This window comes from Drosophila pseudoobscura, chromosome 5 (assembly GCF_009870125.1).
Source record: "Drosophila pseudoobscura strain MV-25-SWS-2005 chromosome 5, UCI_Dpse_MV25, whole genome shotgun sequence".
Classification (NCBI taxonomy): Eukaryota; Metazoa; Arthropoda; class Insecta; order Diptera; family Drosophilidae; genus Drosophila; species Drosophila pseudoobscura.
Window position 1 is genome coordinate 1348742 of NC_046682.1, and position 130049 is coordinate 1478790.

At 38.3% G+C, this 130049-nt stretch overlaps 12 protein-coding genes and 4 long non-coding RNA genes across 63 annotated transcripts; 9 read left to right on the forward strand and 7 right to left on the reverse strand.

Moving 5' to 3' along the window:
• The first annotated feature begins 4464 nt into the window (after positions 1 to 4464).
• Asator (tau-tubulin kinase asator) lies at positions 4465 to 14426 on the forward strand. Of its 9 annotated transcripts, XM_015189053.2 has the most exons (16): positions 4470 to 4785; positions 5026 to 5146; positions 7001 to 7448; positions 7520 to 7885; positions 7951 to 8340; positions 8410 to 8613; positions 9068 to 9136; positions 9194 to 9526; positions 9584 to 10417; positions 10715 to 10863; positions 11510 to 11654; positions 12013 to 12096; positions 12160 to 12409; positions 12521 to 13171; positions 13487 to 13586; positions 13645 to 14426. In XM_015189053.2, exons 2-16 carry the CDS (start codon positions 5058 to 5060, stop codon positions 13892 to 13894), a joined length of 4362 nt encoding a protein of 1453 aa, XP_015044539.1. In that variant the 5' UTR covers positions 4470 to 4785; positions 5026 to 5057; the 3' UTR covers positions 13895 to 14426. The 9 variants fall into 9 exon arrangements, 8 of the variants coding, with proteins under 8 accessions (XP_033237086.1, XP_001352345.4, XP_033237085.1 ...); XM_001352309.4 differs by having other exon boundaries at positions 4469 to 4785; positions 12013 to 12409; positions 12521 to 12868; XM_033381193.1 differs by lacking the exon at positions 12013 to 12096.
• Positions 14427 to 14640: 214 nt separating this feature from the next.
• Positions 14641 to 17670, reverse strand: LOC117184337 (uncharacterized). Its single transcript, XM_033381196.1, has 5 exons — positions 17653 to 17670; positions 17536 to 17582; positions 15401 to 16144; positions 15176 to 15349; positions 14641 to 15007 (listed from the first exon to the last, which is right to left on the reverse strand). The coding sequence occupies exons 3-5, from the start codon at positions 15914 to 15916 to the stop codon at positions 14888 to 14890; spliced, it is 810 nt and encodes a 269-aa protein (XP_033237087.1). The 5' UTR covers positions 15917 to 16144; positions 17536 to 17582; positions 17653 to 17670; the 3' UTR covers positions 14641 to 14887.
• A 1958-nt stretch (positions 17671 to 19628) lies between these two features.
• On the forward strand, positions 19629 to 25394 carry Taf3 (TBP-associated factor 3). 3 transcript variants are annotated; one of them, XM_001352283.4, is made up of 8 exons: positions 19629 to 20039; positions 20110 to 20676; positions 20748 to 22568; positions 22627 to 22743; positions 22799 to 23667; positions 23918 to 24314; positions 24384 to 24858; positions 24923 to 25394. In XM_001352283.4, exons 1-8 carry the CDS (start codon positions 19874 to 19876, stop codon positions 25041 to 25043), a joined length of 4533 nt encoding a protein of 1510 aa, XP_001352319.3. In that variant the 5' UTR covers positions 19629 to 19873; the 3' UTR covers positions 25044 to 25394. The 3 variants fall into 3 exon arrangements, with proteins under 3 accessions (XP_001352319.3, XP_015044234.1, XP_015044235.1); XM_015188748.2 differs by having other exon boundaries at positions 22633 to 22743; XM_015188749.2 differs by having other exon boundaries at positions 20748 to 22133.
• A 682-nt stretch (positions 25395 to 26076) lies between these two features.
• On the reverse strand, positions 26077 to 35053 carry CaMKI (Calcium/calmodulin-dependent protein kinase I). 4 transcript variants are annotated; one of them, XM_001352284.4, is made up of 10 exons: positions 34798 to 35051; positions 30756 to 31006; positions 30542 to 30676; positions 29773 to 29817; positions 27721 to 27795; positions 27502 to 27640; positions 27067 to 27331; positions 26862 to 26988; positions 26649 to 26736; positions 26077 to 26585 (listed from the first exon to the last, which is right to left on the reverse strand). In XM_001352284.4, exons 2-10 carry the CDS (start codon positions 30869 to 30871, stop codon positions 26322 to 26324), a joined length of 1254 nt encoding a protein of 417 aa, XP_001352320.2. In that variant the 5' UTR covers positions 30872 to 31006; positions 34798 to 35051; the 3' UTR covers positions 26077 to 26321. The 4 variants fall into 4 exon arrangements, with proteins under 4 accessions (XP_001352320.2, XP_033237112.1, XP_015044237.1 ...); XM_033381221.1 differs by having other exon boundaries at positions 34764 to 35051; XM_015188751.2 differs by lacking the exon at positions 29773 to 29817.
• LOC117184339 (uncharacterized) lies at positions 33833 to 34956 on the forward strand. Its single transcript, XR_004469629.1, has 2 exons — positions 33833 to 34524; positions 34585 to 34956. It is a non-coding gene; the product is annotated as an uncharacterized lncRNA (long non-coding RNA).
• Positions 35054 to 43143: 8090 nt separating the features above from the next.
• Eph (Eph receptor tyrosine kinase) lies at positions 43144 to 53011 on the forward strand. Of its 8 annotated transcripts, none has more exons than XM_033381207.1 (15): positions 43153 to 43643; positions 43818 to 44169; positions 44234 to 44313; positions 44532 to 44712; positions 44769 to 45254; positions 46432 to 47313; positions 47386 to 47562; positions 48697 to 48714; positions 48970 to 49017; positions 49251 to 49379; positions 49438 to 49533; positions 49755 to 50125; positions 51261 to 51407; positions 51477 to 51806; positions 51914 to 53011. In XM_033381207.1, the coding sequence occupies exons 2-15, from the start codon at positions 43908 to 43910 to the stop codon at positions 52016 to 52018; spliced, it is 3312 nt and encodes a 1103-aa protein (XP_033237098.1). In that variant the 5' UTR covers positions 43153 to 43643; positions 43818 to 43907; the 3' UTR covers positions 52019 to 53011. The 8 variants fall into 8 exon arrangements, with proteins under 8 accessions (XP_033237104.1, XP_033237098.1, XP_033237099.1 ...); XM_033381208.1 differs by having other exon boundaries at positions 43153 to 43404; XM_033381209.1 differs by having other exon boundaries at positions 43153 to 43384.
• Positions 52889 to 55586, reverse strand: LOC117184338 (uncharacterized). 4 transcript variants are annotated; one of them, XR_004469628.1, is made up of 3 exons: positions 54940 to 55586; positions 53199 to 53266; positions 52889 to 53133 (listed from the first exon to the last, which is right to left on the reverse strand). It is a non-coding gene; the product is annotated as an uncharacterized lncRNA (long non-coding RNA). The 4 variants fall into 4 exon arrangements; XR_004469626.1 differs by having other exon boundaries at positions 53199 to 53315; XR_004469625.1 differs by having other exon boundaries at positions 53199 to 53262; positions 54940 to 55427.
• A 189-nt stretch (positions 55587 to 55775) lies between these two features.
• Positions 55776 to 64249, forward strand: gw (trinucleotide repeat containing adaptor protein gawky). 4 transcript variants are annotated; one of them, XM_015188816.2, is made up of 10 exons: positions 55776 to 55994; positions 57897 to 58609; positions 59075 to 60579; positions 60655 to 61032; positions 61119 to 61439; positions 61503 to 61681; positions 62285 to 62435; positions 62494 to 62690; positions 62750 to 63029; positions 63230 to 64249. In XM_015188816.2, the coding sequence occupies exons 2-10, from the start codon at positions 58117 to 58119 to the stop codon at positions 63968 to 63970; spliced, it is 4245 nt and encodes a 1414-aa protein (XP_015044302.1). In that variant the 5' UTR covers positions 55776 to 55994; positions 57897 to 58116; the 3' UTR covers positions 63971 to 64249. The 4 variants fall into 4 exon arrangements, with proteins under 4 accessions (XP_015044302.1, XP_015044303.1, XP_001352316.2 ...); XM_015188817.2 differs by having other exon boundaries at positions 62503 to 62690; XM_001352280.4 differs by having other exon boundaries at positions 57897 to 58555.
• Positions 64250 to 64413: 164 nt separating this feature from the next.
• Positions 64414 to 73553, forward strand: Ekar (Eye-enriched kainate receptor). Of its 7 annotated transcripts, none has more exons than XM_033381214.1 (14): positions 64414 to 66420; positions 66486 to 66647; positions 66735 to 66968; positions 67172 to 67338; positions 67405 to 67641; positions 67715 to 67867; positions 67964 to 68167; positions 68271 to 68474; positions 68535 to 68639; positions 68714 to 69169; positions 69246 to 69444; positions 69509 to 69742; positions 70907 to 71468; positions 72479 to 73553. In XM_033381214.1, exons 1-13 carry the CDS (start codon positions 66342 to 66344, stop codon positions 71203 to 71205), a joined length of 2733 nt encoding a protein of 910 aa, XP_033237105.1. In that variant the 5' UTR covers positions 64414 to 66341; the 3' UTR covers positions 71206 to 71468; positions 72479 to 73553. The 7 variants fall into 7 exon arrangements, with proteins under 7 accessions (XP_033237105.1, XP_033237106.1, XP_033237107.1 ...); XM_033381215.1 differs by having other exon boundaries at positions 69509 to 69697; XM_033381217.1 differs by lacking the exons at positions 64414 to 66420; positions 66486 to 66647 and having other exon boundaries at positions 66736 to 66751; positions 66837 to 66968.
• Positions 73554 to 76743: 3190 nt separating this feature from the next.
• Gat (GABA transporter) lies at positions 76744 to 81324 on the forward strand. Its single transcript, XM_033381365.1, has 11 exons — positions 76744 to 77145; positions 77494 to 77761; positions 78364 to 78465; positions 78545 to 78725; positions 78868 to 79135; positions 79190 to 79293; positions 79365 to 79489; positions 79592 to 79836; positions 79907 to 80110; positions 80184 to 80351; positions 80436 to 81324. The coding sequence occupies exons 1-11, from the start codon at positions 77008 to 77010 to the stop codon at positions 80535 to 80537; spliced, it is 1905 nt and encodes a 634-aa protein (XP_033237256.1). The 5' UTR covers positions 76744 to 77007; the 3' UTR covers positions 80538 to 81324.
• Positions 81325 to 83318: 1994 nt separating this feature from the next.
• Positions 83319 to 86360, forward strand: mav (TGF-beta domain-containing family member maverick). Of its 3 annotated transcripts, none has more exons than XM_015179474.2 (3): positions 83319 to 83596; positions 84120 to 84719; positions 84887 to 86360. In XM_015179474.2, the coding sequence occupies exons 1-3, from the start codon at positions 83528 to 83530 to the stop codon at positions 86222 to 86224; spliced, it is 2007 nt and encodes a 668-aa protein (XP_015034960.1). In that variant the 5' UTR covers positions 83319 to 83527; the 3' UTR covers positions 86225 to 86360. The 3 variants fall into 3 exon arrangements, with proteins under 3 accessions (XP_015034960.1, XP_033237204.1, XP_001352269.4); XM_033381313.1 differs by having other exon boundaries at positions 84484 to 84719; XM_001352233.4 differs by having other exon boundaries at positions 83319 to 84719.
• Positions 86361 to 86913: 553 nt separating this feature from the next.
• Positions 86914 to 88481, reverse strand: LOC26533546 (uncharacterized). Of its 3 annotated transcripts, none has more exons than XR_001450659.2 (3): positions 88346 to 88481; positions 87946 to 88095; positions 86914 to 87863 (listed from the first exon to the last, which is right to left on the reverse strand). It is a non-coding gene; the product is annotated as an uncharacterized lncRNA (long non-coding RNA). The 3 variants fall into 3 exon arrangements; XR_001450661.2 differs by having other exon boundaries at positions 88256 to 88346; XR_004469642.1 differs by lacking the exon at positions 88346 to 88481 and adding an exon at positions 88301 to 88316.
• A 5145-nt stretch (positions 88482 to 93626) lies between these two features.
• Positions 93627 to 99633, reverse strand: LOC4811686 (RNA-binding protein MEX3B). 5 transcript variants are annotated; one of them, XM_015179476.2, is made up of 4 exons: positions 99085 to 99633; positions 98917 to 99012; positions 97936 to 98765; positions 93627 to 96251 (listed from the first exon to the last, which is right to left on the reverse strand). In XM_015179476.2, exons 3-4 carry the CDS (start codon positions 98624 to 98626, stop codon positions 94747 to 94749), a joined length of 2196 nt encoding a protein of 731 aa, XP_015034962.1. In that variant the 5' UTR covers positions 98627 to 98765; positions 98917 to 99012; positions 99085 to 99633; the 3' UTR covers positions 93627 to 94746. The 5 variants fall into 5 exon arrangements, with proteins under 5 accessions (XP_015034962.1, XP_015034961.1, XP_033237321.1 ...); XM_015179475.2 differs by lacking the exon at positions 98917 to 99012 and having other exon boundaries at positions 99368 to 99633; XM_033381430.1 differs by lacking the exon at positions 98917 to 99012 and having other exon boundaries at positions 99359 to 99633.
• Positions 99634 to 107747: 8114 nt separating this feature from the next.
• On the reverse strand, positions 107748 to 111650 carry Slip1 (SLo interacting protein 1). Of its 4 annotated transcripts, none has more exons than XM_015188702.2 (6): positions 111484 to 111650; positions 110814 to 111365; positions 110425 to 110748; positions 109211 to 110189; positions 108926 to 109080; positions 107748 to 108795 (listed from the first exon to the last, which is right to left on the reverse strand). In XM_015188702.2, exons 1-6 carry the CDS (start codon positions 111526 to 111528, stop codon positions 108484 to 108486), a joined length of 2367 nt encoding a protein of 788 aa, XP_015044188.1. In that variant the 5' UTR covers positions 111529 to 111650; the 3' UTR covers positions 107748 to 108483. The 4 variants fall into 4 exon arrangements, with proteins under 4 accessions (XP_015044188.1, XP_001352369.3, XP_015044189.1 ...); XM_001352333.4 differs by having other exon boundaries at positions 109154 to 110189; XM_015188703.2 differs by lacking the exon at positions 111484 to 111650 and adding an exon at positions 111431 to 111460 and having other exon boundaries at positions 109154 to 110189.
• An 808-nt stretch (positions 111651 to 112458) lies between these two features.
• LOC117184365 (uncharacterized) lies at positions 112459 to 114606 on the forward strand. 2 transcript variants are annotated; one of them, XR_004469677.1, is made up of 2 exons: positions 112459 to 112989; positions 114361 to 114606. It is a non-coding gene; the product is annotated as an uncharacterized lncRNA (long non-coding RNA). The 2 variants fall into 2 exon arrangements; XR_004469678.1 differs by lacking the exon at positions 112459 to 112989 and adding an exon at positions 112996 to 113612.
• On the reverse strand, positions 114330 to 119369 carry myo (growth/differentiation factor myoglianin). Of its 4 annotated transcripts, none has more exons than XM_033381433.1 (5): positions 118924 to 119369; positions 118431 to 118463; positions 115880 to 116976; positions 114836 to 115254; positions 114330 to 114770 (listed from the first exon to the last, which is right to left on the reverse strand). In XM_033381433.1, coding segments are annotated over exons 1-5 (1920 nt in total). In that variant the 5' UTR covers positions 118926 to 119369; the 3' UTR covers positions 114330 to 114401. The 4 variants fall into 4 exon arrangements, with proteins under 4 accessions (XP_033237324.1, XP_001352370.1, XP_033237323.1 ...); XM_001352334.4 differs by having other exon boundaries at positions 118959 to 119368; XM_033381432.1 differs by lacking the exon at positions 118924 to 119369 and adding an exon at positions 118599 to 118633.
• Positions 119370 to 130049: the final 10680 nt, after the last annotated feature.

Sequence of the window (130049 nt, forward strand, 5' to 3'; positions counted from 1 at the left end):
TAGGATAATGCTGCAATACGGATACAGATAGAAAGAAATGCTATCCAGGCGGGTACTAAACGTATCGTTTTTAGTTATTAAATTATTGAGAAATTCTACACTGAGAAGATAAGCAGTGGATATTAGATATCAAAGCTTTTAGCTTAAAAATATGTTTGCCTCTTTTGGTGCAGACAACAGCAGTCATTATCGACTATTGGGCTGTTAATTTAGAAAGTTTAGAAGGCAAAACTTTTCCGGATTTGTATGTGCAGTTTTTCTTTGTGCATCATCGGAGCCTTTATTGGGAAAATGGTAGCGTAGCGTAGCTTCGCTCTTGTTATAAGCTATCAATTATTTGACTTGCTACGGGATTCCTGGGAATATAGTGGGTGAGTTCGTTGTGCGTGTCTGCCACAAAACATTTGATTTAATGGTGGTGACGGTCGCCGTCGTCTGGCGCGCTGTTTTGGTCGCTTTCGTAAATATTAATGAAATTATGTATTCTTCTATTAATCGCCAGGAGGATTCACTTGCACCAACCAAAGTTCAACCCCAGTACACCTTAGTGCACTTTATAGGTTAATAGGTAGGTGGAAAAGAAGCTGCTTACTTAACTAACAACTTGAACTTGGTTACGATTATTACACATACACCACCACGTCTTTATCTGTATTCTCATCCATACTATATGTTCATGTGTACTATCTATCTGTGTGTACCTATCTATGTCTGTATGTATGTATATATGTACATACATATAGTATATGTCACGAGGGTAGATGTCGTTTCATTTTTGCAAAACCAAAAAATCGATTTTCCATAATTCAATGTTAGAAATTTCAGATGCTAAAACTGCCAAGAATTTTTTATCCAATTTTTCACGGACCAAAAAAAAAATTTGGGGGTGCCGTTTTGAGTTGGTTGGGCCTTGCACACAGAGGAAGTACCCTTCGAACATTGGCTTGTCCCATAGCTATCATTTGGTTATTAGAGCCATCGGGTAGGGCATTTGTAGAGCCGCGTAGCAAGGATGGGACAAAGAACACACAAAACCTAAATGAAAAAAACTACCCCGACAAAAATTATAATGAAGTTGGTGGTGGCGAAGAAGGAAGGCAGAATGTGCGTTCGAAAACGAACAACTGTGAAACAGGGAATGAGCGAAAGGGAGCGGAATGGGCAATTTTTGCCACCTTCCGCCTGCTTGTGCAGTCGAAACACCACCATCACCACCCTACATCAAAATTAAAAAAAAGAAGAGAAAACAAAAAACGTAGGTTTATGTATATGTATATGCATGTATAAAAAAACCGAGATCATCCACTGTGATGAAAAAGAATCAGCCCCAGGTTTCAAGGACCACATATACATACATACTTATGCATGTACATATGGGTGGGGGTGTGCTTTTTTTGCGGAGCGTTTTATGTTGGTACGACATTAATTTGTATAGCAAGTCCATATTCGGAAAACAGAGAAAGTTAAGAGCAATGCTCTTTTACCGATGAACTGGCTTATTGTGGGGTTGATGGTCACCCTTCTAGGATTATATGTACATATATACTGTAGCTTTTTAATTTCTTTACGCATACATACGTACATATGTATGTATTGTTGGGGTTTTAAGAATAAATAATACAAGAAATGTACAAATGTTCGCAGTAGCCTCCCTTGGGGTGTTGAGGCACCTAGGAATTTAACGGCACTGCGCGCATAAGGTTACTTGCGAATATTGAAAAGTAGGCGATGAATATATGTACATTCATATGTATATGTACACGCATACACATCCATACGAAATAGCTGCGTGAGCTCCTGTCAACTGAGTAGGCAGGATATGCAGAGGGTCCCAAATCAAATCATATATATTATACGCTGTACATTTGATTGTATGTACATATGTACGTAAATTAGATAATTAATACCCTTTACTTCAATTTCCAATCATAGACAGAACCTATCAAAGAGGGAAAAAACTTCTTTGCACTTTGAGCAATCCGTTCAGTGGAGTGGTATTAAATTTACATACAAAGACAATAAACCTTTCCATGTACATGTATGTATACACATATGTACATACATATCTACATTCATACAAATATTGATTGAGGGGTGCATTTTTTAGCACATTGAGGGTGACAACTACTGCTGGATACATTTTTTTTTATTGATTTCAATATTGATTTTGCTGCACATTATGCCCACACCACACCACTGAAAGTTTATCGCCCGAAAAGGGTTTCAGCTGGCCCAGGAATTTAAACATTTTAACCCTTTTACTGTGATATTTCGACTGGAAAACTAGACGTAATCTGCTTTTCGAAGAAAGCTACATTGAGTACAGTCTGTGCCTTTGGACAGGCACACAAATTAAAGTTGAGGCTGCTAGCCGCTAACAGGCAAGAAAGTGACAGCCTTTCATATCAGATGGATTTCGACTTACTTACGTTGTACAAATGTACAAATACCCTTAAATTCAAGATATAATTGATAATTATAAATATTATAATTAGGAGGTTGTTCATACCTTTGCAAATGTTGTTTTTCGAGTGATATGGTCTGTAGCGACTAGTTTGCAGGTGGCGACAGACAGGTGGATATTATATCCGCAAGGATAAAAAACAACTGTTTAGACCATTCATACCTGTAATTTCAAGAGTACACATATGCTACTATTCCGAAGCAATGCTTTGCGGCAGTACCACATAACCCGGAAACCCCGACTGTTCCCTTGTCTGTTAAACAAAATTTAGTATTAGCTGTAATTGTATATTTGTAATATGCCGATGGTACACTTCTGGGTTATTCAGCAGTCATTTTGCCCCACTTGAATAGGAAATTGTTACAACAAAATTTTTTATCGAATTCTAATGATTTTAAGTACAAAAATTACTTTAAAAATACATAGTTCATTTAAACTTAGAAAAAAAATATTTAATTGGAATCATTCGAGTATGGTTGAATATTGTTGTTCTGATTCACATACTTGAAAAGCCAAACATTTTCAACCTGGACTGTATGGACTGCGCTTAATCATGTTGATAAATTCACGACATGGAGGAAAACCTCCTCATTCCCGTGAGTGTTAAAGAATAATTGGTTTAGTCCTGTGCCACAGTTACAGGTGTATTTTAAAACCCCCTACCGTCCCACAAAGGATGCAAATTTTTGAATTTCGTACTTATGGATGTGTATGTTGAACAGCAAGTGTAATTTGCCCGCACATTTCAACATTGCGCAATTTTCTATTTGACTTAGACTTGTTAACGAATATTCGAATACGACATATCGAATATAATATATTGATATCTGACAATTGCTGGCTGCTAGGAAACTATACGTTAGTATTTGACTTAGCACCAAATTTGCCCGCCAGGTGTCGCTGTTTGTATTCATTTCATGTTGACATGCTCGCCATTCAATCTGGCAACGCCACCAGAAGGGACCATATTAACAATCGGATCAAATTAGGGTCTAATAACCATCTCTCTCCATATCAATCTCACATCTCAAAATTTCTCATAACTTTAAAAATTTTTAAATTTAAATTTTAAATTTAAATAAAAACCTGAGAAATTTAAATACATTTACAATACATACCCATACATATCTCGTACCAATAAGCAGGATGTCTGTATGGCGGAAAAGACAAGGGCGGCGACAGCGGCGACGGACGAGATCCGATCCGCATTTTTTTCACGCCTTCTGTAATGTTAACTCTTTGACTCCATCCGTTGTCCTAACATCTATTCTATAGACATCTCCAAGAAGTATCCGCCCCCGCTGCCCATCATTATTCAGGAGACAAACGTGTACGAGTTACTGATCGGAAGCCTGCATTTGATCACATGTAAAAATGGATCGTTCGACCGCGAGGGCTAGTATGATGTCATCATACCATACAGATATAAACGGGTTTATTAGGGCGATTTTGATGTACGAGTGTTTTTTAGAGGTCTGTATGAATGGCAAGGCAAAAAACGGGCAAAGGAAATCGAGTGTATTCGAATATATACATAAAGGTCTTTAATATAAAGGTCCAATCCGCCGATTTCGAAATGAATATAAACAGCGACACCTGACGGAAAAATTTGGCGCTAATTCCAATAAAATTGCATAGTTTCCAAGCAGCCAGCCATTGTCAGGTATCGATATGTCATATTCGAATATTCGTTAACAAGTCAAAGTCAAGTAGAAAAGTGCGATGTTCAAATGTGCGGTTTCAACATACTATATATTTCTCCATATGGAGTATGGAGATCCAAAAATTTGCATCCTTTGTGGGGGTGGTAGGGGGTCGGGCGTAATTTTGAAATTGCATAGGGAATGGAACTGATCGCATAGAAGGGTCGGAAAGCTTCATTAGACTAAAGATAGCTTTTCTTTCTTGATTATATTATGAACGAGCGTGTATGCATGTATTTACGTGTAGGATGCACAGAGATGCCGAAAGTTTCTAGTAGTCTTTGTTCGTTGGTCCTCAGTAAGATTTTTCAGTGGATGGAATATTTGGTGTGAATGTGAAAGCTTTAATAGACCATATTAAAGATTGACTAACAGTTTGCCAAGTAGTGTCTAAATTAATTTTAAAAATATTCATATGTATCATATATACATATGTAGGATTAGAATCGTGTCACGTGTCGATAGAAGAAGAAGTTTTCGTTGAAGTTCTCTATAATTAAATCGACAATACAGTATAATCTTAAAAATAGATTCACACACAAGACACCTAAAAATGATCATAAATAAAATCAAATGCACGGGATATATTCAAGATGCAAAATTGGAATAAAAAAGAGTGTATGTATATGTGCATGTTCAAGCTATTTTTTTAAATTGATTTCTAAAAAAATACCAGTTGTCTTTAAATACTACGAGTGGCTGTATGTATGTATATGCATATGTATTTGCACTATATAAATACACAGTCGTATCGGTGTATAATATGTACTTACATACACTATATACTATACTATATTTACTCTGACTCATGTGATAGAAGGCGCTATAAAAAGTGTAAACAATAAAAAACTCTTTCAGCCTATAACATTGAATTATGAATTGGAGCTTTAATGTTTATGGATTTATGCTCGGGCAGCTCTGGCTTATTACAAGAGGAGAAAAGTCCAGAAGCCAAAATGCATTTACAGGATAACCCTAGGTGAGTTAGAGTTAGCCTGAGCAATTTTTTTGTGTTTTTTTTTTTTGGACCAAAATATCGATAAGAATGATTTTTTTTAATAAGGAAGGAAAAACGAGCTATTTAACAACATAACAGAAGACTAACATATCCGAAATTTAAGCAGATTTTGTGGTTATGTGTGTGCGCGTTTTTTGTTTAAATAACAGAAAAAAATAATATTTTACATCCCCACGGGGATTAGAACCCCGTCCCGGAAAAGCGGGCATACAACCACTGCTAAAAGTCTTGCCAAATGCTAGCTAAAAGTAAAAGTTGTAATATTGTTTTTCAAGAAGGATGATGAAGTAAAGTACTTTTAAAAACAACAGTTAGGAGGGCACGTACGAGCACGCATGCGCAATCCCAAAGTGGAAAATGGAAATATGCAGCTGGTTACAGCTGGTTCTGGTATAGTAACCACCCTAGATTATTCTCTCTCGACCACTCTCTTTTCTCTCATTTCTCATTGCGTTTTATATTCCTGAGCGCTGCTTGGGGCTGAATTCGATTAGGTTAGGCGACGAAACTTTACTGGGAAGGAAAAGCAGTCAAAGCTTACCAATCGATACATCATTTATTTCCGTGAAAATGTTTAAATTGCTAGCGGAGGACCTTCTCCCTGAATAATTCGAAATACAAAGTTTTATGATTTTTCCTAGTGCGCGTGCTTTCTGTGAGACGTTAAACCATACTTCGCAGGACGAGAATTTTGACGCGAATAGATAATTTTCGAGGTCTTGTTATACATAACCATTACGTGGATGGACTTTTTAGGCTATTGTGATTGTAAAAGCATAGCAGTTGTGTACATCACATCCTATTTGTTGAACAGGAAGTGGAAGTGAAGTCCTCTTATATTAACACGACATGTGTATGCTTGGATGGTATGTATTATGTAGTAATGCACATTTGCACAAGCATGAGATCATCAGCATCTATATCTATGTACACATGTACGTACATATGAATGATTTTTTTTAATAAGGAAGGAAAAACGAGCCATTTCAAATCCTGCAGAGATAACGACATGACATTACCCGTTCCTATGACAGCCACAGTCTTTTATTGAAATAACTGGAATGACTATCACAGTGGCGTCCCTACAAAATGTATATAATATACATATACATATATGTACCCAACAAAAATTTTTTCAATACTTTACATTTTTAATTTTCACCAATTTTACCGGCTTTTAAAAAAATTCCGTGAAAAATCTATTTCCCGTTATATGAAAATGCAAAAAAAAAATATTTATATGTAAATGCATATTTACATAATTACATATGTATGTACGTAGCTAGATGCAATGGCGGCCTAAACGTGACTAGTTACATCTAACTCCTATCCCGTGTTGTGCTAGACTGAACCATTGGATAGACCAAGCCAAGACAGGTGTGGCTCCTTTAGTCAGTCTAGTCTTCAATACAATACATATGCACATATTCGCCTAAAAGTTCCTTATCCCACTCAATGTACGTATGTAAGAAGATGGAATATAGATAAGAAAAAAATACCCACTAGAAATTGGAGAAAAGCTGAAAAATATAATCCGGTCAAACTAATTAATTTAATTTAAGATTTTTAGACATTGCTTTCCTTTGCTTTTTTCATGATTTATGAGAATCTTTCTCACATATACTCAGAAAAAAAGTTTGATGGCAAAAAAAAGTGCCATATATTTCGCTAGCAGCAGAGTGTGACCAGGTGTGCGTGCTCTGCGGTTACACTGCTCATCAGCTGTGTTTTGTTTACAAAGTTACTGCTGGGGGTCGGGTCTCTGTTCCCAGGAAAATTGCAGTATGTTCTACACACAGAATATCCTTGTTTCAGAAACGACGAAAATGTTGCTGCGTCACGAGATCATGATTCACATCAGCAACACTCGAATCAGGAGCTGTTCATAAGTCCGAGCAACAAAGTGAGCTCCAGCTCTAAGAATAACATCAGGTTGCATCCACCGCCACTGTCGAAACCACCGCCACTCGCAAGGCCTATCTTGCAAGCTCACATCCTGCAACGAATCCAGTCGGGCACGGGCACTGGAGCTAATGTGTTGCAGCGATCAGCGACTTTGCCAGCGAAGCATAATCGCTTAGGAGTAAGCCGCAGTAGGGTAACTTTTAAAGTGCCATCTTCAACAAATCCAGTTCCTGCCCTGGCGCAGATAGCCACAGCTGAAAAGGGCAGACACGCACTTGGAGTAGCTCCAAAAGAATCGTGCAAGATGACTTCTGAGGATCTTTTGCAGCCGGGCCATGTTGTCAAGGAGCGTTGGAAGGTGTGTCCTCTACATAATCATATTTTCTGTTCTGATATTACCACTAAATTATCTTTTTCTAACCGTTTTAGGTGGTTCGAAAAATCGGTGGCGGCGGTTTTGGTGAAATCTATGAAGGACAAGACCTTATTACACGTGAACAAGTGGCCCTCAAAGTGGAATCGGCAAGGCAGCCCAAGCAGGTGCTCAAAATGGAAGTTGCCGTTTTGAAAAAGCTACAGGGCAAAGAGCATGTATGCCGCTTCATTGGATGCGGGCGAAACGATAGATTTAATTACGTGGTGATGCAACTTCAAGGAAAGAATCTAGCAGAGCTCAGGCGAGCTCAGCCGCGTGGTGCATTTTCGCTTAGTACAACACTTAGGTTAGGCTTACAAATTTTAAAAGCCATTGAATCGATACATTCTGTGGGATTTCTTCATCGTGATATAAAACCGGTAATCTAATTTGTTGGTCATGAAAAATTTTAATTGCAATTTATTAACGGTCGTTTTCATTCCAGAGCAATTTCTCCGTCGGGCGTTTACCCTATAACTGCCGGCGGGTTTATATGCTAGACTTTGGCTTGGCTCGGCAGTACACCACAGGTACCGGCGAGGTGCGATGTCCCCGAGCAGCAGCTGGCTTCCGCGGCACAGTTCGCTATGCATCCATCAATGCTCATCGAAATCGGGAAATGGGACGTCACGATGATCTATGGTCATTATTTTATATGCTCGTGGAGTTTGTGAACGGCCAGTTGCCGTGGCGAAAGATAAAAGACAAGGAACAAGTTGGCCTAACTAAGGAAAAGTATGACCACAGAATATTGTTGAAGCATTTGCCGTCAGATCTAAAGCAATTCCTGGAGCATATACAGTCTCTCACCTATGCGGACCGACCGGACTACGCGGTAAAGTAACTGTACAATTCCAAAGAGGGCGTATGGTGAACTAAAAAAAAATGTATTTTTTTTTCTCAGATGCTAATTGGACTGTTTGAACGCTGTATGAAAAGACGCGGCGTCAAAGAGGCTGATCCATATGATTGGGAAAAAGTGGACACTTCGGCAATCGGCAACATCAATTCAAGTGTCAACGCATTAGTGCCTGCTAAAAATGATTACATCCATGGAAATATAACACAAATGACAGTCGCTGCATCTAACGCGAGCGGCACTGAATACGTAAGTCGATAGCTCAACATAACAAAAATAACAGAGAAACGTTTGTTTCTGTTCAGTTTTGTTTGTTTCGGTTATAAACTACTTATTGAAGTCATAAATAGATGATTTGATGTCAAACCCGATGCAGTAAAGGAAGAACGGAGAATAAAATCGAAGTTGTCTCATTTCTTCTCATAAGTTAAACGCTATCTTCCAAAAAAACACATTTTCAAACTTCCAGATGTCGTAAGAGCAAACCGTAGCCAAGTTATTATCTCTGATTTGGTGCTCAGAAGGGGTACTAATTAGGCAACTTCTATAAATTAAATTGAAAACTAATCTAGGTTGACTTCCCGTAAATAAAACTATGTGCATACATATATGTAGTCTATAAGTCAGAATTATCTATCCCATCCATATAATTGTTAAAACTATTTATTTTTCTTCCTTACATGATTTGTCGCATTTTCAAAAGGTTCGAAAGCGGACTGATATTGATACCGCTCAGATCGCAGCGACAGAGCCGTTGCATATGAAAGATAAGGTAGGTAATAATCCATTTTGAAGAAGCATATTTTAATAATTTGAAATCATTTTTAAGGTTGATAGAAACTGCAATGCGACTTCATCAGTTCCCCAACCACAGGCTAAATGCGAGACATCTTTACAGCACGCCAACTCAGCCAATAATCAAAATACCTTACCCAAAGCTTTGTTGCAGCAGCAACATCCACCACAATCTGCCAACAGCAATGTAGCTATGGCTACGCCTAATCTCCCTAATGCACTGATTAAGTCATCAATGGTTGGTGTTGGAAACCATGAAGCACCGGTAAAGACACAGCATTCAGTAATTCATGCAAAGAATTGCCAACCCCACAGCGGAACCGTGTCGTTTTCTGCATCAAACCAAAACAACTCTGCTCCCGTCTATGTAAGAAGGCAAATGCAATTAACACTTATACAGTTACACTCAACTAATTTCTTACAGTATCCCAATCTTGAAGATAAGTTTGTAGCCACACAGCTATTGCAAACGAAGAAAACCGCTGAGGCCGAGCGCATAGGGGATGTTGATATCGAAGTCGCACTGATTGCAGTTGAAGGCTCCCAAGGCCAGAAGATCGCCGATGCAAATATTATTGAGGGTGTCAATAGAACACCGCAATCCGGAGGAGAGCAGCACCAGCAACCGCAAACGAAAAAATCAAATCCAACTGGAAATACTGATAAACAACACCAGAAAATGGATGCGTTAGTGTCAGAAAAATGCAGCGACAGTAAGCGGTCCATGGATGATCAAAAATCAACCTATGGGCGCCTTCGTGTACTTACAGCCCCACCCATGAGCGTACATGATCTAACCGTTGGTGGGGCTCAAAGCCAGCATGGAGATGAACTTTCAGCTACATATGACCAGGATGCTCTGGCTTTCTGCGGAGGAGGAGGGAGTTCTGCTTCAAAAGTTGCCATATGCCAGCGCGGTCAGGTATTTGGAATGGTTGGCATACCGCCAGTCAATCGTCGCTCAGCAACATCCACCAATTTACGACCGTCTTCCTCGGGTGCTGGTTCCAATTCGATTCAACGTATCAATAGCGCATCAGCAGGCGCAGCTGGTCAGTCAGTCACTGGCAACAATACAGCCAGAAGCAGTGTTACCGGCGACCATTCAGTCACTCAATTTGCATTGATAGACGATGAAAATGTGTCCGCATTACAACAGGTAACAAGGGGCGGAGCTCTCACTCTTGCTTCCCAGTGGAAAAGTCAGTTTGATGACTCTGAGGACACGACCGATAACGAATGGAACCGAGAGCCACAGGTAAATTAGAATGCAAACTAATTATGAAAAGATGGGAATTCTAGTTGACCAAGTCAGGTCGCGTTTCAACTAACGATAAATGCTTAAAATGTCTTCCTGTAACAGCAACAATGCTTAACAGTTCCAAATCACCTACTATTAATATATGTACTTTTTGTAAGATATTATAATTGTGTGCATCCGATATCCCATGTTCAATGTTGCTGTTTTTTTTTTTTTTTTTTTTTTTTTTTTGCAAAATTTAGTATTTTCCTAAGATAAACATGTAAAATATACAAACTACATTTCACCTCACAGTCGCAACCCAATTTGGATCAATTGATTAAGGGGGATGTTTCATTGCCTCTGTTAAATGAAGCTGCAATCTTTTCCCTCACTGCCGTCGCTGATACAACCAAGACAACAAAAACCCAAACGCCCCAAGACGGAAAATCCAGGCCGAAAAGGTAAGTTTTGAACTGATGGCTAATCTATGCATACATATTTATAACCTTTGGTGAGGATGTCTTAAATGTGACCCAATTTTTATACATGTAAGTATGTTCATCCCACAAATGAAATATGTTTTCCAGCAGAAAAGCAAGCCGAATCCGTCTGTGCATCCTACTCTACCTTGCTTGTTCGTAGAAATAAAGTGTCATAAATTGTATATCAGTTGCAAATTCATCTCCAGATGAGAGTTAACAGGATCTGCAAAATGTACAATATTTGGATTTTTACCAAAAATTGTTTAATGCTTAACAACATATTCTGAAAATCATAAATGTTTAGATTAAAGGAGCGGTGGACGAGGCAAAGAATTTGTAACCTTCTATATATTTTCGATATTTTATCATCAATCATTTCGCACATTTATATTTATCTTTACATTCTAATATCCAGATCGAATTAGGCTGTGGTAAAAACTTCGCATAGGTGATGCATAGGAAATGCTTTCATTTGCAAATTACATGAGTGATCGTGTACATCCAAATGAATACTAATATACCGTGTAGCGGTTATAAATATGTATATGAATTTAGTAAAATATTGAATTATTTTGTTATTTGTTTTGTGTACAATTTGTGCGTATATTGATTTCCCCTACCATAGATACACACTCAACATAGCCGGGATCGAAAACTACGACACGTTGAAAATCTCTTTACCGCACTGCTGGTCTGACCCTGCAATGGGTAATGTATTACGAAAAGACTTAGAGCCACCGGCTGTGCAACAAGCCGCTTTTGATAATACAGTAAGCATATCTTATAAATCTTACGTCTTTGCCTACTTACTTAACTAGAATAAGTTAATTATTTCCATACCGATTAAGAGCATGCAACAAACTAATATTAGTACATACATATTCACGTTCCGGAAGACATTTTAAGCATCTTATCACACTCGTGTGTGTGTTTATGTGTACGATATTTCAATTATTTTTGCTGTTCCCCAATGTCAATGGCACCAATATTCAATGGAAGTACTACATGCTCTTGATATATTTGAACTTTGTAAGGTTGAGTTAGGAGTGTTGAGGAAAAAAACAGCCTTGAACATCCCAACATCGAGAATTTCAGCATTTTTCATTGGACCCTCTCTTCAATTTGTAGGTATATCGCATGGATATAGCCAGGAATGTTTGTGTGCGAGAATCATACTCGGAAATCACTCCGCTGGGACAACCAAAGCCTTCTGTATCTATCTTATCACAAACTGTACTGCCGTCATCATTTCAAGATGATCATGTTGCTTTTCAGTCAAATAAATCAAATGAGAGCCAAACCAAGTCCAAACATCGAAACAGCCTTCCGAATGTGTCATTGGCCGACATTTTTGACGACCAACAGGCTCAACCAAATTATAGTTCTTTGGTGGTGAATGACGCGGCCAAGCCCTGGTGCGTACAAACCACATCTTGCCAGAAGAGTAATTTGCCTGAGAGTGAAGAAATCCAGGAGAACAATGGTTGTGTTAGTGGGCGTCTGGAAATTCGTGTCATTCCCAAAGGTAGGCAAATAAAGTAAATTTCTTGCTATCCAGGGATGTAATCCAATCGCACCAACTCAATGTTAGTTATATCAGTTTGTACGTGATGTTAAAATACGTTTGTATTTTTAGAAATCTCTAATTTGGATGAATCTGTCTACTATGATGCATTGGCAGCTGCTGTTAAGATGACTTCAAGTACAACTAGCCAAGGCATTGCTGATAAAACTCAAGGCCAAGATTCTAGTGATAAGGTGCTAACTAACTGTGATGAAATAAAAACAACAGCAGCAGCAGCAGCAATGAAAGCTTCCTCTCCGAATACAATCAATAATTTTAAAGTACCAGTCAACAAAGCCACTGCTGAAGCACCCAACGAGCCAAGCTGCTTCAGCTCCCATGTGGTCGATTCCATCAAGCCCAAGCTGAATGGAAACAGCGAAATTTTCAATACAAAGGAGCAGGCTTTGACAAAAACAGGTGATTTAGATACTCAAATATCACGGGTGAGCTGCGCCTACGGCGGATCCGAAGGTAACTGTGAACCACCGCTCTTGGCACCCAGCAAAATACCAGTGCGCCAATCAAAATGTGCTTCATGGGCGGGTACTGATACTACCACAAATGCATCAACCACAATCGGGTCTATCGGAGGACAGCATCTTATCCAAAACAATTCGCCATTTGACTTGACCAGTTGTATGATGGACGCTATTCCTCTTCGTCACGACATATACTCTGGTGTTTTACAAAATCCTCCCAATAATACGGACCTAACACCAGGTTTGTTCCCTTTATAAAGTGGGCTTTGCCAACAAAGTAATTGATAAATGAAAAGTATTCGCTGCACGTTGCATGTACTTTCTGTGTCCTAACTTGTTTCAGGATTCGATTGAATTTTTTTTGATGAGTATAATATTCTGGTACGAGTATTATATTAGTTTTGTTTCACTGCTTATTCCCTTTTGACATAATAAAGTTTACTATTACAAGAGTTATCATGATATTTGCCGTGACAGTTATGTACCTTATATTGAAAGGAGAATTCTATTGTATTTTCAAATGTGTATGTGATTTGATTCCAACCATCTCATTTAGGATTACGACGTAGACGAGAATCCGCTGAAGGAAAGTATATAACCGACCCAACACAATTACAGCTAAGATTTCAACGTCCTCGGTCCCGCACCTCCAGTCGGTAGGTTTTGGTTAATTTAAATTGCATTTCATAATAATTGTCATATGTAACATTTAAGAACTCGTGGCATACCTACTACAATGTTAGGAAATTTTGATGATCAATCAACTGATCTCAGTGAAGATAAAACTGGAACTATTGGAGCTCACTTTATTACAAAGCAATATGAAGAATCGAAATTTAACAATATCACATGGAGTGAAAATTCCACAGATCCACAACCGAAGAGTAACATCTCGCCACCACCGGGGGAGCCAAAAATAGAAAATAGTGCGCGCCTTCGTCGTTATAGGCATAACATAGAATAATGACATTCTCAGTAGTAATACTCTTATGTACTATCTTGGATCCAGGACCTGGTTTGTTTTTGTTACAGAATTAACAAGTCCACTTATACACGACGAAAATGCGTTCACAAATATTGGCTCCTCTATATATTTTCAAAATTATGTTCGACCTGCATAGACAACTTTAATCTTTTTCTTTTTTATATATAAACAATTAATTAAAGTTTTCTTGCTTGAACTAGAAAGAACAAAGATATCTCCCATGTCCACTTCTAGGGCAAGGCAAATTAACCAAACAAAATAGTATGAAAATATTAAGATAAGCTTTAAAAGAAATGCCTAACACCGTTATTTATAGAATCAAAGTATATTGATCGACTAAGAACTCTCACCCCCGTACTCCTGTAACTCACAATTAATGATACCCATAAACGATAAACAATACCTAATTATCTCCGTATTTAATACTTACAAATTGAATTGTGAATGTTTCAAGTCAAGGATGCATTATTATAATAAAGTTGCAAGCAAAATGAGTGCTAGGAGAATTTCAGTTATTAATGAATTAATTTATACTTTGTTATTTAGTTATATGTATGTATGTATGTGTGTTTTGGGAGAACGTTCAACTAAACTTCTGCAGTTTTCGTTGCAATTTTGATTCGGTGATGTGTGTAGCGTATGTAAAGATATGTGAAATGGATGAGCACCATTGAGCTGAGCTGATAAGGTTTGCTTACACATTATACAAAGTGCTTTCTATGAAATTAAGTTTTCTTTTGTGTTTTTTTTCTCTTTGTTTTATTACATTTAATTTATTCAATATGCATTAAAATCTGAATTTCTTTATTGTAAATATTACGTTATTATCTCAAATGTAATAGATGAAAATAACCTCAATAAAGTGTAATTAATTAATTAAAAAATAATCATAATTGTTTTTTTTGTCTTTATGACAGCTGTGACAGGGCCTGTGCATAATGACAGAAGATTCTATCCAAATATATATTTTTTCTAAATCTTGCTCGTCCAGTTTCTGGGTTGGCAAAAAAGGCAAATAGTTGTACTCGACAGGCCATCACCAGCGTTGCTACTAGCTACCATCTGGACGTGCATTATCTCTTGGAGGGCTCTCTGAAATAATACAACGGAATAATATGAATCTTACGACATCTGAGCACTCGGATGAAAGCGTGAAAGACCTTCCAAAAATAACACTTTTGTTAAATATACAGATTGTACATATACTCAAAATATGCTAAGTATAAGTAATGTCTAATAAACTTTGTTCAGATTGCTTGCCTTCAATTTGTTAATTTCAGTTCTCAGTGTGATAATTTTGGTCTCCCCATGATTGATGGTTCCTTTCAATGTAAGGACTTCATTCTGAAGTGAATAGATGAGTTCATCATAGCTTTTTGGTATATTCTTTTCTATGCAAATCCTTGAACGCAGGCACAAAGATGTTTTTCGTATCTGTAAAAAAAGCTAGTCATCGATAACATTTTCAAATGGATTTGCACTCACCTGGTCTTTCAAAGTCGCATCTATATGAATGCTTGAAGTTTTCCTTATTAAGTCAGAAGAACTTTGGAAGTTCGCTGTCCCTAAAATGCCACTCTGCGCAAAAAATTGTTTGGCCCCATCAATTCTGGAATTCATTAATTGGATTTTTTTACTCTGTTCACTCGACGACGTAAATCTGTATTTTGCATCTGGATAAATAGAAGGATGTCCTCTTGAATATATAGCTGAAACATCAGTTAAATCTTTGTCTGTGCTTTCCGTAGTATCTACAGAGTATTTCCGACTATTCCTTGCATAGATGACACTCTTGTCGGGATATGAAAACGACTTAAATTCCCTGCGTTGTCCTTGTTTCAACTCCTTATTGACCTCAATGGGTTGGAGCCTCAATGGCTCCTTTCGACCCGAATGATTCCACCTATACATTTGGGCGCTATTGTAGCCAGAATCTGTGGCAGCTAAATTGCAGTTACATCTGGCGTTTAAATTGACACATAGGTGATCAATGTTGGGCATACTTTCCGAATTATACGAAACTTCTTAGCCGATGTCATTTTGTGAAAGGAAACATCATGTGAAAGCAAAATAAACTATCATCTCGAAAACATTATATGTATGTACATATGCATTGCATTGCTTCGGAATAATCAGATAATACAATTTGGATTGTGCGCGAGTAATGTTGAGTGTGTTTGTTCCATTCCATCGTTTCCGGTTACGGATATGGTCATCGTTCCAATCACTCTGTATATAAAAAGTTGTTTCAAATCGATCAGAACATTTTTTAGTCAGGTTTTTTTTATTTAAGCAAAAATGAATAAATTCTGCAATCTGGAAAAAATGGTAATTCTAGCGTCAAAATTTTCGATGGCACAGATTTGAGCAGCGAGATATCACAAGAGTTTGCTTGCTAACTCTTACAGTCTCGAAAAAGTCAAGCAAGACGGAGGGACAGAGAGATATGTATGTAGCCGGTTATTTATGCTGATAATTAGACCTCGGATTTTGCATATTTGCATATTTTTAAAGGATTAAGATAGAAAAATTCTGATGACTCGTACTCGCAGCACCTCCGATCCCCCAGCCAAGTGCTTTTCAAATATAGTCTAAGGAAATCAATTGAACAAAAATTAATAATGAGCCTACGACTATGCTGATGAATCAAATATGCAAAATCCGAGGTCTACTGATAATGAATATATGTTAGTGTTGTGTTGCTCATGAGTGAGTGAACAAAAAAGAGTTGTTCACTTAAGTGAGCAACTGAACATGTTCCTTCCAAGTTGTTCTTTTTTGTTCACTTGTTCTTTGTTGTTCACTTGTTCTTTTTTGCTCACTTGTTCTTTGTTGTTCACTTGTTCATTTTTACTCACTTGTTCTCTACTCACTTTTTGCGCAATTTTGCTCCTCAAAGGGCATTTTGCGATCTGGCAGCTTTGCTCATATTTGCGTTTACTTCACACTTTTTGTATTACCGGCAATGCTATTTACTCTTTTGAAAAATTCACTGTCGCTAATTCGAAAGTATAGTGAAATTTAGAACCATCTGTGCATGAATAGTGAACAACTGAGAGAGCAAGTCAGCAACTGAGCAAGTGAGCAACTGAGCAAGTGAACAAGTGAGTAACTGAGCAATCTAAGAGAGCAAGTGAGCAAATGAGCAATATGAGTGAGGTTAAAAAGAACAAGTGAACATGTTCACCAAAATGAGCAATGTATACCCAACACTAATATATGTGCTTTTTTGGGTCGGAAACGCCTCCCTCGCCTCTAAAGTAAAGGTGTTTGTCGATTGGAAAACACTAAACGTATTTACTTATTTCAATAATATATTTTATTTGATGACTTAACTTTAATCGATTGAACCGATTTAGTGGGCGTTTGCCAGAAATATGTATCTAAAAAAAGGAAAAACAAATTAGCAGCACCTATCTAAAAGGCAATACATGGATACAAGCAGTAACCATACAGTATATACTGTATGGTTAGTGATACAAGCTATCTAGCTTGACCGTACCGTACCGAATTTGATATGCCCTTGAAATTCCAATATGTTGGAAACGGACCCCTCCCCTCCCTTTCCCTTTCCCAATCTTGTGAGTTTTATTTGCACAAACATATAGTTGTTACGTTACCTGGGATGAGTGAAAGTTACAATGGCCAGATAGCTTTAAAACTGAGACTAGTTCGTACAGAAACAGAAATACGGAAGGAATTGTGATCACATAAAATTAAAAATTATTTATATTTACATTTTTTTCTTTATTTATTTAAATACCAGTGTGACCGCGGATTATCAAAATATACGGTCTGACCCTCAGAAATATACCTAAATACGTCACATATTTCAAAATATACCGTAAATATATAGACGCATCACATTCCTCGTTTTGGATATTCAGAGGAATATAACTGGCTAACTAAGACCTGAGGGGTCTAAACTCATAAATTTATCCGATTAGTACATCAATTTCTTACAAGACTGAATAACTTTGTTTATAAAATGAGGTTTAAACAAAACCTGTCAACAACAATTTCCACGAAATTGATTTAATTACATGGTAACTACAGGCTAACTACACAGCTGCTTTATATTAACTTCATTTTCATGTAATTACCAAATGCGACAACTGTTTTTTTCAATATAAACCCCATGGAAGCGCCAGTGTGAAAAACCTCCGTTAACCATTTTTTCAAATGCCTTTTTTCCGACATTTTTGAAAAATTGAGATTTTGAGGAAAAACGATCATGAATTCGATTCTGGTCACGAATTAGTATTCGATGTGGTCTGGGACCTGGCTCCAAGTGACATTTCTACACGGTTTGGTGAGTCTATAGTGAGTATAGTATATAGTGAAAAATACTAGAAATAACTTTGAAAAGTATACAAATTTCGAGGTGTGTGAGCTAGACGTGGTGGCAAGAAAACAAGAAAATCCGATAACCGAAATCCGAAAACCCCTCAACTTTGTTGCATATTTGATAAACTCGACTTAATGAAAAATCAACTGGTCCACGCTGTTTTAGGATCTTGCTCACCACAGAATAATAGCGCTCACACTGCTGTGAAAACGATCCAATTATAATTCTTCTTTACTACTCACTTCCTTTACTTCCTTGAGTCCTTATAAATATAAAAAAAAACCCTTATGACCCTTAAAATTTAAATTTTCTTCCTTAGAAAATGCGACAGTCTCTACTCCACGCCATAAGAATATGCAAAAGTATGGGAGTATTCTAAGTTTTCGTCCGTTGGCTGAGGTTTTAGACAGTTTTAGATTTTTAAATCGAGTTTTAGTCGTGTTTTTTAGATGCGGCTCGCAGATGAGATCTCATAGAGGTCTCGGAAGTAGCAATTTTCGGTTTTTTATGTTTTTGCCATAATTTGACCCGTTCTTTATGAAATCACTCAGAACACACCTATTTTTACCAATTTCATCACTTATTTTCATTATTGATGGACCTACTTAATTCGAGGCTTTTATTGTGGAGTTTTCGTCCTTTGAAAAGGACTTACCATAACCCAAATTTTTCTCGTAATAAGGACACCCTAATTGATTTTTGAGAATTTATTCAATGTCCGGTCGCGACCTCATCCAAAATAAAAAATTTTTCAATGTGAATGTCGTATTCAAATGTCGCATTTTTTGGGAGCTGAAATTTGAGTTATGTCAATTAAATTTTTTTCCTCAATCTACTTTGATGAATATTGCTATTATTTTTTTTTAATTTATGCTAAATTGAATAGAGATTTGAGGAAAATTCAAATTCACCGTTTTCTTTGGCTTGTGCCCGAAAATATTGGTGCCTAAAGTGTACATTTTAGTATGTCGTATCACTGGTCGTATTAGTGGTCGTATTCAAGTGTCGGGGAGTGTATATACCTATGACAAACACGAACTTAGCCCATTTAAGCCCCCTCTATCTAAACAGTTCAACGACTTGGGGTAAATGGCGGAAAAATATTACTTATTGTAAATTCTTGTTGTAGATCCATGCGCACCGTAGCGCCGGCGTAGGCAATGCAATATCGGTTTATTTTGTCAATTTCAACAATCTATTAAATTTTATTTTCCACGGTATATATAAATACAATAAAAGAAAGTGTTTAAATTAAGCCAGTCAAGTAGAAAATGATGTGGGCAGGGCATATGTATAATATAAATTGAATTCGTCAGTATATTTACGGTATATTTTTTAAATGAGACGTATATTTTCGTATATTTCTGAGAAACGGACGGTATATTTTAACGATAAATCCGCGGTCACACTGTTTTTAATGTATCAATTTTTAATCCGTAAATTTTATAGAATAATTTTAAAATTGAAACAAAATAAACAGAGTGTGTGTTCTTTAAAATAAAACACAGTTTCTTTACGGATACTTAGATTGTTTGAGCCGTTTTCCTAGCTGAATTCCCATTTGTCTCATTTGGTGTATACATATATATGCATATGTACATACTGCAGCAATGACAGACAAATACTCTTCGGATCTTATGCGCATTGTTATTGCGCAAATAACCCAAACAATTGGGTACAGCTCCACACTAAGTGCACCACTGGAACTGTTGCAGGATATTTTGCTAAAATTTATGCAAGAATTCGCACGCGATTTGCATGGTCAAATGGAGCACGGTAAGTATTGATGATGCTACACGGTTCGTTGCAAATTTTATAAGTTTTTATATTATTGTTTTTGGTTTAGCAAATCGGCTTGAGCCAAATCTGAAGGATGCACGCCTGACCTTAAAGAGTCTCAGCATCAATGTTCATGAACTTTTGGACTATATTGGAAATGTCGAGCCAGTGGCTTTTTCGCGCGATGTTGCTGCGTTTCCCATTAAACGAGCTTCAAATATGAATTTTCTAAAGCCTGGCAGTGCAGAGACCTTGACCCGGCCAATCTATATATTTGAGTACTTGCCACCAATGCAGCCAAACGCTGAACCAAGCGAACCACCTTCTACTGCGACTAACATTATTCAGGACCCTGACCTTCGAGATCTTCAAAATGAAAAGACATTAGCCACGGAAAAGGAAAGTAGCTCGAACCTCGATTTTGATTCGATCAGTATGGTAGAAAAACGGACCTCAATACCAATTGATTCTCAGTCGCAGTCCACGCTAATAAATTTTTCGTCGAATAATAACTGTGACACCGATAGTGGACGGACTGTACGAGAAATGAGTAGTGTGGTAATGACAACAGGAGGCTTCATTTCTCCTGCTATTGAAGGAAAGCTCCCAGATGCGTTCGTACCCGATATAATTGGTAAGCTTTTTGGAACTTGTACATTTGAATTTTAATGCCTATTTTATTTGTTTTTTTTTTTATATTGATAGAAAAATATAAAGGGCTACATGCCCCGCTACTGCCTTCCCCAGTTATCGCTCCGCTGGAAGCTGCAGCTAAAGCGGATACTTCACTCAATGAAGAGCATCGATATCTAAACTCAACATCATCCAAATTAAATGTGAGAGATCAGCAGCATATCGAAAACCGAAACACAGCTATAGGTAAAAACTTAAAAAAAGAAGGCCAGTTTGCAATGCCTCAAGAGAACACGAACCCATCGGTACCAGTTATGTTGAATGCCAAAGCTTCTAAGAAAAGTAAGAAACAAAAGCATTTTTTATCAAGCCTGTCCGGCTTGGAGAGGAGCAAGGCGGAAGTGAATGTCCATGGTGGTAAGGCTCAAGAAAAAGCGCAGCGGAAAGCAATGAAAATTTTTCAGAAACTAGCAAAGAGTCAAAATGACGGCGGGAGTAGTCAACTTTTGCACCTGAAAAAATCAAAGAAGCGTATTAATCGGGGAGCATTCCCATCTCTCCCAGACGGATCTTCTGAAAGAATAAAATTGGAAAAGATCTTAAAGAAACAAGCTAAACAAAGACAAAAACAGTTACAGGGCCGGCAGTCTGAGCTTGAGAGAAAGCCCATAGATATTGCCCCAACCACCTGCGACCATGCTCATACTCCACTGACTTCAAAAGCTACAGCGAAAAGTAACGAAGAAACTACTCTCAAAAGTAATGCTGATAGTCGGATAACTGTAGGCGCACATATGAAGAATCATGACGAATTTCCATTAGAAGGACCTGCATCGGAGGCAGTGGGAACCCTGGGACCGCAAATAGGACTACCAGCAACAAAGAAGCATAACAACGAGCCAGAACGTAACAAATTGGACATTTTTAAGAAAATTTCAAAACCAAAAACGCCAAGGTTAGAGGGATCAGGTCCATCGGGCACTCTAGGTACGACAGTAAATCTATTTGAAAGCACTGCTAGCAGTCCACCATTGATTTATTTACCATCCGGAACGACCATAACACCAGCGCCAGCTCTGGGACTCAGTATGGAACACATGAATGTGGCAAGCAGTATTTCAGCAGTTGCTCATCAAACGATACCTAGCTACGGCGTTTTGATGCCAACTCCACAACCATCATCAACTCAAGAAACTGTTGACCTATTAATCATAGATTCAGCAAAGCCAAAGAAGCGAGGACGAAAACCAGGTGGCAAAAATCAAACCAAGATCAATCACTCGGCCAATGACACTGCATCTCAGCTGGTGCCGCAACCTGCAATGCAATCAATGAAAAAGGGCAAGCAAAACAATATAAATTCGCTCTCAGTGTCATCATCTGCAATGCTGATGAATCCCAGTTTGGTCCCTATAAATATACCAACGGAGCCCCTTAACTTGAGTAATGTACCACAAGGTAAGCTAAAAGAGAAAAAGGAACGAAAGAAATACAAAACAAAATATGACTCTTTATTGCCCGATAATGAGAAGGAAAAGGAAATAGGCTACAATGGTCACTCAATCGAGAATACCTCCCGGACGAAACCTACTGTACATGCTACTAAACCCAGTGCTATTATTCCTAGTCCTGGCCAATATATGGCGGTTGGCGGGGGTATGCCACATTCGTCTTTATATCCCAGCAATCCAACGGGAATAGTGCCACTGCTACCACTTTTACACTTTCCGCCACGACCAGGTCTGATACCTTCCGGGCCAGGACTTTTTCCGGCGACGGCTGGTCTGGTCGGGTATGGAAATAGCGTTTCCATGCCACCATTCATGCCCTTCTCAGGAACAAGTGGAGCCGTTATTGATTCCGTTTGCCGTCCATCCGCTGTTGATACTAGTGGTACGTCGTCCAGGACGAATCAATTATGATTACTCGTTTATTTATATTTGTTTCCTAGAAACAGATCAAGTCGGCCAGTTTCTCAGTGTGCCCTCCGACCAAACTGATTCTCAGACGGAGCGAAACTATTGCAATGTTGCTCCACTGGTTCCAGAGTCCATGAAGTTTAGTGTAGGTGAGTTGTGATTGCATGCTCTTAGGAAGAACATTTGTAATGCATTTGAATGCAGGTGGAGCAGTAACTGGAGCTACCACGGGGCTGACTAGTGCAGAAGCTGTGTCAAAACTAAAGACGAAAACCTCTACACAGGCTACCGGCAATCTTGGTGATCCGATTGAGGTGTCAGATGACTCTGATGAATCAACACAAAATAAGAAACAATTAGTTCCAAGGCAATCCCCGACGAACCTTGGCAGATCGAACATGATACAGCCGCAACTTCTTCCGTATGCAACAACACAAGCTACATCCATAGATGATTCTCAATTGCATTCAAGGGGCATACTCCATCCGCCCGTTTCTCCAAATTCGTGTGAACCCATCAAGAAGTTTAAAAAACAATCGAAGCTTGAGCATTCAGATGTTAAAATGTTAGCTAACACAACACCTTCCTGCAACACCCCCTGTTTTCCCCAATTTAATATGCCCAACTTCAAGGGCGGCGACAAGTTTAGTTTAGCTGGTGGTGCGGATCTCATCCCATTATCACGCCTAGAATGCGGTCTGTCGTATTCTTCTCAAACGGTTCCCGCCACAAGTTTGTCAGCTGGCGCAACATCAGGATCGAGTTCTGGCCTGGTACCCGCACAGCTGAATATTTCCGAGGATCAGAAGTTTATGCCAAGCTTTTCCAGCTACGAGGATATTACAATTACACCAACCAGCACATTGTCTATGGGACAGGGGGCAGATGAACTGAATATGCGAAAACTTCATAAAAAGCTCAAAAGACCAAAGGAGGGAAAAGTGAAAAAGAAGAAAGACAAAAAGGATAAATCCAAGGAAAAGGAAAGAAATGGCAGTACTATTCATAAAAGCGAAAAAAAAATCAAAGGGCCCGACAAGAAACAAAAGAAGGAAAAGAAGAAAGACAAGCAGGTGGGTTTCTTTCTCTAAATTATGCCTGCTTATATAACGTTGAGAAATCATAATTTATTATTACCTATTATATACATATAATATACAAAATTCAAAATATAGACGTACACAAAATATAAAATATTCCTTAAGTTACTTTGGAGCGTTTCATATTTGAAACCTGAAGACATTTTCAGCCGTTCCAACAATTAAAAACTTGATCTATAATTTATACAGATTAGACATCCTCCTGTTTCTCTCTTCATTTCAGATAATAAACCCTATCCCGGCTGATGCAGAAGATTTCCAAAACAATCATCATCTGCCTGAATCTAACGAACGTAGCTCTAGTTGCGAAGTCTTTTCTGGGGTATCTGTAATGCAATCCATTCCAATCCAATCATCACCAGCATATTCGCCAATTGCTCCCCACTACACCTCACCAAAATTGGAGGTTTCTGCAAATCCTGTCCCAAAACTTACACTGAAACTAGGTGGTAAATCCACACCGCTACCGTGTGTTGACAAGGATAGAGACGCACAGGACGCAAGTATCGCACAACATTCAACTATGGGCCATCCAAGCAAAAGAGAACGCGAACGGGAGGATTCCCCAGAACTAGCTCGCTTTTCCCCATTGGTTACTGGGCCACCCAAGGCGAAGCCATGTGAGTGCAATATAGAACCATCTGTAATGATTAGACGACTAATGCATTTTTTGAACATTAAAAATTTAGGTGAAACTCCATTCTCAAGCATATCAAGCAATACGGCAGTGCCTTCAAGCAACTCTAACACGACCAACAGTCCGGTGAAGCCTTTAACTTTATCTTTGGCTGCCATAGCGCCCCAGATGCTGACAAGCCATCCAACTGCTCCTAATTCAGGCGGTTGGATGTCGAATACTAACAATAATGCAATAGCTTCGTCCACGCTTTCGGCCAGCTCTGTTTTGTTACCACAACAATTGATGTTGGCGTCCAAGCCGATTGTCAATAACTTTTCTTCAGTAATGGGAATAAACGCAGGGACGCTGTTGCCTGTTGAACCCAACCACTCCCCAGACTGTCCACCACAAATAGTGGAATTAAATCGCCCGTCATCGTACGTCGATGCCGAAGGTAATCGGATCTGGATTTGCCCGGCATGCGGAAAGGTTGATGATGGCTCCGCAATGATTGGCTGTGACGGCTGCGACGCTTGGTACCATTGGTAAATAATAACCATAGAATATCATTTATCTTATTATTTTCTTATGAACTTTATTCGATATCAGGACCTGTGTTGGTATCACTGTTGCTCCCAAGGACAATGACGATTGGTTCTGCCGCGTTTGCATTACTAAAAAAAAAATACATGGCTCAGAGAAGAAAAAGAAGCGAAACAAGAAAAAGTAACTGGGACTTAGTCGCCCTTAGATTTTAAGAACAAACCCCATGAAATCAACAGTTTTATTGTATTGTTTATGTATATATGTTCAATAAAGATTTATTATGTAGAAAAAAACCAAGCAATAGATATCCGGACATTGGCCATTTTTTATGAGTACACATGTGTGACCCCGAATTTACGAATATACGAAAGTCGAGTACATACATACCTACATATATGTACAAATGTTCTACAGATGATTTTTTACAAATTATAATTGGACACCGAAACCGATTTGCACGTGTTGGAACTAAAGCTGTGCGCTTACTTTTAACCAGACTGATGGCAAGCTATCAGGAGAAGCTATCCAGTCAAACTAAGGCAACAACACACGTACTCTCAGTTCATCTTATGAGAATGCCAATAACTTATTCTAAGCATTATTATACCATTGATTTTGGCAACATCACAAAATTAATGTGGTGGATGTAAAAATAGGAAGGCGGCTTCTAAGCCTTCCTTCTGTGCTCGTGTAGATTATTTATATAGTTAAGTGTATATTTATGAATGTGTATGTATGTATGTATGTATATCACTAAAATATTTCCAACATCGAATATCTCAAGTGGGATTAAACTTCTCAAACAATGATATTTTTTAATATGCTATGGCATTGATTGATTTAGAGTCTTTGGAAAAGAGACTTGAACTTGTCCTCTATACAGAATATTTTGTATACATACATACATATGTTTGTACTATAGTGTATATGCATTTAGTATAAGTGGATTCCATTTAAGCAATATACTTTTTTAAAACATGAGAGTTGTTGAAACATTGAAAAAAATTATGCTTATGTATTTATATTGCACTCAATATTAGCTTCAGCTAATCTTGTTATTCAGAGAGAAATTGTTGATATCAATAAGTGGTTTATTGTATTCTAAACATGTTCATAACGCCTGTATAGAGACACACATACCTATGTATATGCACATATGCATGCACGTATATGTAATTTCCAATTACAGTTTATAAGTTAAATTGGGTTAAATGTGATACTTGGCCAAAATCAATGTGTTATTTTATTTGGTTTCTCAATATCCGATGTTCAAATCAAAATACCTCATCATTTATCGCAGTACAAAAACAATCTAACTAATCGCTCCACATATAAGTGGAATAATTTCTGTGGCTTAATATTAATGTTTTAATCTGTCGCGTCGCAATTCTAGTAAATAGGACGTCAGCAATGGTTGTGCAATGAAATATAAGCATATGCTGGTCTGGCAAAATCTTGAATCTTAATTCGGTTGACTTGTTCTTTGGTGATAGTCCTGACCTGGCTGGCTTTGTGCCTGTGGTGGCTCACTAGAACCTGCTATATTACAATGTGTTGATTGCGATGCTGACTCGTCGGTCGACACAGACGGCACAGTGGCTACCGTTGGATTGGATGAGTCCTTTCGGCTACCGTCATTGTTAGTGGCATCAGTTGTTGCACTGCTATTGCTGCTAAGTGCCATTCGCTGCATTTGTCGGATCACTGTGGCCGCATAGTATGCTTGCTATAAAAACAATTGAATTAATTGTATGAGCGCCAAACGAATTTTCTATATAGCTGAACGCACCTTCCAACGGGACTTAGCAAAGTTCTTCTTCAATTGTTCAGAAACAGTTCCGTGAATGTTCTTGCTACTGGCCTCATTTCCAGAGATCCTTTATTAACGAAAAAGAAAATATTTACTTCGCCGCATAGATTACAGTTTTGTGAAGAAATGTTTTAATATTAATCGCTTTAAGCAAAGAACCATTTTCCTGTTAATTCAGGTGTTAACACTTACCAAGGATGAGCCAAAGCTTGTTTGCAAGTAAATCGCTTTTCGACGGTGACGCACATTAAGTTTTTAATAAACTGCTTGGCCGACTCGCTTATCTCGTCCCAGTAAGGGGAATCGAATTCGAATTCACCTAAAATGTAAATGTTTTTTAGTGGACATGTTTACGTGTAGTCCATATCTAAGTATAGTATAATTAATTGAAGAGGACCTTTTAATATTTGAGCAAAAAGATTTGCATCATTTTCATCATAAAACGGGGGATAGCCACACAATAGAATGTATGATATTACTCCAATACTCCATACGTCAACGGCTTTTCCATATGGTTTTTGGGCCAGGACCTCTGGAGCAACATATCCCGGCGTTCCACATGCTGTAGCCATAATGCCAGAGTCCTCCATTTTTGATAGACCAAAATCGCTAATCATTATTTTGCTGTCATCTTCAGGACTGTAGTAAAGTAAGTTTTCCGGCTGAAAAGCAAATTCTATTTTGAGCAGATCTAAATGAAAATGAATTTTAATAGGGAAACAACTAAGAGAAGACAAGTTTTTATCCGATCTTTTATACTATTGTACATAAAGTGAAAGAATTATTAGAATAATTTTAAAAAAAATTGATTGCAAATGGGGTTGTTTATTACCTTAAGATCCCGATGCACAACTCCCTGTTCATGCATATAATCTACAGCCTCTAGAATCTGTCGTATAAGATGAGAGGCATCCCTTTCCGTATACGAACCTTTTTCCACAATACGATCAAAGAGCTCGCCGCCAGTCACCCTATAGAAAGTCCAAGTTGAAGAAAATACATACATATATGTACATATGCATACAACAAAGGTAAGATATTAGAAACATACAATTCCATAACTAGGTACACCTTCGACTTGTCCTCGTACGTTTCCAGGAGTTGCACAATGTTGGGGTGAGTTAATCTACAAATAGATTTTAAAAAACTTTATATGTAGGTATTTACATGCATGTTGAACGGTCATTATGTGTTTGATGAATGCGGTGCGATTAATAAAGCTACGACGCAAGCATTCAAATTCATTCAAAGTGTAAATCAATATTGATATTCCCCCGAACTGCATTTTCAATTCAATCTTCATCATCTTGCCAATGTTCTATAACTCACTTAAGCATCTTGATATAGTATAACATGTGCATATACATATGTGCATATACATGACACATACACTGCTCGTCATCGGGATAGCGCACACACGCCCTTGAAGAGACTTCAAGTAACAAAAAAAATAGCGATTCTAATTTTTAAAAAAATGTGTCTTTGAAAAATGTGAATTTTGATTAACGCTACGTAGTCTTTTTGGATGAAAATAAATGTAATTTAAACCGACGAAAACGGATACAATTACTATTTCCATGATCTTGGGAAGGAAGAGCCCCAATTAGATTGTCTTTATAGTCGGGAGGGAGGTGTGATGGTGTGGGGAGCCATCTACTACTATGACTAATACGAGCTTCGGCTTTGATAACAAGTATGACAATGCTCCGATCCACACGGTCCGTGTGGTTAATTCATGGATTGATGACGAAAATGTTAGATTACTACAGTGGCCACCTTACTCACCCGACATCAATATTATAGAAAGCGTGTGGCTAGCTAGTTCGCAATGTTTACGAGCCTGGCAAACAATAATCTAACAAAGAAGAATTTATTAAAGGCATCAAGAGTGCTTGGTCACCTTTTTCTTTAAATTATATTGCAAGTTTATAAAAGTTGCTTGCGAAAAGGATCTACGATCCCGTATGAATAAATTCATATCTCAAAAGGTAAACGAGGGGGAACGTTGTGAGTTGCTGCGGACACCGCAACTCTACGGTTATACCCGATACTAAGTCAGTATGGCTCTCCTCCGGCAACAGATTTTCGTCCTTTGTGGGGGCGGATGGGGGTGGGGCGAAATTCTGAGATATACGTTTTATAGTGACATCTTAAAGGAGTGTGTGTACCAAATTTGGTTACTCTAGCCTTAATAGTCTCTGAGATTTGTGGTTGCCTCAGATTTTCGTCCTTTGCGGGGGCGGAAGGGGGTGTGGCGAAATTTGGACATGAAACGGTCAAGGTCCGATATCACAGGAGTGTGGATACCAAATTTGGTTGCTCTGGCTTTTATAGGTTCTGAGATCCTTGAACTCATATTTTGCAATTGGCAAAACCGACCATGAAACCTGTGTGTTAGAGTGAGACAGAGCGAGAAAGAGTGAAATTGTTTTCGTGATTCTGGCTGTAATAATTATACGATCTGGTTCAGATTTTGCACTCTAGAAGATATAGTCATCTTCTACGATTCTGCGTTTTTAGTTTTCTCGTATCGTCGAAATTGTGGATGCCACAGATTTTCGCCCTTTGTGGGGGCGGAAGTGGGCGGGGCAAAGTTTTGAAATATTTTTGGAGCAGTGACATATCACAGAAGTCTGGATCCAAAACATCGATGCTCTAGCTCTTATAGTCTTTGAGCATTAGGCGCTGAAGGGGACGGACAGACGGACGGACGGACAGACAGACATGGCTCAATCGACTCGGCTATTGATGCTGATCAAGAATATATATACTTTATGGGGTCGGAAACGATTCCTTCTGGACGTTACACACATCCACTTTCACCACAAATCTAATATACCCCAATACTCATTTTGAGTATCGGGTATAAAAAGCCCGATGACCAAATGAAGAGGTATTTAAGCCTCTTTTGGTCACTCGTATAACAAATTATTCACAAAATTATAAACTAGATTCTAGTTATTTAGAATTAAGCCAAAACTGCAAACGCGAGGGGGTGTGTTAACTTGATGACGAGTAGTGTACATACATATGTATGTATGTACTACATACATTTGCATGTCATATGCATGTAGTTCAGTGTGGGATCGGGGTATGAACTCACCGCGTTCCATTCGGACAGTTGGCATCGAAATGATTTGCACTGAACCTACATGAAAAGAAAGCAAATTAAGCAAACAACCAGAAAGTGTTTAAAAACAATACAAATAATACAACTAAGCGAAGAAAACTAAAATATACGAATATTAGCTGGTTCAGGTATATCCATTTAGGAACCTACAGACAATGGAGTTGCTATAGAGCGGAGAGTTACAAACTCAATTTAAATTGGAAAGGAAAAGGGAAACATAAACGGAAAAATGGCTAGAAAATATTTATACATATGTATATTTAAATGTTGAAGATAGAAGGTTTTAGAACTCTAATGATTGTTGAAGGTGCCACTTTTTAATAAAAACGAGATCTTGAGATCCACCACGAGTCGAAATATATTTGAAAATGTCAATCTTTATTAAATGTACTACCTACCGACCGACCAACAATATCAGTCTTGTTGTTTTGAGTTATTCCTTTTTTTTTGCATATATAAAGTAAATTTAGGATCAGAACTTTGTTATATGTATGTAAGAAATAAAACTAAATATAATAAACTTTTAAAGCAAAAATAACTATAAAGTATATCTTATTATTATGCAAAAAAAAGAAAATAACTTAAGCGCTCAGACATTGTATCAGAAATAGTATGTGACTACAAAAGTTACCAATTTAAGCTTCATTTATAATTCTTGAATTAATTCCTTTCATTGTGGGGAATACTGGATTGATGGACACTTGACTAACAATTTAACAACTTTATTTGATCTGCGGCTTACCTTCTCAGAACACGTATTTCATTTTCCAGAGATTCTTCCTTTCCCTTCAGAGCTTTCTTGTCGATTATTTTAACAGCGAAATGATCGCCAGGAGTATCCTTGCTCTCTGCCAGTCGCACTTCGGAAAAGGCACCGCTTTGGTTGAGAAGACGATAACCCATATATTAACAATTAGCAACAATAATGCAGTGAAATAAAAAATATTGGTACTCACGTCCCCAAAAGACCATGAAGATTGTACTTCTCCTCAATTGACACTTGTTTGCTTAACTCCTTCATATCCTTTGACTTGGCCTTCTTGCCGGAATCCTTCTTGCCAAATAGTGGCATCACTTCGAAGGAATTAACTTTGCTTTTCAATGTAACCGAACCGTCTAGTCTACCGTCAATCGTCAATGTGTGCAAGTGTGGCTCATAGTTGTCGTCGCCCCATCAACAGATTTCGTACAGACTTTGCTTACATTTCTAAAAACATTTTCAATGAGACAAGCATCTTATCAGCAAAAGCGGCACAAATATATTTCTACAAGCACTAACGGTTGTTTTTTTTGTTTCTGGTCGCAATAAACGCCTGAACAGTAGGCTCTGAGCCAAAGGTTATATTCAGCTGATTGTGTTGTGGTGCTATATGATATGTATATGTACATATATATGTATATACATATACATATATATATATATATATATATATATATATATACATATATATATGTACATATATACATATACATACAGTGGTGCTCATACACTTATGCCACAAGAACTACACCAAGAATTTAAGCGAATATCAAGAAAAGTTTTTATTTTACAGCTCCCATTTTTTGTCTCAAATTAGTTCTATATGTCAGTGTTTTAATACAACAACAACCAAGTTATGAAAATATATAGTCAGCGAAATAAATAAAAAATCTGAAATCATCTCCAAAATATCCTCCTCATATACTTAAACCACCTCAAAAAAAATGGTTAAAAAAGTTAAAATTTCCCCAGTATTCCTAGTATTTTTAATAGAACTACTTTAATATTTTGTAGGATGACCTTTCTGCTTAAGAAAAGTGGAGCAACGCCTTGGTATTGAATCTACAGGACGTGCCCACTGTTGAGGGGTGATTTTCCTCCATTCCTCCATAACGGTCTTCTTTGTGTATTCTGGAGTTAATTATTTGTTGGGTGGACGTCGTACATATAGTTTACCATCACTTCTAAAGACATTAAACTTGGATTTTTCGATCCAAACAATCATATTTCAAAAACGAGGGGGAACGTTGTGAGTTGCTGCGGACACCGCAACTCTACAGTTATACCCGATACTAAGTCAGTATGGCTCTCCTCCGGCAGACGCCGCTAATATTAAACGACACGACAAAGAATGCGTGCGAGAGAGACAGAAAATCAGTCTGAGCGTGACGTCGGGCGCTGCATAGCCAATGCAAATTGATTTGTTCCTTTTGGCTACAAAAAGTATCTGATCTGATCCAAATTCAGCAACCGGATAGATATAGTCATTCTCTATGATTCTGCGTTTTTAGTTTTCTCGAATCTGCAATATTGTGGATGCAACAGATTTTCGTCCCTTGTGGGGGCGGATGGGGTTGGGGCGAAATTCTGAGATATACGTTTTATAGTGACATCTTAAAGGAGTGTGTGTACCAAATTTGGTTACTCTAGCCTTAATAGTCTCTGAGATTTGTGGTTGCCTCAGATTTTCGTCCTTTGCGGGGGCGGATACCACAGGAGTGTGGATACCAAATTTGGTTGCTCTAGCTCTTATGGGTTCTGAGATCCTTGAACTCATATTTTGCAATTGGCAAAACCGACTATGAAACCTGTGTGTTAGAGTGAGACAGAGCGAGAAAGAGTGAAATTGTTTTCGTGATTCTGGCTGTAATAATTATACGATCTGGTTCAGATTTTGCACTCTAGAAGATATAGGCATCTTCTACGATTCTGCGTTTTTAGTTTTCTCGTATCGTCGAAATTGTGGATGCCACAGATTTTCGCCCTTTGTGGGGGCGGAAGTGGGCGGGGCAAAGTTTTGAAATATTTTTGGAGCAGTGACATATCACAGAAGTCTGGATCCAAAACATCGTTGCTCTAGCTCTTATAGTCTTTGAGCATTAGGCGCTGAAGGGGACGGACAGACGGACGGACGGACAGACGGACAAACGGACAGACAGACATGGCTCAATCGACTCGGCTATTGATGCTGATCAAGAATATATATACCTTATGAGGTCGGAAACGATTCCTTCTGGACGTTACACACATACACTTTTACCACAAATCTAATATACCCCAATACTCATTTTGAGTATCGGGTATAATTAGGACCTTGGTGGGTATGCACTGTGGCGAATTGAAGGCGCTTTTTAACATTCATGATGGACAGCATCGGGCTTAGGTCCCCTGGTGAAGATTCAAGGTATTATCAATGCCGAAATGTAGAGAGACATTCTGAGTAACACATTATCTGGAGAACATGCCGATAATTTGCCACTTGCCCGTATATTTTAACAGGACAACGACCCGATACATTGCTGCAGGATAGTCAAGTCGTGGCTTAACCAAGAGGGAACCAATGTTTTGTAATGGTCTCCGCAGAGTTCCGACCAGAACCCTATAGAGAACTTGTGGAGAATTCTAAACCAAGTCATTGCCCAAAAAAAAAACAGCAATTAAAGGATTTGTGCCGAATTTTACAGGAAGAATGGAGGAAAATCACCCATCAACAGTGGGCACGTCCTGTAGATTCAATACCAAGGCGTTGCTCCACTTTTCTTAAGCAGAAAGGTCATCCTACAAAATATTAAAGTAGTTTTATTAAAAATACTAGGAATACTGGGCAAATTTTAACTTTTTTAACGATTTTTTTTGAGGTGGCTTAAGTATATGAGCAGGATATTTTGGAGATGATTTCAGATTTTTTAATTATTTCGCTGACTATATATTTTCATAACTTGGTTGTTGTTGTATTAAAACACTGACATATAGAACTAATTTGAGACAAAAATGGGAGCTGTAAAATAAAAACTTTTCTTGATATTCGCTTAAATTCTTGGTGTAGTTCTTGTGGCTTAAGTGTATGAGCACCACTGTATATATATATATATATATATATGTATGCACTGCTATTCGCTTCTTCAAAATGCGATCTAAATCGAAGGTAAATTAATATTGACTTGATGGATTGAAACATTAGTAAAGTAAAGCAAAATGCAAATGCATATTACCTCTGATAATTAATCAAAAACATTTTGATCATAATTGATTATTGAAATAACTGATCAGCTGAGTGGAGTCGACCTTCTGTTTGTCGCAAGACAAACTGTCTTTCAGAAATTTAATTTCATTTAATTTAGATGCTATAACCAAACTCAATATTTAACACCTCATATTTGGGAATGAAAGGTTATCCATTTTCTTTTTTTTTGATATGGGTTTTATTTCAATTTAGACGGAGAGAGGAGAGCGCGCTCTGCAAGTACCTGGTATCTCTTGGAGCAGGAACTTGTTTTCTTTATTCTGAAATTTTTGTACTAATTATCCGGTGCCGAAGTGGGCCGAAGACATGGTAAACATTTAAAAAACCACATACATATGTACGTACATATGTATGTATACTGCGTGGGCATCACACAAGTATGTACATACATACATTCACACAAACCATAACAATTTGGTGCTTTAGCTATAATATTCATACACGGACATGTTTGGTTATTTATTGGTGATGGTCAAGAATGTATGGGGATGGGGTCAGGTGCTATATGTAATTTGGTTTCTCAGCAGGAGTTCACGATTTGTTTACATTTCACTTAATAAATTCACCTAACAGGAATGAATATATGGGAATATAATATACGAGTATCTACATACATATGTACATACATATGTATTCGAAAAGTCGCACACGAACCAAAAGCATATGCATGAGAGGAAACCAAACCCGTTGGATGTACATACATATGTACACATGTAAATAGGTATGGTATTGCATGTAGCTTTACAATAGCAAGTAATTTGATGATGGCATTAAAATTTAGGTTGGTGGAATCTGCCACTGAATACATACATGACAAAGCATTTTGCGACTTTAAAAAGTTATACACGTCCATTGCAACATGACAAGTAATTTGGATACAACTTATACCCAAAACTCATACCGAAATTTTAAATATCTTAACTACCTATGAACATACTATGCACTCAAGCTTTCACTCACACATATGTATATTTATGTAAGTAAGATTACTTACAGACTTTAGCATTTACAAACTTGCATGAATTAAATCGTGGCTTCAAAATATGGATCACGTTCTAAATGACAACGTGAGAAATGCACATTTATACATCGAGGTCCGGATCGACGCGATTCTGTAGATAAAACATGAGCTGGTATGTTAATTGCAGTTAAATATTATTGATTTATTGATTGAATTCAGGCGCTGGCGCAGCTGATTTTCATCTTTTATATATTTCGCTCTGGGCAGGTGTGACCAGAAGTGCGTGATCTACGGTAACACTATTTTGTGTTTGTTAACATGCGGCGGCGAGCTTTTGTCAGTTATCATTCATGGGTGTCCAGCCCGTCATTCGAATCTCAGAATCTAGCCGTGGTTTCATTCGATTAAAGTGGTCTTTTAATTAAATAAGAAACTAATAAAATCCCGTCACCTGGACACCTTAGAATAATTTTCAATTTTAATTATTTTATTTAAGGCGGATTGGATTTTGTGCGTAACTGGGTAATTAATGTAGAAATATGTACAAAGTTCTCGGGGATGTGTCTAGAATTGACTGCGCCTAGCACAGCTCTAGATCGGAATCATCGATGGTCAATCATCAGAGTGTATCCGGTGTGTGTCTCGCCGTGAATATGCGCTATTTTACTCGCTAGCTCCGCAATGGAAGCTGAATTATATCTATACCTACTGAATTATTGTAAGAATCCATCATCTTCGGTAGAGAAGTGGCTTTCTAATTTTTCCATTATCTACACTCCGTATCGCATTCAGAGGCTCCATATTTACTTTGACTTACCGCTTCCAAATATTGAATGAGACTTATTGTTGCTACCAATTGAAAAAGGGCGAGAAAGAGAGCCTTAACCGATTTGAAGAGAGCAAGACAGCCAAAAACTTCTAATTAGGCCATTATTTAGTGCGCCATTTTGTATGGAAGTTTCTATACCCTACCTCTATACCACTTTTAAATGGAACTGCATTTTTCAACCATTGAAAGAGTGAACCCACCGGGAAATGTACTTGATGCCATATTCAGGAGCTGGAGCAGATTCAGAAGGTTCTTCGGCAAAAATTGGCTCTTGGATGGTAAACCATTCAGGCTATGCCATTTTAATAGCCGAAAGCTGGAGAATTATTGGAGAATTTTAACACTACACATCCGGACATTCTGTCACGACCGTTACCTGCCATAATTAATTAAAAAATTAATAATTATTAAATAAATAAATAATAATTAATTAAATACATGAGAAATCTACATTTAAAATTTTGAATTCCTGCCAATTCAAATTTTTTATCAGCTTTGGCTTGAATGAATCTATGGGGTTGTCTCTCATATTCCTGCCGATATGCAGGCACAACGTCCATATATTAAATCACCCGCTTAACCCGAACAATCACCGACCCGCACAGCTCCAGGTTCGTGCCGTTCAGACTGCACAAGGTGGTGAAAGGTGTCGTCCCCGGGTAGGAGCAAACCCGTTTAACCAAGCGTTGCACCTCTGCCACCTCCCTGGTAAGCCGGTTCCGTGTGATGTTGTCGGGATCAGTGGTGTCCTCAAGCACCGGTGGATATGTAGTATGGTGCCAGTCGTTGGCTGTGAAGCTGAGGATGTACAGGATGATGATGGCTATCAGTCGCGGGCCATATCCATGTTGTGCAGCACATACGACACACCGAGTCTATTGCCCATGACCTTCTACGATCCCAAGGCCTGCGAATAAGTGATTAGAAGGCAAACAAATATTCAGTCTAATGAATATTACCAGCTTCAGGCGGAGGAAATGGAAATTTCTTCCATCCAAGTTAATGTTTGCTATCGCTAGCACCTTCCACTTCTTGCCACGAAAATCTTCAGTCGAAAATCATGACGAAAGGAGCATTCCCATAATGCTGGAGGTTTGGGATCAAGCTGATCTGTCCACTATCCAGGTCATGGGAATGCCCCTCTCGAGTGGTACACAAATGGTAAATTCATTTGGTGGAACATGTTGTTACATTATGTTTAGAGTAAGAACTGGTAAGAATTCTTGCAAAATTCAGCTCTATTTATACCAATTTCTCCTTTCCTACCTGGTCTTCTTGACAATTTCTTTACTTTTTCATCCCTCTTGTAAAACTATATTACAAGTTTTACTTTGCAACCGGGGTTGCAATCCCCGTCGTGATGTAAAAATTTTTATACCCGATACTCAAAATGAGTATTGGGGTATATTAAATTTGTGGTGAAAATGGATGTGTGTAACGTCCAGAAGGAATCGCTTCCGAGTCGATTGAGCATTGTCTGCCTTGAGCCGTCCGTCCGTCCCTATCAGTGCCTAGTGCTCCAAGTCTATAAAAGCTAGAGCAACAAGATTTTATATCCGGACTTCTGTGATATGTCACTGTTACGAGAATGTTTCAAAACATTGCCCTGCCCACTTCCGCCCCCACAAAGGGAGAAAATCGGTCGCATCCACAATTTCAAAGATACGAGAAAACTAAAAACGTACAATCATAGAGAATGACCATATCTATCTGGTTGCTGAATCTGGATCAGATCGGATCATTTTTATAGCCAAAAGGAAGAAATCTATTTGCAGTGGCTACGCAACGCCCGATCTATTAATATGTATATGTACATACACATATGATCTTGATCGCCCACTTCCGCCCCCACAAAGGACGAAAATCTGTGGCATCCACAATTTCGACGATACGAGAAAACTAAAAACGCAGAATCGTAGAAGATGACTATATCTTCTAGAGTGCAAAATCTGAACCAGAAAACAATTTCATTCTTTCTCGCTCTGTCTCTCTCTAACACACAGGTTTCATGGTCGGTTTTGCCAATTGCAAACTATGAGTTCAAGGATCTCAGAACCCATAAGAGCTAGAGCAACCAAATTTGGTATCCACACTCCTGTGATATCGGACCTTGACCGTTTCGTGTCCAAATTTCGCCACACCCCCTTCCGCCCCCGCAAAGGACGAAAATGTGGGGCATCCACAAATCTCAGAGACTATTAAGGCTAGAGTAACCAAATTTAGTATCCGCACTCCTGTTCGATCTCACTATAAAACGTATATCTCCAAATTTCGCCCCAACCCCATCCGCCCCCACAAGGGACGAAAATCTGTTGCATCCACAATATTGCAGATTCGAGAAAACTAAAAACGCAGAATCATAGAGAATGACTATATCTATCCGGTTGCTGAATTTGGATCAGATCAGATACTTTTTGTAGCCAAAAGGAACAAATCAATTTGCATTGGCTATGCAGCGCCCGACGTCACGCTCAGACTGATTTTCTGTCTCTCTCGCACGCACTCTTTGTCTTGTCGTTTAATATTAACGTCGTCTGCCGGAGGAGAGCCATACTGACTTAGTATCGGGTATAACTGTAGAGTTGCGGTGTCCGCAGCCACTCACAACGTTCCCCCTCGTTTTCTGTTGCACTTGATTGTTTAAACCTTGTTTTAGTCAAAATACAATAAAAGCAAGGACAAAAAACTAGCCAGTTAAGTATAAAATTGTTTCTTCAACTGTATAAAATTACGTGGGCAAAACTAAAGGTTTTAGTTGGCTAGAATTATTCAACGGAATCTATAAATTGAGCAATTGGAACGATACTCGTTTGTTTATGCTACTGTTGTTTGAGCAAAAGTGCCTTGTGCGTCTGCCTACAGTGGCTTCAAATGACGGTAAATCCAGTTGGCACAGGGTACTCCCAAAAACAACCGATGTTTCACGGCTATTCCGTGTGTGATTATTATTTCAAAATGGCAATCACAAAATCGGCTCAATTTCACAATAAAGTTAATTTACCGCTCTGTTACCGATCATTTTCTTGTACATTTTGTTGAACTTTTTTACTTAATCCTTGCTTTAAACACTGTCCAATAGCAAGGAGTCCCTAAAATACGCAGATCTTGTAGAAATTCGAGTTCAAGCTAAGTTAAATAAATAATTGTTTTTTATATCGGGTATCTCATATGGTGGCAAGGCTGATTGCTGAGCGATCTTCAAATATCAAAACCAAAACGAGGGGGAACGTTGTGAGTTGCTGCGGACACCGCAACTCTACAGTTATACCCGATACTAAGTCAGTATGGCTCTCCTCCGGCAGAGGCCGCTAATATTAAACGACACGACAAAGAGTGCGTGCGAGAGAGACAGAAAATCAGTCTGAGCGTGACGTCGGGCGCTGCGTAGCCACTGCAAATTGATTTGTTCCTTTTGGCTATAAAAATGATCTGATCTGATTCAGATTCAGCAATCTAATAGATATGGTCATTATCTATGATTCTGCGTTTTTAGTTTTCTCAAATCTGCAATATTGTGGATGCAACAGATTTTCGTCCTTTGTGGGGGCGGATGGGGGTGGGGCGAAATTCTGAGATAAACGTTTTATAGTGACATCTTAAAGGAGTGTGTGTACCAAAATTGGTTACTCTAGCCTTAATAGTCTCTGAGATTTGTGGTTGCCTCAGATTTTCGTCCTTTGCGGGGGCGGAAGGGGGCGTGGCGAAATTTGGACAGGAAACGGTCAAGGTCCGATATCACAGGAGTGTGGATACCAAATTTGGTTGCTCTGGCTTTTATAGGTTCTGAGATCCTTGAACTCATATTTTGCAATTGGCAAAACCGACCATGAAACCTGTGTGTTAGAGTGAGACAGAGCGAGAAAGAGTGAAATTGTTTTCGTGATTCTGGCTGTAATAATTGTACGATCTGGTTCAGATTTTGCACTCTAGAAGATATAGTCATCTTCTACGATTCTGCGTTTTTAGTTTTCTCGTATCGTCGAAATTGTGGATGCCACAGATTTTCGCCCTTTGCGGGGGCGGAAGTGGGCGGGGCAAAGTTTTGAAAATTTTTTGGAGCAGTGACATATCACAGAAGTCTGGATCCAAAACATCGTTGCTCTAGCTCTTATAGTCTTTGAGCATTAGGCGCTGAAGGGGACGGACAGACGGACAGACGGACGGACGGACAGACAGACAGGGCTCAATCGACTCGGCTATTGATGCTGATCAAGAATATATATACTTTATAGGGTCGGAAACGATTCCTTCTGGACGTTACACACATCCACTTTTACCACAAATCTAATATACCCCAATACTCATTTTGAGTATCGGGTATAAAAAAGCAGACCTGCCTGCCAACATTTGAATGTTGAACTTTTTATATGCGAGATGTATATCGTTTTATTAAACATCGTAGATGATAACATGCTGCCTTTGCCGGTATTGTTGGGACGCGATGCCCTTAAAGTTATTGAAGTAAAATTAGTTCATAAGAAAAATATCAATGCGAAGCAACACACACCATTAAGTTGGTTAAAGCAAAAAGCTATTAGTTTAACCTGCGCGTCTTTATTCACCGAACGTAAAAATAATATTAGCATAAGACTATATGATAAGTTAGATGGTAATCAATCAGAAAGAAGCGAGCTTATCAAACGTTCCAATCCATTTAAAAATCAGACACAAGAAAACTCAAGAAATGACAAAATGGCCATCGAGAATATGAATCAAGGCGACGAATTCAGTAACTTTTGTGCGTCGGTAGAGATTGATGAAGAGGAACTTATCCTACCATGAGAGAGAGAAAGTAGCTGAAATAGTAGATGATCTATTAGAAAAGAAAGTAATCCGTCATACTGAGTCTCCTTATGCTTCCCCGTTGGTCCTAGTAAAAAAAAAATCAGGAGAACTTCGCATGTGTGTCGATTACCGTGGTCTGAACAAACGAATTGTTAAAGATAATTTCCCATTGCCCCTTATTGAGGACTGTCTTGAGTTTTTAGAAAACAAGTGCTGTTTTTCCATTATAGATTTGAAAAGTGGGTATCATCAAATAGGCGTAGAAGAAAAATCAGTTCCGTATACATCGTTTGTGACACCGCAAGGACAGTATGAGTACATAAGAATGCCCTTTGGGTTAAAAAATGGATCCGCTATTTTTCAGAGATTTATTTCGGAGCTCTTGAGAGACTTTATTAGGAACAAAATGGATGATATATTAGTAGCGACTAAAACAGTTGAAGAACACATGGATATATTAAAAAGACTATTCGGTTTAGCGAACAAAATTTAGAGATAAATCTAAAAAAGTGTAGGTTTGTCAATCGAAACATCGATTTCCTGGGGTATAAAGTTAATCAAAACGGAATAGTTCCTAGTGATTCCCATATTGAGGCCTTGAAAAAATACCCAGTCCCTCAAAATGTAAAAGCACTGCCATCATGCTTGGGATTCTTTTCGTATTTTCGACGTTTCATGTTGTCATTTTCGACGACAGCTAAGCCCTTGGTGCAGTTGGCAAATCCTCCGGTATTAGCCATTTTTAGCCCAAATAGAGAAACGGAATTACATACAGACGCAAGTTCATACGGTTATGGCGCAATATTGATGCAAAGACAAGATGATGGGAAGATGCTGTGTCCTATTATTCCGGCAAAACAACAGAAAGAGAATCACGTTATCATAGTTTCGAACTAGAGACATTGGCTATAATTTATGCATTGAGGCGTTTTAGAGCATATTTGGAGCATAGGTCCTTCAAAATAATCACGGATTGTAATTCGTTAGTACAGACGTTAACCAGAAAGTCAATTAGTCCTAAGATAGCACGGTGGTCCCTAGAGTTAGAGAACTATGATTACTCCCGTATGCACAGACCTGGGGCCAGTATGGCCCACGCTGATGCGCTGAGCAGACAAGATCAAGTGACGAATATGTTAGAGGATGGTCATAGAGTCAAATACGGTTTAGAAAAGTCTAATTTAGAAAAAGATGAGAGTAGAGAGCAATATACAAGGAATAGTGTAAGTAGAGACAACCCTGATAGTGAGCATAGAGGTACCGTAGAGAACCCTGTGATTAAGTGTAGAGAATTAAATATCAGTAGAGAGCGTTGTAGTACCGTGCAGAGCCCTGCGATTGAGTGTGGAGAATCAAGTGCAGTAGGAAGTAGATTGGGAAATAGGTGGCGAAAACACCTCCTTGTGGTAATAGATGCATTCACTAAGTTTGTCAAATTGTTCCCGGTTAACAGTACCAGCACGCGGGAAGCGAAGGATGCCTTAAGTAATTATTTTGATTATTTTGAAAGACACCTAGCACATTGTTATTTGGAATACCCAAGAAAGGACCCGTTGTAGATGAATTAACCGAATACCTAGAGGAGAAGTTAGTGTCAGAACTTAGAGAGTTGGAAACTATAAGAGAAATAGCAATTGAGAGCATACGGTTGTCACAGAAAAGAAATGAGAAGATGTGTGCCCATAAACATAGAGCCCCATTAAAGTATGAACCTGGTGACTATGTAGCAGTCCGGCATGTGGACACAACACTGGGGATCAATAAGAAGTTCGCACCAAAGTATCGAGGACCGTACAGGATCAATAGAGTATTGGATAATGATCGTTATGAGGTTGTCGACATTGAGGACTGTTGACGCAAATGCCATTCTGAAGTATACTAGAACCAGCAAGGCTTAAACCCTGGGTAGAGTGTAAGGATAAAACCATGGTCTCATGTTGTTAATCGATGAAATAGTATTTTAAGTAAGACAATACCGAATAAGAAATGTTTAACCAACTGTATGCCTTAGTGTGTAGATCGTGGGCGATCTGTAGTCAGGTTGCCCGAATGTAAGATATGAATATTAGTTTATAAGATTTGAATATTAGTTTAAGATTTACTCATCGATAGTATTATAAGAAATACCAATGTACTCGATATATCGATACTTGTCCTCTTATCGATATCCCGACACACATTCATTCGAATACGACGATCAAGAAAGAAGAACATATAATAAAACCGTGCTATTAAAAGTTTACAGAATACTTTAATTGTGTCGATAAACGTTTCTTTTTTAATTTGTATTCAAAGTAATTTTTATTCAACAGAATGCTGCCGTAATTCGCACAACTTGGCCCCAATTTTTGCTATATAAAAGCTGCAGTACGATTTTGTGGGGTCAGTTGGCACATTGCGTACACTCCTTAAATTCAGCAAAATTTAACCAGAAATTGTGGAAATTTTGATTATAAGACGTTTCGGCATTTTTTATGTGAATGTGCAAACATGTGCAATACTGTAGTGTGACTAAAATGTATCAACGAAAAATTACTATACATTTATGCACAAAATTAGATGATGTACCAAAATACGAACAAGAAATATGATTTTGATCAGTTCTGTCGCTAAAAATTAAGAAATATTACAATAAAATCAAAAACAAATTTTTTTACTAAATATTTTAAGCCAAAATAAGCTAAATGAACTATTAAATAAGCATTTCAAATATTTTTCAAGCTATTCGGTTTTAAAATAAGCAAAGTCAGCTTAAAATAAGCTAAAATGGCAGCACTGAGTATCATGAATAGTAGCGAAACCATCGATATTATCAACTAACACCAATTCATCGATACGCAGGCGCATGTCGAATACAGAATAAATAAATAATATTAATAAATCTAATCTATGTAATGTCTCGTCGCCGCATTAAACAAATGTTGTTACTTTACTTTCGTTGTTGAACGCCCATCGTAACTCAGAATATGGGCCAATATTTAAATTCGAACGCGGACGACTGAAAATGTGTGTGTATACGAATGCATGTATGTATATGTGTATGGTTCGTTAAACGAAGTCCTGAAATGTAGCAGTAAATCGAATGTGTATAGAACTACTTAACTGAAATAAAACGACTCGAGTGTTACACTGATGTAAAGCAAATTCCCATCAAAAACACCCAAAACACATCGAAAATCAGCAATAGCGTCCTCCCAATTCTACAGCATACATACAATTAATAAGTGTGTGTGTGTGTGTGAGTGCTTGTGCATCAGAAATGCAGGTATCGGTATCAATGCAACGCGCACACAAAAGTAAACGCTAGCATATGCACATACATACATATGTATATACACATGTGTATATGCATGGGAGTATGTCCTGGAACTGGAACTCACTGACGTTCTTCAAATGAAACGCAAAGATTAAAAGTTGAAAAATTTGTCGCCCCCCATAGCCTGCCATGGAACTTGAATGACTTGTGATTATTTCTTATATGTATGTAAGAAATCGAAATAAAAACTGAGAAAAACCTCGAAGATTCAAAATGCCATCAACGTACTTTAGTGTCCATAAACGAGAACTTAAAAATTATTGCACCGGCACCCGTAACACAATATCTTCCATGAGTAAATTGGCTTCCTTACAAATTCAATTTCACAAAATTAATACATTAGTACCGTCTACACTCGTTCCGATACCGAAACCAATGCACAATGGATCTCGACATATTGCAAGATTGTCGTTATTATGCATAAGTTGGCTTATTGCAATTCAATGCAATTTAAGATTTACATACGCAGATCAGGGTATGTATTTAGTTGAGTACCTAAGTACTGCTACAATTGGATTCAAATTAACCAATAATTTCAGTTGTTCTGTTAGACACGACCAGAGAAGCTACTCTGGAATGGACACGATATCCGTATGGTCCACAAGCCCAAACTCCCGGCGTACGTAATAAAAATAATATTTATATAACAAATACATACTCGTCTGTACTTTTTTTTTTTTAATATATCCTATGCTTGTCACAGTTAAATCTAAGGCTTATGTCTGAGAGTAACTTATCAAATATTCTATAATATTTTCAGTATGGTACATACATATAACATATATTCGAGAATGCTCAAATTTTTGTATTTTTGTTCCTCTACAACACCTATAATAGTGGGTAGAAGAATCATTTACAGACTTTGTTAAAGACATTAACTGGAGGAGCTATGTTGTGTGTGATGTTGCATATCACAATGTCAACAACTGGCTGTGGTCTCCGTTTATTGATCGAGGACCAGCCAATAGGCTTTATATTGAAATACAATTCACAATACGAGACTGTTCCCTATTTCCAGGTAAAACACAAGTTTAACATATTCAATCAACATTTATATAATCATACATTTTTCAGGAAATGCTTTGTCTTGCAAAGAAACATTTAGTTTACTCTTTTACGAGTTTGATGCTGCAACTCGCGAGCCTCCGCCGTGGCAAACTGATAGCTACAGGCTTATTGCTCGTATCGCTGCTGGAGAGGGCCGATTCAATCAGAACTCCGATGTTGATATCAATACAGAAGTGAAGAGCATAGCCGTGAATAAAAAGGGCGTTTATTTTGCCTTTAGAGATCAAGGTGCGTGCATAAGCGTCCTTGCAGTGAAGGTCTATTACATTACCTGTCCGGCTGTCACTGAAAACTTTGCTCACTTCAACGAAACGCCTACGGGTAAAGAGATAACTATTATCGAAAAGCAGAATGGAACGTGTGTAGAAAACGCTGAGCCTTATGAACCACCCACATACCTTTGCAAGGGTGATGGAAAATGGACTATTCTTACAGGCGGCTGCCGTTGCAAGGTCGGGTACGAACCAAACGATGTAAATAAAACATGTACAGGTCAGTATTCATATAATTTGATACGTATATACATTTGACATAAATATAATAAATATCTATGTGCATATGTATGTATAAGCCATTCTGGCCATACTGGTACTCCCGGGCAGACATATGTAAAAGTTCTTATGTGTAGTGGACCAATGTGTGTGAGATGGCACAGGTTGGTTTGCCTCGATTCTGCAATGACTTCTGGCAAACAAATGGTTGTGTTCCACTCAGAGGAACCAGTGCTGCATGAACACTCTTTCCGAAAAAGCAGGCTTTTGGTTTGAAATGCTTTGACCCCGAATAACTTTTGTCAGATCAGAGTTAGCTCGGCTAGGAACACTCATATCGTCACCCATAACAGGTGACGAATAATAAATTTATTCATATGAGACGATATCATATATATAAATCTATGATTCGTCACTTGTTATGATGTCAAAACGTATTTTTTTGTCGGTCAAATTTTCATGAAATATTGAATTTATGCTTGTCTCACTAATGTACAGAGGTGCCTTTATCTGACGTTAGACACTATAACGCAAGACCATCTTGCAATAGTAAAAAATTTTTAGACAATAGTCGAAAATTGTAACGGTATTTTCATGTGTCAATTCCATTTTTCACCAAAGGTGAATCTTTAATTTATTAGTAATCCATGATTTTTGAATCATGTTTTGGCCGAAAAATTACAAACTTTTAAATGGAAATGGCGATTTTGACCTGGTAACCCTGAAAATAGCAAAAGCTGCGGGCTCGAAAGGCAGCCCAATCGTCGTCTACTCAATACTTAAATATGCTGACTGATTTATTTGCGGTTTACGGCAGTTCCCTCGAGTTTAGTAACTAAAAAAGAAAAAAAATATCCAAATCGGTCAAGCCGTTCAAGAGTTTTACTTAGACTAAATATCATTATCATTTCGTTGTACTCATTTTTCCCATATACATGTTTGGGGTAGTCCTTCCTGTGTCCTGTTCCTTTAAAGTTGAAAAATACCTACCATAAAAATTTCAATTTTGACTGCTAATATTTCCTAAACTAAGCAGTGGAAAAATTATTTGTTCGATTTGATTTCGAAGAGAAGTTTGTTGCATTTATGCCATTATACATTGCAAATATTAAAGTTCTGTCAAGGGATCCACATACGTTAATTTTTATAATATATATTGTGTGTTTTCCTTTTTTCAGAATGTCCCGTTGGCACATTTAAATCGCCTGAGGTTCGAAAATGTACGCCGTGCCCGCCTAACTCCAATTCATCAAAAACTGGGTCGCCCTTTTGTAAGTGCTTGCCAGGATACTATAGACATCCTCGGGATGGGCGTCACATGCCTTGCTATAGTCCGCCAGCTGCACCTACAAACCTTACTTTGCTGTTTGTGGACCAAACAAGCGCAATAATATCATGGAGTGCTCCAGCCAGGAATGAATCGCAGCTAGTCGAAGGCCAGCTTCATAGCTACCGTAGCGATATTGTCTACAAGATACGCTGCAGCATGTGCAACGCAAATGTAATGTTTAACCCGTCAACAGACACATTTAACGAAACAAAAATCACTCTTACTAATCTCGATCCTGTGACGACATATACGGTGCAGATTCACGCCACTAATGGCATATCATACCTTATTGACTCCAGTCTACATTCGAACGAAACCACAGCCAACAATGAAATTTCCTTTGCAAACGCATCTACTGCAAGCAATCCGCTTGATTTAAACGAAATAAAGACAGAGCACGCGGAAATAATTTTTACAACTGAATCTGCTCTACTTTCAACCGTGTTTAATTTAAGAATCTTAGCTATAACCAGTAAAGATGCCGATCTTGAGTGGGACAAGCCTCTGCAAAACGATGCTCCTTTGGAGTTTTATGAAGTGCGGTGGTTTCCCAAGCTTGAATTAGATTCCATTAATAAAACAGCCTTAAATACAAAGGACACAAAGGCACACATCGAAGGACTGATGGAAAGTACAGATTATGGCTTTCAAGTTCGCTGTAAAACCATCAATGGCTTCGGTTCTTATAGTAATATGATCTATGCCCAAACGCTTCAGTCCGTGAGCTCTGGTAGGTTTACAAATTCTATTCCATTATCAACGTTTATAATACTACAACTACCTCTATGCATGAAAATCACAGTTTATGACGATTCTGTCCAAATACGATTCATAGCTGGTGCAATTGTGACGGGCGTGCTTTTTCTGGTTATTTTTATTGTTGCCACCGTCTACTTTATGCGATCTAAGCATCAAGATGAACTCGATAAGAAGTCTACAAATCATTTGCCTTTACCAATGGACTACGCCAGCAATGAAGGTAATTTGCACCCCATTAACTACTACTACATTAACTATATGTAGTATATATGTACATAGAAATATACATACATATGAGCATTTCCGCGGGTCGCGAGCGTAAATTCGTGCGCTTTTGATGTAGAAAGAAGATAGACAACTAAAAATTTTCCACAGTTGTTTTTAGTCGATTCTTTTCCATGTTTTTTTTTATACTTTATTACCTCAGATTCTTCCATAAATCAGCTAACATTTCCTCAAAAAAAAAACTTTTATTTCGAATTATCTTTCTAATAAGAGAAAATAGTAAAGGGAAACATGGCTATAAAAACATCGAAAAACTAATCTTTTGCTTATTTTTATAGGATTTCAGATACAAAATAATGAAACTATATGCCAATTGGTTAAATTAGCTGAGTTTCAATTAATTTATAAAATAAAATCGAAAAAAAAGTATGTGTGTGTTTTTATTGAGAGCCACGTACTCTTATATTTAGATCAAAAGATAAATCTAAGTCAATCAATTAATTGTAAGGAGAACTTGGTATACCATTGTATAGAATTTAACTTACAGAATTTCTTGCTTGCATCCATTAAGCATATTATATTATATTCTTGATTCGGATGACAAGACGAATCCATCTAATCTTTCCATTAGCTTCAATCCAAACCAGTATCTCACTTTAAAGTTAAAAGCTATATCAACGAAATTGTACACATATTTATATTTGCACCGATCAATAGAGACCACTTGTATGACTGCCCCAGAAGCTTTTGGTAAAAAGATCCAGTTTTGGTTTGTCAAGACAATCAAGATAATTTTATATATGTATGTGTACATACATAACAAACATACAAAATACGCTATCGAAAAATTTCAAATCAGGTGAAGTTAAAGGCAGGGAAGAAAGCCGAAGATCGCATAGCCAAATGACATTTTAAAAGGAACGCAGGAGCAGTAATAGGGAATAGGGAAAAATTCATCAGCATACTGCAAATAAACGCGTTTTTGGTTATTGTTATTATAGTTTTTGAGCAAGGGAGAACATTGTTTTTTTTTTTAATAGAATCATGACTATTTAAAATGAAACCTTAAACATACATATATTAATATCCGCCTCCTCTAATCCTTATTAAAACTGATCTCTCTTTAAAGGACTGGTTGTGACATATAGTAAGTGATTTGACTCATAAATTAAACTATATATTTGCAAATATATATATATTTATCCTACACGGTAAAAAAAAAAACATCTGATCTGTGTACTATACGTATGTCTTCATAATTCAATGTTTCAACTTTCATTTACCTTGCATTCGCTCACGGACACTTAACTAAAAATCGGACCAACGCTACTATAGTTTTATAATGATTTTCAGAACAAATATTTTTATTGAATATATGTAATATTTTTAAATTTATTTTTAGTTAATTCTATGGATACAACTCCAATTGTCAAGACTCTTCATTCAAACGGTATATTTTTTGCATACATACATACATATGTGTTTGGGTTGTGCTAAAACTGATTCTGATTTAATGGTTTTTGGCTTAACTCGCATGTTTTCCAGATCTTTTATACCATTAATAACTTCATCTTCAACCTGCCATATGAGTATATTGGCTTTATTAATATATTTTGAAACTATGCGCTCACTCTCTATACGCTCTCACTTGTACAACGATTTGCTTGCCATCTGTTTTTCCAGTGACAACGCCACTGTTTGGCAACAGTCGGAGCTACGTCGATCCTCATACATATGAGGATCCTAATCAGGCGATACGGGAGTTTGCACGCGAAATTGATGCCAATTACATAACTATAGAGGCAATTATTGGTCAGTTTTTTGTCAAACTTTTCCTTTGGTTTCTTTTAAATTTTTTACTCCTATGTAGGAGGTGGAGAATTCGGTGATGTATGCCGTGGTCGTTTGAAGATACCTCCCAACTTTGTGCAGGACATTGATGTGGCAATAAAGACTTTAAAACCAGGTAAGGATTGTAATATATTGTAATGCAATAAATATGGGTGTGTTCCAACAAAAGCTGTGCATTCTTTAAACTGGGACTATGGGATGCCCATTTAGTCTTTGATAAAAGTTTAAATGAATGGACCCAAAAAAGCCGGTCCCTTATGCTAGATTGATAAGACTAAACATTAAAACGATCTCTTTCCCAAAACGGATTTATGAATCTAAATTAATTTTCCATAGGATCTTCGGAAAAAGCGCGTTGTGATTTTTTGACGGAAGCTTCAATAATGGGCCAGTTTGATCATCCGAATGTAATCTACCTACAAGGAGTAGTTACTCGCTCCAATCCGGTTATGATAATAACTGAGTACATGGAAAACGGCAGCTTGGATACATTCTTGCGAGTGAATGACGGCAAATTCCAAACGCTTCAGCTTATTGTAATGCTCCGTGGGATAGCCAGTGGAATGTCCTATCTTAGTGATATGAATTATGTACACAGAGACTTGGCGGCCCGTAATGTTCTCGTTAATGCCCAATTGATTTGCAAAATTGCGGACTTTGGTTTATCAAGAGAAATTGAAAATGCAAGTGATGCGTACACAACACGGGTTAGTACAGCTAGTACACCAGTACAGCTTATATACATAATTACATACATATTCCGACAGTCTTTCACTCATGTTATCTAACTTTAAACCGATCACGTGCATTCAAAAACTTAAAAGCCAGTCGGGAAACATTTTTATTGTGTAGATACATTTATTAGCTGTTAGTTAACGTCTCTTTTGCATACAAAACAACAAGAAGTTCAAACAAAACAAATGTATGTGAAAAATGCAAAAATTACTGAAGCCGATAGGGCAGCTATATTGAAATTGGGGTTAGAAAACATTAGTTTTGGCCCTATTATCCCCAAACTTGGGGATTTTATACACAATTTCGAATACGCGTTTCGGTAAAGCGACCACCGCTCTCAGGAAATAGGAGGAGGACCACCCCAAAGAATTATCAAAGTAGGATCGTATTCTTAAACATTGCAGCATCTAAAATCGGTTCAAAATGGCATAAGATATTAGAAGGCAGTTTATTCAATCAGTAGGTACCGATAATAGCACTTTAAATGTTTGGAGATACGTAATGTTTATAATTGATCTAAAAGAAACGAGGTTTGTTGGGAAAGTAGGACGAATGATCGTCGCCACGTCGGAGAACGGTATATAAGTTAGTTCCTTAAACGAACGGTAATGCAAGGAGACAGCAGTATATTCTGGGGACGTTTTACCCGATACTCAAAATGAGTATTGGGGTATATTAGATTTGTGGTAAAAGTGGATTTGTGTAACTTTCCAGAAAGAATCGTTTCCGACCCCATAAAGTATATATATTCTTGATCAGCATCAATAGCCGAGTCAACGGCTAAGAGAGCTAGAGCTACGACCTAAGACCTAGTCCGAAAACACCGAGGAGGTCCGAAGAAATATTTAACAAATTCATTACATAGAATTAAACGTAATAAAAGAAAAATGTTGAATACCAAAGTGAATACTTTTGGATTTAAGGATTCGTTTAAAAGCAAGAACTTTTGGGTTCAATGTTTTAATGTGTTTCGTTAGCCTTTTATAAGGCCTTTTCACTTTATACAACAGAAAAAAATCACTTATTTTTGACTGTCCACATTTCACTGTCCGCTACTGTATATAAAAAAAAGATATTTTTCACTATTCATCGCATGAAATATTTCAGGGCGGTAAAATCCCAGTACGTTGGACTGCTCCAGAAGCAATTGCATTTAGAAAATTCACATCCGCGTCGGATGTTTGGTCTTACGGCGTAGTTTTATGGGAGGTCATGTCTTATGGTGAACGTCCATACTGGAACTGGTCAAATCAGGTAAACAAACTCCGAATATTTGTGTCCCACAATGCTGTGTACTTACAAAGTTGCTTATCGTTTACGTAGGATGTAATTAAGAGCATTGAAAAGGGCTATCGCCTACCAGCTCCAATGGACTGTCCAGAAGCACTTTATCAGTTGATGTTGGATTGCTGGCAAAAACAGCGAACACATCGTCCCACATTTGCCAGCATCGTTTCGACGCTTGACAACTTAGCGAGACAACCGCAGTCATTGCTTACAACTCGCAACTCACCGGAAACAGACGGGGCTCATATTTTGGATACACAACGCGGACAGAACATATTCATAAGCACAGACTTATGGTTGGAGAATATTAAAATGTCAAGATACTGTCAGCATTTTAAAGAGGCTAATTTAGTGAACGCTCAACAGGTGAGATTTATCTACATATCATACATATATGTAGTCTGGAAGCGCTCTAAAGATTCAAGATAATAACCGTTATCACTGTTTCTTTAACCACCCCTCCCCGCCCCCAGATCTCTAGGTTAACAGCTCAACAGCTGTCGGATATGGGGATAACTCTAGTAGGACATCAGAAGAAGATATTACACCAAGCCCGACAACTGGACACAATAATCTAATTGATTTATTTTTATTTAGTAGTGTAATCCATTAAGATGTACATATATATATTTTACAAAAGCATACATATACATACATATATACAAGCAAACGACACGTGTGAGATACAAAACAAGAAAAACCCATACGTAATTTAAGAAAAAATCGTAATTTCTCAGAACGAAAGTTGAAAACAACTCTTCGTTAAGAATATATATTATATATATAGTTAAAACGATTTTTTTACATTTTGCTTGCGTCATTTTTTACCTTATGCATGTCAAGTCCATTAACAACAGAAAAGCATCATCAACCCTAATGCTACTAGTATACCCTTACTAGTTGGCTGCTATTTTTTCAAAGAATGCGTTGTGTTTTAAACAGCAAGACTTAAGAAACTGATGAAATTTGTATAAGTTAACGAATCGAATAATAGTAAGTCAAGTGCAGAATTTACATACCTTGAATGCCGCTGCACAGCGGTCAATATATGTTCGTAGCTGTGGCAATTCTAATTTTAATTACTTCAATCTGTTTATGCATTTCTTATGTGCATTTTGGCATTGTCTCTTGAAGGTGTCGCTTACCTGTTAGTACTTCCGGCATATACATCTTTAGTTATGTATATAACAATCAATTCCCGAATGCTAGACGATGTTAAGAACTATTAATGAGGCTGAATTAAATTCATTTCAACACATACCATACAGAAGCACAACACATCTAAATGATGTATACATTTTTATAACAGAAAGCTATTGATTTTGTATGGTTATTCGGTATTGATATTTGGCTTTCTATACATACATACTTACATAAACACCTACCTTTATTAGAGTAGAAAACAAATTACGTTAATTACATATTGTAGATTTATTAAAACTGTATACTTTTCGCAGTTCATGTATTTTATTTGTAGCCTGATTCAATTAAAAGAACATGTTCGAAAGACAATTAAATTAATCATAATAAAGAAACACCTCCAACGCCAGTATGGCTTTTGTAAACTCTGTAAGATTTGTGTGTGTCATTAAAGGGTTGGTAATATGGAAGTGTGGTCTGGTTTCAGATACGGTGAAGTATCTATTGGAGGAGGTGGCGACCGCTGAACAGATGGGAACACGCAACTCCATTTCTATTTTTATAAATTTGTTGTAAATTTACAAACTTGGAAGAAGATGGGGTGACTGGGATACATACCTTAGTCAAATATATTGTTTGATATGTCTTCATAAACAGTGGGGTCATCTGGATAGGTGTCGATCTAGCTTATTTGAAAGCGGATATGTGAAAGCTCTTATAGCCTTATATCAAAGACTACAATACCAAGATGTTGCATGAGGAACAAATTCTTTTTCAATTTTCGTTTGACGCTTCATGGTACGGGCGCGCGGCGCTATTACTTCAATTCTCTTTTACGCTACCTTCGCCTCCGAAATGCTACTCGGCTTCGTCAAGAGAGACAGAAATTAAGTCTGAGCGTGACGTCGGGCGCTGTGTAGCCACTGCAAATTGATTTGTTCCTTTTGGCTATAAAAATGATCTGATCTGATCCAGATTCAGCAATCTGATAGATATGGTCATTATCTATGATTCTGCGTTTTTAGTTTTCTCAAATCTGCAATATTGTGGATGCAACAGATTTTCGTCCTTTGTGGGGGCGGAAGGGGGTGGGGCGAAATTTTGAGATAAACGTTTTATGGTGAGATCTAACAGGAGTGCGGATACTAAATTTGGTTACTCTAGCTTTAATAGTCTCTGAGATTTGTGAATATCCCCAGATTTGCATCCTTTGCGGGGGCGGAAGGGGGTGTGGCAAAATTTTGAAACAAACTCGACTCGGTCCGATATATTAGGAGTGTGGATACCAAATTTGGTTACACTAGCTTTTATAGTCTCTGAGATCTAGGCGCTAATGTTTTACTCTAAGCAAAGCCGCCTATGCTACGTGTGTGTTAGAGAGAGACAGGGCGAGAAAAAATGAAATTGTTTTCTTGATGCTGGCTATAATAATAATACGATCCAATTCCGCAGTCTAAAAGATATGGTCATTCTCTACGATTCTGCGTTTTTGGTTTTCTCGTATCTTTAAAATTGTGGATGCCACAGATTTTCGCTCTTTGAGGGGGCGGAAGTGGGCGGGGCAAAGTTTTGAAATATTTTTGTAGCAGTGACATATCACAGAAGTCTGGATCCAAAACATCGTTGCTCTAGCTCTTATAGTCTTTGAGCATTAGGCGCTGAAGGGGACGGACAGACGGACAGACAGACATGGCTCAATCGACTCGGCTATTGATGCTGATCAAGAATATATATACTTTATGGGGTCGGAAACGATCCCTTCTGGACGTTACACACATCCACTTTTACCACAAATCTAATATACCCCAATACTCATTTTGAGTATCGGGTATAAATATGAATCGTCTGCGTGCCGAAACCGTAGGTCAGCGTAGTCGCTGTTGTCTTTGGCGCGGCACAGTGGGGACTCAGCCGAAATAGTAAAAAAATTGTATTAGTTCTTTAGATAAATTCTAATAGAGAATTTTCCAATCGAATTTTCCCACTGTGCCGCTCCAAAGACATCGGCGATCCGCGACCACCGCTTCGACGGTGCTGAGGCTCGAGATTCCAGAATTGCCGAACAGACGAAACCGATGGGCAACGGGGTCGCGGTAGAGACGAAGTACAGGCGAAAAGGGAATTGAAACCCCGCGCGCTCCCTCGTGCCTTTTTGGTTCTAATGTTAGGACCCGCCATATTACAGCTTTTTGGTCGCTCATGCAACATCTTGGTATTGTATAGTCTTTGCTTATATCTAGCAATTTTCTTAATTTCACTAACAAATTCACTTAGTCCTTTGTCAAAGTACAGATGACACTATAAGCTTTGTTCAGAAGTACATACTGACTTATGTATAAAGATGCAGGCAAAAACGAACCTTTTGAAGAAATAGCTTCATTTGAAATTGGAATTTTAAATTTCGCGCCGTCCTGTCCAACTACCAATTACCGGGATATATTTAAATTTAATACGTTCCAGCGATAAATATACCGATTCGAGTTAAAGCGAAATAGATGAAATAAAGACACAACTAGAAATCTATATATCTGTGTGCTGTTTTATTTGTAGCCTATTTTTTACAATTTGTAGCTTGTTCTAGCTTTCATTTTTGTGAAATCTAGCATTTTTGTACGCTCAAAATCTGGCAGCACTGCTTCTTTGTGCTGCTTTGCTCGACACGTCGCGCGTCGACGCGACAGACACTGATGACGTGTCAGGTAAATCAAACGTGAAGGTGTGACCGTCCGTGGTGCTCCATTTTTCCCGTGCTGAATTTCAAATTTACAACAACGCGGGCGACGGCCAAGACATAACATTACAGAATTTTCGCTACGTTGGCAAAATCGATTTGATAGTATCAAAAGATTATTTTTATAAAATTTATTTATTACAAATGAATAGCTATAGTAGTATTACAACTCTTAATTAATTAATTAATAATAGTATACGTTACGTTACGTAGATGTATCGTCTGTTTTTCGAACAGTGATATTGTCGTGTCATGACTAGGGCTGCAAAACGAAATTTCAAAACAAACAGTGAAAAAGCTCGCAAAATAAAATCAAATCAATAAATTTATTTTTATAAATAATTTAATATAATTCGAATTATATGTACTATAGATGCCTGGATGTACCTGGCTTAAAGCTAAGTTATATTCCATATTTCTCCGATTACTTGCAGCCCTAGCAAGAGCGAGCGAGAGCATTCGCCAATCGCAGTGACTTCTGATTTCAAACGCGTGTGTTAAAACGAATTAGCACTACACTTAACGTTTTTGTGTTAGTATTCGTCCAAAATCACGACGGCGACGCACAGTGTCATCAATACCAACTAATTTTGCAAATTTTTGGCTTCTGCCGCATTAACAATCTTTGAATTGTGTTTAAAAAAATAGTTTGCGGTTGAAAAGAATATGCATTTATACTAAAAGTATGTATTTCTTTACAAACAGTGGGGCTAATAGACGCCAGCATACATACATATTAACGCGCAGACATAACCTAAATATGCATAACCCAAATGGTCATGAAAGAATATCTAGTAAATTTTTTGAGACTTGTGAATGTGTGTGTGTTTGTCTCGTTGCAGAATGTGTGTTGTTGTTGCTGTGCTCATGCATTGGAAAGTGATAGTGTGTAGTATGTATGTTTCACCTATAGGGTTGCCACACTTTAAATATTTTACATAATGACGTACAAGTGTACTAATTTCCTTGCGGATAAGTTTACTCCAAATCTCTTAGCAGCCACCTGCCCATAAATACTGTAATGGCAAAGTATACATAATACTTGGGAACGTACTACAGTGGAACTACATTATGTGCACCACTTGAAAATTTCAAAGGCTTGGCTTTCTGACCAGGTGGCAACATTGAAAGCAGTTTTTTCACTCTCTTGTTTCTTTTTCCGTCCGCGTTGAACGTGCCCTGCAAATTCGCATTCAGTTCACATCGAAATTGTAATTATATTTTTACTAGAACTTTTTTCCAATTGAAAGTATGTATACGCAACGTATACATATATGTATCTACGAAAGTTATTCAACTATTATTTGTGAAATGTGAACAGAAAATTTCAAACGCTTGAATATGTAAATATGTATGTTTCACTACATACAAACACACTTTCTGAAATCGTCAGTGGCTTGGCATGATACATGCATAAATACACACACACACATGTGTACATATGTAGAGAAAATCAACTTTTCGTGCGTATGCGAAAAGAAATTATTGCAAATTTATTTATGTGCATGCATATGGCCGACATACGTATAGAAATATGTGATTTTGTGAAAATACAACTGCACAAAGGGCAAAAATAAAAGTCGAGATTTTAATGTGTAATGTTCGTTCTTGGATCTCCATTTTGTACAATATTCCAGTTTTCGTTGGTATTTTTCATACACACCAAACACGCGAATATACATGCATGCACTCTCAGATATATATATATATATATACATATATATATATCTATGTATGTTCTATGTGTATTTGGGTAAGTGGTGTGTGTATATGGATACACAGTTTATAGAAAATTATTTTCTCAGTGACTATTATAACTGTTAAAATATATGCATTTACACATATATGTACATTATATTTATGTATTCTATATTATATACATGCATACGTGTGTGTCTTTACACAACTGCATACAATATACAATATATTGTTGTTTGTTTGCATTTGCATAAAAAAGAGCAATATACATATGTGTGGTGTGCCGCGAGTGCAAAAGAAGGAAAGGTACAGAGTTAAAATAGGGTGATTGCGTCAATGACGACTGCTCGATTCGACCAGAGTTGTCAATGTATGTTCCACATTTAGTTGTGTATGTCAAACATGCTTAAGTATGCGTTGTGTGGTTCACGTACCGATCTTATTTAATACATTTATTTTAGTTTTCAACACGATGTCCTGTCCTCTCCTTCTGTTCCTTAGCACCAAACCTCAAGAAATAAACAAAACCAATGGGATAATTAGTTCTCTTAATCAGAAATGTATCTAAAATATACGGCTGGTACATATGAGTTATACATATGTATGTATATGTTGGAATAAATTCAGCAATTCTTCGTTTCAAACATTAAATATACACAAACCAAAAAAAACTGCATATAAAGATTTCAAGTGTTAGAAGATTCATATATGTACATATATTTGTTGAAAGTTATGAGAAGTGAAAAGTGAGAAAATTTATATAGAAACATTTGTTCTAGGCAAGCCCAATTGAATGCCGATATATGTACATGCTACTATATGAAGTGTTTATTAACATAATTATTTAATTATTTTAACTTTTGGTTTTACTTTGTATTTTCTCCTAGTACACAGTGGTGGAAAGGCAACGAAACCAAACGGAAAAAATTGAATTACACCTTAATAAAATATAACAAAGAGAACTCTAACTCCACTCCATAAAATACATACGAATTATAAACGATAGCGATTATTGCTTTTGATAATGACGTTGACGATCAAGTTGATGCTGCAATAGTTGGGAATGCAACATTTGGAGCTGAAGATCAGTTGGATCACTTGAACACAATGCGCGAAGCGCTCTTTTCTCAGGATGGCTGGGGTTGTCAGCATGTCAACCAGGATACAAACTGGGAGGTACCAAGTTCTCCGGAGCCAACCAACAAGGATGCATCCGGACCGCCTATGTGGAAGCCGAGCGTCAACAATGGCACAGATCTTTGGGAGTCGAACTTAAGAAACGGTGGCCAGCCGCCAGCTCAACAAATTCCGAAGCCCTCTTGGGGTCACACGCCATCCTCCAACCTAGGCGGTACGTGGGGAGAAGACGATGACGGGGCGGATAGTAGTAGTGTCTGGACTGGAGGCTCCGTTAACAACACTGGATCTGGTGCAGCCGTTGGTGTAAATCCAAGTGGAGTCAACGTAGGCCCCGCTGTTGTTCCCTCTGCTGGCCCTCAGTGGGGTCAGGGTGTTGTTGGAGTTGGCGTTGGACTAGGATCAACTGGTAATAATAGTGGTTCTGGCACTAGTGGAACATTGCCTGTGGTAACACCAGGATGTAAGCTGAAAATTACAAAAGTCGCACTGTGCAACTAAATTCAAACATCCGAAAAGTGTCTAAGGAAATTGTTTTCAAAAGAGAGCCTTTTCATTGCCCTATTCAAAAAGCAGGCAGGCAGTAACTATTTTTTCCTGCTAAATATGTCTTATAACAGCTGTTTTTCAGCTTAAATCATTTGATAGTGCTAAAAGTTTGACTAATTTCCACGACATCATCGAAATTTGAGAAGGTTATTCCCTAATTCAATGCAATTTCGTCGACGTCTTGGCCATTTTTAGAATAGACTCCGGTGGATATTTGAATGCTTGTCAAGCAAAAACTTTGAAAACCAATATATGTACATATGTATGTATATAGAGTTGGGTTCGTGTTGCACAGTGTTTTAAAAGTAGATGTATCTTAAAGAGTAATTGTTATAATGTTTTTATCGGTTCTCTCCTTGTGGGGTTGTTTTCCTTGTAGGTGGAAGCGGCTCAAGCAATATAACTGGAACAAGTGGAATTGGAGCTGGAGGTGGAAATAATGCCGGCAATACTGGCAACGGGTGGGGAGATCCTCGCGAAATACGGCCACTGGCCGGAGGCGGCGGAGGACCTATGGACATTCGAAATGTCGATCATCGCGACGCATTACGCGGTGGTGGCAGTGCTGGAGCTCCATCCGGGGATCCTCGTGACATTCGCATGATTGATCCGCGCGATCCTATTCGCGGGGATCCCCGTGGAATATCTGGCAGACTCAATGGCACTTCAGAGATGTGGGGCCATCATCCACAGATGTCCCACAACCAACTACAGAACATGAACAAAATGGTTGGACAAGTTTCCGGCTCAAATGTTGGAGCATCATCCGGTCCCGGAATTGGTCCCGGTGGTCCGGGTCCTGGTGGCGTTTCCGGTCCCGTATCAACAAATATTGCAACCCAGTGGGGACCGACACAAACGGTGGGAGTGGGCGGGGGCGGTACGAAGGACAAGATAAGTGGTTGGGAGGAACCATCGCCACCTCCACAGCGCCGCAATATTCCAAATTACGATGACGGGACGTCTCTGTGGGGCCAACAAACACGTGTTCCTGGCGGCGGGGGCGGCGGCGGTCACTGGAAAGACATGACCGACTCTATTAGCCGTAATCACTTGATTCGAGGACAAAATCAATCTGTTGGTATCGGTATTGCAGGCGTTGGCGTTGGCAACACAAATGTTCCAGTTGGCGGCAATCCCAACAATCCCATGACCAGTGTAGTGGGACCTCAGACGCGTCTCTCATCCGTGAGTGGCGTGCAGCACAAGCCAGATGGAAGTACAATGTGGGTGCATTCGAACAACGTCAGCGGCAGAAACACAGTTCCGGGCGTGACAGCATGGGGAGATGACAGTCATAACGTTGGTGGTCCCGGCGGCGGGTCTGTATCTGGCAGTAACTGGGTTGATGACAAATCCAGCGCAGGACTCGCACAAAACTCATGGAGCGACACCTCGTCCGTCGGTGTTGGCTGGGGTAACAAGCAGAGTAAATTGCCATCAGCAAGTGGCTCATCAGGTTGGAGCACGTCGTCAAGTGTTGGCGTTGGTGTAGTGGACGGTGACCTCGGATCCGATTGGAACGCACACGGTGGCATTGTGGGCAAATCACAGCAGCAACAACAGCAAAAGCTGGCTGGCCTCAATGTGGGAATGGTTAATGTGCTCAACACGGAAATGATAAAGCAAAGCAAGCAGTATCGTATTCTGGTCGAAAATGGATTTAAGAAAGAGGACGTGGAACGGGCTCTAGTAAGTGCCAATATGAACATCGAGGAAGCGGCTGACATGCTCCGGGCCAATTCGTCTTTGGCCATGGATGGCTGGCGTCGGCACGAGGAGAGTCTCGGCTCCTACTCCGATCACTCTAGCTCAACGAGCAGCGGTGGCTTTGCTGGTCGCTACCCAGTGGGCGCTGCGCAACCTTCGATGTCATTCCCTCCTGTAAGTAATCAGGCGGTCGATGCCCTTCTAGATGGGCTCAATTATATTTTTTACATTCCTTTTTGTTTCCGACAGAATAATCTTATGAATAGCATGGCCGGTGCTCCAGTGACAGGAAGTGGAAACAACAATCCCAACATGGCCGCCATGCAAGTGCAAAAGTATTTGAGTCAGGGCCCGCACGGCGTCACCGTTGGCCCTCAGGCCGTGGGCAATCCATCCGCGGTGTCGGTGGGATTCGGACAGAGTTCATCAAACGCAGCAGTGGCTGCAGCAGCCAGTGTCAATATTGCAGCTAACACAAATAATCAACCGTCTGGTCAGCAAATACGCATGCTGGGCCAGCAGATTCAATTGGCCATCCACAGTGGTTTCATATCCAGTCAAATATTGACTCAACCGCTCACACAAACTACCTTAAACCTGTTGAATCAACTCCTTAGCAATATAAAGGTAATTTTTTGGATGAGTTTTATTTGGGAAATTGCTTTCAATCGCTTTTTTACCTAACCATCTGACATTTTATTTACCTTTTGCAGCATCTCCAAGCAGCCCAGCAATCTCTGGCTAGAGGCGGCAATGCGAATCCAATGGCAGTGAATGTTGCCATCGCTAAATACAAGCAACAAATTCAGAATCTACAAAACCAAATAAATGCACAACAAGCCGTTTATATAAAGCAGCAAAATCTACAACCGAATTCGCAGCAGCAACAGCAGCAGCAACAACAACAACAACAACAACAACCACAACAGCAACATCCAACAGCACACCTGAACAACTCTGGCAATGACTATATGAGAAGTCACGATGCAATAAATAACCTGCAAGGCAACTTTTCTGAGCTCAATCTTAATAAGGTAAGGGGTTGACCATGATTATATAATTAAGATGGTAAATATAACGTATTGATTAAATTACAGCCAAGTGGATACCAAGGCGCATCCAATCAGCAGTCCCGCTTAAATCAGTGGAAACTTCCAGTATTAGAAAAGGATATAAATGCTGATAGCACAGACTTTTCGCGGGCTCCAGGTGCGACTAAGCAAAATTTATCGAGCAATTCAAACAATATGGGCTCTTTGGGCCTGCAAAATGATGGGTAAGTAAATAAACATTGGAGAAAAGTGAACTTTTTATCATAAGTACCGGAAAGGATGTAGCATGAGTGACCAAAAAGCTGTTCTATGGCGGCGTTTTTCGTGACGCCCTAGACAAGGGGGTGCGCGGAGTTACAATTGTTTTTTTTTTTTTTACCTATGCGTCTGTCCACGGCCCACTGACTTCTCGGCTTCGTATCTTTGTCAGTGCCGTGGGCATCTGAGTCCGTCCCAAAATCATAAAACAAATTCGCATCAGCGTCGATTTTATCAGGTAATTAAATAGTTTAGGGGTATAATAAATTCATTTAGATGTATGTAACAGCCAGAAGGAACCCCATTAAATATATATATGTAAATGTTTGATCAGCATCGGAAGACGAGTCGAGATTGAATATACCATGCTCTAATAGCTAGAGCAACCTAAAATTTGAGTGCGGAATCCTGTGATATCGCACTGAAAAAGTGCATACAGGGGGCTCGCCACATAGTAAATCATAAGATTACATATCCATACATATATGTATTGACTGTCACTTTGCGACTCGGTTTTATTTTAATTATATGGTAAAATAGTGAAATAAAACTTATTTTTCCTATCCTAGTACATGGTCAACTGGGCGTAATATTGGTGATGGTTGGCCGGACCCCTCATCTGATAACGAGAATAAAGACTGGTCAGTTGCGCAGCCAAGTACAGCAGCACCTGCTTACACCGACCTGGTGCAAGAGTTCGAGCCAGGCAAGCCGTGGAAGGTAAAACTGTACAACTATGCAAAGTCGAAACATATCCAAGCAGAAGTTTATTTTTAAGGGTTCTCAGATCAAAAGCATAGAAGACGATCCCAGCATAACTCCCGGCAGCGTTGCTAGATCTCCATTGTCCATTAATCCGACGCCAAAAGATGCTGATATATTTGCCAATACTGGCAAAAACTCGCCGACTGATCTGCCGCCTTTAAGTTTGTCATCGTCAACGTGGAGTTTTAATCCTAATCAAAATTTTCCAAGGTAAATCCCAAAAATGATTATTGCGATTTATGCACAAATATTTCATATACATTGAAAAGTTGGTCGGACAACAGTCAGCAGTGCGCTTCCACCTCTGAGCTGTGGACAAGCCCCCTAAATAAAGCATCGTCTCGAGGACCACCACCTGGATTGACTACTAATGCCAATAAGTCTGGCAACGGAGTAAGTGGCGTCACTTCAACATCATCAACGATCGCCGGCAGTGCCAATGGCTGGTTGCAGACGCGAAGTGGTGTCCCAACTACAAATACAACTTGGACTGGAGGCAATACTTCATGGAGTTCTAGTTGGTTGCTTCTGAAAAATCTTACAGCTCAGGTATGTTCTAAAAAAGTTGTACAAAGATTCTTTATAAATTAAATATATATTATATTAACGAAAACACTACCTCGGAGCGTAAATACATATTTAGTATGTAACTAGACGTTGCCTAATATTAGTAAAAGCTGGGATAGTCCTTTATTTTGTGTTCGTTTTAATGCTCAAAGTTTTTAAATATTGTTTTTCTTTCTTCCCAGATTGACGGTCCTACCTTACGTACCCTGTGCATGCAGCATGGCCCCCTTGTCAGCTTTCACCTATACTTAAATCAAGGAATTGCCTTATGTAAATATACAACGCGGGAAGAGGCGAGCAAGGCGCAAATGGCTTTGAATAACTGTGTTCTCGGCAACACAACAATTTTTGCTGAAACTCCGAGTGAGAATGAGGTACAGAATATCTTACAACATTTGCCGCAAGTCCCATCCTCAACCAACTCTGCTATTGGAAGTAGCGTCGGCAGTAGCGTTGGTACAGCACCTGCTACTAGCAGTTCGGTGTCCAGCCTATCTGGAAACAGTAGCAACGGAAATGGCAACGGAAACGGTGGCGGCGGCGGCAGCGGCAATAGCAGCATCAGTGGCAGCAATCCAAGCACAAGTGTGGCAAATTCGAATCTACTTAGTACAAGCGGTGGGGCGGTCCCCAATTCCGGTGGTGCTGGCAGCTCTGCAACGGCTCCAGTCGGCAGCAGTACGGTGAACAGCAATTCCGTGAATGGTTCTGCAGGTTCCGGAAATAGTGCTGGCTCTAAGAGTACCGCAAATAATATAACAATTAGTGGTGGCCAGTCCGGCGCATCTGGTTTAACCAATAGCAACAGCTCCACGTGGCGTCAGACTACTCAAAACCAGCCATTGTCCGGGCAAAGGCCAACAGGCAGAGAAGCTGACTATGATTATATATCTCAATTTGTTTGTTCCATTGTTGATGATTAAAAATCGATGACTATCGGTCATTAACCATCGACTATCGCATTCTGTGACTCAAGACACACACCCAAAAGCTTCAAATGATTCGATACTAAGTATGTATGGAAAGCAAGACCATGTTGTGAAGTATATAAAAAATGGATCGACTGATAGACGAATGGACTTAGATTTTTGTATGCCCGTAGATTTATTTTTCTTCATCGTTCATAGAGTTAAACTTGTATATTTAAGTTACAATTTAATTAAGGAAAAACCCGAAAAAAACATGCTGTCAAAAAAAAAAAATGAAATACTTGAATCGTTTGAGTAACAAACATGAGCATACCTTCCTATTTGAGTGCAAGTATTCAGAATCTTAAGCGCCAATTGCTTATAGTGGGAAATGAATTGGGGAATTCTAAACCATATTTATACATTAAAATTCGTTTTATTCGTTTATATATATATATATATATATATATATATATATATACATACAGACGAATTTTCTTAAGTCTACTTTAGATTTGAGATATATATATATATATACATATATATATATATATTGTGTACATATGTTTTAAGTCTATGTCCCCTTGTGCTTGTCTAAATCGATTATCCAATCATGAGTTTTTTGTATTTCAAAAAAGAAAAGAAAAAAATACCTGTGTTATATACATTATAGGAAGTTATAATCTTATTACGGTTTTGCTTTCATTAAAGCATTCCCACCGAAATAATTCGGTTATACATTATTAGATCACAATAAAAATATCAATGAAGTTATTTAGAAAACTGCCTTTGAATATTGACCCATACACAATTCGTGGCTATGAAATCTCCTCTCAATATTCTAATGTAACAAAAATTTTAATATTTTTGTTAGTATTAAGTGGATCGGTATTGGAGCTTCACTTATTGGATGTGGATAACCACTTAGGCTTTCATTCGGACACATTTCAATAGCAGCATTTGTTGGAGTACATACATACTTATATTGTGTACTCAATATACAAATTGGGCAAACATTTTTGGTGATAAAATTCCAAAAGAATCAGATGTCTAGTGTTCGATAATTTTATCATTGTATCTATTTAGAAGAATTTGAGTTGTATTTTAAAATATAGCGTTGAGGTATTAATGAAGTCAGTTAATGTAAAAATGTGTACACAAATATTAAACTGTAATTATCGCATTCAATAGAACGAAATCCTCTTTCTACCTTCATAGACTTTTTATTGATGACTAAATATTTTTTTTTAATTTGTTAAAAGCAGGAAGAAAATATGTCACTGGGCAGTGACTCTCTGTTTTCCAAGGATAGATTGGGGAACATGTTCGTAAAAATAAGTAACAATTTCAGCATCCATATCTACGATGTCTATGTCCGTCAGTAATGAATCTGAATCTGTCTTGAATCCCTTCTACCTGATTCCCCGTATTTCAACACGTTATGTGCTTTTGAGACAAATATCCGGAGCAAAGCAGAGCAAACGTCTCAATTGTGTTAAATTACAACTTGCGGTACCAAAGAACAGAGTTCAGTGTGTTGTAGAGGTAACTATGTATGTGTAAATATATGTATGTCTATGTGCTGGTAGGTTGGTAGTGGTATATCATATATCATCACAGTTAGATTCTATTGTAGATGTTGAAAAAGTGAAAAATAAACAAATATTTAATAATAATAGCATTATTATTACCACATAAATATGTATGTATGTGCAGCGTTCAACTGTTATCCGTGTACGAGTAGTTTTATCAAAGTCCTACAGCTAATAAATGATAAATATTTCTTTGTATTTTAATTAAATTCCTGTTACAGGTTAAATTCAATCCCAAAATAAATATGATATACTATCATATACAAACATACTTATGTAAGTTTTCACAAAACCCAAGTGAGAATACATACATATGTACATATGTGAAACATTATGGGCACAAAACCCACAAATATGTAGTTAAGAAGATACTATACAGGCGAAAACTTATCACATAAATGAAAAAGCGTACTAGAAATTGTTTAAAATAAGTATTTGAAAATAAATATTTTAAATTCGGCTCTCGATTCATTCAATAACTGACATCGAAGTGACAGTCGTGACAACTACTAAAAGTTTCAGTTTAGTTTCAGCCAGTTTTTATGCCCGGAATGCACAGCAGAGCACAACACATTAGTTCACTGTACTCGTATTGTTTAACGACATAGAAATCGGTCAAAATCGATCAGCAATTGGTGGGGCGGCTAAGTAAACGTGGCTACTCGTTTTCCCTGCACTACAGAGTGCACTTATTCGGCTTCGTCAGAATAAAATCAAAGAATCATAGAATGCATAAATTCATTTGAAATTTCGAGCTAGTCTTGTGTAAAACCGTCTCTGTCTGCGTGCTCAAAATGTATTGGAGCGGTGCCGCATTTTGTATATTTTTATTTATTACTCACACCTCAGGGGTACCCCCCGTAATAAGAGTCGGTTGGTAATAATCTCCAATGGTCGCAATCAAAGTTTCTTCTATTACTTGCTAAATATTTCCTAAGGTGCACTATTTCCAAAACATACGGGAAAACACAGCTCTGAACTGGCCTTTAGATATGCGGTTCATAGATTAAATCGGGACAAGAGTCTTCTGCCAGAAACTAACATTGTCTACGATATTGAATACGTCAGTCGATTTGATTCGTTTGACACAGTACAAAAAGGTATGTTCAGTTCAGTTACCATCCCTACCCAGGGAAGAGATCCTTTGGTAATGCAGTGTTTCTTTATGTTCATCGAATCTTCTACAGTTTGCAGACTTGTGCAGGTTGGTGTTCAGGCTATTTTTAGTCCAACCGACTCTGTTTTGGCAACTCATATAAATTCTATATGTGACGCCCTGGATATTCCAGATATAGGTCGTTCCACCCACGACTTTTCCATTAACGTTCATCCATCACAACAATATGTTAACAATGCATTCATCGATGTTATACGCTATCTAAATTGGACTAGATTCGGCATTTTGTATGAAAAGGATTATGGTAAGTTCGTTGTTTTGTATTCAAATTATATGTTCATTTGCCTCCATTCTGCCACATTCTGCTCGCCCATTAATAAGATATTCTACGATTATTTTCTGATAATATGGTTTGTTGACATTTTCTGTTGGCTCTCTGTTTGATGGGATGCTTTTTCTTGCTTTATATATAGTATATATGTATATATATTATATTTGTATCTGCAGGAATTATTAATTTACACCAGCTTTCACGCTCCATTCAAGCGGAAGTGCACATGCGAAAAGTATCCCAAGCATCGTACCTGTCTGTACTGAACGAGTTTAAGAACAAAGAGATACATAACATAATAATTGATATAAGCTCAGACGGCATTACAGCGTTGCTGAAAAATGTGAGTTAGGTGCTTCCTCTAACATTGGGTAATTGGAAAATTCATTCCTTTCATGCGAGCTTATAGATTCTACAACAGCAGATGAATGAGTATAAATACCACTACTTTTTCACAAGCTTCGACCTGGAAACCTTTGATTTGGAAGACTTTAAGTATAATTTTGTGAACATAACATCGTTTCGCCTGGTCGATATCGGTGATGTAGCTGTAAAGGAAATTTTGAAGGATCTTGAGTTCTTTGGTCGGACAATTTTTCAAGAATCCGATGCAAACTTGTATTTACGAAAAGCTGTAACGATTGAGGTAAGTTGCGCATTAAGTACGCTAACAAGGATATCTCATCAGACATTTACCAACCTTGTGGGGTGCTTCTCAGACGGAACCGGCACTAATTTTTGATTCGGTTTATGTGTTTGCTATTGGACTGCAGACGTTGGAGCAGTCACATACGTTGTATCTATCGAATTTGACATGTGACGATGAAATTCCGTGGAATGGGGGCTTAAGCTTGATTAATTATATAAATGCGGTTCGTATAACATAATATAATGATTCGCAGATTGAGCGGCATTTAGTAAGTGCTGGAAAGTTGAAATATGTAAGAGGCAATAAATTTACCCTACAGGTTGAATGGAAAGGTCTGACTGGTCCTATTCAATTTAAAGAAGGTCAGCGAGTTCAGTTCAAGTTGGACCTAATAAAACTGAAGCAACACTCCATTGTTAAAGTTGGAGAGTGGACACCCCAGGGTTATCTCAATATAACCGAGCCTTCAGTGTTCTTTGATTCCGGATCAATGAATGTCACACTGGTAGTAATAACGATACTGGTCTGTAAATAATTTTATTTGTATACACTTATGTACTCGTATTTTCACGGTCTTACTGATGAATCTATGTATATGTACATACAAACAATAAGTTAAATTTTAGGAAACGCCATACGTAATGATGCATTATGGGAAAAATTTTACGGGAAATGAAAGATTCTACGGATTTTGTGTCGATATTTTGGAAACGATTTCACACGAGGTTGGTTTTGATTACATACTAGATCTAGTACCCGATAGAAAGTACGGTGCCAAGGATCCCGAAACCGGAGAATGGAATGGAATGGTTGCACAGCTAATGAAATATGTTCGTTAACACATGAAATTCCATCGCCTGATTGTTCACTATCTAACTAACGAATTTTAGAAGGCTGATTTGGCTGTCGGCTCTATGACTATTACATATGCAAGGGAAAGCGTTATTGATTTCACAAAACCGTTTATGAATCTTGGAATCAGCATATTATTTAAGGTATACGAATTCTTTTTCCTGATAAGCATTATCGATTTGATGAACTCGTCGATTTTATTATTGAACTTTGGCAGGTACCCGAATCAGAGCCCACCAGATTGTTCTCTTTTATGAATCCTCTGGCAATAGAAATCTGGATATATGTTTTGATTGCGTATTTTCTTGTGTCAATTAGTATATATATTGTGGGAAAACTTTCTCCTATCGAATGGCACTGTATTCACCCCTGTGACTTGGATAACATTACGATTGGCAATCAGTTTACAATGTCTGACAGCTTCTGGTTCACTATCGGAACATTAATGCAACAGTCATCAGATATATATCCGAGGGCAACGTCAACACGTATAATTAGCAGCATTTGGGGATTTTTCTCACTGATTATTGTGGCATCATATACTGCCAATTTGGCCGCATTTTTAACTACCGAACGAATGATAAACCCCATTGAGAACGCCGACGATTTGGCAACTCAGACTGAAATATCTTACGGCACATTGGAGAGTGGCTCTACGATGACATTCTTTCGGGTATGATATGCACCTATTTTTGCATATAAGACCGCCACACTAAAACTTCCGATTTAAAAACTGCCCAAAAGAATAGGATTCCATGATTGAAACTTACAAGAAAATGTGGAGAAGCATGGATAACAAGAAGCAAGCATTCACTACTACGTATGAAGACGGCATAAGGAGAGTCAATCAGGGCAATTACGCATTTTTAATGGAGTCCACAATGCTTGATTATATTGTGCAGCGCGACTGTAACTTGACCCAAATAGGGGGACTACTGGATACAAAAGGTTTGTAAATTTCACATTCACGACCACAATGCATTCACATTTTAGCTTTTTTTATATCGATAAGGATATGGCATCGCCACACCTAAGGGTTCGCCATGGCGAGACAAGATATCTTTGGCGATATTAGAGCTCCAGGAGAAGGGAGACATTCAAATGCTATACGACAAGTGGTGGAAAAACACTGATGAGACGTGTACTAGAAGGAGCACCAGCAAACAATCAAAGGCCAATGCATTAGGGCTAGAAAGTATAGGTACATATGTATATATTTATGATATGGCCCCTTACCTCCCCCTAGGTACGTCCTTGCCTACAATATTTTTTAGTTTTATTGTTGTTATACCCGATACTCAAAATGAGTATTGGGGTATATTAGATTTGTGGTAAAAGTGTATGTGTGTAACGTCCATAAGGAATCGTTTCCGACCCCATAAAGTATATATATTCTGGATCAGCATCAATAGCCGAGTCGATTGAGCCATGTCTGTCTGTCCGTCCGTCCGTCCGTCCGTCTGTCCGTCCCCTTCAGCGCCTAATGCTCAAAGACTATAAGAGCTAGAGCAACGATGTTTTGGATCCAGACTTCTGTGATATGTCACTGCTCCAAAAATATTTCAAAACTTTGCCCCGCCCACTTCCGCCCCCACAAAGGGCGAAAATCTGTGGCATCCACAATTTCGACGATACGAGAAAACTAAAAACGCAGAATCGTAGAAGATGACTATATCTTCTAAAGTGCAAAATCAGAACCAGATCGTATAATTATTACAGCCAGAATCACGAAAACAATTTCACTCTTTCTCGCTCTGTCTCACTCTAACACACAGGTTTCATAGTCGGTTTTGCCAATTGCAAAATATGAGTTCAAGGATCTCAGAACCCATAAGAGCTAGAGCAACCAAATTTGGTATCCACACTCCTGTGATATCGGACCTTGACCGTTTTGTGTCAAAATTTCGCCACACCCCCTTCCGCCCCCGCAAAGGACGAAAATCTGAGGCAACCACAAATCTCAGAGACTATTAAGGCTAGAGTAACCAAATTTGGTACACACACTCCTTTAAGATGTCACTATAAAACGTATATCTCAGAATTTCGCCCCACCCCCATCCGCCCCCACAAAGGACGAAAATCTGTTGCATCCACAATATTGCAGATTCGAGAAAACTAAAAGCGCAGAATCATAGAGAATGACTATATCTATCCGGTTGCTGAATTTGGATTAGATCAGATAATTTTTTAGCCAAAAGGAACAAATCAATTTGCATTGGCTACGCAGCGACCGACGTCACGCTCAGACTGATTTTCTGTCTCTCTCGCACGCATTCTTTGTCGTGTCGTTTAATATTAGCGGCGTCTGCCGGAGGAGAGCCATACTGACTTAGTATCGGGTATAACTGTAGTGTTGCGGTGTCCGCAGCAACTCACAACGTTCCCCCTCGTTTTTTATTATATTTCACAGGTGGTGTATTTGTGGTCCTAATGGCTGGGATTATTGTCGCAGTTATTGTTGCGTTTTTTGAGTTTTGGTTTAATTTTCAATGCAATGAAAACGCCAAATCACTGCAGAAAAATATCTGCCGCTTCGCTGAAGAAGGACATACGGATAGCGAATGTGTTTACATACCACCCAAGCGCTCTTTCTGGATCGAAATGTTTGAGGAACTTCGCTATGCTTCGTGGTGCATGAACAAACAAAAAAAACCAGAGCTTACTCAGATATGTGGCGAATGTCAGTTTAATCATGGAACGATGGATTAGTATTAACCTTTTAATTAAATGAATTACTACGAATGTAATTTATTTATTATATTTACTAATACTAAAAAATTAACCTCGTTTTTATCATTATTATTATAACTACAATTTGCATAGTTTGATTGATAAATGCGAGACCAAAGCTTCATACCATTGCCAATTGTACGTCCCTATTATATTAATACCACAATGTTCCCCCAATTTACATGTACAACATGCACGAAATAAATTAAGGCAATACGATTGAGAACCACTTACAAATACATGTAAGTACAATGTACATATACATTTGTGTATATTATATAGCTTACATATGTGGGCACATTGATCTGTAAATACCCTTACAGATCTGTAAGGGTATTAAAAGCTTCGGAAAGTAGCCATTCGTTCATTTTAACCCTGTAAAAAGAACTGCATTGTTTGTATGTTTATACATACATTACCATACATGTGTACATATGTATTCTCCTATTGTAGATATATTTGGTTATTCATCAATTCACAGTGCGCATGATCTAGCTCATATTAAATGTGAGTATTAGGAACCAAAATAAAGTCTTGAACTCCAAACAACACGGTCTTAAAAGTGGAAATAAAAGTTGTTATCATTTGAAGAAATAAAAAATCAGAAAACCATTTGATCGTGTTGCTTACGCTGAACTACAGTCAAAGTTCCTGTAAATAAAAAAGTATAACAACTACGATATACATTCATACATTACATAGCAAGTCAATATATTAAGAAGCAATGGGAAATAAGTGGTAAGAACATTGCTCTGCTACTGTGATACAAGTTTTTTCTGGACATTTCCTTTTCTATTACAAAAGAATATAACTTTCAGCCGTATCCGTATCCTCTATGTACTATATGTACATATATATATATGTACGCATGCACATGTATACTTCTACTTATGTATGTATTCGCTGAATATATTTAAATTTTGACCAGCTGTTTGAAGAATATACAACGTATATAAATAAAAAGTCATGACCGAATATCAGCCGAATCGATAAAGCCGTGACCGCCTTCTGGCCGTCAGAGCATCTGTCCACCTGTCTGTGTTTATGAAAACTAGACGTAAATTTTGAAGCTTCAATTTGTACAGACAATTATTTTTACTGCAAGATGTATTAATATATATTCATCAGTCGGAACCGAATCACACCCTGTATCATATAGTTGCCAAAGTACGATCGGTTGGAAAACAGCTGAGAAGTTGTGCATTTCCATAATGCAATGAAAATTAAACTAATTATTTTTGTCTTTTTCTAGATGAGGACTTCTTAACAATGATTACACGATATCGATTTCTACACCGGCATATAGCCATAGGAGCTCTCTATTTGCTTTTGACGATAACTGTTCTTGGCCTCATCTATGTCCTGTCAATCTTTAACAGCACTGAATTACCATTTATGGTTAAATCTCCATCATTGCCAGTGCAGAGTTCTAAAAATCAGCAAAAGTCTATTATAAATATCGATGATAAAGAAAATAAGCGTGTCGCTAGTAATGGCCAAACAACACCACTCCTCCCGCTTACCAGTCACGAAACTAGTGATGATCAGCAACATATATATATCGACGATGTTTATAAGCCGGAAAAAGCGGTTAGGTCGTTTAAGTTGGAATACTTTTCTACTCGTTCGTCTAAATTCACAGTAAATGGGGGACACCATGAACCGTCCCAATTAACCTTAGAATTAGGTTCCGGAACACCAACACGTATTGTTAAATTTAATGAGCTCGACAGATCAAGAGACACGTACGTTGATAACGAAGAAGCAAGTGGATCATCAATATCTGATGATACAGATATAAACGTTTCTTTTGATTTAGATACAAAAAAGTTCATAAAACGCATAAACTTACGATTATTGAAAAAAGCTGCGTCAAATATGACCGCGGGAAGGGCAAAGGGAAGAGAGCACGACAGTCTTTTAAAACAGAGATCGGACAATGGAAAGATGCCTAAGAAGGGAGCATATAATAATAAAAAACAAATCGAATTGCCAACTAAACAAAGGGATCTTGGGAGCACAAAGCCAGTGGGACGCTTATTGATCAGAGATGACCGAAAACAGGAACGTCGCATCATCAGCAACGAGAAGGAGAGTGCAGATCGATCCCGAAAGCTTTTATTGTGCGAAAAAGAAACTGAATCTGGAATTGAATTGGAAAATGAGCTATGCCGAATGCTATTTAAAGAATCCTGAATAATTGTATGTCCTTGTACATACATGTGCCCATTCGACTGTAAGACGCCGATATTGTAGTTTAGATTGGAATCACGATAAAATATTTAGTCAAGGCAAATAAAGCTAACTGAGGGTTGAGATCTTGGGAATGAAACGACTTTTGTATTTAAAAAACGAGGGGGAACGTTGTGAGTTGCTGCGGACACCGCAACTCTACGGTTATACCCGATACTAAGTCAGTATGGCTCTCCTCCGGCAGACGGCGCTAATATTAAACGACACGACAAAGAGTGCGTGCGAGAGAGACAGAAAATCAGTCTGAGCGTGACGTCAGGCGCTGCGTAGTCACTGCAAATTGATTAGGAGTGTGGATACCAAATTTGGTTGCTCTAGCTTTTATAGTCTCTGAGATCTAGGCGCTAATGTTTTACTCTAAGCAAAGCCGCCTATGCTACGTGTGTGTTAGAGAGAGACAGGGCGAGAAACAATGAAAGCAATACAAAGCTTTCGTCCGCCACATCCTTCTCCTCTTTTTTGCTTTTTTTGTTTTACCAAGTAGGATGAGGGGGATTGGAGGTTCCGTGACAGCCGCTTTATCTCATATTGCTCTATTATCTTCAACTCTGCCTCTAACACTGAATCCACCTAACGAACATAAGAAGGTTGCCCTGGAGCTAGGGCAAAATCATGGCAAATAGCAAAGAGCCTAATCGGATTCCGTTTCGACCGCTAAAAGTTTATTATACCCGATACTCAAAATGAGTATTGGGGTATATTAGATTTGTGGTAAAAGTGGATGTGTGTAACGTCCAGAAGGAATCGTTTCCGACCCTATAAAGTATATATATTCTTGATCAGCATCAATAGCCGTGGGGGCGGACGGAGGTGGGGCGAAATTCCGAGATATAAGTATTATAATAAGATCTAACAGAAGTGTGGATACCAAATTTGGTTACTCTAGCCTTAATAGTCTCTGATATTTGTGGATTTTTGTCCTTTTCGGGGGCGAAAGGGGGTGTGGCGAAATTTCGAAACAAAACGGTGAAGGTCCGATATCACAGGAGTGTGGATACCAAATTTGGTTGCTCGAGCTCTTATAGTCTCTGAGATCCTTGAACTCACATTTTGCAATAGGTAAAGCCGAACATGAAACCTGTGTGTTAGAGAGAGACAGAGCGAGACAGAGCGAGAGAGAATGAAATCGTTTTCTTGATTCTATTGAAATTGTGGATGCCACAGATTTTCGTCCTTTGTGGGGGCGGAAGTGGGCGGGGCGAAGTTTTGAAATATTTTTGTAGCAGTGACATATCACAGAAGTCTGGATACAAAACATCGTTGCTCTAGCTCTTATCGTCTTTGAGCATTAGGCGCTGAAGGGGACGGACAGACGGACGGACGGACAGACGGACAAACGGACAGACAGACATGGCTCTATCGACTCGGCTATTGATGCTGATCAAGAATATATATACTTTATGGGCGTTACACAGATCCAATTTCCCCACAAATCTAATATACTCTGTTTGAGTATCGTGTTTAAAAATACATGAAGAACATTTTTATTGGCATGTCTCATACTGAGTTGTTTCAAAAAATCAAAGTCTAATGGATAACCTTAAAATTATTTTTTAGGAAGTTGAAATTTGGCACAAATACATTTAATATTTATTATCATTATAATGTATACAAGAAAAATTCATTAACTATTAACAACAACAAAAATTGTACTCCACCGTAACTTACTTAATGAAAATATAAAAACAAAGAAGATTGTGTCGGTGTACATATATGTACGTATCATAAAAACGGGAACGGGCTTAAAATGTATAAGTAGTATGGAATTTGCTGATCTCTGTGAGTCAATGAACATGTTTTGGATAGCCTTGGAAAGGGTACATACATATTTTGATTTTGACCAGGACGATAAGTTGAATTGAATTGTTGCAAAACAAGAAGATGTGGTTATTCAAAATCCAATCAAATTAAATATGTTCGTTCGTCAATACCTTAATTCGAAACCATTCATTAGTGTTTCTAAGTTTTCGTCCAGATGAGAGATTTTCAAAAATAAATAAAATAAATTAGAGACCCCCTCTATCATCATCAGGATATATTTTAAGGTCTGTGGGATTTCTTAGGCACGCCCTAAATCTGGAGTTTTTATTGCGCACAATTTTTGACGTAAATCAGAAGGGCCAAGATCGGAAATTTCGTTCCTTAATACATATATTCTCAGAAAACTATTCCATTGTTGATACGCTTTGATGTGGCATGCGCTAAATTTCTAAGTAGTCTTAATGTATCAATAAAATACTGTGATTATGCGATTATAATAATGGAGGTAGACATTGTATTATTCATCAAACGGCAGCAGGAGTCGTTGGATCTGGATCTGGAATTTTTAACAGGAAGTCAGAGAAAAACATCTGCCTTTTTGTTTTAGGTTATACAGATTATTATTTTTTTAAACATATTTTTAAGTCCAGGCAGCACCTCCGACCTCACAGAGTACTTACATACATACATATGTATGCATGTACATATGAATGTACTTATTCTTAATCGCGAGTAACATCCAATTCGATATATGTACATAGCTACTTTTGCCCTTCCAAATCTTTCATGAAAATATTTTTTTTGTCAGAAATGGCAGTTTTTTCGGCTTTCATATAGTGCTGCCAAATTAGATCAAAATCATTATATCATACACATAGCTTCCATAGAAACGATCCGATCAGTCGGAAAATTAACAGATTATTGAATTTAAGTAGATAAGTAAACTTTTACAGTTTTCCAAGCCGAGTTTAAATGATATGAATTTTATATAAAATACCACATGGCATGTTATACGGGTACAACATATGTATGTACATTCCCCTGCTAACAAACGTCCGCTCATTATGTCTATGTATGGGCAAGCACATGGACATGGACAGGTACTAGTCCATATATACTATAATACATTTTTTGAAATTATAGTGACAGACCAGAGCGATACGGCGGCTGTAATGTCGTTGATACTCTTATGCCCCAGATGGGTCAGTAAATTGCCTTGCATCGGTTTGTTGGGTAGGGGTTGCCGAGCACTGTGCAGCTTCGATTGTAGTACGCAGAGCATCATTTGATGCTTCAAATTGTGCTCGGCATCAAAATCGAGCTCAGACTGTACGCCTCCCTATACGCTACACTCGAACATACATATATGTATTTGAATGTGACTGATGCTAGAACCCTCTTCTTAAATCATTATTAAATTAAATTGTATGTAAAAATGACAACGCAGCCAGACTCGCTCAAAATCCGAGCTTCGCTTAAATTGGGTGCCATGCTCGTAACTATCCATCCATCCTGAGGCTGAGGCACAAACCAGAACATCGTTCAGATAGTCAGTTGGATGCAAGCAAGTGACCTGTTAGGGTGTCGTGGGTACAGGAAACGTGAACGGACCTACGAATTAAGATAAACACACATACACAAAAAGTGCCTTTTTGTAGTCCTTCTTTCACTATACTATCTCGTCTATTGTTCGGATATTTAGTCACGTGTTCGCAGATCTAAAAATATATTTTTTATAAGGAGGAGTCCTTCCTGATCGATTACGAAATGTATACCAATTGCGAAAGCGATGGTGATGGGGGAGGAGATCGACGAAAGCACGAGGCTATTGAGATGTGTAAAGACCTCGCTACATCTTCAGAGTCGAACACCCCAGCAAATGCAACTACATCCAATCAGCAGCAGGTAAGTCAGTCATACACAGAAAACTTTATTGCAATCGGATCAGAATACATTTTTAAATTTAAAAAATCGTTTAAATAGTTCACACACACTACGGTATATTACATACATATATTACATTAAATTAATCCGCTTGCTATATATACCTTTTTATTTTTTAAATCTTTGTATTTTGGGTTTCCAAGTATGATTTTATTATGTTAATGCATACATATGTACATCTATACTCTGTACTAACTCTATGGGGTTGGGTTTGAGCCTGAGAAAACAAAGTACATAAAAAATAACTACAAGTGGGGAAAAAAGGGAATTGTAATGGTTGTAATGAAAATTTTACCTTTAAAATTGCAGCTAGTTAAACTTGATCAATTACCGGAGCGAGGATCATGGTCTTCAAAGCTTGACTTCATTCTCTCAGTGGTTGGACTAGCGATCGGCTTGGGAAACGTTTGGCGATTTCCTTATTTGTGCTATAAAAATGGAGGCGGCGCTTTCATATTGCCCTACTTCTTGACGTTGTTTCTAGCCGGAATCCCGATGTTCTTTATGGAGTTGGCTCTCGGACAAATGTTGACTATTGGTGGACTGGGAGTGTTCAAAATCGCTCCAATCTTTAAAGGTATGAGGAAATTCGTATGTCTTGCATTTCCCCTTTTTCCGGATCTCTAAATCACTATTATGCACTGGTATATACCAATCCTCATGCAGACGTAAAGCGTAAAAGAATCATTCGATACGGATGACACGAACAGACTTAAATTTTCCATGATTGACAACGTTGCGATGTTGCGTACGAATACTCCTGTTTTCTTCATTCTAACTATAATAGTGATCTGATCGAGGAACAGATTCTGCAGTCTGATATACAGGATAATTCTGTACGTGTTTGGGCTCCAATTGAGTGATTGGATCGGATTGGATCAGGTTACGGTTACTCTAGCTAAAGATCTGACACTGAAGTCGGAGAGATAGGCATGGCTGTTGAAAATAAAGAACACATAAATATAGTACAAAAATATTGTATACTTTGTGGGTTCGAAAACGGGTCATACGTATGTTAATTTAAAACGTTCTTATGTTTCCACTTCTCTCCCGTGGCCCATTACTATTGCCTTACTATTTAATGTACTCGTACACTACTATATTACATAATATTATTTATGATAATTATAAATTTATTTTTGTTTGATTATTATTATATTTATTGTTTTTGTATTTAAGGCATTGGATATGCTGCCGCCGTTATGTCTTGTTGGATGAATGTGTACTACATTGTTATTCTGGCTTGGGCGGTATTTTACTTTTTCATGTCAATGAGAGCCGGTATGTACCTTTTTCACGTTCACGATATTTCGAAATACAAAACAAAAATCGTCCATACAAAATAATCCATACCATGTAGATGTACCATGGAGGACATGCAACAATTGGTGGAATACCGTTAATTGTGTCAATCAATATGAGAGGAACAATTTACACTGTTGGGACAAAGTCATCAATGGTACCGCAAAGAAAATTTGCTCGGTGGCAGCGACCAATATTTCATCGACGGAACTCACAGATCCAGTCAAAGAGTTTTGGGAGTATGTAACAAATTACGTGGCTATTTTTTTCCACTTTACATTGTTCTTGAAAGATCTGAAAATCTCCCACCACCTGGGGATTAAGCTTGACGTTATGTTAGCACTAACATTCAGTTTTGCTTTGTTCTATGAACCGTTTCAGACGTCGTGCACTTCAAATATCACATGGCATTGAAGAGATCGGCAATATTCGGTGGGAATTGGCCGGAACTTTATTACTCGTTTGGATCCTGTGCTATTTTTGCATTTGGAAGGGAGTGAAATGGACGGGAAAAGTGGTCTACTTTACAGCCCTGTTCCCATATGTCTTGCTCACCGTTTTGTTAGTTCGTGGCATAACTTTACCAGGGGCTCTGGAAGGCATTAAGTTCTATATTATTCCAAACTTTTCTAAACTGTCTCAGTCAGAGGTAGGTATACCACGAGATATGCACGAGCCAATTTTAATGTAAAATGTCTTTAAGGTGTGGATTGATGCTGTAACGCAGATTTTCTTCTCCTACGGGCTTGGCCTTGGTACACTTGTGGCCTTAGGCAGCTATAACAAATTCACGAATAATGTGTATAAGTAAGTGAAAAACATAAAAAGTAAATCGCTACCTATCCCCCAGTATTTATTTATACATCATGGCATTGTAGGGATGCGCTTATCGTCTGCACAGTTAATTCCAGCACGAGTATGTTCGCTGGATTCGTAATATTCTCAGTAATTGGATTTATGGCGCATGAACAACAGCGACCTGTGGCGGAGGTGGCAGCATCAGGTTTGTCATCGTTTTTAGGAAATTTGCTTAAATACGACTATGCTATTATTTATTTAATAATAATAAAATACATATATCGGTATGCTTTAAAAAATTCAACAGGTCCTGGCTTAGCTTTCCTAGTGTACCCATCGGCAGTTTTACAGCTGCCGGGCTCGCCAATGTGGTCTTGCCTCTTCTTCTTCATGCTTTTACTTATCGGTTTGGATTCTCAGTTCTGTACAATGGAGGGCTTTATTACAGCAATTATAGACGAATGGCCACAGCTGCTGCGAAAACGCAAAGAAATTTTTATTGCCATTGTGTGCGCACTGAGCTATTTAGTGGGCTTAACCTGTATAACGCAAGTAAGTTTCTTGATCAGGCAGTACGTCTATTTAAATACCTACTTGTTGTTTTGCTTTGTTTTTTTATTAGGGAGGCATGTATATTTTCCAAATATTAGATTCGTATGCAGTTAGTGGTTTTTGCTTGCTGTGGCTTATATTCTTTGAGTGCGTCTCAATATCCTGGTGCTATGGAGTCGACCGATTTTATGATGGTATTAAGGATATGATTGGATATTATCCCACAGTTTGGTGGAAGTTCTGCTGGTGCGTTACGACCCCGGCTATATGTTTGGTAAATATTACATCCATTGATAAGTATAACGGTAATGCGATATAGTAATTAATTTTTCCTTTCCTTCCGACAGGGTGTCTTTTTCTTTAACATCGTCCAATGGACTCCTATAAAATACCTGGACTACAACTATCCTTGGTGGGCTCATGCATTTGGTTGGTTTACTGCGTTGTCATCTATGCTGTATATACCAATATACATGATTTGGTTGTGGAAACGAACACCTGGAGACTTGTGCGAGGTAAAAAAAATCAAAACAAATTTCTTGGAGCATATTGTGTGAACAAGCAAAATTTTTATTAAACATAACATAATATTTTTACAGAAAATCCGCGCGATAGTACGAATCGACGAGGACATACCACGGTTACGCGAGAAAATGCAGAGAGAGGCTATTGCTAAGGAGATTGAATTTAATTCATTATAGTATTAAGGCACTCTTCGTTGATACTATTGTAATCGAATCGTTGTTTTCGCTGCGGACCAACACTCCTTATCTGGGGCTGGAGTTACACTATGTACTGGGCCGTTGCCGTTACTATGTCATGCTATAATTACTCCCACGGTGTAACTTTAAAATAGTTTAGAGAATACATATAATATTAAGCTGATCCGAGTTCTAAAATGACTTTTAGTGTGTTTCGTGTGGTACTTACTCATAAGTAGAAAGCTGTATTTTCGAATTCTAAGAAAATTCAAATACTGAATATTCTTGCTCTGAAGCACTCACGTACAATGCCTTACGAGATATGTATTGTATCAAACATCAAAACTAAGTTATTTCATTTTCATAAGGAATAAATTGATTTTTTGTCTGTCACGGTGAAAGTTCTCATCTGTTAGTGTAGATGGACTACACTGATATAATAATTATCAACATGGAAATATGAATGCTTAACAATTCCGACATTAACAGAACAGAACAGTAAAAGCTTTATGCTTTTAAATGAGATGTACCTTACAGTTGTTTTACAATACAGATGCAGATACACAGGCCAAACAGCCAATGTCGAAATTAGTGTCATCCTTAGACTTTATTAATATTGTTAATTTAATTTAAAATTACTCATACCATACAAGTAAGGGTACAAGTATTTAGCAATAGAGCAATGTTAATGGGATAACAGACATGAAAACACATTTATGTATAATATGTCGATATGCCGAATGCCTTGGAAGTCCTTTAAATATTGTTGTGTAATTAACCTTAAAAATAACTATAAGTTGCTTGTCATGTCAAATAAATATATAAACTTAAATGAATATACATACGTATACGTACATTATACTATCAATTGGAAGAATGGTCTCTGCGTAATGACAGACAGCCCAAATGTACAAGATAACGATATGGATCCCCCGCATAGGTAAAACTCGGCTGAGGACAAAAACAAAAGTTAAATACCTTGGCACAGTATTAGACGCAAGCTGATATTGAGACCCAATGTGAAGGAAAGTAAGCAGCACATCGGGCCGCGCCTCTCACCTGCTCTAATGCACTGGACCTACATCTTGGTCGTGCGGCCAATTCTGCTTTATAGCTTGACTTAAATCAAAATACAATATAATAATAATAGAGAGACAAAAAATATTAAGTACATATGTATGGTTCATGCTTACATATCTTAACAAATAGCTAACCATCAGCGTTATGTACTTCAACAAAATATATTGTATACATATGGTATACACCATTATACACCAATGGACTGTAAAATATAAATGTTGTACAAGAGGGGAGACGAATGTCAACATTTGCAAACTGGTAAGTAGCATGAATGAAAAGTGCTCGAGGCTATTTGAATGAAAAATTCTATAGCAACATGACCCAACCGAGGGCTGATCTAAATGTACCGATGCCATCCATGAATTGTACATACATATGTATGTATGTGTATATATTTAATTCGAATTCTTTTTGAATTTACTTATTAACGACAAGGTATTGTAATTTCTGTCTGAACACCTGTCCTGAATCTTTGAATCTCTACACTTTTTAACTATATCCAATTAGAAACAGAAAATCAGCTGTTGCATTTCAATTGATCGTGGTTTTCTTTAGTACATGTCTTTTTTAATCGCTTACCGATTATACCTATGTATGTACAATAGGTATGTGCATTGAACATTATTCAGCTGGCTGCATCTGCCACTACGTTCTTACCAGTTAGGTCAGTCAGTAGAACTATAAGTGAGTGTCATATCCATAAGCTTAAGTAATAAGTATACGCTGATGAAAAGATGTAGGTTGGTGTATTCACTAAATGGAAAGCATATATGTTTGTACATACGTATGCACATATGTACAAAACTTGCTTGTGTGCGTGTCTGAATCTCCAATCTCTTTTACGAGTATCTGTGTTGCTGGCTCGTGTGGGTGTGTAAGTGCCAAGTTGTTTTTATACCCGATACTCAAAATAAGTATAGGGGTATATTAGACTTGTGGTGAAAATGGACGTGTCCACAAAAGGCGAAAATCTGTGGCATCCACAATTTCAAAGATACGAGAAAACGCAGAATCGTAGTGGATGACTTTATCTTCTAGAATACAAATCTGAATCTGAACCAGATCGTATAATTATTATAGCCAGAATCAAGAAAACAATTTCATTCTCTCTCGCTCTGTCTCTCTCTAACGCACAGGTTTCATGTTCGGCTTTGCCTATTGCAAAATGTGAGTTCAAGGATCTCAGAGACTATAAGAGCTCGAGCAACCAATTTTTGGTATCCCCACTCCTGTGATATCGGACCTTCACCGTTTTGTTTCAAAATTTCGCCACACCCCCTTCCGCCCCCGCAAAGGACAAAAATCCATAAATCTCAGAGGCTATTAAGGATAGTAACCAAATTTGGTATCCATACTTCTGTTAGATCTTATTAAAAAACTTATATCTCAAAATTTCGGCCCACCCCCACAAAAGACGAAAATCTGTGGCATCCACAATATTGAAGATTCGAGAAAACTAAAAACGCACAATCATAGAGAATGACCATATCTATCAGATTGCTGAATCTGGATCAGATCGGATCATTTTTATAGCCAAAAGGAACAAATCAATTTGCAGTGGCTACGCAGCGCTCGTCGACACGCACGCACTCTTTTTCTTTTAATGTAGCCATACTGACAAATTATCGGGTATAAATGTAGAGTAGCGGTCGCAGCAGCAACTCACAACGTTCCCCCTCGTTTATACTGTTGTTGAGTAAGCATTTGCTATCGGGTATTTTAGTCGACTAAGTGTTGACGCCCGAGCCGAACCATCCGAACAGGTTCCGCCGCCGCGACGTGCATTTGTTGATAAATGTGAAAGAGACAAAAATATGTACAACTTTCGATAAACTGTGATCATACATCATTTATTTACTTATACTAAAACAACAGTTTTCTGTGTTGTTTTCCTGAATACATATGTTCATATGTACATGCATCCGAAATATCAACTCTTGAAACTGGAAGAAAACAGATGCTCTAGCAACGTGTGGAATGTGTGTTCTCGTAAATATGTATATATATGTACTGATATATACATAAATATGTATATGTGTGAATTTACATACTTAGAATTGATCAAATTTATGTCATTTTAATATGAGGCTCACTATGTATACTGCGTAGAGAGTAGTAGTAGAGAGAGTATCATTATCATACACAGAAACTTGATGGCCATGTGGAATAAACATGATAATAGAGAGTAAACCCAATTTTCCGGCCAAATACCAAAAATCACCAAAAAGGTGTAATCTGTATAAATGCGTTACCGTTTCCCGGGATACAAAGAATGGCTTTGAATTTCGTCACATGAGACGGTTACACCTATGTTATATATGGATTCTTTGCCACTGTTATTATTGTTATACCACAAATAAAATAAGTGCCAAACGGCAACGGGCGGCATATACCTTCATATCAGCGTCGAGCATAAATCAAATTCGATCCAAGCTTGCTATTGTACATACTCGAACATTTCCCACTAAATTTCTAAAGTATTCGTTATACAATTTAACACAGGTATGGTTAGTCATTCTATTCCTATTGCTATTCATGGTTCTTCAAGCCAATGGTCAAGGCATTTTTGGGCCAATGTCAAAATCAAATGTTAACGACAATCCCCATACGCTGCAAGAGTTCAGGCAACAGGATAGCGTAGAAATTAGCTATGACTATAGGAGCATGCAATTTCAAAGTTCAAACGGTAGAGCTCAGAGCCGGCAAACCAATCAACAACTACAAAAAACAACTCAAACCAAAAGTAAAAACATTAAAAATAAAATAAATAATATATTTAATCAACAAAATAATATACAAAGCAGAGGAGGAGAGTCGTCGCTTAATGAAAGTTCAAATAAATATAGTCTGATTATTCTAAGCCCAGAGACCCAGTCGAATAACGTAAATAATTCAGCAATGGAAGTTAAGAAGAACAACAGTATTCCAATTCAAAATATCCGTAAAAGATACATAAGAAATACCGGGAAGGAAACGGAGGCTCACAATTATACAAAAAATTATAATTACAAGGCACTGAACGGGAACCGGATTGATGAATCGAAACTTAAGCGACTGGTAATGAATGGTCTTGGATTGAAGAAGATACCAGATATGAGAAAGGTAGGAATATTTGTTATTTACATATGTATGTATTAATGCCTCTGATGTGTACTTGACGATCGCATGTGTAATCGTGCAAGTAAACGAATGATTCAGCATGTACGAGTATGTATGTATTTAAAAATGTATTTAATTGAATTTTATTTTGTATTTATTTATATTTATAGGTGAACATAAGCCAAGTAGAATACTCAAGAAAGTACGTTGAATACTTAGACCGCCTTAGAACCAGTCATGGAAGAGGAGTCAGTTATTTAAGTAACGAATCTGGAGAGTCGTCCCGAACGGATTTACACATATTAAGCATTGTAACTAATAGTTTTAACGACATAAGTGAGAAACGATGGCGTCATAAGCGATCTGTCAAGAACGGATTAAGACAAACAAAGAGAGGAAAATCTAATGAAAACATCCAATTCGACCCAAGGGATAAGACCAATATTCTCTTGCACTTTCCCCTGACAAACGTAAATGATGCAAACTTTCACCATGATAAAATTGACGAGGCTAATGTAAGGCTAATGCTGCTCTATAGTTCAGCCCTTGCAACCAATAGTGGACAACGGCAAACAACTGGCAAAAAAAGAAAATTCAATCGAAATTTCGGTAGTGCCAACAAAAACAACAAGAATTGTAATGCCGGCGATGTCATTGACTTTAACCCAGAGCAGCGTAACGAATCGAAAATGCGAGGGCGTGTCCATAGCCGCAAATTGAATCTCAAAGTATATCAGCTTCTTTCTTCAAATAGACGAAGGTTACTTGCATCCCGCAAAATTGAGTTCGAAAATATCCATTACGAGGAAACCCGCACCCAGTGGCTGGAATTTGATGTTACCAAAGCAGTTCGCGGTTGGTTAAACAAAACTCATGAAAATTTGGGCATAGAGATTCAATGCGATAGATGTAGGAGTATAGGAGCTCGCATATTAAGCGATGTAAGCTCGCCGACACCATTTAAATCTGCATCTGCCAAGTCAGCAGCTACGGACAGTGACCGGTTTCATCTTATGCCAGTCCTAAATATCATCGGTCACGGGAACATGCAAAGCCATCGAGAAGGTGACCTCGGGGTCGGAGTGCAGCATTTAGTGGTGACTAATAATAGAAGCGATAATTATTTTCATCATCGTTCGGACCAGGATATGGGTTGGCGTAGAGAAAAGTGGAATAATAGTTGCTATAAGGTGCACCAACGATGCTGTAGACACCAGTTAGATGTGATCTTCAAGGAAATTAAGGGCTTTGAGTTCATATTACAACCAAAAATGTTTGATGCTGGTTACTGCCATGGCCGCTGTCCACCGCGCCACAACCCTGCCCATCACCATGCACTCTTGCAAAGTCTTATATGGCAACAAGATAGCAGTCGAGCGCCTCGTCCCTGCTGTGCCCCCTCAAAGCTTGAAGTCCTAGAAATATTGCATGTGGACGAAGAGCACACTGATAAGCTAAAGATTTCAACATGGAGTGACATGCAAGTTCTGGAATGTGCCTGTTCATAAATCAATTTAAATTTATTTGAGACGTAAATTATCAATTTAAAAAAATTTGTATTGGTAACTTATATGTTTTCCAATCAACACCTTTTTTGCAGCATTCAAATATATTAAAAAGCAAACCATTTATGGCAATAGCTCACAAGAATGTTTTAACTTAAGTTCAAACTCCGTCCATGAGAGTAAGTACACAATTGTATTATTTTGATTTTCCAGAGGACAGAGAAGTTGGTTTTCTTTTCGAGTTCCTTTTAAAAAAACCCTTAGGTTAAGTAAGTATAATACTTTGCCCTCCAATATTTCAGTTATAAACGAAGGAGCCACACCCCGGAGTTGAATCTAGGCATCCTGCAAGAATACCGCGTTCTAGTCAGTCACTAACATAATAGCAGTTTCTACCAAAAGCAGATACTGCTTTTAATGCAATTGCATTATTTTTTTTAAAAGAATTGTATACAAATTTTCTCTTTTAATTCTTAACAATTTATACAATTGTTGCCGTAGGCTCGTAAGAAGACCACTCCTGGTTGGGACAACACAACGAGATCTGGAACAGAGCCCATTTGATAGAATTTTCACTTACATATGTGCCTCAAACAAATTTGTGACCGGCACAACATAGGCCGGAACACATTGGTTACAAACATTAAGACAACCATAATATACTCTTAAACTCAATCAATAGGCATTTATAATTTTTTGAATCAATGAAATCAGGTTGGTCTGATGCAGAGGAAACAACCTTGACAAAGTGTATTTTATTGCGAATCTTTTTATAATTATATATAAGTGATAAGTACTACCAATTACTTAAAAAATCGAAGCCTTGCGGAATTTGCACTGCTGGGGATAGAAGTTTAGCATTTTCTTCTTGAAAGAGCTCTTTGGATTCATTTTCGTCAGACAAATCTGACAAGATACTATTTTTTGAGCCAAAATTGGACAAGAGTTTTGATTTTTCATCTGTATTAAAGCTACATCTTCCGTCATCATATCCATTCTCAATTAGTCGATCGTATTCATGCAAGAATGTCACTCTCCTACATTTATTAATTTCTTCTGAAATACTGAGATCAGTTGTTTGCTGAGGGTGTATCAATTCCTTTTCGACTTTTAAAAGGATGATTTGATTGCACACATCTGTGGGATCAGAATCTTTATCAGCATAATCACTAAAAGCTGCTGGGATATTTATTTGTGATTTGGTTCGATAACTAAATGGGAAGGAATGCTCATCGCGGTAGTCACGGGTATTTTCATCGTGTAAAACTTTCAGACCCACGTTTTGATAAAAAAAGGTGTGCAGGTTTTTACCGTTAAAGCTATATATAACGTCGTTCATATGCCAGTGATGTTGGTCGCTTTTAGATATATTTTCTTTAGTTTCAGTTCGCAATTTCCGACTGTCGATGTTTTCTTTCGCTGAACATTCCGGCTTAGTCTTATTAAAGTACTTAATATATATTTCAGGTTTTATAAAATGATCGTTGACAATATTTTCCTGTTCTGACAAAGATAACCCAAGCCATGCATCTGGGCTATAAGCGGACTTCGCCTGACTTATATCGCGGGTAATCTTTTCAGCCAGAGGACTAAGTTTAGAAAAATAAGACTGGATTCCTTGTAGCATAGCCATATTTTAAGTCTACAAAAATAGCAAAATATTATTAGTATTTTAATATTCATTTCGAATGTTTCTGTGTTGTTTACACAATTTATAAACATACATATATAAACAGTCTACCGCAATCGTATTTTCTGCAAGCAATACATTGTAAAAACCTTGATGTGCATCCCCTTTACCACCTTTTGATGTTGTATTCCTATGTACATAAATATGTCTTAGCTCTGTTAACGAGGGCCACTTTAAATGCGTTCTGTAAAACAAGGAGCAATCCCATTAAAAGCTGCTTCATCTCGAGACAAAAATAACACGATGAAATATAATTCACAGATGTATCTGTATAAAACGAGCACTTTTCTGAACAAATTTTTTCTTCGTCTCAATTCGTAATGAACACAATTATAGGTAAATACCAGGAATAGCTTGCATCGAATGCTCTTGTGATATAATGTACATACATATGTATGCATTATGAAGAATAAAATTCTCAGTAAAATCCATACCTGCATATGTATGCCGGCACGCCTCACACGTATATGTAAATTAAAAATTAAAAAAAAAACAAAAGAAATATGTGTAGTGTATTAGGGTTGGGAGAAAATCGATAGTGATGGTTGAAAATTAGCCACATTACATGAAATTCTCGATTCCAAAGAATGTGTGGAAAGTAATTCGTACCTTCGGTTACAGGGAACGGTGAGAATTAAAAAAAAAAATATATACAACAGATGAGCATAAAATTACAAAGTTTTGATCTGAATTGTGAAATTTTCACAATTTTAAATGACTAAATTGGCAATATTATTGCCTATGATAAAGCAATCCATATATGTACAATAAAAATTACCCTTTGGACTCTCTCAAATCTTGCAGCAGCTCTGGTGCTCATCCTGTAATTTCTGCTGCTCCTTCTGGACTTCAAGCATTTTCCGAACAATCTGCTCCAGATTTTCCAGCTTAATCCGCTTTGGTGCGGCGTCTTGGTTGCAGAAATAATACTAGAGCCGTCAAAAATCCCACCGTTCCCCCGGGATGTGCTCAGTGTGCAGAGCCTATAATAGACTATTCACACTGACGACCATCCATCATCCATTTCGGGAATGGTCGGTAAGAAAACCAAAAAGGATGACATTTTATGAGATCGCCTGAGACCAACTCGAAGAACAGAACGGCCGCCACAGAAAGAAGGATTAGCACGACATGAGGCAGGAGAAGATGGTGCAGGACTTAATCAGCACCCACACTGAACACACTTCAAGTGAACGGTGGGAAATTTTGACAGATGTGAAACACCGATTCACCGAACACACTGGTACCATTCACTAACGGTGAACCACCATCCGTCAAAAAGCAGCTGATGAGCATAAAATACCAAAGCTTTCGTCTGAATTGTGATATTTCAAAAATTTTAATTGTTCTCTCTACTGACTCAGTAGTACTGAGATATTTTTGGAACGGCGAAGCCTATGGTTTTTACGGATTAGAATATTTATTACAAATGTATATTATAAATAAATACTGACACCTTATATACGACAACAAAATCAATCCGTTCGCCATCACGGATGCACTGACAGACGTGCGGTTTGATTCCCGGACGGTGAGCCTTATCGATCAGATGCCCCAATTCACGACCGTTGACAGCACACTTGGGGCGTCATGGTCCACTAGGTTTGTTAGCAGAGGCACACCGCAGGGTGGCTCTTCACTGGGAAGTACAAGATTCAGACACTGACTTCTCCAAAACTCTGTAGGGAAATGCTAGGTTTTAGAAATGGTCAACAGAAAGCTCGAGGACACTGAGCATTGAGGATAGGGTAAAGTGGGCACCACTATCATACGACCATGCTCTATGGAGTGTCCAGCCGAGTTTAACGCATGGCTGAGCTATGCATAACTGGCGGGCTACGCACCACCCCAGGCGACGCCCTGGATACCATGTTTGCCCTTCTTTCTGTACATCTCCCAAAATTACCAGAGAAGACAGATTTTTGTATTCCCAGAGATTACATCTCGACGTATATCCATACCCGCGGGTATGGGTGCCGTTTGATACGAGCAGGCTTCTAACGCTCCATATCTTAGAGCGAAGTCCAAGCGTTGTGCTGGCGCAAAGTTCTTTCGAGTACTACACCCACTCTGGGCTACCTGAAGAATGCTGGACAACGTCCAGCAATGAGTCGCTAAATCTTCTCCTTAACCCCCACTTTCCCGGCTGCGATAAAAACAGACTACACTACTGCGCGGCTCGTCCGTTGCCTCAAGTGATATCATGAACCTGCTAAGCTAGGAGAACATTTCCTGGGAAATAAAAAGCTTTAAACCATACAAGTCTGCGGGGCCAGTTGGCATCATCCCTGCCCAACTGATTCACGCTGGACAAAAAGCCACTAATTGGCTCAAAAGGATATACGAAGAAATCTTCGCAGGGCGGAGTCCTTTCGCCCCTCCTATGGAACATGGCAGTGAACGAACTGCTGCGGAAGCAGCAGAAGCTGCTGAGTGTGCTTCATGAAGATGTCAAAATGGGCAGACAAATGCGATCTAGGCGTCAACCCGTCTAAAACGGAACTGGTACTTTTCACTAGGAAGTACAAAGTTCCGGCACTGATTCCCCCAAGACTATGTAGGGAAGTGCTAGTCTTCAGCAACACGTCAAGTATCTTGGCCTAATTCTCGATAGAAAGCTCGACTGGAAATTGAGCATAGAGCATAGAGTAAAGAAGCCCACAGTGGCCCACTATACTTGCAGGAAAGCCATCGGAATAAAATGGGCAATGACCCCCTATATAGTTCGGTGGCTTTACACCGCCATCATACGACCGATCATGCTCTATGGAGTGGTGGTATGGTGGCCAGCCTTAGACAAAAGGACATGCCTCAATAAATTCAGCAGAGTTCAACGCATGACAGAGATATGCATAAGCGGCGGGCCACGCACTACTCCAGGGGAAGCCCTGGATACTGTGCTGGACCTCCTCCCTGTAGATCTCAGGGGAAAGAAGGTGGCAACACTTTCCGCCCTCAGAATGAGAGAAGCCAGACTGTGGAAAGCGTCCGCGGTTGGGCACTCGGGAATCCTGACGAGACTCCCGCAATTACCAGAGAGGACAGATTATTGTATCCCTAGGGATCAACTCTCGACGCCTTTCCAGGTATCAATCCCACTTAGGGAGGACTGGGAGATGGGCGAACCAGGACCCCTTCTAGACACGCACATAGTGTGCGTTTTCTCGGACAGCCAAGCAGATATTAAAGCTTTAGGCTCAATATCGTCGAACTCAGCGACTGTAAATGACTGCCGCAGGTCTCTGCACGAGATCGCAGAGTAGTTAGATCTCTTCCTTATATGGGTCCTAGGCCACTGGGACATCAAGGGGAACGACGCCACCGACGAGCTAGCCAGGCAGGGTACTACGATTCCTCTCTTAGGAAGCAGTTAGTGATGCCTCTGGCTACGTGCAGGCTCCTCACGCACGAATTGTTCGAGCAAAAAGCCAATAGGAGATAGCAGCAAACCGTTTCCTGTAAAGTCGCAAGATTGATATGGCCATATTGATCGAAGAAGCGCTCAGCCGAGCTGTATAGACTCAGCAGAGCACAGTGCCCTGCAGTTACTCGAGCCATTACGGGACACTGGCAGATCGGCACTCATGCCTCTAGACTGTCAATCCCTCAATGCAGAAGTCTCGGTTGTTGAGTCGGTTCTCCACTTCTGCTGCTATTGCCAGGCACTGGCAGTGACTTTGCTTTCTCGGGGTTCCATTTCTCACCAAAGGAAAAGGAAATAAAGGAACTTTATTGTCGTAAGCTCAATACATTTAAACGTTGCTCTAGCGCATCAGCCAAAACCTTTTTTCAGAAAATATAAGAATCAGAGCTGATGGCATTAACCGTTATGAGTTGTTTTGACGCCAAGTCCGGATCGAGACCCTAGAGAATCGGCGGCGTCGACCAGAGTCATTGATTCACCAGTCTCGACGGCAACGAAAGCTTGCAGATGCTTTAATCCGTTACTCCGTGTAAAAAGAAGTCAACGCATATTTCCGAAAAATTTATTATATAACCATTTAGGGATACATTGCTATGTATATATATTTATTTTCATATATATTTCTCATATAAAGTTAAGGTTCTCGGCAATTATGTCTTGGTATGGTTACTAATCTGTAAAAAGAGTAAGCCGATTAAAGTCGATTTATGAAATGTACTTTTAAGATATTATATTTTTTCTCGAACACAATACGGATAATTTATAATATATATATTTTCTTTAAGGAGCAACTTACTTAATCTTATACTTTATATTTAAATATTTATATATTTATAGATATATATTTTTATATATAATATAAGTATGTTAAATATATCTTTCTGTTCTTTTTAAATTATTGATTTATATATTTATGTACCTTTCCCGTTTACATTTGTAAAATATTCGTTGTAAATATACTAACCGCCCTCTATTAGAAGTTTAATGTAAAACCTTATATACTGAGTAAAAAAATATTTTTTCGCAGTTTGGTGTGTACGTACATATGTATGTATGTATAACCGTTCCGAAAAACTTGAAAATTAATTTTAACTTCGGCCTAATAACAACAAAAAATAATATGAAAGGGAACTATTCGAAATTGGGTATAATTAAATATAAAATGTGGAAGACTATCTTGGAAAAGTGTTGCAAAACATAAGTACAAAAAGAAAAAAAAGCTATCGTCTTAAATCGGTGGCAGTAGGTACTAAATCTGAATTTTAAAAATTATGGGAATTAGAGTTACATTTTCTTCTAGGAGGTAAACAGAAGCTTGTCTTTGATTACCTAACATAAATTTCCACTTTCTCTACAGCACTCTCATATCGATTCATTGTCAGTAGCACCCAAAATTCTTAAGACCATATTTTTTTTCAGAGACCATTTTGTCGAAATTATTAACATATTATAATTGAAACACTCGACTAGCAGTTCATTGGCAAGAGTAGCATAGTATCCGCGTCATATCAGACTGTAAGTCATTCTCAAGCTGTGACAAACAAACAGGATTATTTTATTAATAAAATAAATAGAAAATTTATATTCTAATTTTAAACAGTTAACTGATTAGAACAAAAACAAATAAATATTGAAAAGATGACTGAAACTTTTCTTTGTTGAAGAACCAAAGATAAGATAAATTATATATATTTTCCAAAATGTACTTTGCATTTGGGCCAGTCATTTAAAAAATAATCCCCCACTATATTACTTTGATTCTATAGATAATTAATTCTGAAATACTGATCCTTCGTATTTATGGGAACGTACTGTACCTATGTCTTATATTAGTATCATATCTTACGAAAAATATTATTTTACGGCTTTTAAAATCATAGAAAATGTATGTATATATACACACATAATGTATGTGTATATATATATATTTGTATATATATATACATATAATATATATATATATATATATATATTTCACATATCTTGTATGATTTAATAATAAATTAAATTGTTCTATTTAAATTTGATGTATTTGTAATAACGCTAAATGTATTTTTTGCGCGTTCAATAAACTTTATTTAGTCTCACTCGTTTGTATCTTTGACCTTTCAAATTTTTTTAAAATCAAATATAACTTAGAGAAAACAGCCTCTAGTAAGATAATGTGGACTAGATATATGTATTCCTACAATCTTGGGTAATCTTAAAATGTTCATACTTCATGTATGTATAACAAAAGTGTAGTTTTGAAACAGAACAGGAGTCAGAAAATGTATCTAATGTAACTTCTCTAATATACTGCGCAATAGACACTGTATTATCAATATTAAATATGATTGACTATAAATATATAAGTCTTTTTATTCACATTAATCGTAAGCTTTATATAGGTAGTTGTCTCATGTTGCTCATACATATTATTACATCATATTTATAAGTAAATATAATTTTTATATGATATTTGTGTCTGACATTATCTATGTTTGCATATGTGCTGGTCTTAATATTTATGCCTATTTATCAGTCAACTTATTTTGTATTACTTCTTTTCTGTAAACTAGTGTCGTACATTCAGGGTTTAGACCCTATTTAATTTTGAAATTTTATTTTTTATAAATTTTTCTTTATTTAATGCGATAATTGCCATTATCGCTTTTTATTTGTGTCCTACATATGTATGCATGTATTTATGTATATGTCGTTTAAAAATGTTACTAGAATATGATAACCATCAAAATCTATTATTTATATTGTTTTTAAACAATTTTGAAACGTATTCTTTTTAAAACATACAAAATGCAATACAAAAATAGGACATTATCATTTCTGTTTAAAAGATAATAAAAGAGGTTTTACAACAACATACTGGTACCACTTTACCGTTCATTAAACAAAACCGCTGTGCAAAATTGAAAGGGACGAAAAAGCAATCTGACATTCTAAGTGATAGAAAACGAAAAAATTTAAATAAAATATTTGTTTGTGTAAGTGCTAGCAACGCAGATGTATTAAAAAGGAAACTGTCAATTTAGAAAACAAATTTCGACAGAAAAAATAACCTGAAATTAAGGCATTGCAGATCGAACAATAATTCTGATGATTAAGGTTGTGTAGTTACACACGTATGTTTGCTACAAATGTATGCAGAAAATACAATATTCAGAAGAAACAAAATAATCGCTTTATATCGACTCAGCAGATGAGGTCTGTGCGTTGCAAGCTTCTGGTAAAAATCATAACAAATACATATGTCAAAAAGGGACGATTATTACTTTGAATGATTTCGTTTAAGTTAAATCAATAATCAACAAATCTAAAAAATATTCGAATAATTTTAGGTATTAACTTGGATTGTACCTCAAATCGCTTAATGATCAAACAGAAACCATGTTTATTAAAAAACGTGTGCATTTAGCCCAAAATGCGCATCGCGTGATAAACAATTGAGTTGCAAATCGGACATGCTGCTTCTATGGAAACGCAGATCTGATTGGCACAATCCATGCAGAACATATTGTGGCCGCATGGAACCAACGCTGTGGTTACTTCATTTTCGTTGCACACAAAGCATTCGCGTTGAATGGATAATTTGTCGGCGCTGGAATTGGGTTGGAATTGAACCAACGGTGCTCTTTGCTGACTGGTACATGATGATTCCTTTATGTGACGAGAAATGTTTCTGTTCACAGAGTGCTCGCCCAGACCCAAAAGAGAGTCCGTTGGACTTATGGAGGTTGTGGGTGAGCAATGGGCGGTGGGTATAGTGTTCGCTGGAAGATTCCAAATGCTCGGCGAGTCCCCAATGCCTTCATCCACATCAATCGAATCGCTTATATTTTTCCATATATTCAATAGTTCTGGAGGTGTGTTGGCGCTATTGTTTGTGCTCTTTGTCGAAGCGGTTGAGGACGCTGACGAACATGATCGGGTTAGTATATTCGAACCAGAGTTAGAATTCATAGATGCAGATGTTGGTGGACAGAATGACAATGTTTTGTTCGTAATACGGTATACATTAGTAACTTTTGCTGGTAGCATTTGTGCTTCACTGGCTGAAAAATGATTATCCGATGATGCTGTGGCCAATACAATCGGTGGCATGTCAATGTCAACTAATTCCGACTTCTGATAGCTATTTCTTATATGATGATCTGGCATTAGTTTCACATTATTCATGTTGAGACTATCCACAGTGCCACCGACCATCTTTAGTGTATTATCTCCATAGTCCAGAGCAGGCGAGATAACACTTTTGTAGATGGATGACAGTATATCCGAGTTCAGATCATCGTTCAGAATCTGTGTTAATGAATTTATTGTTGGCTGTGTCCCATATTCCTGCGTTTCGAGCGATTCACATCCTAGTCCGGTAGCGGCTCCGGTACCGGCACCGCCAGTACCATTTCCAGGTCCGGAACCAGTTCGAAGAGCAATGTGTGCTTCAATTTGCTTTCTTGCCGTGTCTACGTTGTCTGGCAAACCAGTCACCTCAAAAATTGGTTCCTTCTCGCGCGATGGTGTGACAATGTATGTTTGTGTCTCCTGCTGGATATGTTTAATTGTGGCACCTTTGGGTCCAACCACTAGACCCACAACCCGATAAGGTACACGTACCTGTATGGTAACCTGACCGGGCAAACATGGGGGACCAGACTGCATACGCGACACAGTGCCTGCATTGCCACCCGATGAACCGGAATCGTTCATATTTCCTGTCAATCCGTTATTGTGACCCTCAATCGAAGGTTTTCGAGATGCTCGTATCAAGCTAAAGTGATCTGCGGCAGAAAGTATTTCCCGTTTTGCCTTGTTAACGTCTTCTTTGCGACCGGTAACTACAAACACCGGTTCCTCTCCGCGAACTGGAGTCTTGATGTAAGTATTTGTTTTAGCCCTCAAAGCCTTGATCTTGCACCCTAAATATGGAGAAACGGGAATTATCAAACAAAATGCAATCTGTTGATATGTTAGTCACATACAAAATTCAACCTGTACTGCCTGTTTTAATACCAGCTCTACTCGTTCGCATTTCACACTAAGCTCATCCTATCGGAGCAAAGCAACGATCAGATCACTAAGAGCAAAATAAACGGGGTGGGAACGTTGTTAGTTGCTGCGGAGACCGCAACTCTACATTTATACCCGATACTAAGTCAGTATGCCTCTCCTCCGGCAGACGCCGCTAATATATAAAGACACGACAAAGAGTGCGTGCGAGAAAGACCGAAAATCAGCCTGAGCGTGACGTCGGGCGCTGCGTAGCCACTGCAAATTGATTTGTTCCTTTTGGCTATAAAAATTATCCGATCTGTCCAAATTCAGCAACCGGATAGATATGGTCATTCTCTATGATTCTGCGTTTTTAGTTTTCTATATAGTGAGATCTAACAGAAGTGCGGATACCAAATTTGGTTACTCTAGCCTGAATAGTCTCTGAGATTTGTGGATGCCTCAGATTTTCGTCCTTTGGGGGGGGCGGAAGGGTGGGTGGCGAAATTTGGACACGAAACGGTCACGGTCCGATATCACAGGAGTGTGGATACCAAATTTGATTGCTCTGGCTCTTATAGGTTCTGAGACCCTTGAACTCATATTTTGAAATTGGCAAAACCGACCATGAAACCGGTGTGTTAGAGAGAAACAGAGCGAGAAAGAATGAAATTGTGTTCTTGATTCTGGCTATAATAATTATACGATCTGATTGAGATTTTACGATCTAGAACATATAGTCATCCTCTACGATTCTGCGTAGAGTTTTATCGTATCTTTAAAAATGGGGATGCCACAGATTTTCGTCCTTTGTGGGGGCGGAAGTGGGCGGGGCGAAAGTTTGAAATATTTTTCTAGCAGTGACATATCACAGAAGTCTGGATCCAAAACATCGTTGCTCTAGCTCTTATAGTCTTTGAGCACTAGGCGCTGAAGGGGACGGACAGACGGACGGACGGACAGACGGACAGACAGGTCTCAATCGACTCGGCTATTGATGCTGATCAAGAATATATATACTTTATGGGGTCGGAAACGATTCCTTCTGGACGTTACACACATCCACTTTTACCACAAATCTAATATACCCCAATACTCACTTTGAGTATCGGGTATAAAAAAGAAAAAAAAAACAGTCTCACTGGTTGAGAGCTAGTGATGGTGTTTTTTTTTTGCTAACCCACACTGGATGAGGAAAGAGTCAGTCAAAACGGGGAAGTTGTTTTCAGCCCATGATAATGATGCCATCGCCATAATGCCATAATGTAGGCATAGTTTCGAGTCATGACGGTCGAGAATTCTTATGTCAGCTAATATACATATACTGTCATTCAATTTTGATTCCAATATAACCTTTGACTCACATTTTAGACTGTGTGTTGATCTGTCAATATCTCGGGAAAAACATTTACATATGTACATACATATATCTAGACAATATGGCTTTGATAAAAATCGAATTTCTGATTGAAATCTGATTTTATCTGGACAAAATTTTCTTCCCAAAGAAAGTTTTCTATTCAGAATTCAGTCACACAGAATACACACGTATTTTATTTAATTTCTACGAAAATTTTACGGAACATTTATTTGCCTTTAAAGTTAACTTACCCTGCCGACCTACTATTTCAGCGACATGTTCTGAGCTCGGAACTGGAACACATTCAGTCATGTTTTGAGATTTCTTTGATCGGTCTTCTACGCCAACGGCAGCGGCGGTGGGTAATAAAAGACCGGAACCAGACACTGTAGGTAAAGGCAGGGTGTTGTCCGTTTTAGAGAAAACGGCAGGCACCACATTGATGGAGCCCATTTCAAAGTCGTTCTGTATCGCGACAGGTAGTGCAGGTTGGCCATAGCAGTTTTGATTGTCATTTAACCCGACCAATGATAGTTCCAACGCCAATTGCAAAGTTCGCGGATCTTCGGATAGTGGCATCGACGACGCATGAACTTTTGTCTGTTCAATCATTTGATGATGTAAAGGATTATTCTTGTGAATTGAGTCCGGCATACTATCGTTTAACATCTTTGAGGCTACTTGCGCCGACATTCTTATATTTGAGTGGTCTTCTTTAGTTTGAAATGAGATTAAATCGGTAGGCCTAACTTTTGAAAGAGGGTAGCTGGTGATGTTCCCTCCTAGTACAATACCACTTTCACACGATGAGGAGGAGCTCGATGATACAGATGCCGATGCCGATGATGATGATGAACTTGAAGATGATATGGAAATCGAAGCAGAACCGGAACTCACGTCCCTGAATTCATTCAAATCCCTTCTTACATGTGTTTCAGACATATCATTATGCTTTAAAAATATATCTAGCTTTGACTCTGGCCGCTTTTAAAACTGTTATACAATTTCCACATTTACTAATGTACTTTTTTCAAATATAGCGCATTTCCATTTGAATCATTTTGTTTCTCCTCCTGATTTTCTGCAAAAAAAACGAAAATGCATTTGGTATACACACACAGGCATGTTTATGGGAGGGATAGGTGTACACATGGGTGTATTGGTATGCCATGCCTCTACATCACAAAATATATACTTATAGACGGATATATATTTTACGTGTGTGTACTTACATTTAGGATAGCTAAAGTCAACAAAAGTTTCTGTTTAACATTTTTCAAATTCCTTTCACAATAAGTAGCCAGTTCAGTTAAGTTTTAGCCGCGCTGCTGCAACCGATGTACAAGTACCGCACCGCTCATAATCAACCCCTAACTTACGGCAACTTTTGTGTCACTCACCCCTTGTAACTTGCTCCTTTCTCACTGCCCCTCTCTTCGCACCCACAACACAATATGTGTACATACAGTTTCAGTCGCACATTCACACGGGTATGGGACTCAATGCAATCTTATACCCGACTGTTTTGTCTTTTGGTGGCACTTTCAAATTCAACCACACGCAACTCAATTAATTTCCACGTACTGTTCATTCATAATATTCAATTCAATTGTACAACATACAACATCCCACTCAGTGGGAGTAGTACCTGTATGCACGTATCGATATACATACAATACATACATAAGTACACTAGACTAGAAAACGTATATTGCTAGGTACACATTCCGGCAGGGCAGTATCCGTATCCTGACACGCCTTTCGTAGATTGTTCATTACGATACATACACAAACATATCAGGGAAAAATTATGTGATCGCGTTTATCTTAATACAAACTTAGGTTTCCCAATAAAACAAATTTTGTTTTTGTTGATTTAGCACATCACAATTCGATTAATTTTTCATTTGCCGGTAATCAGTGCTGCCAACTTTTTATCAGGAAAAAAGCTGTTTCTACTTGAATAAAATGAAAAAAGTAAAAAAACCTAAATAATGGTGTTAACAATTTTATATTAAATTGATATTTAATATGTATTTTATATTTTCATTTTAATTTTCATTGACTCATCCAGCTCTGTGGGGCTAGCTTCTGATTCGCATTCGTACGCCATGGTCGTACCAATCATGCTTAGATAATTATGTGCCACTTCATAGTCGAAACAGCATTTTCCAAGACTTCGCAAGCTATGTATATTTAAAAATAAAAACTAGTAAAATCTTTTCATTAAAAATAAAACTCTACCTTATGCACAAGATAGCTATTGGCCCTGCTTAGTTTCATGGATTTCGTTTGTTTTGTCTTAACCAGTTTCCGCGTTTGACCACGGCAATGATTGCAGCTGCCAGCTCTATAAATCAGCTGTTTTCACCAGAATTTTTATAGAAGTAAGCCTCCAAAACCTAGTGATGTCGCTGCTATTTTCTCTCTTTTTATTAAATTAATATCGCTATATTTGCATTCAATTTCTTAATATTTTCAACTTTAAGGTAATCCAAAATTTAGCTAATTACATTTTTCTTAACGCGTAAGATTTTTTTGACGGAAAAAGGTTAACCAGTTTGAGAATTTCTGAATTATCTGGTAAGCTGGAAAAAATAAAGATTAACCGGCCACATTTTCTTACTTTTTATTTAACCGGTGGCAACATCAAAAAAAGCTTAAAAGAAGCCGAACACATGTATTAAAATGGAAGAATTCCCGCTTCCCGCAACTCACAAATTTTTCCTGCATTTGGTGTTTAAAAAAGCCCAGATCTGACGAGAAAAAAGTGTAATCGGCAGCACTGCCGGTAATCAACCTATAGAGAAGAAGCATCGGTGTAACCACTAATGGTGTTATGACATTAGACTTAGCTAACTTTGATAGCCATTAGATAGTCGTCTCCAGACACGTATCGTATCCCGACTATCAGTCGAAGAACTAAGGCACTATTTGTGCCAGCTAGCAAAACTGGATCTATAAGTTATCAAAACCAGGGATGATATTCGTATGGAACCGATAAGAAATTTTCGAGGCGAAATCTTTTGCTTAGATCAGAAAAATTGAATACCGCCACAAGTGAAATATAGAAATATTCTATCTGTCGAAAAATGAAGAAAAATTGTATCTAATTGAGGCAATCTTATGAATTCCGATTATGCGGATATTCTAATTCATTAATTTTTAATTTTATTATACCGCATGCTAACGCCCTCATCTTCTAAGACTAATCATTACATATATTTTCAGTATTCATAGAATTAAACGTAGTAACAGAAAAAAGTTATTACCTGACCAAAATACTAGAATGAATTTTACCGGACAATTGTAAATGTGAATACTTTTATTTAAGGACTTTTTTAAAAACAAGGTTTGTTATGATCCGCCTCTTTGCCACCCTGGCCTATCGTTCCCAGCTAGCTCACGGGGAAGTCAGGGGTGTTTCCGACCCGATAAGTCAGGGGACGGATTGAACAAAACAAAAACAAAAAAACATACAAAAAAACAAATCTAATTTATAGGACAGACTTGTCTTCGTTGGCTCTTTCGTCAGCGGGGATAGTTGGTTTCGTTATCCCTAGCAGGGTCCCACCCTTCCATGAGCGCCACCTTCCATGAGCGCTCCCTTTTCATATTCAGGGTCCCACTCTTCTTGTCAGCGGAGAACCGACACCAAGGAACCGTCAGTGGAGCACCGACTGGAGACACGTTTCTGTCCACACACACCAACCCCCCCGGGGAAAGAATCCGGACGTCAAAGCAGAAATAAACCCACACGAATCAATGTCACACACCTTCATCCACCCACATCACACCCAACCCACGCATGTATACCCTCATTCATAACACATCACATAACATCACCACATTTCACACATCTACACCCGTCCGACCCACAATTAAACAAGATATCACGATCATATAAAAAAAAAAACACCACGATTAAACGTAAACATCAGCAAGCATCAGGAAGCAACAACTTCTATCAAAGGGGGCTGCCAATTCGGCCGAAAAAGGGTTTATTTTTTTTGTTAGTATTTTTTTGGTGTTAGTATTTGTTTCCTTTATATAAACCTAGATTATGAATTAATGTTCAAGAAGATAAATAAGAAAATATAATGGATATAAAAATGAAAATTTGAAAAGAGTCATGATTGAATAGAAAACGGTAGTTGGGTGGGACGAGAGCGAGAAGAAGAGTGGGACCCTGAATATGAAAAGGGAGCGCTCATGGAAGGTGGCGCTCATGGAAGGGTGGGACCCTGCTAGGGATAACGAAACCAACTATCCCCGCTGACGAAAGAGCCAACGAAGACAAGTCTGTCCTATAAATTAGATTTGTTTTTTTGTTTTTGTTTTGTTCAATCCGTCCCCTGACTTATCGGGTCGGAAACACCCCTGACTTCCCCGTGAGCTATCTGGGAACGATAGGCCAGGGTGGCAAAGAGGCGGATCATAACAGGTTATTTGGGTTCAAGCTGTATTTCGTTATCCTTTTCTATTGTTTACTTAGGTTAATGCGCTTTTTTTTGAGAAGCAAACTACAACTTTATAAAACAACAAAAATTACATATATTTGACTGTCCCCATTCTCACTGTCAGTCACTGTATGTTTGTACATGTGAACATGCAAACGAATTGCCAACATTTCTTGAGATCTGCCTCGAATTTATTATCAAATTATCAAAAATGCTTCTGCATTTATACATACAATGTAATTCGAAGCTTGAATATACATATGTATATTACAAAAATGAAACTTCACAACTTCACTTCACGTATTGGGAGGCAGTTCAGTGTTCGTCAATCAATATTTTCTTCAGCTCCGGCTGCGGTCTGCTTAAATTTTCAGCGTGTTCGTACGAAAATTGTATGTATTTACCAGTACGTATAATTGGACGTTGACATGCAATGACTGCATCTAACAAGAGGCGATGCAATTACTGCACCGTCAAGTGGCCCGTGTGACACCAGCAGAAGGCTGTTACGCGCGGATCCCAGGCAAAACGCAGCCCTCCTCCCGCCCAACCGACCGAGGGGCGCTGCCGCATGACGCGCGGTGCGTAGCCGAACCAAACGCGAGCATGCAAGAAAGATAGATATTAGACTAACCTTCGAGGAAAATTAGCACTAAACTTATTAAGAAATTAAGCATGCAATAAAATACAAAATACAAATACCACTACAATTACTAATTACTAGAAAGGTGTGTAAGGATTAGTAATTTAATAAGAGGAAGAGAATTAGTGGAGGATATAATATGGTAGAGGGAATTATAGTCCGAGCATAAGACCCTAAATGGTTCATGCAAGGAATAATTCGATCTACAAAGTGGAAGGAACAACGGTATAAAGTTTCTAGTCAGTCTAATAGGAATCGTGAAGTTTATGCGGCTCAACAGATCAGGGCTGTCTATGTCACCCCTGATCAAGTTGTGCATAAATATCACACCAAGCATTTTTCTACGGTTAACTAAGGATGGGAGGTTTACTAATAATAGTCTACTAGAGTAAGATGGGAGTCTTACACCCGCATCCCAGTTAAGGCCCCGCAGAGCAAAGAGTAAAAAGTTTTTCTGTACTGATTCTATACGGTCCTGGTGTACTTTGTACTGAGGGCACCATACACAGGAGCCGTATTCTAAGATCGGACGAACAAGCGAGGTATAGAGAGTCTTTGTTATATAGGGGTCGTCAAATTCCTTTGACCACCTCTTTATAAACCCAAGCACGCCCATGGCCTTATTTACCATGGTAGAAATGTGTTCGGAAAACTTTAACTTGGGGTCTAACATAACACCCAGATCATCCACCAGGGTAATTCTCTCAAGAGAACCCCCAAATAGGGTGTAGGGAGCCAACAAAGGGTTAGAACGATGAAATGTCATAACTTTGCATTTCGAGGCATTAAGGTGTAACAAGTTTGCACAACACCATGACTGAAAGCTATTGAGATCGGATTGCAAGCGAGAATGAAATGAAATGTCCTTGTACTGGACACAGAGTTTAACATCATCCGCATACATAAGTACTCGAGAGTATGTTATTACTGAAGGCAAGTCATTAATAAAGAGTGTGAAGAGTAAGGGGCCTAGATGGCTGCCCTGTGGTACTCCCGAAGAAACCTTTACTGGTAAAGAGAGGGAGTTTTTGAAGAGGACTCTTTGAGACCTAGAACAAAGATAGCTAGAAATCCATCTCAGGAGGTTGGGCGGAAACCCTAAAAGGTCAAGTTTATGTGCTAAAAGGGAATGGTTTACAGAGTCGAATGCTTTACTAAAGTCGGTGTAAATAACATCCGTCTGTAAGTTACCTTGAAAGCCTTTAATAATGAAAGAGGTAAACTCTAACAAGTTCGTGGTGGTTGATCGCCGCCTTATAAATCCATGCTGAGTTGGAGATATAAGTGACTTGCAGAGATGTTGCAAGTGCGGAGTTAAAACCTTCTCAAACAATTTGGGAATAGCGGATAACTTTGCTATACCTCTATAATTTTTTACATCAGACTTACTACCTTTTTTATGGAGAGGAATTATAAACGATTCCTTCCAGATTGGGGGGAAGCAAGATGAATCAATGGACATGGTGAATAGTTTAAGCAATGGTCCACACAGAGCCTCGGCGCAGTACCTGAGTACACAACCTGGAACCCCGTCTGGACCCGGTGAAAACACCGGCTTAACTAGTCGAAGATCTTGAAGTAGGGAATACTCATTTAACAAGGGACTGAAAATGCCGTTCGACCTCGGTAATCCGTATGGGTACGGTTGACCAGAGTAGCGTTCCTCAGAATAGGTAGTTTGGAAAAACTGGGCAAAAAGATCGGCAATTGCCTGATCATTATTTGCCGACGTATTACAAAATGATAGCGAGGATGGGTGTGCGGACGTTCTACGCTTACTGTTTACGAAGCAGTAAAACTGTTTAGGGTCCTGAGAAAAACGTATCCTGCAACGAGATAGGTAGTTCTTATAGCATTGAGCATTAAGAACTGAAAAGTTTGACCAAGCTATTACATAACGAGAGTGAGAAGTAGGAGAACCCACTTCTTGAAATTTTTTATAAAGTCTTGATTTTAAGTTTTTTAGACTGGATAACTCTTTGGTAAACCAAGGGGGTTTTCCAGATCTAATCGGACAAGAAAGCGGGACACAAGAATCAAAAAATGTGCCAAGAGCATTGTAAAAAATGTTTGTGGCTTTTGTGACATCAGTGCACAAGTACAAAGCGGACCAATCAAAATCCCTAATTAGGTTATTAAGCTTCGCAAACTCGGCTTTACGAAAGCAGCGGACACGTTCAGGTAGTCTACTCGACCGATCCAATACAGTTGGTCCTATGTCTAGCGACACCTCGAAAGTAGGGTGGTAGGCGTCTTCAGGTATAGTGAGCGGAAGGGCTCGGGTTAACAACACTATGGTCGGATCCGATACAAAGCATAGATCAAGCAATCGACCCAAGGAATTTTTCACATGATTGACTTGAGACAAGGACAGGTCAAGCAAGCCGTCAACAAAGTCATGTCGTGACATGGGCACTAGGATACTAGACTCGTTTACCGAAGACCAAACAGTTCCTGGCAAGTTGAAGTCACCAAGAACTATCATACGATCTTTATCAGATAGCGAGGAAGCAACAGCGGTTAAAGCGGACAAGTGCTGCTCATAAATTGAAATATCCGAAGAAGGTGGGATATACGAGCAAGTAATGAATATAGCGAAAGCGGGAAGAATCAGTTTTACACACAGGAATTCCAGTTCCTGTTGAACTTGGACTGTGAAGTGTTCTGACGTGAAGTAAGAGTCCACTGCAATTAGAACCCCTCCTGCACGTCGAGACGAACGGTCCTTTCTAAAAGTTGTGTACCGACCTGCCAAAACCTCGGAACTAAGAATGTCCGGCTTTAACCAGGTTTCAGTAAACACAATAACGTGGGAAGCAAATGCAACACTATCCCGGAAAAGAATGCTGAGCTTACTACGCAAGCCTCTTACATTCTGATAGGTTACTAAAAGAGAAGTTAGTTTTTTGCAAAGGTTGGAGCAAGACGGGAAGTTGAGGAAGAGGAAGTTGAGGTTGAGGGTGGCACGCTGGAAAGATTTGGAAGCGATATGGGGGGCCTATTCTTCTTCTTAGCCTTAAACTCCTTCACCACCAAATGCTCCGGCCAAAATTTGGTGGAGCAAATGGTGTCAAATTGAGTTGGGGAGATGCTTATCTTAAACGACGCTATCTCCCTGGCATAAGAGAAGTTAAATTTCTCCACCTTTAAACCCACGGCTTTTATTTTGCTTTGAATGAAAGCAGTTACATCATTAGATGTGAGGTCAGGGGCCAGCCGTGAAACAAAAACTTGTCGTTTTGGTGGGACTCCCACCAGTGGTTTAGTCACCGCAGGTCTAGTACCTGTGGTGGCAATATCCGGAGGTCCGGAACGTCTATTTACTGGTGGGATCGGGATAGACGGGACAACTAGTGAACTTGCGGACACCACGGACACGGACGCAGCAGACGTACTTGGCTGATGATGATGAATTCGGCTACCGAATCTGCATCGCCAGCAGCTTTCGTTGCCTTTGGAGTGGCAAACGAGATCAACTGCTGTACACTTGGAGTGGTCGGAGTCAATTTTTCGGCGGCGGACGGCTGAGTGACGGTTGGCACTTGCAGGTCCCGCGGAGTGACCTTTTTGCGCCTCGGAGACTCATTCAGCAGCTTTAAACCGCTAAACTGAGCCTCCATGGCTAGGAGCCGATCGTACTGATTTTTAAAACCAACGGTCAGCTCCTTAAAGCCACTCCGCGTCTGCCTCATGAAAGCCACCATGTCTTTCTCCACCGCACGACATGCCTCGCAACTGTAATGCAAGCCATTACGTTTGGCTATGGCATCGCTCACGAGGCCAGAAAATCCCGCGCATTTTGCGTGGACTACGCTGTCGCAGAGCCAGCAGGGGACATTTGGCTGATCGTGAGTGATCTGCTTCTTGCAGGTTTTTTTAGCGCAGACCACAGCGAATTCCATTTTTTTTTTTATTATTCAAAGATTTTATTAAAATCAAAAAAATTAAAAATTTCCAAAACAAATTGGTATCAGACCAATGTGCCAGACAACGCTCAAAGCGGAATTGGTAAGAAAAAAAGAGAGCAGAGTGGAGAGCGGTTATAGCGAGAGCTACTAGATAGAGAGCGCTATTGCTCAGAAAGTTGAAAGAGCGAGAGAGAAAGAACAGTTATTGAGGTTGAGGTGATAGCGAGAGAGTGATAAGACAACAAAAGCTACCAGACGAGAGCGGACTGCAATGCAATACTCACTCACTGCAACAACACAACACAACACAAGCCGACGCCGAAAAATAAAAAGTTAAATAATATTTTAACACAAATCAAAAGGCATGCACTCGCGTAAAAGAATAGGTTTCCAGATTGTTGTCTGGTTAGAAAGTATATTTAGAATTTAATTAGGAAAACTCCGGCTGTTTATTCGAAACAAAAGGAAGAATGCGGAGCGCAAAACAAAAACACGTCTGATCACTACGAAAGAGAACGAAGTTCTATAAGAAGTGCCTTTTTGGCTGGACAAATTACGGAGCATTCTCCCGGAGCAGGAGTTCCCGGTTATGCTCCCGAGTGCTCAAACGAACAAAAAGGAACGAACGAAAATGATCGATGAACAAAAATAGACTATCTAAAAGAACGACTTATTTTAGTGAATAATGAACCAATCAAATTAGTCATAGCTGAATGACATTAGAACTGACTAGCTGGAAAAACAGAGATAGCCTTACGAGAACAGCATGAAGTGACTGCGAGATATAAAGGCGTCCAGTTGAGCTGGAAGCAGCGCTACCGAGATGAGACGAGCGCCCATGTGTTTTGTAAAATAGCATAATACAGTGTTTCGGTTATTAAAAGATGATTTGAATGATATGGTGGAGAATATACCAAATATATCTCGATCGGCTAAAAATTGTAAGACTTTTTTAATGTGGTACTTATATTGGGCACATACATGTAATTTTATGATATATTGGCGTTTAAAAACAAATGTTTTGTTGGTTTTATTAAATTTGTAAGTTGATATAAGCAAAAATTTTGTTGTTTATTTTAGAAAAACAAAAACCCTTTGTAAAGGGTCTAACAGTTAATACATTGTATTGAAAACATATAATAATTTATGTCAGCTTCAATGCAAGCTTTGTGTATGAATGGGATTTCTATAGTAAATAGCTATTATAGGAACGATCGATCAAAGAAGACTTTGGGAAGAAAATACTTTGGATGTAAGAATATAGAAAACCGAGGATCTACATTCCAAGCCATACAAAATGTATTGTCAGAGTTTTAGCTCGCCAAAACTCGATACATGGACGAAATCTGATTACTATTAATAATAAAAAACATTCAACTGAAATCAAATTAATTAATTATTTTATAGGGCATTATTGTAAATCTTCAGACGCATGAAGAGTGGCTGTAAATATGTACATAACACAGAACTTGGCAATGTTTCAAATGTGAATATTAAATCTATATTTTTTTTAAATTCGCATTTAAACTTATTGCCGTTGTAGCTTTAAGGTAAAATACATTTGTTTAACTTCATTTAATTCCTGAAGAAAACAACAATTAACGTCCACATTATAGGATGTCTTATAATAGATTCACGCAATATCGTTTGAAACCAATCGTTTCGAAAAAAAAACATTACACAAAAAAATATCTTTCCGCCTTTTTTATGCCATACTCGTTTTCGTATTAGCTGTGTAGTGTTCAGTTAATACATATATGGTATATGTTGAATGTAAGATTGTAGGTGCTACTGTTGCTGTTGCTGATAATGCCGCCGTTCCCGAGCTCGTTCAATGTGTCGTTTACGTTCCTCCTTCGTCCAGTAACGTCCAATTTTGACTTCCGACACTGTATCATCCTCTGTCGTAGTTAGCTCATTAATGCGCGTATTTTTTCGAATAGCAACGTGCGTCCGATTACGTACTGGCCGCTTTACAATGTATCGTGTTCCATCAGGACGACGCTTCACTTTCCAGACCATGGGTATCTCCTCACCATTTTCACTTATCAGTATTGAACTCTGTTTTGAACTGGAAGCAATGTGGCTTTTGTTTGCGACCTATTTGAAATAAACATTTTTGGAATATAGCTACAACTGCGGCAAAAGTTAATAGATAGATGTGATCTATTTAGTAAAGCAGATAAATTCCTCATTTAGGGGTTACCCTTTAAGTGGCACCTCTTCTTACCTCTTGACTACTAACGAAGTGATAGCGGCTCAAATTTGGAGCATTAAATTGGGGACAATGACTTTGCACCTCCTCAGCTGGCCTCAGACGCATTAATTTAAGATCAGTCCTGGGCTGATTGATTTCTTCCTCGATACATGCTTTGGGTAGGCTTTCTGGAAAATGCAAATTTTTAAAAATATAATCAATGCTTTCATGTGCTAAGGATATAGTAAGTTAAATTCCTACCACCGAGACACGTCGAGGGAAAATTGGAAGAGCAAAGGCCGATGCGGCCAGACCTACCAAATGGTAACATTAACATACTACTCGCAGTAGTTGTTACAATCGCTTCTTTTGGTGAGAGTATGGCGTGATTCTCAGCCATTTTTTGGTTTGGACAGATTTGCGCTTCGTCACCAGCATTTAAAATCTGATTCTGATGGGGCGAAGCGCTATTGTTTGACCCACCAGTGTTGTAGGCACTTGATGAGTTGTCAATTTCATCGCCTAGCGTAATGTTGCCTCCGACGTCGATATTGTTGGGTCCACATGCACTGTGTGCGGCTCCACTGCTGCTGGATCGACTTGTATTTGTTATTGTACTACGTAGTGTGAACACACGACTGCATGCAGGCTGTTGGGCAGTTTTTAGGACCGCGGGACGACCTACTAAAGTGTGCATTGTCCTGGGACTGGAACTGCCGTGGCACTGTGACTTTAGGCCCAGCCACTGGGCAACACGTTGAGTTTGTTGCTGCATTTTCGTATCCATGGCTTCAGTTTCTATTCCAGCTGTGGCTGTCGCTGAAGAGCAGGAGCCCATTGCTGTCATGTAGTTAGAGCTTTGATACGGTGAACAATATAACGGCTCTGATTCCGAATCCTCAGGAATGGTCTCATAAATATGCTCGCTTTCATCATACTCATAAGGGTGATGAGACTGACTGCTTTTGTTCATAAACTGATTTAACGCTTTTACATGACCCAAGTTGTCATCTGTGCGAAACTTTGTCTTGCTGCATGCTTTTTCAGCCTCCAAAATAGCTTTTGGCAAATATGGTTTAACGTTAACATTCAGATCTGAATTTGGCTGGATTGTTGGAGACGAGTTTTTTGTGGCGTTGCTGACCACTTCATTGGTTGTTATATTAAGAGTCTTTATGGACTGCACTTGGCTCAGCAAGACCTTATCCAATTTATCGACCACGTTTGTGTAATCATCACGGAGAAAACTATTTGCATATTCAAAGTTACTCTCAATGTCCTCGTCATCGTCCTCTTCCTTAAAAAAATTTGTTAGAAATTGTATAATATAGTTTAAAAAAAAGCATGGGTACATTTACATTAAACATACAAGACTACACTAGTTTTGTGTATGAACGTTACATTTATGCCTTGCACTGTCAACATACATATATATAATATATACAGGCTTGAAACATATGTATTTGACAGTCTAAAAAGTTATGCAGGCATTTGTAGTTACGTTAAGGAAAAATATATACTTTTACTCTTACTGGGTATAGAAGGCGACTAACAAGAAGCGTCACTGCAAAGGGACTCCCTGCGATCTGGGCTTCAACTTCCTCCTTGCTTTTAACGTCCGTGCCATTAATGCGCAGAATTTGATCACCCCGCCTAAGGCGTCCATCGCGTTGAGCTATACCTTCTGGCTCAATATCACTAACAAATACATCTTCGCAGCCATCAGTATCAGCTTCGTCAGATATTACGTTCCCTCGGCTAATGTCGATATTTGACGCCTGATATCCATTGCAGCAAACATGAATGCCTAACTTTTCAGTGGTTGAGTCATCAATTGTCTTAACTAGAGTTATTTCCTGAAAATGAAAATAATGAATATAATGATATGAGGATTATTCATATTTTAATCTTGTCAAAATACCTCAATATCAATTTCCGGCTCCAGACATTGTTCAAACAAATGATGTTCTTGCTCAATGAAACGATCGGCTATCGTGCGTACTATATCCCGATCTTTAAGGTTTTCAGCTGATGTTTGAGTTTCCTTCGACACGGAAACGGCCGAGACAACTTCGACAGGTGGAACTACAGATTCTTCGCTATTTAATGCACGTAGAGTTAAAATGACTTGATTCTTGTTCCTGGAGGATTGTTGCGATACTGGTGCTAATGGAGGGCTGGGGCTGGTGGACTTTACATTTGGCGAGGCACTGGTTGTCGGTGATGTTGTTGACAGCTCTACTTCCGCATCATTTGATATATTTATCTTTTCAGCTGTTGCGGAAGTTGCAATTTCGCTTTGATCAACTCTATTTTGCAGGCGAGTTGGTTCGTTGTTGATGTCTATATTTATTTCTATATCTAAGGCATTTTGCTTCTGCCGGCACAATTCGACTACTATGGTTTCTTTAGCTTGAAGGAACATTTGAACCGCTTCATACCTCGGCAAATGACTAATATCATTTCCATTTATCTGAAAAAAAATTTTTTTAATACATTGGTTCTTTTCCTGTCTGTACAATAAATATCAATACATACAGCATGTGCAAACATGTAAATATGTGTTTGAAGTACTTAAATGTTTTACGTACCTTTAACACAACATACTCATATTCTAATTCGACAATGCAATTCATATTGCTGATTTACTATTACATTATTTGTATTTTATTATTTTTAATTTGTATACATATTTTTTCAAGAAGAATCAAGTGTGGCCAGATGGTGTGTTTTTGCAACACAAGAGGGGTATTCGTAAAATGGGTTTCGAGTTTATGTTTTCGAACTACCTGGAAGTTTTTGTTAAAAAGGAAAAGTAGAAAAATCAAACGAAAAAAAAATTAAGAATTATTTAAAATAAAAGAAACTTAAAAACAAGTTCTATTTACAAATTTTCTTTTTGGTCCCCTTGAGATTTACTATATGATAGTAACAATATTACTGCTTTTGCACGATCAATGAAGTTAATGTTAGTTCTAACAGAGTTCTGTTCTGAGAATAATGGTTCTGCTCGGAGAATATTGGGGCCCAATATTGCCCAATTACTCATTTTTGGGTCATTTATGAAACAAATAATGACTTGAATTAATTAAACAGACTAAATGATTGGTTCCATGTAAATATAAGATGTCCACGACCTGACAGCAGATTCAAAATGATTACATATGGCTTAGCGCATGATCTTCAAAATTAAATTTTAGACAACATCACAAAAGAGTATGGGGGATATTAGAATTGTGGGTTAAGTCGACGTGTGTAACGCCCAGAAGCGTTTCCGACCCCATAAAGTATATATATTCTTGATCAGCCGTGCCTGTCTGCCTCTCTCTTCCTACGTCGTGTTTGTCACCTAGTTTTCAGAGACTATGAGAGCTAGAGCAACTAAATTTTCTATCCCGACTCCTGTTATATCACACTGTTAAAAGTGTAAGTCAAAGTTTTGTCCCTTTCCGCGAATCTGTGGCATCCACAATTTTAAAGATACGAACAATTTTAAAACTCAGAATCATAGAGAATGACCAGATTGTCGAAAATGGATCAGATGGCTACGCAACGCTTTCCACCCGCCTTACCTCTTATTCAAACACTCTTTCTGGTGCAGTGTGCGCCCTCCGGAGGAGGGGACATACTGACTGGGTATCGAGTAAAAGGTCTTAACTTTTTCGATCACTTAAAGCCTCAAATTTGACAGGTCCTACTCAAACGTTCTCTCTGCGTGTCGCCAGTGGTCGCACGTCGGACTTGGCGGGAGCTGGCCAGACAGCTGGCAGACATCTCCCAGGAGGAGCAAGTCAGGCTAGGCTGGGCTGAGCACCGAGTAGAGGAGGGCCTGGTACACTACGCCGAAATGCCACAGATGAGGGCGTCGAATGGCGAACTTGCCAATAAGGCGGAGGAAATGATGGCCACGAAGAGGCAACGCTCGACTGAGAGTGCCATCAAAGACACTCCTGCGAGGTGTGGCTGCCGGGTGGTTCAATGGGTTAAAATCTTAAAGTGCAATGACGACCCAACCCTAAGGCTGACGCGCACAGTCTGCCAACTGGAGGCAATGTGATAGGGGGCCAAGCTGGAGGTCGTTCAAACCTAAGGCGAAGGTACTCATTCCCATCACAATCCAGGGGAACCGAGAGCTGAAGCTCCTTCAGCGGCAAAACGCGGAAGTGCCAACGGCAGATTGTAGGATCCTCAACATTGGTAGCCTACTACCCAACGAGGGGGGGGGGGGGGCAATGTGTGATCCTTCAAATGAACAAAGAAGCAGAAGATCTGTGTCTCCCAAAAAGCGCCACCCCTAAGATAAGGATGCACACACCCTGCAAGTCGGCGGTGACCTGACGCTGGTAGTTAACCCGTCAGCTACAACTGAGCCAGCCATCCATGATGCTGAGTGTGCTGCAGCTCAACTTGCATAAAAGCAAGGTAGCTTCGGTGGAGCCCCCCTTGGCTATGCTTGCAACGGGAAATAGTACTCTGATATCTGGCTGGAAAGTCCTTAAAAGATCATCCTTCTCAGATCATAAGTACATTCAGCTTAAGTGCGAATTCAAGCACTCTTCGAAGATATCAGTCTATAGAACCATCGGAATACAAACTGGGAATCCGCTGAGGATATAGAGAGGTCCCAAGAGACATCATGCCATCAGACACACATCATGCTAACCCTCAAGAACGAAGAAGAACACTAGAAAAGCTGCTGGATTTCCACATCAGGAATGAGGTAGGAGGACTGATGTCAACCAACCAGCATGCCTATACCAAAGGGAAATCGGCGAAGACTGCACTACACTCGGTAGTTACTACGCCCTTCACAATAAAAAGTATGCACTGCGAGTATTTGTTGACATCTCCGGAGCATTTAACTACGTGGCTACGAACGCAATAGCAAATCGCCTGGTAGCGACTAATACACACCCAGAAATCAACCTGTGGCTAAGGAACCTCCTAGGTTGCAGACGGGTGCAATCAGAGTGGGGCACCGCTTTCATGGTAAAAGAGGCACACAGAGGCACATCCCAGGGTGGAGTCCTGTCGCCCCTAGTGTGGAATCTGGTGGTCGACGACATTGTGGGAAAGATGGCACCCACCACATCCCTCATTTTCTTATAAACTTGTACATATATAATTTCCTTTCTGGATCATTAGCCAGCAGCATATACATATGTGTGGGGGTAGACGGATGTTATAGGGAAATATCAAGAAACATTACTTCAAATTTCAGCTTGCTCATCAAGTAAATTAGAGTATGGTAGCCTGCAAATATATTTAAAGAAAAGTTAAAGCCTAATCAACCATATTCGAAGTTTAATAATTACATATACGATATTTACCCGATTTTCCAGAGAACTTTTGCATTGGAAAGCCGGCTGAAAATGTCGCGTAATTAGACTTTTTCCTTTTAAACTTTTTCCACGTAATAAATTGAATAAATTGCAAATATGTACATAAAATTATATTTTTTATTCTAGGTGATTGGTATAAAAATCGAGATAAAAGTTCGACTTGATGGCTAGGAACAGCTGCATCCCTCTACAGACATATTTGGTATAACACTTAAAACCAGGTTGTGGTTATCGTCAAAATATAACAAGCTTAAGGAACTCATTTTTGTTGGCGAACAGCACGGCGTGGCTGACGTCGTTAAGGCGGCTAGATGAGTGTGGGGATACTGCTCAAGGTATCCAACTCTGCAGTCGCCACTGCAAAAGTATGCATCAAATGACGTAGGTGCAACAACGAAATGCCATCCAAAACTTGTGAAGTTCACCTTGAGAGGATATCGACAGCATCGCATATCGTGATCACTTTCAGTACAGTCCATATAAACGCTTCGTTTCCGTCGATGCTTTTTTTGTGATCCAATTTCTATGTGAACCGTCTGAAAAAAATGCAATAAATTTACCAATTACGATGAAAGAATTGCGATGTGTGGAAGACGCATACTAATGGATTATTCGATGTATTATCAGTGGTCACAACTAAAGGCTTCATCCAGGATTCTACTCCTTTTATAAGAATTTCATGAGATTTATTCGACCCGCGATCTCCGAATACAGGTTTCAGGTCAACGTTGACCCACTGTCCTTGTCCCGATGGAATTTTTTGGCGAAATTCAAACATTTTGGCCTTGTGAGTAAAGCTTGTATTATTTGCACGCCGCACTGCCCGATGAATAGCTACAACAATATCTTTACTTTGTTGATTTTCAATCTCCTCAATGAGCTCCGGCTGATGGGTGCTTATCCAGTCCCAACCACGCAGATATAAATGCAGTGTAGCGTACGATATGTCCGAGTAACTGTTGTCGAATTTAAACCGAAGAACGTCTGTCTTACGGTTGTGTCGAACATGTGGTTGAAGCTCTAAATGGACGAAATTTAAATTCACGTATAATTAAATTGGAATGGAAGATTGTATAAAATAGAGTTATATAATCTTAGAATTATTTTTTCGTTCTCTTTTTTCCAGACTTTGCAGATCATTCTGTTTTATTACTTTTGAAAACGAATTTTAGGTTTCATATATTATTTCAGTAACGGAAAATTACTAAAATAAGTAGTAAAGAATAAATTCTACAGAGAAATCTCTGCCTGTAAAAAGTTTCCAGTAGAAAGTAGATGCAATTCAATTTAAATTGGGTTACAAAAACGAATTTCTTTATACGAAACCATGGACAAAACAGACCGCGCATCTCTCTCAATTTTGCTTGCACTTGTCATGAGAGATCGGGAAAACATAGAGAAAAAGAGGGGGAGCGCGACCGCATAACTAGAGTTCTTATGTTAATTCTTGCACTTTGTTTATCCTCTATCCGCCTAATGATCTATCCGCGTTATCTCTCTCTCTCTTTCGCTTACTCCACCAGGGTGCAAACTCTGAGATCCAGGCGGTCATCAAGATGGACGGGCAGGGATCTATCGGCATTGCTAATTGGGCTGCTCCAGAATGTTTTTTTTTAGCATTAATAGAAGTAAATTTTGTACTTACGCTCAGGAAACACGTAAATGCTGCTTATGTGTGAAAGAATACTCTCGTATTCATCATCATTATGCATAAAGAAATTTTGTTTTATGTGTTGATATTCGTGGATTCCTATTTCAGTGTTGTAAATCAATTTAAACTCATTCAAAGCATTAGCATCATCCCCTTGCATTTGAGAAGATAAGCTCATGTCGGATTCACCAGCCACTAAATCGCTGCTTGTGTTGGTAGTTTGCTCATGTTTTTTAGGGACACTTGGTGATTCTGATAGCGATTCTCCTGTGGATTCCCTACGTCGCCATATTGTATTTGTTACAGATGCATTATAACCTTTATAAAAATCCTCTAATATATTTTGTGGTACTGAGATAGGTTTGGTTATATTTGGTAGTTTTTTTAGATTTAACCGCATGAGTATGTGCATCTTAATCGACTCCAAGCTATCCTGCTTGGCTTTTTCGCGCAATTGGCGCTGTAAAATACTATCAATGTTGATTAAATTTCGATTCATAGATACTCCTTGAACACTCGAGAAGGGCCCCGATCTAGATGTTGTTGGCAGAGTTGAACCTTTAGTATTCCGTTTGGTTTGTACTTTTACTGGGTTTGAAGGCGGATCCGAATCCTCTTGATGATGATCCTCTGGCTTTATTTGTTTTGTTGTGGATGATGCATTGTCGCTTGAAAGTGTGTTTGATTGAGTATTTGTTCTGTTACTCAATAAAATCATTTCCGGTCTAGCACTGGCACTTGATGAATTGTTTGAGCGTTCTAATAGCTCCTGCTCACTACTAGCACTGTGTGCAGTTGCCAGGATTAAAAGCATGGATAGCACAGCTAGTGCCACACATCGGTACATGACAAAAGGGCATCTTGAATGTCCACCTATAATCTGTCGTTTTTTAATACTCGTAATCGATTTGCAGCTGCAAAAAACTATGCTACTGGAATCCGACTGTGCATGCAAGACTGCAATATTAGCATTTTCAATAATCTTTTTAACACTAGGGTTCACATAATATTGACTCTCAGTCCTGTGTTCTTTCCCAATGCGGTACCCATTGGCCAGCATGATTTTTAGTAAACAGTTGTCGGTTCGAATGCTGAAAAAAAACAAAAGATTAAGCATTATATTATTATGATCGTAAAGTTTTTGGGGCTGTCCTTATAGGACAAAAATGTTAAAAATGTCTGAGACTAAGTAAGCTGGTTCGACACAAGATAAAACCAAAGACTATAAAATAGTATTGTATAGTCTTTGATAAAACTCTAGTTTCTACCGGATTGTAATTTAATTTAATATATAAAAACCAGTTCATCTGTGCTTCTGTGCGCCGTCACTATCAAATTGTATTGCGTTATGTAAAATCACACATAAATTTGAAAATTTGATTGAAAAAAAACTTTTCTCCTTCTTCTATGCGTGCAAAATCGTCTCAAAGTCATAAGGTACACAACAGAAACGAAAAAGGTGCTTCTTATTTTGTTGAATACAACATTATACTTGATACAAATTGTATATCAAAGATTCGAACTTTCTTCTTGTTTTATGTTTTTTATGATCCTCGAAAAACCATGTCTTAATATAGAACGCCATTAATTGTCTGTTTATGCTTTGATTCTACAGAACGATATATAAATTGAGGCCTATCAATCAGCCAATAAAATTTTGCGGAGGCATTGCAGTTAAAAGTTGTTTAAATTTTTCGCGGAAAAATCATAATTTTCTACTCGTTTTTACAAGTGAAAATTGATTAAATTGTGTTTAGCTAGTGACCGTTTATTTATTGATTCATATTGCACGATTCTAAACAAATGCACTACACACTAAGTATATGATCAACCATAAGCCGTTAACCATATTGTTTTTTAATTTTTAATTAGGAGTCAACAAATTTGAAATATAAACGTTTTTTATGTACAACGATTTTAAAAGTAATTGATTGAGCCAATATGCTATGTATGAACTTTTCAGATAGTAATAATATTTTTTTCCCCTAATAATATTCTGTATAGGCAAATATAGTTGGAGTTTCCCAGATCAGAGAAGAAAATATTTCCGAATATAGTCAGGACCATGTAGTTGCCATTATAACAATAAATCTACAAAGAATGATCGACATAAAGAGTACCACCCTAATAGCGGTACATATGTACATACATACTTGATACATTGAAGTGTATTTTATGCACATACATATTTATATATGCATATATAACAAAATTTATATATACATATGTATGTCTGTTGTTCTGTGCATAAACGATTCATATGAATCTCACTCTCAGCTCTTGATCACTCTATTGTATTCAATTAAACCATTTATAAACATATTAAATTTTTGTGCTCTTGAACTTCGGTTCATCTGAAGCTGAAAGTGCAGTGTTGGCACTGCATATTCCATTTTCCACTTGAGGATGACAGGACAATAAAAACCCCAAACAAAAAAAAATGTTACATTTTCAATCAGTTATTCTAGTTTTCTGTTACTGTTCTTATCGATACATTAATAAAGAAGAACAAATAATAATAGAAAAACAGGCCATGCTAACTCACCAGGGGCTATCCTGTAAATGCACTTTTCTCCTCCTGTAATGAGTATGGCATCAGTGAAAAGGCTTCATATGGATATAATAATAGATAAATAATTATATCTTAGATCCGATATAATTATTAGACGCCACGCCACATATTTCAATCTAATTATGTACATACTGCTACTACCTACTACTATAATGTTTCATCTCGTTACATATACATATGTATGCATATAATATATAACGAAAAAAAGAAACATGACAGGCTTCGAGCCTAGGACCTCTGGTTTGTTGGCCCGTGAACAGTTGCTCACCGCCACTGCGCTTGCTGACAGCCGGTGTGCAAAATGCTATGTAGCCAACAGCCAACCCAACTTTCAATCAGAGCAAAATAAATGATATATGTATGTATGTATTATGATATATATATGTATATATATAAATTATATATATGTATAATAATAAGAGTGTACTTTGAGATAACAAACATTTAAATGTAGCTACATACGTACATATGTTAACTAATTGTGTGTATTTATAAACATACAGATGCGCATGCGAAATCTATTTCGAACACTGGGAATTGTAGAATGTATTGGATAAATACATGGACTAAAGTTGTGCACATATTTTGGTTGTTTCACTTAATATTGCTTGCAATGAGCTTTTCTTATTTTCCCGACGGCTGTGAATCTTCTTTCGAGTATTTTCCGCCAAGAACCGCATAGTAATCCCAAAAACACTACAGATACAGATCGGCGGAGCACGTCGGAGAGTATATGTATTTAGTAATTGTAATCTTCCAATGTTTATTAATATGTAATATATGGATTCGTTTTAAACGTGGTCCGCAATGCTGTGATGCTTATAATTATCGTGTAAAAGTATTTCTTTTTCAATGTTTTCTCCACGACTCGCGGAGACTGTGACTGTGACTGATCGCGGATATTCCGATAAAATATACCGCCTGACCTTCAGAAGTATACCAAAATATACCGTCTCAAGTCAAGATTTAGGTGACAACGTCGCAGAGCCATATTTGCTGATCAAAGAATTTGTATTAGTTTCTGATTGGAAAATTTATTTTTGCCTAAATGTTTGTTGATGGAATCAACTGCGGATTTATCGTTAAAACATACCGTCCGACCCTCAGAAATATACCAAAATATACCGTCTCATTTTAAAAATATAACGTAAATATACTGACGAATTCCAGATCTATTTCACACATTCCTCGTTTTTCATATTCCGTCGAATATTACTAGCTAGGTAGAACATTTAGCCATGCCCACATAATTTTATCCGATTAGTGAATTCATTTTCTAATTGACTGATTTATTTTAAACACTTGCTTTTATTTCATTTTGCGTAAAAAGAGGTTTTCGCGAAACTGGTCAAACAAAAAAAAACGAAAAATGATAGTCGTACTTATTGTTACTATTTTGATATTCCGTGGAATATTATTAGCTAGATAAAACATTCAGCCATGCCCACATAATTTTATACGATTTATGAAAAAATGTTTTATTGTTCCTTTTTTTGAGCTTTGCCTAAAACAAGGCATAAATAAAATAGTTCAACAAAAACAAACAGTCGCAATGTTGCTAGTATTTGAAGATTTGATGTGTGTATAGGTCTTTGTATAACCTATTTTTCAAGCTGCTCTTAAACGTAATAAAGATCTTGTCTTAGATTGCATTTGACTAGTTTCTTGTATATATATCATATATATATATATATATATATATATGTATATATATCAAACCCTCAGCCCTGCCCAAATAGTTTTATCTCATTGATGATTCAATTTTCTACAAATTGTGATAATTTTATTAACTCCTTGCGGATTGTGTCTAAAACAAGGTTTGACCGAAAAAGCTCAACAAAAAGTACAAGTTACTTGTTATTATGTTAATGATGAACTACTATGTACTATACTATACTATACTAGTACTATACATACTATTATGAGTACTATGTTAATTATGAAATTGAGCTTTCTCGATTTGAGTCGAGTTTTATTGCAAAATGACAATATCTGCCAGTATAAATATTTCAAATAATGTGCATATTTAGACTGTTTCGGAAGAAACTCTTCCTCATCAGCGATCTTTTCTTTTTCAATAAATAACGAGGGCGAACGTTGTGAGTTGCTGCGGACACCGCAACTCTACATTTATACCCGATACTAAGTCAGTATGCCTCTCCTCCGGCAGACGCCGCTAATATTTAACGACACGACAAAGAGTGCGTGCGAGAGAGACAGAAAATCAGTCTGAGCGTGACGTCGGGCGCTGCGTAGCCACTGCAAATTGATTTGTTCCTTTTGGCTATAAAAATTATCCGATCTGTCCAAATTCAGCAACCGGATAGATATGGTCATTCTCTATGATTCTGCGTTTTTAGTTTTCTCGAATCTGCAATATTGTGGATGCAACAGATTTTCGTCCTTTGTGGGGGCGGATGGGGGTGGGGCGAAATTCTGAGATATACGTTTTATAGTGAGATCTAACAGAAGTGCGGATACCAAATTTGGTTACTCTAGCCTGAATAGTCTCTGAGATTTGTGGATGCCCCAGATTTTCGTCCTTTGGGGGGGGCGGAAGGGTGTGTGGCGAAATTTGGACACGAAACGGTCACGGTCCGATATCACAGGAGTGTGGATACCAAATTTGATTTCTCTGGCTCTTATAGGTTCTGAGACCCTTGAACTCATATTTTGAAATTGGCAAAACCGACCATGAAACCGGTGTGTTAGAGAGAAACAGAGCGAGAAAGAATGAAATTGTGTTCTTGATTCTGGCTATAATAATTATACGATCTGATTGAGATTTTACGATCTAGAACATATAGTCATCCTCTACGATTCTGCGTAGAGTTTTATCGTATCTTTAAAAATGGGGATGCCACAGATTTTCGTCCTTTGTGGGGGCGGAAGTGGGCGGGGCGAAAGTTTGAAATATTTTTCTAGCAGTGACATATCACAGAAGTCTGGATCCAAAACATCGTTGCTCTAGCTCTTATAGTCTTTGAGCACTAGGCGCTGAAGGGGACGGACAGACGGACAGACGGACGGACGGACAGACAGACAGGGCTCAATCGACTCGGCTATTGATGCTGATCAAGAATATATATACTTTATAGAGTCGGAAACGATTCCTTCTGGACGTTACACACATCCACTTTTACCACAAATCTAATATACCCCAATACTCATTTTGAGTATCGGGTATAATAAAAAGATGGTAAATCGTATAGAGTACATTACTGCAGTAATTGCAGAATATTGTTTAAAATCTAAAAAGGCTGTGTGATTGTCAGTATTTTTGGTATCCGCACTTCTGTTAGATCTCACTATAAAACGTATATCTCAACATTTCACCCCCTTCCGCCCACACAAAGGACGAAAATCTGTTGCATCCACAATATTGCAGATACGAGAAAACTGAAAACGCAGAATCGTAGAAGATGACTATATCTTCTAGAGTGCAAAATCTGAACCAGATCGTATAATTATTATAGCCAGAATCAAGAACACAATTTCATTCTTTCTCGCTCTGTTTCTCTCTAACACACCGGTTTCATGGTCGGTTTTGCCAATTGTAAAATATGAGTTCAAGGATCTCAGAACCTATAAAAGCCAGAGCAACCAAATTTGGTATCCACACTCCTGTGATATCGGACCTTGACCGTTGGATTGTGGATGCCACAGATTTTCGCCCTTTGTGGGGGCGGAAGTGGGCGGGGCAAAGTTTTGAAATATTTTTGGAGCAGTGACATATCACAGAAGTCTGGATCCAAAACATCGTTGCTCTAGCTCTTATAGTCTTTGCGCATTAGGCGCTGAAGGGGACGAACAGACGGACAGACGGACGGACGGACAGACGGACAGACGGACAGACAGACATGGCTCAATCGACTCGGCTATTGATGCTGATCAAGAATATATATACTTTATGGGGTCGGAAACGATTCCTTCTGGACGTTACACACATCCACTTTCACCACAAATCTAATATACCCCAATACTCATTTTGAGTATCGGGTATAAAAATATCGTTGTGATAGCTTTACAATAGAGATTGACTAGTTTCTCCATGTATTGGCACCAGATGACAAACATTTCCTCAATTCTATATTATCATTTCCTTAGGTCTGCGGAAAAAAATGTGTCTGAATAAATATTTAAACATTATTCCTTGCAAATTTCGCCCCGCCCCCTTCCAGTCCAAAGGACGAAAATCTGAGGCATCCACAATATTAAAGATACGAGAAAACTAAGAACGCACAATCATACAGAATGACCATATCTACCTGTTTGCCGATCAGATCGGATAATTGTTACAACCAAAACGAAACAGTCGACACGTTCAGACTAATTCAGACTAATTTTCTGTCTCTCTCGCACAATTTCTTTGTCGTACAATTTAAGCGCCATCTGCCGGAGGAGAGCCATACTGACTTAGTATCCTCCAAGTTGTTTCAGTCACTCCAGTACACTTAGGATCCTTGGATCCTCCCAAACCTAAATAGGCGCTCAACCTAGCGGTACAAATCGGTCCTTTTCAGGACCACCAAAAATTTATGGAGAGAGATATACGTTTAAAATATAATATAATATCATTGTAAAATACAGACGCTGCTGCAGTCGAATGATCCCCGGCTGATGTTAATTGGCCGACTAGCCGATCTAATTGATCCATAGATCTCTAAGGTGCGGACTTTAGCTGCTGCTATCTATAAATATGTATATATGTATATATATATAAGACATGTCAATCTGAGAAGAAGTCATTACTAATGTTGAAATTGCTGTTTATGAAGACATATTATTAGACTAAGATATGTATGTATGTATGTATGTATGTAGGTAAGTTTTATTTATTTAAAGTTCTAAGTTTTTACTTGGCTTTTTAAACCAAAAATGTCCTTGGTTTTATCAATAGATGATCTAAGAAATTTTCAGACCATCACTACCGGCCACTGTACGGCTTAACCTGCGCTTCATTAGCCAATGTCAAGATATGCTCGAGTCTGTTCAAACCAATTCCTTATCTTTGCCCTCCACGGACTTTATTTGGACTTATTAGTCCCATTAGTATTGCTATCTCGTCCCGCCCGACTAGGCGTTACTTTCACCCTTCGTCTTCCTCTCTGTCTTTTTTAATACTCTGACCATGAATCTTTCCGTAGCATTTGCCGTAATTACACTTCCAATTTCAATTTCGATTTCCATGAAAATTATTTAAATAATTGAAAAGCATACTGTTCTATTCCAAAAATCCTATCCTGTGGCTTATATTTTAACTGTAGCATCGAAAAACGAGGGGGAACGTTGTGAATGTCTGCTGCGAACGCAAGTCTACATTTATACCCGATACTCAGTCTATGGCTCTCTTCCGGCAGAAGGCGCTAACATTGAACAACACGACAAAGAGTGTGTGCGAGAGGGACATATGTACATACAATCAGTCTGAACTTGTCGTCGGGCGCTGCGTAGCCACTGCAAATTGTTTTTTTTACTTTTAGCTATAATAATGCGATTACATCCATTTTTACCACAAATCTAATTTACCACTATACTCATTTTAAGCATTGGGTATAATAAAGAAAATAATAATCATACACCCAAATACAATACACCCAGTATAAAAGCGACTGTAAAAAGCTCTTTTGAAGCTTTTGCTGTCGCTTTCATGAAAACATTCCTGTGAAGTTTCATAGTAGCGAGAGTTACACTGGAGCCGAATCGAATTCTATAATATCCAGATCCGCGTCATGTTGAGGGACAGTGCTGCTTGTTTTCTCCATACAAATTGAATGTTGCTGCAACTTTTGTTCATGGAATGGTCAAGAAGAACATGTTGGTGCATGCATTTTTTTCATGAATTTTTGACGATTTTCATTGGCAAATATAGCGTCGTTTCCGTTTAAACCCCGTTGCTACCATGTTGCTATGAGGTCCAACGCGGAAGTGCAGAAACTAGTTAGTTTCTGTTCTAAAGTTAACAACACCTGTCGTATTACAGAGACCAATAATAGGTATCCGGATGTTATATGTATATGTATGCATGAATAGGTATAAGGAGCTGGTGTGCTTGTGTGTGTGCCAGCTTCGGGTGTGCTTCAGTCCCATTGCTAAAATATATGTACATACAGTGTTTATAAATATTTAATGGTAGTCATTCGAAAAAAAATTCAAAGCACACGATCCAGTTTTGACATATTCTTTAAATTCATTCATAATATTTAATGCTTCGGGGGGTTTTTTTTGTCATTAAGTATCTCCGATTCATAATAAATTTCAAGTATTAAATATATTATAGTAGCTTCGTAAATTTGTAAAAATTTCGAAATATGTACCTCAAAAATTACCCGTTCAAAATAATACATTTTTATACTTAGTTGAGCAGCCTTTGTGTTCTATAACGGCTACTCAGCGCTTTGGCATTGCGACTGTTCTTTTTTTGACTGAGCGCTAATCAAATAAAATTAAGTACTTAAATTAGGAAATCTTACAGAAAACTAATTAATTTTTCGGATAAAAATAAATAATATTATCACTGCTGAGGTGAGGGTTCAGTTTTCCTTAACCGGTAGCGATGGATGGAATAAGCAATCTGAACATTAATCGCAGGATTAGTCAAGCGCAATCCAACTTGTATTATCTGATTGCATATGTCAGAGTCAATGCATACGCATAATTCGGAAATTATGCCCAACATAGATCACCTACATATGTATGTACATGAATACATACATATGTATGTATGTGGCAATTTAAATGCCAGATGTAACTGATTCCGGATATAATAGCCCCAAGTTGTATAAGTGGAATAGTTTGGGTCGAAAGAGCCATTGAGGCTCCAGTCGATTGAGGAGAACAATCGAGTCCAGAAGGAGTTGAAACAAGGTTAACGCAGGCACTTAAGTCGTTTTCATTTCACGACAAGAGTGCATAGATAATACAAGGAATAGTTGGAAATACTCTGTAGATACTCCGGAAAGCATAGACAAGAACTGATGCTTTAGATGCTTATATTTCTCCTGATGAAAAATACAGAATTAAGTCGTCAAGTGAACAGAGTAAAGAAATCAAATTAATGAATTCTAGAATTGATGGGGCCGAACATTATTTTGCGCAGAGTGGTATTTTAGGGACAACAAATTGCCAAAGTTCTTCTGACTTAATAAGGAAAACTTCAATCATTCATATAGATGCGACTTTGAAAGACCAGGTGAGAGCAAATCCATTTGAAAATGTTATCGCTGACTAGCTTTTTTTACAGATACGAAAAACATCTCTGGGGACACCAAAATGATCACTCTGAGAACTGAATCTAACAAATTGAAGGCAAGCAATCTGAACAAAATTTATTAGACATTACTTATCTTAGTACGAATATTTTGAGTATATGTACAATATGTATATTTAACAAAAGTGTTATTTTTGGAAGGTCTCTCACGCTTTCATCCGAGTGCTTTGCTGCAGATGTCGGAAGATTCATATTATTCCGTTGTATTATTTCATACATAATGTAACATATAAACATATATGTATAATATATATTTATGTATATATATATATTATATTATATATATTATATATATTATATTATACATATATGTAGTGTGACCTGATGTGCATTATGTGGGATCAGTTATCTGTATCTGTATATAAAAAAGCGTGTTTTCCAAAGTGTTCTTAGTGCTATCGCAGATATATGTATGTGGCATTTTTTCGTTGTTAGATTTGAACTTAGGGCTTATTGTTCGATTTCTTAGTTTAAAAATTTGGAGAGTGTGGGTGTGACTGCAAGTAAGAAAAGAGCTGAGCAATGCAATATAAGCAACAGAAAGGTTGCATATGTACTCGTATTGGATAGTGTAAACTGGTTCTTCTTTAAAATAACTTCACCAATTTAGAAGTATGTATTGATGCTGGAAGTATAAATATTTACACACATACGTCGCGACGTCCGGGTTTGTGTTCAATGCATCTTTCTCTCTTCAATTTACAATACTGCTGTGGGGTTGCGGGTGTGACTTTGGTTTACGGTTTGTCAAGTGGCCCCCACTCACTCCCTAAAGGACCACTTGAATGATTACCGCACATAAATGGAGTTTCACTTTAGTTTGAGATTTTCACGTAGGTTGTATGTGCGCTTTTATTTGTATGATCCCTTTGGCCATACTTATAAATAGCTGGAAAAGTTTCGACTGAACTGAGGATGTCTTTCTAACAGGTTTAGGTTTATTGGGTAGTAAACTGAATCTGAACCCAATTAAATACCGATGTTTGGCCAACAATGCCTGGATTTGTAATCCAGGGTTAGAGTCGTTCTGCTATTGTTTATACTATAATTAAAAGTCGACAGACCTGAAAACGCGCACGTATACAAATACATATGCATGTATGCATATGTATATGAATTTAATTTCGAAGAGCCCTGCTGCATATCCTTGCAACTTCTACTTATTGTTATTCGTTCGTTGTTTTGGGCAGATCGAACATTTTGATCTTCCCTGGCACAGCGTGTGGCAAAGTCAGCGTGCCTTCGCCTGAGGAAACTCTCTTGATCACCATCTCAGCAGACCTCGCAATGGCAATGGGCAATCCAACCCCCAGCGCCGAAGCGGAGACGTCTGAGAGCTGCTATCGATTCTCGTGTGAAAACATGCAATTATGGTTTTATTTGTACTATTTTTCGAGAGTTTGTATGTAGACGGTTTTTTTTTGTGAAATGCTTGGTTATGTCAGCGCAAGGCAACGATCAGTCTTCGAGGCCCAACTGTTTTGAGGGGTTGTAGATTTTCATATAGTATGTATGTAAGTACATATGTTCATTATTATCGCAAAGTAAATGGCTAAAGCTTCGATCATTGATATAAATTGAGCAGGCACAGCCCGATCCTAAGCATGTTTTCATACCCTTTCAGGGTGAAAATTGTATGTGCATACACACATACATATGTATATACATATATTCTCGATCAGCACTATAATTCTAATGAGTCTTTGCACTTGATATTTTTTCATGAACCGTGTCTTATATCCGTACTTCACATTTCGTATATTTGGTTTAATAATAAAAGATGATAATTTCAATGAGTGAAGAAAAATTTAGCTTTTCTATTTATTCCACTCAGTTGGTCGCTTAAATACGAAACATACTCATTTCATTTCATTCATATGTATCTTCAGCAGTTATCTACTCCATCCCACAAGATACATAGATCCCAAACCCCTTTGTGTATATCCATTCCACTTTCAGGAATTTTCGAGCATTATGCCAAGCCACTTGTTAGCATTCTGCTTGTTGTTCTTATTACTGTTAAAGTTTGCGCCCTTATGGACGAGCTCGGCAGAGCGGAGATAAATTGCGGGGTCACGAGAGGGTGGGCGAGTGGTGTGGAGTGAGGTGGTGGCACTGTAAAATTTGATTCTAATCCGCTGATAATATTTTCAGACTTTCAGAATTTTGATATTTCGCTCGGTTGAATTTAATGCGATTTAATCATGCCTTCTATAGAGGGTGTATGCGTATTTGAGTGCGACAGCGCGATAGGGTATTAAATAATATTTGGACATGTTAAATGCTATTCTCTGAGAGGAGGAGAAAAATGCTTCTCTTCTGCTTTTGTATCTGTTTGTGTTGCCACATCATTTCAACATAATATAATACCTGAATGCAATGGTATACGAATGCAGGAAAACAGTATATTACATATATAATTCCTGTAAAATATCATGTTTTGAATTACTGTATAAACTGATGAAATAGGTCTCTCAAAAATGTGTATCCATAACGAAGCGAGTCTTAGATCGAGTCTTCATGCCAGATTGTAACAACTTCCTTAATGGCTAAGATAATTCTTCATGATAATGCATTTCTTGATTTTTCGTATCTTCAAAATTGTGTGAGAAGAAGCGTAGGAAAAATTTGAAACAATTATGATTCACTGTTACATCACAGGATATCTTTTAGTCTCTGATAGCTAAACGGTAGCCGAGACAAACCGATGGACATGAATATATCAACTCGATTTTGATGAAGAATACATGTACAATGTACATATTATGTATGCTTTATGGGTCGGAAACGCTTCCGTCAGGCTGTTATATCCATTTACACGATTCTAATATGTGTATCCCTGTACTCTATGAGATACCAGGTATAAAAAATCACTTATACTTTTTATTAAGTCTAATCTACAATACATGATATTAGAGTTATATTACATTGATCGATATAGTATAGAGAGAAAATAGGATACAGATATAGCAGATATTTTGGCATAATCTTCAATCCGCCTGCTAGAATGTGTTTTCAATTCCATGAAGAGAGTCCAATAGATTTGACCACTATACTTCCAATGTACATCCGAGCCAAGTGATCCAACTGGATCAAATACTAGATCGCTAAGGACAAGTGTTTTTTTCATAGCCAACAGACAATAGTTAAAATTTATGAATTCATTAAAATACATACCTATAAATTTTATGTATGAGACAAGATCAATAAACGTAGTTGGTTGTATTTTGATGAGTCTGTAAGAAGGCAATATAAACCCCACTTTCAATCCTTTGAAAGCAGCATGGTTCCTTTTAATTACGTATGAATCCTCGACTGGCAAACTGCAGCCCTACGCATCCTGGCCTTCCCATTTACCCCCTCGCCGTCTTCTACCACGCTTTTCTTTTGTACGTTGGCCACATTGGGGTTGGGTTGGACGGTGGTGTTGGTCTCTTGTTAAGTGATAGTCGTCGTCAGGCTGTTGGCAGCGTGTGGGAGGTGCGGCCGCGGGATGCTCATAATAATTGAAGCATATTCACAGTGGTTGCCTCTTCCAGAGATGGGCGTGCGGACGGAAAGCTGCACATCACATCTACCCCGCTCACACAAAAACACATACCACACTAGACCACACCCACATACACATTTTCCGTTCCCCCATTGCTTCGAGCCCGCATGCTTCACGTTGTTTGTATTTGGTTGGATGGTCAAATGCTTGGCTGGACATAGCTGATTCTGGCTCGGGCTCTGGGTCTGAGCCTGAGTCTGGTGCTGCGTTAATTGTTTAATGGCTCGTTACTTGAATTCCCAGTGGGGGGGACCAATGGTGCGACGGTGCTAACTGGGATTTTCAAGTGCGATAATTGTAGCGTTTTATTATGGATTAAGCAAATTTTCTGTAAATTATATCTCACGGACGACGAGAATGTGGATCCGAAGAAAGGGGATGGGATGTATGCGCGTATACGAGTATAATGCATCATAAAGTAGTTGCACTTCGTGATTCCTGAATTAAAACTACTATCTTGATAAAAAAAATTCAGCAAACGGCAGTTAAAAGCTTTTTATACCCGATACTCAAAATGAGTATTGGGGTATATTAGATTTGTGGTAAAAGTGGATGTGTGTAACGTCCAGAAGGAATCGTTTCCGACCCTATAAAGTATATATATTCTTGATCAGCATCAATAGCCGAGTCGATTGAGCCCTGTCTGTCTGTCCGTCCGTCCGTCTGTCCGTCTGTCCGTCCCCTTCAGCGCCTAATGCTCAAAGACTATAAGAGCTAGAGCAACGATGTTTTGGATCCAGACTTCTGTGATATGTCACTGCTCCAAAAATAT

Bases quoted from the DNA above. Each gene is read 5' to 3' on its own strand.
- Asator (XM_015189054.2), top strand. From the start codon at position 5,058: ATGTTTATGGATTTATGCTCGGGCAGCTCTGGCTTATTACAAGAGGAG. The intron at 7,886-7,950 runs GTAATCTAATTT...TTTTCATTCCAG, and splicing joins TTCATCGTGATATAAAACCG to AGCAATTTCTCCGTCGGGCG. The intron at 11,655-12,012 runs GTAAGCATATCT...TTCAATTTGTAG, and splicing joins AAGCCGCTTTTGATAATACA to GTATATCGCATGGATATAGC.
- LOC117184337 (XM_033381196.1), bottom strand. From the start codon at position 15,916: ATGCCCAACATTGATCACCTATGTGTCAATTTAAACGCCAGATGTAAC. The intron at 15,350-15,400 runs GTGAGTGCAAAT...CTTTTTTTACAG, and splicing joins ATGCGACTTTGAAAGACCAG to ATACGAAAAACATCTTTGTG. The intron at 15,008-15,175 runs GCAAGCAATCTG...GTATTATTTCAG, and splicing joins CTGAAATTAACAAATTGAAG to AGAGCCCTCCAAGAGATAAT.
- Taf3 (XM_001352283.4), top strand. From the start codon at position 19,874: ATGACAGACAAATACTCTTCGGATCTTATGCGCATTGTTATTGCGCAA. The intron at 20,677-20,747 runs GTAAGCTTTTTG...TTATATTGATAG, and splicing joins GTTCGTACCCGATATAATTG to AAAAATATAAAGGGCTACAT. The intron at 24,315-24,383 runs GTGAGTGCAATA...TTAAAAATTTAG, and splicing joins GCCACCCAAGGCGAAGCCAT to GTGAAACTCCATTCTCAAGC.
- CaMKI (XM_001352284.4), bottom strand. From the start codon at position 30,871: ATGCCACTATTTGGCAAGAAGGATTCCGGCAAGAAGGCCAAGTCAAAG. The intron at 27,641-27,720 runs GTATGTTTCTAA...GACTTTCTATAG, and splicing joins GTGTACCTAGTTATGGAATT to GGTGACTGGCGGCGAGCTCT. The intron at 26,989-27,066 runs GTCCTCTTCAAT...TTTACATTTTAG, and splicing joins TTTTGCTCAAATATTAAAAG to GTGAATTCGAATTCGATTCC.
- Eph (XM_033381206.1), top strand. From the start codon at position 43,908: ATGCCATCAACGTACTTTAGTGTCCATAAACGAGAACTTAAAAATTAT. The intron at 49,534-49,754 runs GTAAGGATTGTA...AATTTTCCATAG, and splicing joins AATAAAGACTTTAAAACCAG to GATCTTCGGAAAAAGCGCGT. The intron at 50,126-51,260 runs GTTAGTACAGCT...GAAATATTTCAG, and splicing joins GTGATGCGTACACAACACGG to GGCGGTAAAATCCCAGTACG.
- gw (XM_015188816.2), top strand. From the start codon at position 58,117: ATGCGCGAAGCGCTCTTTTCTCAGGATGGCTGGGGTTGTCAGCATGTC. The intron at 60,580-60,654 runs GTAAGTAATCAG...TGTTTCCGACAG, and splicing joins CTTCGATGTCATTCCCTCCT to AATAATCTTATGAATAGCAT. The intron at 62,691-62,749 runs GTAAATCCCAAA...TACATTGAAAAG, and splicing joins CCTAATCAAAATTTTCCAAG to TTGGTCGGACAACAGTCAGC.
- Ekar (XM_033381214.1), top strand. From the start codon at position 66,342: ATGTATTGGAGCGGTGCCGCATTTTGTATATTTTTATTTATTACTCAC. The intron at 68,168-68,270 runs GTCTGTAAATAA...GTTAAATTTTAG, and splicing joins TGGTAGTAATAACGATACTG to GAAACGCCATACGTAATGAT. The intron at 69,743-70,906 runs GTACGTCCTTGC...TATATTTCACAG, and splicing joins GGCCCCTTACCTCCCCCTAG to GTGGTGTATTTGTGGTCCTA.
- Gat (XM_033381365.1), top strand. From the start codon at position 77,008: ATGTATACCAATTGCGAAAGCGATGGTGATGGGGGAGGAGATCGACGA. The intron at 79,136-79,189 runs GTAGGTATACCA...AATGTCTTTAAG, and splicing joins CTAAACTGTCTCAGTCAGAG to GTGTGGATTGATGCTGTAAC. The intron at 79,294-79,364 runs GTAAGTGAAAAA...ATGGCATTGTAG, and splicing joins TTCACGAATAATGTGTATAA to GGATGCGCTTATCGTCTGCA.
- mav (XM_001352233.4), top strand. From the start codon at position 83,790: ATGATAATAGAGAGTAAACCCAATTTTCCGGCCAAATACCAAAAATCA. The intron at 84,720-84,886 runs GTAGGAATATTT...TTATATTTATAG, and splicing joins AGATACCAGATATGAGAAAG to GTGAACATAAGCCAAGTAGA.
- LOC4811686 (XM_015179475.2), bottom strand. From the start codon at position 98,626: ATGTCTGAAACACATGTAAGAAGGGATTTGAATGAATTCAGGGACGTG. The intron at 96,252-97,935 runs GTAAGTTAACTT...CTCCATATTTAG, and splicing joins TGAAATAGTAGGTCGGCAGG to GGTGCAAGATCAAGGCTTTG.
- Slip1 (XM_001352333.4), bottom strand. From the start codon at position 111,528: ATGAATTGCATTGTCGAATTAGAATATGAGTATGTTGTGTTAAAG. The intron at 111,366-111,483 runs GTACGTAAAACA...ATTTTTTTTCAG, and splicing joins ATGAGTATGTTGTGTTAAAG to ATAAATGGAAATGATATTAG. The intron at 110,190-110,424 runs GTAAGAGTAAAA...AATTTTTTTAAG, and splicing joins TTAGTCGCCTTCTATACCCA to GAAGAGGACGATGACGAGGA.
- myo (XM_033381432.1), bottom strand. From the start codon at position 118,618: ATGAAACATTATAGTAGTAG. The intron at 115,255-115,879 runs GTAAGTACAAAA...TCGTCCATTTAG, and splicing joins CATTTACGTGTTTCCTGAGC to AGCTTCAACCACATGTTCGA. The intron at 114,771-114,835 runs GTATGCGTCTTC...CATTTTTTTCAG, and splicing joins ATACATCGAATAATCCATTA to ACGGTTCACATAGAAATTGG.